Here is a 124,889-nt window from a genome sequence, read left to right as displayed (position 1 = left end):
TAATAAGAGGCTGAAAACCCATCTGGGCCTGGACTTTTATTATGTGGGGTCTGTTTTATAGCTATGTTTATTTCGTCTATAGTGAATGGTTCTTCTAAGGACCTCGTGGCCGCTGTTGGGAGGATAACGTCGAATTTGGTTTCTAGGTATGATTTAATTTCTTCTGCATTGCCTTCCTTGTCTTTTAGGTTATAAAGAGATGTATAATAGCCATGAAAAGTGTCAGCTATGTCTTCTGTGGTGTGTGCGTAGGTCTCATCTGAGCGTTTGATTTTGGGGATGTATGTGAGCATCTGTTTTTGTTTTAAGGCTTGTGCTAGAAATTTTCCACTTCTGTCTCCTTGAGCGTAGTGGAGCTGTTTTGTCCACAGAATCGCTTTTTTCGCTTTGTCTTGGAGGAGTGATTTTAGGTCGGCTCTAAGGGCTAGAAGTTTGCAATAGGCTTTGTCTGTCATGTATAGTTTGTGCTCTTCCTCTAGTTGTGAGATTTCTTTATGTAGATCATTGATTTTTTTGTTTTTTTCCCTTTTGAGTTGGGCGCCCCACTTGATAGGTTCCCCTCTAATTACTGCGTTGTGGGCTTCCCATTGTGTAAAGGCGGAGGTGTCTGGGGTTTTATTTTCGTGGAAGTAATGTTTTATCGATTTTTCTATTGAGTCCTTCACTTTTGGTGTCTGTAATAAGAAGGGGTTTAATTTCCACGTTCCTTTAGGACGTGGGAGTGAGGGGATGGATATTGTAAGATATATTGGCGAGTGGTCAGACCATGTCATTGGGCCTATCGAAGTGTCTGATATCAGACCTAAGTCTCTGTGTTCTATGAGGAAAAAATCTATTCTGGAATATGATTTGTTTGGGATGGAGTAGTGAGTATAATCTTTTGTCGTCGGGTGGAATACTCTCCAGCAGTCTGATAGTTGGTGGGTTTTGATGATGTGTTGCATTTGGATTCTGGTGGCGTTAAGGTGAGTACTATGTGTTGAAGTGCTGTCTCTAGTGGCGTCTAGTGATACATTAAAATCTCCTCCTATTATGAGAATGCCTTTAGTATTTTGCTTTATTTTTTGCCATTATCTTCCTCATTGCCCCGCATTGATGTTTATTGGGTAAGTATATTGCTACTAGGGTAATAGGTTCCGACCCCACTGTGCCCTGTAGGATAATGAATCTGCCTGATTCGTCAGTGAGATGTGTCGAGTACGTGAATGGGACTTGTTTCCCTATTAATATTGCTACGCCTCGTGACTTGCTCTGATTATAGTTATTGTAATATACATGGGGGAATTGATGATGTTTGAGTTTTGGGGCTTCTGCACCTTTCAGATGTGTTTCTTCCAGAAATACTATGTCTGCTTTGTTTTTTGCTAAGTCCGTTAGAACCATCTTCCTCTTCTCTGGTGTGTTCAGCCCCCTTACATTGATGGAGCATATTTTCAGTGAGCCCATTACGGAGTGTATTATTATTTATATTTTATCTGTTTGATAGGTGGGGTGACTTTTTAGGAGTTTAGTACTGTGTAAGTACGTTGGGTATGATCGGGAGGTGGATTAATGGTTTGTGGATGCTTGTGTGGGAATGTAACACTGCTAGTATATAGGCATACAAATCAAGTACATAAACAATTAAACAATATAACATTAACTATTTACAGGTATCTTTCGATAAAGTTGTAGGTAAGGAGTATCACGAAGGGGGGGTTCTGGACGAACTTTGGACCCTTCGTGTGGGTATAGAAATCTACCTTTCGGTGGGTTGCGTGATAGTGTGAGGAATGATTATGGGTAGATCTCTAGATAGGAGACGGTACTCTCCTCTGGGTTCGTCTAGCGCTAGGGGCTAGCCCAGATGATGCAAAGGTTTGCGTTGGAGGGATGAAGTAGGTGTTTGTACCGCTCTTGGCCGTTAAGGCCGTGGGTTGTGTCCTAAGTGAACTGGAGCACTATATTACTGTGTATAGTGCTTCTAATTCTGTGCCTCCGTAGCTGAGTAAACTCTCCGGTAGGCGGCCATTTGACGCTTGTCGTCTTTAACTGGCTATGAACATTTGTAGATTGGGTGGGCATCTTAAATAGGTATGCCTGTGACAGGTATTAAAAGTGGTATGGTGTTTTGAACCTTCTGTTTGATAGCATTAAACAATTCTTCAACGTAATAACATCATGTCTATTGTATGCGTTTTAGTCTGTGTACTTGTGAGTCATCAGCTATCTATTTGATCATAATGTCGTTACATACATAATCATGTGTAACAGGTAGGTATAGTTATTACATACTTTGATTTATCACATTACTATTCGGCATTTACAGAGTATAGTTACCCTTCCCTTAGTCGGTGATTAGGCGGGTGAGTAAGTTCAATGTTACTTTAGTCAATGATATGTCTCTTTAAGTGTTAGAAGTTGTTTCTTCTTCGCTTCTTGGGCACGTTTCAGTTTATTTTCCTAGGAGTCATTTGATTTTTCCTTGATCTTAAGAATGGTGAGGCTGGCGGGGTCTTCCATGACGTTCTTTTTCGCGTGTCCATCGCTTGTCCCGTCTGTCTCGTGGCTTGTGGTTTGGTCTTTTCAGGTTCTGAGATGTCGTACCAGTCCGGTATCTCTATGTTAGGGATGCCTAGGCGTTGGGTGAAAGCTTCTACTTCATCTGCTGAAGTTAAGGTGGCTTGTATTCCTTGGTGGGAGGCCGTGAGAGCAAAGGGGAATCCCCATCTATATTTTATATTGGCTTGTTGCAGGGCTAATGTTAATGGTCTCAGCGCCCGTCTGCCCCTCAGGGTCAGCCATGCCAGGTCAGGGAGGATCAGTATTTTCGCATTGTTAAACAGTATGTCTGAAGAGTCTCTGGCGGTTCTCATAATGTCCTCTTTTACGGTATAATAATGAACTCTGCATATAATGTCCCTGGGGGAGTCTTGTGGGAGGCCTTTGGGTCTTAAAGCCCTGTGTGCTCTATCTAGTAGAATTGGGGTGTCTTCTGGTCTCTGTAGAATCTTGTTAAACAAAGACTGTATTATATTATGGAGGTTTTCAGGATTTTCCTGTGATTCTGGGATCCCTCTTATCCTAATGTTATTTCTTCTGCCTCTATTGTCGAGGTCTTCAGTGTTTCTCATAATGTAGTGGGTTCTGGTGTCTCTGTTTTTTTGTTGATGTTCTAGGGTGAGGAGTCTGTCTAAAATTTGGTCTCTGTCTTCTTCCAGGTCTCCCACCCTCGTGTTTACTTGCCTGATGTCTGCAGAAATGGCGGAGACTTGATCTTGCACTGAGGATTCTAGCTTCGCTATCATGCTAGCCAGCTCGTCCCTGGAAGGTAAATGTGCGAGGGTTTCCCTTATGTTTGCTAGCCCATCTGCAATGCTGGTAGTTTGGGAGATCTCTTCTCCTGTCGTGCTGGGGTCGGGCGTTTTGCGCGGGCAAGATGGCGTCGCCATGTTGTCAGTTAGGCCTCCACCGAGCACTTTCACTGTATCTCGGAAATACTTATCGAGACCGTTCGAGTTTCTTGGCGTGCCTGATTCTTGGGTGTGTGAGGGCTGAGTCTGTTTCCTTTTGTTGCCCATTAAGTAGATATTTTCAGTTGTTTATGCCAGTTTTATTGCCGCCGACCGGGAGCTCACAGCACTTGCGACCGCTCACATCGGATGTCAGGACACGCCCCCTCTGAAGCCCTTTTATTTATCTTATACTTAGGACAGGCTTGTTCAGAAGTGTTATTTTCTGTGGGACAGTCTTCCAAGCACTTTGCACACAAACAAGAACTATAAGTGGTAACTTTGTTTCAACTCATCTTACTATAGTACCTTTTGAGTTTATTTGTGCTAGGGCACAATAGGCAGCGATAGATCTTACCGGGATATCCACTCTCCAGTCCTGTCTTACAGGCTGGATCTGTGCTTATGTATTCTATGTGCTGATCACTATTTTTTGATTTATTTGAGTAGCCTCCTGCATCCAACATACCCATTTAGGATTATAGAGTCTATTAATTCTCTCTTTTATGAGATTATATGTGGCGTGTTTCTGTGTGTATGTTGTACTTATGTTTGTTCTTTTTAATATACCTTAATAAATTGTAGTTTTTATATTTTGTTATACAAACCCATAGGGACTTTATCGTGTCCTCTGGGCTTTAGGTCCATAGGCTACTCTATTATACAAGCATATTGGAATTTGCTGAATTTATGTCTATTTTTTATTATTGTGTATATTACTTGTTTTGTGCTCTCTTAGTTATTCAGAATTCATAAAAGTATGCATATTGAATGTACACATCTTTCACACTTCACCCAGTCTTAGATTTTTCCCATTTGAAGGGCAATGTGAAAGAGGATCATCTTCACAAGGGTTTCTTTTAATACCTTTTTTATTGGACTAATAGAAATTTGTAGTTATGAGCGTTTGGGAGTTCATCAAGTCTAAACTATTGCAAGGGGTCAAATATGTGGAATCTTGGAATAGTGTTGACGTCCAGGAATTAAAATTATAGCCATAATAGCATCGCATTTGCAAATTTAGATCTCTCAGTAAATTTCAAAGAGTACTTCTAGTTTTATTTTATGATTTCATTTCTGCTAAAATTAGTGACACTTTTTTATTCTGTGTTCACCATATATAAAACAAAAAAAGTAGTCAAACGCTAGTTATGTGACCACCGGAGAGTGTTTGACTATTATTTTAGTGTAATATTGGGCGCTATTAGGGCACTACATGATATCTTCACTGCTGACTTTGGTGGAGCAGCGGGTTTATTAGGTAGAACATTGGTTCCCAAACTGGTCTTCAAGGCAACCATTTAAGTAAAGGATTTAGGAAATATCCAGTTGTGTCTAAGGTGTTTGTTTGTTTTTTTCTAAAAACAACTTAGGCACAACTGGGTAAATTCTGGACTGCTATGGGGTGCCTTGTGGACTGGTCTGAGAACCGCTGGGGTAGACACTTGCTTCCTTTGATGGTATTGATTAGCCAGGAAGACACTGTGGCTAGTTCCAAGAGGATATGATAATATGTAGGCTATCACTTATACAGCAGCTGAAGTACTTAAAGGAGCTATTGGCATATTGATTATTGGCAGGTTATTTACTCATAGTCAGCAACAATAATTTACTTATTAAAGCCAGGAACACAGTTTTGTTTTATCCTAGAGGCAGGGCCAGACTGGGGAAAAAAATTTGACCTGGTCATTTTTGTTTATCACAGCAGCGCAGTGGGAACGGGGCAGGGCCAGAGAGGGGGATTGTTGTGTCATTGCCAATGATAAGCACTCCTCCCCTCAAAGTGAGCATGCTGGTTCAATGCTCTTTCAGTGTAGCCTATGCACAGAGCCATACTGAAGAGTTCTTGAATGAGAAAAAGGATCTGTATTTGTTATGCCCAATGCAAACAAATGTAATTACATGCTTGCGCAGAATTTACTTGTGACTTGTTTCTGGTGTCCCCATTAGTGGGAAACTAGTGGACAAAAGGACCAAGAAAGTGTATTGTACATGTGTTTTTTGACACTGCTTGTATGATTGCGTGTGTGTAGAGTGAGTTGATTAAGGAGTGGTGTTTTATGTAAATAGGTTGGTTTTGGTTGTGTTGTGTTTGTGATGTAAAATGTGTGGCTAGGGGCTATAGTGTGTGTATTAGGGATGCAATTAATGTGTGCATACGGACTATAGTGTCAGTTAGTATAGGTGATGTAGTGTGTGTAGGGTCTGTAGAGGGTGTGTGTTTAGAGAATGTAATGTGTGCATGTTTGCATACAGGGAATCTAGTGTGTTTAAGGGATGCAGAGTGTGTATAGGTGATATAGTGTGTAGGTGTGCAGTGTGTGTGTGGTGCATTGTCTGTGTGAGGGGTGCAATGTGCGTGTGTTGGGGTTGCAATGTGTGTTTCTGTGAGGGGTGCAACGTGTGTGTGTAAGTGGTGCAATGTGTGTTTGTGTGAGCAGTGTATTGTGTTTGTGAGGGTGCGATGTATGTGTGAAGAGTTCATTGTATGTGTGAGGGAGGCTATGTGTGTGTATGTGAGGGGTGCAATGCGTGTGTGTGAGTGGTGCAATATGTGTTTGTATGAGCGGTGTATTGTGTTTGTGAGGGTGTAATGTGTGTTCAAGGGGTGCATTGTGTGTATAAGGGATGCAATGTGTGACAGGCATGCACTGTGTGTGAGGGGTGCATTGTGTGTGTGAAAGGTGTAATATATGTGTGTTTGTAAGTGGTGCAATGTGTGTGTGAGCGGTGCACTGTGTGTGTAAGTAGTGCAATGTGTGTAGTTGTGAAGGGTGCATTGTGTGTGTAACTGTGCAATGTGTGGGTGAGGGGTGCATTTGTGTTTGTGTGTATGTGTGTGTGGAGGGTGCAATGTGCACATGAGGGGTGCAATGTGTGTGTGTGAATTGCGCATTGTGTGTGAGGGGTACAATGTGCATTTGAGGGGTGCAATGTGTGTGTGTAAATGGTGCATTGTGTGTGTAACTGTGCAATGTGTGGGTGAGGGGTGCATTTGTGTTTGTGTGTATGTGTGTGTGGAGGGTGCAATGTGCACATGATGGGTGCAGTGAGTGTGTGAGGGGTGCAGAGTGTGTGAGGGGTGCAACCTGTGTGTGTGTGTGTTTTTGTGAGAGAGAGGAATGTACTGTGTGTGAGAGGTTTAAACTCATATATTCATTTTTTTTTTCTAAAAGAGAGAAACAAAAGACTTCATATCCCTACTGCCTTTTAAGTACCTTTGTTCAGGTAGAGGAGAGTTACAAGACCTGGTGGTCTTGTGGTGTTGAGAGACTCAAGCCTTAAGCTCCTCGTGCTACAGGCTGAATACTCTACTCTATTCAGCCTCTCCTCAAGAAGTGCCAGGGGGCCGCTGAGGAGCGTTTTGATCTCACTTGTTGGGCTTGGTCCATTTGCCCAGTTTGCCTGATGACCAGTCTGGGCCTGGCTAGACGTATGGTTAAAGAGTAACTCCAACCTTTTTTTGCTGTTCAAATAATGCACTTTTAGGCATTATGCCTTAGGGTCTACCCATAAAAACTGCTGAAAACACATATCAAAATAGGCTTTACTTACCTAACTGCAGAACCAAGCGAAGCTTCTGGCGACGTCAGAGAAATCAGAGGCCAAATCAAAGGGAAGGGAGGGTAGACACAAGCTTCCCTGCAAAGGGAGAACCAGAGAACGTCTGTTGCCAATGTGCAGTGCATGCCAGATGCCAGATCTAAAATATGCATACAATTGATATTAGGAAGTCGAATCAGAAATCTAGCGTGCTAAAGTCATGCATGTCAGATGTGCAACTAGACCTGGCACACAATTGCAAATCATTTTAAATGTGCAGTGTTTCAAGCTGACACTCTGCACATCCAGACTCCTACCACCATGACTACTTAGATGTAGTCATGATGGTTGGAGTAACGCTCTAAGTATGCTCTAACCCTTCTGCAGGCATGGTATTTGGGTAGTTAGCTGTTAATTTTAATGGAGTCTCATGATTTTGGTTATATTAGATGAAAACATGATGAATTAGCTAGATTAACAAAGGCTTGGTTTGACAGGCTGCCACAACCTGCAGAGGATCTATCACCACATCAGCTTAAGCCTGCCTATGGTACACAGAGAGATAACAGTCTCTCTTACATCCAAATGATGCATTGTTTTTTTTAGCTATCTGGATGGATTCATGTTCCATTTACGCTTTACTAAGCACAAATCCAAACGCATTCTAAATTCCAAAGATAGTTCTCCTGTGGACACTCACCCCCTACTGAGTAACTTATGGGTCTCCTAAACAGTGATTTTGAGATTAATATCCTTTTTAGCTGTGAATAGAAAAGGCTAGTAGAGTGGTAAGGTTCTTACAATATACTTGATTCTGTCTGTTTTCCTGCCCTTAGTAATAATTATTAACCAATTTGCTGGGTTGGCATATCATTTTGTTCACCTTGAAACCTAGCATCCAATAGAGTTAAATATTTTCACCAGTTTCTTTTTCATTTTTTTTTATCTGTTTAATTAATTTGGGTTAAGCCTTTGGACTGTACCAGTGCTGTCCTTTGTTTGCTGGGGACACGTGGACTTGAGTCTTGAGTCCTTATTAGAAACATAGAAACATAGAATGTGATGGCAAATAAGAACCATTCAGTCCATCTAGTATTTCCAATTTTCTAAATACTTTCATTATGCCATGGCCTTATCTTATAGCTAGGTTAGCCTAATGCCTGTCCCACGCATGCTTAAATGCCCCTACTGTGTTAAACTCTACCACTTCAGCTGGAAGGCTATTCCATGCACCCACAACCCTCTCTGTAAAGTAATACTTCCTGATGTTATTTTTAAACCTTTACCCCTCTAATTTAAGACTGTCCTTTTGTTGTGGTAGTTTTTCTTCTTTAAATATAGTCTCCTCCTTTACTGTGTTGATTCCCTTCATGTTTTTAAATGTTTCTATCATATCCCCCCTGTCTCGTCTTTCCTCCACGCTATACATGTTAAGATCCTTTAGCCTTTTCTGGTAAGTTTTATATTGCAATCCATGAACCAGTTTAGTAGCCCTTCTCTGAACTCTCTCTAAAGTATTAATATCCTTCTGAAGATACAGTCTCCAGTACTGCGTACAATACTCCAAGTGAGGTCTCACCAATGCTCTGTACAATGGCATGAGCACTTCCCTCTTTCTACTGCTAATACCTCTCCCTATACAACCAAACATTCTGCTAGCATTTCCTGCTGCTCTATTACATTGTCTGCCTACCTTTAAGTCTTTAGAAACAATCACCCCTAAATCCCTTTCCTCAGATGTTGAGGTTAGGACTCTATCAAATATTCTGTACTCTGCCCTTATCCACATTAAATGGCAGTTGCCACAACTCTGATCATTTCTCTAGTTTACCTAAATCATTTGCCATTTGCCTTATCCCTCCTGGAACATCAACCCTGTTACATATCTTAGTATCATCAGCAAAAAGACATACCTTACCATCAAGGCCTTCTGCAATATCACTAATAAAAATATTAAAGAGAATGGGTCCAAGTACAGATCCCTGAGGTACCCCACTGGTGACAAGTCCAAGCTTCAAATATACTCCATTGACTACAGCCCTCTTTTGCCTGTCACTCAGCCACTGCCTTACCCATTCAACAATATTGAAATCCAAACTTAAAGATTGCAGTTTATTGATAAGCCTTCTATGTGCAACAGTGTCAAAAGCCTTACTGAAATCTAGGCAAGCAATGTCTACTGCACCACCGTGATCAATTATTTTAGTTACCCAATCAAAAAAAATCAATAAGATTTGTTTGGCATGATCTCCCTGAAGTAAACCCATGTTGTCTCTGATCTTGAAATCCATGTGCTTTCAGATGTTCAACAATCCTATCCTTTAACATGGTTTCCATTACTTTCACCACTACTGAAGTAAGGCTTACTGGCTTATAGTTGCCCGACTCCTCCCTATTAGCTTTCTTGTGAATGGGCGCAACATTTGTTAACTTCCAATTTTTATTATTGCCATTTATCTTCTGGGACTACTCCTGCTAACAATGATTGGTTAAATAAATCTGTTAATGGTTTTGCTAGTACACCACTAAGCTCTTTTAATAACTTTGGGTGTATTCCATCAGGTCCAATTGACTTATTTGTCTTTACTTTTGACAGTTGAAATAGAGCATCTTCCTCTGTAAACCCACGTGTAATAAATGACGCATTTATCCTTTTTCCTAACTGAGGTCCCTTTCCTTCATTTTCATTTGTAAATACTGAACAAAAATATTCATTGAGGCAGTCAGCTAGACCTTTATCCTCTTCTACATACCTTCCTTCTTTTGTTTTTAATCTAACTAATCCGTTTTACTTTCCTTTTCTCATTTATGTATCTAAAAAAAAGTTTTGCGCTCTTTTTTTACTGACTGTGCTATTTTCTCTTCTGTGTGTGATTTGGAAGCTCTTATAACTTTGATTTATTTTATTTATTTGATTTTGAGCTTAGGGCACCTAATAGCTGCTTCTCACAGTTGTGTTCCTACTCACACTATGTCTGTTTGTTTATTCTTTTTTTTTCACTCCCCCTCCTACTGTAAATTACTCTCACTTAGTTTATTTAGCCTTTGACCTGTACACTACCACAATAAGACCACATGTGTGGTGGTTGTGGTAAGTGTGCAAGTGCTTTTTAGTTTTACAATAAAGAATTTTATAGACTTTTCATTTATTATTTATTTGCAACAGATCCTTTTTTCGTTTTCTACTTCAGTGGGCATGGTATTTAGTGGCGGTGGCCCGCCACAAATACATTGTGGTTTATTACCTACATTAGGTGAGATAGATAGATAGACAGACAGACAGACACATCCAAATGTGAGCAGCTCCCCTGAACAAGCTTCAAGATGGAGCCGAGAGAAATATAAAACAAATGGTGGAAAATTCCCTGCAGAGCTGTAACATTAAGCAGACATCTTCTCAGCTTCCTCCCTGCCAATCCTGGACTAGAACCAGGGGCAACCTTCCCCCATTGCATCGCTCATGGGCAAAGAGAAACACATGCCACAACAGTCTATAACCAGTGCTAATAGCAATCCCTATGTAATGGTTCCTTTAAATGGTTCTCTTCACGTTCCAATCTATCACTTTAAGAGTCTAATTGAAGTTCATGGATCCACCTGTTTAAACCTTCAACTTCAATGTCTCAGTGCACAATTAATGTGTCTCTACCCATGTGCAACTGACACCTATATACTCTGCTACAGGCAGGGCCGGTGCAAGGATTTTTGCTGCCCTAGGCAAAAGTAAAGCTTGCCGCCCCCCCCATGTGTCATCACAACGCCCCACCCATATGATCTGCCATGTTAACTAACGCCAGTGCTGCAGTACCACCGTGTTTACATTAAAAGGCCTGCAGGGACAGGCTATAGACACCAGAACCACTACATTAAGCTGCAGTGGTTCTGGGGACTATAGTGTTTCTTTAATGTGAGGTAAATTAGAGATTAGTGCCACGAATAATATACTAGATTGCCTACTTACAACCAGATGAGGATGATGATGGGCTCTAGCTGCAGTCTGGCTCCACTGGTCTGGTGTAGAACAGGCTCTCTGGAGGCTGTTTGTAACTGTTGTCACAAAAATCAATGTTCTGGGAGAACGGTAAGCAGCTCCATTTCTTCGGGGCCCTTTACACAGCTCAAGGTCTGGGTCCAAGGGTCCACCTTCATGTTCCACCAATGAGTTTGTTCACAGGGAGTGGAGTGTGTAAGGGATGTCCTAATATGTGTGTAAGGAATGCATTGTGTGAATCTGTGTTTGTATATGTAAGGGCTGCAAGGTGTGTTTCTGTGTATGTACGGGATGCAGTGTGTGCGTCTGTAAGGGGTGCATTGAGTGTGTGTAAGGAATGCATTGTGTGTTTCTGTGTGTGTAAGGGATGCATTGCTTGTGTGTGTGTGTCTGTGTGTGTAATGCATTGTGTGTAATTCATAGTGTGTTTTTCTGTGTGCAAGTGGTGCATTGTCTTTGTGTGTAAGGGGTGCATTGTGTGTGATTGTGTGTGTGTGTGATGGATGTCAATATCTTCTCCCCCCTCTCCCTCACTTGTCACTCTCAAGTGTATACTTCTTGTTAGTCCGGCCGGGTACAGGAGACAGATGCTCCCTGTACCCGCGGACCATACAGGGCTCGGCCACGCTACAGTGAGGGAGTGACAGGAGGGAGCACTGAGCGCTTCCCTCCTGTCAGCCCCTCTACTCATGCTGCGCCTGGGCGGTGCGCCTTCATGGACGCACCAGCCCGGGCAAAGCTGCAGCCGTCTGAGGCTCTCTAGAAAGCGCTCGGGCGGCTGCAGAATGAGGGGGGGGGGGGAACGGCACTCCTGGCGGCACCAACCCGGATTGATCTTTGACACTTCTCTTGGACTCTCCTTACTTTGCTTATTAATTGTTGCCAAAACAGACTGGATTTGACCCTTCACCTGGATATTCCTATGGACTGATTTACTGTTGCCAAACTGGATTGGACTTTAACAAACCTTCTGTATTTTTCCTACAACATTCAAAACTAACTGGATTATAACCTAAACACTCAATCCTAGTGATTCCCCTTCATTCTCCCAGACCAAACTCTCATATTGGTGAGTAGTCTGTATTTTTAACTTGTTTGACAAATATATTGTTTAAAATATTACACTCCACAACGAAAAAGTCTTGGTGCTGCAGAGGAATGGGGGTAAGTGGCTGTTGCTGCGCTTGTCAGTACCCATCGCTATGACCCTCACACTTGTACAGCTCGCCGAGATATAGAGGAAGCAAGCAGGCATACCACAATCTACCTGCCTCAGAGGCCTATCACTCATGTCAGATCTATGGTGGGTTGACATGAGTTCTGGTGAAGAACAGATGTGTCATTCTAATGAAGACAATCTTATGCTACCGTGTCCTTGAGCATGGTGGGGAGACTTCATCAAGGTGACTGTTGGTGGTTGAGGTTGGGACTCTCCCTCTTTAGTAATTGGCTGGCAGACCATCTATTGTACATGCTGCTTAGTTGTAGCATTTGTGACCACACTTTGCAACTTACCTGCACTTAGTGATGTACCGAACTGTCCGCCGGCGAACAGTTCCCGGCGAACTTAGCGTGTTCGCGTTCGCCGCGGCGGGTGGACACATGCGCAGTTCGATCCGCCCCCTATTCGTCATCATTGGGCAAACTTTGACCCTGTGCCTCTCGGTCAGCAGACACATTCCAGCCAATCAGCAGCACTCCCTCCCTTCCACACCCTCCAACCTCCCTCCAAGCATCCATTTTCGATTCATTCTGAAGCTGCATGCTTAGTGAGAGGAGGGAAAGTTTAGCTGCTGCTGATTAGATAGGGAAATTGATAGCTAGGCTAGGGTATTCAGTGTCCACTACAATCCTGAAGGACTCATCTGATCTCTGCTGTAAGGACAGCACCCCAAAAAGCCCTTTTTAGGACTATAACATCAGGCTGCTTTTTTTTTTTTTTTTTTTTTTCCTGTGTAATGTAATTGCAGGTGCCTGCCTGCCAGCTTCTGTGTGAGGTTCACATTGGATACTGTGCCCACTTGCCCAGTGCCACCACTCATATCTGTTTTAACAATTGGTTAAGCTTTAGATTTAAAATAAATAATTTGTTTTCACTGTAATAGAAGAGCTGTTGCCTGCCTGCCAGCTTCTGTGTCAGGTTGGATGCCTTGCCCATTTGCACAGTCAGTGCCACCACTCATATCTGTTTTAACAATAGCTTAAGCTTTAGATTTTAAAGAAATAATTTTTTTTCACTGTAATAGAAGAGCAGTTGCCTGCCTGCCAGCTTCTGTGTCAGGTTGGATGCCTTGCCCATTTGCACAGTCAGTGCCACCACTCATATCTGTTTTAACAATTGGTTAAGCTTTAGATTTTAAATAAATAATTTTTTTCACTGTAATAGAAGAGCAGTTGCCTGCCTGCCAGCTTCTGTGTCAGGTTGGATGCCTTGCCCATTTGCACAGTCAGTGCCACCACTCATATCTGTTTTAACAATAGCTTAAGCTTTAGATTTTAAAGAAATCATTTTTTTTCACTGTAATAGAAGAGCAGTTGCCTGCCTGCCAGCTTCTGTGTCAGGTTGGATGCCTTGCCCATTTGCACAGTCAGTGCCACCACTCATATCTGTTTTAACAATAGCTTAAGCTTTAGATTTTAAAGAAATCATTTTTTTTCACTGTAATAGAAGAGCAGTTGCCTGCCTGCCAGCTTCTGTGTCAGGTTGGATGCCTTGCCCATTTGCACAGTCAGTGCCACCACTCATATCTGTTTTAACAATAGCTTAAGCTTTAGATTTTAAAGAAATCATTTTTTTTTCACTGTAATAGAAGATCAGTTAGTTGTCTGCAAGCGTCTGGGTGTCAGGCCTACTTCAGCGTGTGCTTGTCAGGATCGGGACAGGGATCCAACACGCAGAGTACAAACAGGTGGTAGGTACGTATACCGGACCTTAGAATGGCCGGACTTAACGTAAGGAGTAAGCAGAGAATGGTCTAGAGACAAGCCGAGGTCGAGGGAACGAGAGGACAGGTAAGCGAGAGACAAGCCGAGTCAAAGGGTAACAGAGATAAGCAGGGTAGTACAAACAAGCCGGGTCAGAACCAAAGAGACAACTAGAATACAAGAGCACTGAGTGACTAGACAGGCTAGAACCACTACAGGGCAATGAACAGATGCCGAAAGCCCTACTTTATACCCTGGTTCTAGAGGGTAAACACGCCCCCGACGAGTCCTGATTAGTGCTCGGGGCTTGACTGACAGGTCGACCCGGGTTAGCGTCATGACGTCGGCTGAGCGTTGCGTCATATAAGGAAGTGGATCCCTCGCGGTCGGCGTGTAAATGGCCGAGAGGACCGCGAGGAACGGGAGAAACAAGCCCTCTGGGAGGATAAACGTCTAAGTCTCTCACCTCCTCTGAGGTAGAGACTACAGGTACCCTGACAGTACCCGCCCTCTCAGAAACGCCCACCGGGCGGAAGGAACCGGGACGAGATGGAAAACGGGAGTGAAAAGCCCTGCGGAGACGAGGAGCATGTACATCCTCCCGAGGTACCCAAGTCCTCTCTTCAGGACCATATCCCTTCCAGTCAATAAGATATTGTAATTTCCCCCGGGAGATTCGAGAATCGATGATGGAGTTGATTTCATACTCCTCCTGACCCTCAACCTGAACAGAACGAGGAGAGGATACAGTGGAGGAAAATCTGTTACAGACTAGCGGTTTCAGCAAGGAAACATGAAAGGAGTTAGGGATGCGTAAGGCAGATGGAAGAGCTAGGCGATAGGCAACTGGGTTAATTCGAGTCAGGACCCTGTAAGGACCAATGTAACGAGGAGCGAATTTCATAGAAGGAACCTTTAAATGAATGTTTCTTGTACTCAACCATACCCTATCACCTGGAACAAAAACCGGAGCCGCCCTTCTGTGCTTATCAGCGTGTTTTTTGAACAACATGGAATTATGTAGGAGAATTTGTCGAGTCTGATCCCACAACTTCCTCAAATTGGCAACATGAACATCAACCGACGGTACCCCTTGGGAAGGAGAGACCGAGGGAAGAATGGAAGGATGAAAGCCATAATTCATGAAAAAGGGACTGGAACGAGTAGAATCACAAACGAGATTATTGTGTGCAAACTCCGCCCAAGGAATCAAACCGACCCAATCGTCCTGGTGTTCAGAAACAAAACAACGCAAATATTGTTCAATATTTTGATTGGTACGTTCAGCAGCTCCGTTAGACTGAGGGTGATAGGCAGAAGAAAAATTCAATTTGATACCAAGTTGAGAACAGAAGGATCTCCAAAAACGTGAAACAAATTGGGAACCTCTATCGGAAACAATTTCGGAAGGTATCCCATGTAAGCGAAAAATCTCTCTCGCGAATATCTCCGCCAATTCAGGGGAAGTCGGGAGTTTAGTTAAGGGCACGAAATGAGCCATCTTAGTAAACCTATCAACCACCGTGAGGATAACAGTCTGTCTTTTAGAAACAGGCAAATCTACAATGAAGTCCATAGCCAAACAGGACCATGGTCTCTCTGGAATGTCCAAGGGATGGAACAAACCACATGGAAGCGTATGAGGTTGTTTAGTCTTCATACAGACCTCACATGCTCCGATGAAATCCTTAATATCCTTCCGTAAAGAAGGCCACCAGAAATCTTTAGAGATCAAGGAACATGTCTTGCGAATACCCGGATGCCCAGCCGCCTTACTGTTATGAAAACACTGTAAGAGTTCCAGTTGGAGTTCAGGGGGAACGAAATGCCTTGCCCCAGGAGCTTGTCTAGGCGCCAGATGCTGCAACTTCATGATCTGGGCAAGCAACGGAGAGTGAATCTTGAGACTCGTGTTGGCGATAATATTGCACCTGGGTACTATAGAAGACAAAACCGGCTCGGAAATCGCAGAAGGTTCATATTGGCGAGACAAAGCATCGGCTTTAGAATTCTTAGAACCAGGTCTATAAGTGAGCACGTAATTGAAATGCGTGAGGAATAAAGACCAACGAGCTTGCCTGGAGGATAAGCGCTTGGCCTCCCCAATATAGGACAAGTTCTTGTGGTCTGTCAAAATAGTAACAGGATGTAAGGTGCCCTCCAATAAATGTCTCCACTCCTTTAAAGCCATGATAACTGCTAGTAGTTCCCTGTCACCAATATCATATCTTCTCTCAGGGCCTGAAAGTTTCTTGGAAAAAAAAACACATGGATGTAACGGTTTATCCACACCTAACCTTTGGGACAGGATAGCACCTATACCTGTCTCTGAGGCGTCTACCTCGAGTAGGAAAGGCAGAGTCGTATCAGGGTGAACTAAAATTGGTGCAGAAGCAAACAGTTCCTTGAGTGTTTTGAAAGCAAGAAGAGCTTCAGTAGACCAGTTCTTAGTGTCAGCTCCCTGTCTGGTCATATTGGTAATAGGAGCTATAATTGAAGAGCATCCCTTAATGAAGCGCCTATAATAATTGGAGAATCCAATAAACCTCTGAATGGCCTTGAGGCCCCTGGGTAAGGGCCAATCTAAAATGGACTGGAGCTTATCCGGGTCCATTTTAAACCCTTCCCCAGAAATCACATAACCAAGAAAGTTTATCTGGGATTGGTCAAAGCTACATTTCTCCAATTTGCAGTACAAGCCCTGTTGAAGAAGTTTGCGCAATACCCTTCTGACTTGTCTGTGGTGGGTCTCAATCTCTCTAGAGTGTATAAGTATATCATCCAGATATACAATAACGCAGTCATGTTGAAATTCCCTAAGAACCTCATTGATCAGGTCCTGAAATACTACCGGTGCATTACAGAGACCAAAAGGCATTACTGTGTATTCATAGTGCCCATAACGGGTATTGAACGCCGTCATCCACTCGTGTCCCTGCTGAATTCTCACCAAGTTATACGCCCCTCTGAGATCTAACTTGGTGAAAATCTTGGAACCCTTTAGACGATCAAAGAGCTCGGTAATCAAAGGAATAGGGTAGGCATTTCTAATGGTTATTTTGTTCAAACCTCGATAATCAATGCAAGGTCTTGATGTGGAATTATTAAAAATTACTATTGTACTTGTATTGAATTATTGTACTAACTCCATTTTAACCTTATACTGTGACTTCCTCCTCCATTTTGTCCCCCTAACCTGACTTCTTCAATCCTCCATTTTGTCCTCATGACTTAACTTGTTCATTTTAAAACTACATTACGTGACTGAACTTCTCAACCCAATTAGTACAGTAGACAAAGACTGTGTTTTCCTACAAGGACAAATACCAGGAGGTGCTGGTTACTCCTTAAGACTTGCCGGCTACTCCTTAGAATTTGTAAGATAGTATAGTTTGAAGGCCACAGAACACAGTAGTAATGAAATGTTCTATTCATAAGAGACCTTGCACCTGGACATGAAGCCTGATATCATTGACCGTGTAAAATGACGCTTAGGACCCCCTTATCCCCACCCGTGTCCAGAATAATCCCACCTCTGGTGGGTGGACACGGGACTAACCTCTTAATTTTTTGAACCAATAGGTAAGACACTAACACCGACACTTAACTATTAATCCAATTGATGATGTTTATTTGCTGATATTCTAATAATCAATGATGACGCAAAATGCCTCTTAAAAGGGCCTGCGCGCCCGCTTTTTCTGCACTTGCCAATAAACTTTCTCGAAGTTATTTTAACCTGAACCTTGCGTGTCAGACTTAATTACTTCAGCGTATATACGCAATTTAATTTTATTGATTTGGACAGGAACAGATAGACTTTGAACATTTTGGTTTACTTTCAAAAAGTACCATAACAACTTGGCGCCCAACGTGGGGCATCGGGCTATGTCCGGCCGGTGAGCCGTCCTAAGGAAGACAAGGGTGGACGGAGGAATCCAGGGGGAAGGAAGGGAGATTGATCACCTCCAGATACACGGTAGAGACTTCTGCAGAGCCACCGGTACGTTCCGGCCCCTTTGATTGACCCGTCCACGTGTCTGTGACTGCTTCCCGGGAGGACATCAAAGACAGGTAATATCTTGCCCGGTGTCCCATTACTCACTTGTTTACCTGCATTTTAGTCTATCTGTTGCCTGGGTGTGTTTGAATTGTTTGCCTGTTTCCCCATTTTGAGATAAAGGGGGGGTGGACCTGCAGGGGATTTGCCTGGGGTTCTGTCTTGCTTGTTTTCCCCTTTTTGGGATAAAGGGGGGTGGACCTGAGGGGATTTGCCTGGGTCTTCGGTTTGTCTGCTTATCTGTTTGTATTTTGCCCCTTTTTGGGATAAAGGGGGGGTGGACCTGTGGATGTGTTCCTGGGGGTCTTCTGTTGCCTGTTTTACAGTCTAGCTAGCGTTTTGGTAACCCACAGCTTCGGCTGAGGGGAGTCCGGTTTTGGTAACCCACAGCTTCGGCTGAGGGGAGTCCGGTTTTGGTAACCCACAGCTTCGGCTGAGGGGAGTCCGGTTTTGGTAACCCACAGCTTCGGCTGAGGGGAGTCCGGTTTTGGTAACCCACAGCTTCGGCTGGGGGGAGTCCGGTTTTGGTAACCCACAGCTTCGGCTGGGGGGAGTCCGGTTTTCTTTGGTAACCACAACCCTGAGCGCTGGGGCTTGTGGAATTCCAGTTTTCTGTTTTATTTGTGAGGGGGGCTCGGTTTCCTGGGGGGATTCAAGTAGGCATTGCTGTCTTCATCACCACGGAGTAGTGGGACTTATAAAGTGGGTCTTTATAGGGGCACTACAAGAGTGAGGGTAGCGCAGACACTATTAGTGGGCTGCTGTGACGAGGGAGACATATGGATTTCGGACCGGTGTTAGTTGTTATCCTTGGCCGTTGGTAGTAAGATACTACGGGATTGAGGGAGGTGACTTTGGAGTAAGCACACGAGTAAAGGAAAGGAATTACTGTTGATTTCATTTGAACTGTGATGCATGCACTGTATTTCAACTGTATTGTTGTCTTGTCTGTTTAATTAGGAGTCTCATGAACTCCTGTGTCTGTCTCTAAGGATTTTCCTTGTCTTTCACCTTTTCTATACTTCCTATATTATTATACTATCCACTCCCATTCCTCTTAAAAGAGAAGTGATTGGTCACACACTTCTCACCTCGCTCCAATCCGTGTCTACCACCCCGGGTAGGCGGATTCAGTGACTAGTCTACGTTTTGGGAAGACGCACCTGAGAAAGTCCCACGGTTCTCGGGTGGCAGTCGAGCATTGTAGACGTTCTTGTTCAGTCTCTCTCTCTCTCTCTCTATATCCAGGACGCTGGTATAGGGGTAAAGGGATTATGGGACAGGATTTAAGCAAGCCCAGTAAGGGCTGGTTAGCATGTGATTTGGTAGAAAACAGAGAGGGTGAGGAGATGGTTAAAGGTGTTGAAAAGATTGCAAAAGTATGTAAAATTACTGTACCAACGGGTGGAAGATTGCAACCAGAAAGTTGGCGTAAGTTACTGGCAGAAATGAAAGGCAGGCTTACAGATAATGGTTTATTAAAGACTGCTGAAGCATGGTACAGAGTAGCGAAGGCTATTCAGCTAGAAGGTTGGGTTGAGGAAGAGATAAATCACAAAGGTGTGAAATTGTTTGTGTATCATAATAACTGTGTTACTGGAGTTTACCCTCAGCCAGCGCCCCAAAGTGGCGCCCAGGGGACGTCTATCCCCAAGGTTCAGTCAGCAGTAGGTGATAGCCAGCTGACTATGTTCCCCACTCCCAATCCTCCTAACACCCATCCCGTCACCTCCCCTGTCTGCCCGGTCCTGAATTCTGATGGATCTTTCTTTTCCCCCTCCCCGTCTCTAACATTCCCATCATCCTCATCCATCCCTACGTTACCTGCTGTACCTCCCCCTAAAATTTCACCTGCCATTCCTTCCCTACACTCTCTCTCCGTTAATGATCCCCTCCCCTCTTCCTCCGCCCAACTAACCACCTCCTCCACTCTTGCCCCGGCTCCTCCCTCTACACCCACCCCTACCAATCCCTCTCCGTTCCCTCCCATCTCCACCCCAGCTCAATACCCCACCTCCTTCCCCTCCCCAGCCTGGCCCTACCCCTTCCCATATCCCATGGCCCTGCCCTATCCCGGATATCCACTCCCCACCCCCCAAGCCACTCCCCAGGTTCCGGTCATGCCCAGTCCGACACAGTTGCCCCGGATGTGCCCTCTTCCAACATGGCCGCCGCTTCTTCCCTTAACCCTAATGTAGTACCTTCTCCGGCCACCAATATGGCGGCCCCCAGTTCGGCCCTGATGCCGGTAATCCCCGGTGACTACCTATCCCCAGGTTATGACTCACTAGCCACCCCTGCATCTGGGGCTCGTTCCCAACCACCGATCCTTTCACCTCATTCGGGCCCTGCACCACGCAAAAGAGCCAATATCATAGAATTCGATGATGACGAGATGGACAGGGTGTCCCATGTCTCATCGGAGCTTGCCGCGGGAGCCCCAACTCATCGTTCTATCGATGACCCCTTTGGCCACAAGGGTCGGGGAGAACAGGCCCCTCCTAAATATGTTGCTTTCAATCCCACTCAAGCTAGTGCTCTAATGAAATCACTCCCCGACCCAGAAAAACAGCCTATGCCCTTCTACCGAGGGGTAGTTCAAATTCAAAAGACTTATACCGCCGCATGGCGTGATCTACTGAGTATTTGTGCTATTAAAGCAGGGGATGCATATTGGCCGAGCATGGCCCGACACCTCAGTACTGATCTACTCAGCAGTGATGTTGATTACCCCTCTGGAGTAACTTTTTGCACTCAACTAAGAGAATGGGCTAAGGACAAACTTGCGGATCAGGCTGCTGGCCTTACTGATGTCATTCAAGAAAAAGGAGAATCAGTGGAAAGGTTTCATGCAAGACTGTACCAAATGTTCACAGATTTGGGGTTTGATCTCACTGACAAGATTCATTCACAAATGTTGTCCGGTGCGTTTGTCCAAGGTGTTAAAGACCCAATACGAAAGGGAATCATTGCCGCACGCCCCGAATATAAGGTTGTTCCCCTAGATACTTTACTCCTAGTTGCTAGGGGCCTAGAGTCTGCCCAGACCCTTAGAAGGCCAAATTCTGCTCCCCTCATGGTGGCACGCACTACCCCTATTCCCAAGGGTACCAGACCAGAGGAAGGTGTTTGTTTTAATTGCAAGGTCAAAGGGCATTTTAAAAGTGATTGCCCGGAACCCAAGAGAGAGCCAAGAAAGCCACACAGGCCTGCCCCGGCCCCTAAGGCTGAGAAGGAGGTTCCAATAATTGAGGAACCAGATGACTAGGAAATTGGCAAGCCTGTGTCATTAACCCCTGTTATGGCAGTGTCTACAGGGGATAAGGGGGGGCCACTTGCTACAGTAACTTTGCCTATTGAAGGCCACCCTACCACATTTCTTGTTGACACAGGTGCAGCCCGTAGTGTTCTAAGAGAACAAGACCTGCCAGACCCCTCTTTCCTGTCCAATATTGATGTCTCTTGTGTTGGAGTGGATGGCCAGCCAAGACACAGCCCTTTAACAACTCCACTACGAGTTGGCTCTAGCCTGCTTGCTCGTTTTGTGGTATCCTCCACTTGCCCAATTAACCTGTTAGGTGCTGATGTTCTCTCCCGCCTGCAGGCATCCATCACCTTCACCCCAGATGGGCAAATAGAAATGACTACACCCCTATCTGAACCGGACACCTCAGCCTTGTGCTCCTTGCCTCTGATGCTGCATTTGGAAAAGCCCCGTGAGAAGGCAGCAGAATTAAAGTCCAATTTCCCAGAGGTATTAAAAACACAAGTGCCCGCCAAGTTATGGTCCTCAGGCCCAGAGGACATAGGTCACCTAAATGTTCCCCCTGTGGTGGTTAAGCTTATTCCAGGAGCTAAGTTACCGAGAAAACCACAATATCCATTGAAACCAGCACAGGCTGTTGCCATTTCTACCCACATCAAGGCACTCTTGGAGAAGGGTGCTCTAGTGAAATGTAAATCTGAATGTAACACCCCATTATTCCCTGTGAAAAAGAAAACTCCAAAAGGTGAATCAGAGAAGTACAGGATGGTTCAGGATCTCCGTGCTGTCAATGAAGCTACCGTCCTGGACACCCCCCTTGTACCAAATCCCCATACTCTGCTTTCTGGAGTCCCACCATCTGCGAAATTTTTCACAGTCATTGACCTAGCAAATGCCTTTTTCAGTGTCCCACTGGACCCATCCTGCCAATACCTGTTTGCTTTCACCCATGAAATGCAACAGTATACCTGGACTGTTATGCCCCAAGGGGCACAAAATTCACCAAGTCAATTTGCAAAGGCCATGGCCACCATCCTTGACCCATGGCAAGCTGAGCACCCAGAAGTTGTTCTGCTTCAGTATGTGGATGATTTGCTGCTCTGTGGAGATGACATACCCACTACTGAAGAGTGCTCAATTAGTCTGCTTTGTTATTTGGCAGAACAAGGATGCAAAGCTTCGCTCATCAAGCTACAGTTCTGCCAACCTTCAGTAATTTTCCTTGGACATTGCCTATCTCAAGGTACCAGACATCTTACTCGGGACCGGGTAAGAGCTGTGCTGGATATTCCGCCTCCAAGGACTTCTAAGTCTCTTCATGCCTTCCTAGGCCTCATTTCCTACTGCAGAGCATGGATCCCAGAGGCCTCCCTGCTCATGCAACCTCTCTATGACGCACTTAAGTCTGACCCCTTCTGCTTAACTAATGAAGCTCTGGACAATTTCAATGCTCTCAAACGTGCCATTGCTTCTGCTCCTGCCTTGGGCCTACCTGACTACTCCAAACCTTTTAAATTATTTGTCTCTGAAAGACAGGGCCATGCAACAGGAGTTCTCACCCAAACTAATGACTTAAGAGGCCGCCAGAGGCCTATTGGATATTTCTCATGTCAACTGGACATTGTGGCCAGAGGGACTCCTTCATGTCTCAGGGCTGTTTTTGCTGCGAGGGAACTCATCGAAAGAACCTCAGACTTGGTCCTTGGCCACCCTCTGGTTGTTTTGGCCCCTCATGACATCTCTGCCATCATCAACCAAGTCCAGCTTAAGCACGTGTCTCCGGCCAGACACCTGCGCCTACAGTGTCATCTTCTCTTGCCTGACAACATTTCCATTCAAAGATGTCAAGTGCTTAATCCGTCCACTCTTCTTCCACTCCCTGAGGGGGGTATCTATTATGGATTTATCACAGATGAAACCTACATCTACCTGCTCTGTGGATGTATCAAGAAAGTCATGCATCCACATTTGTCATTTTATGAAGATGAGACACCTCTTTGTGAAGGCCCGGATTACGCCTTCTGCACCATGTGGTACAAGCCGAACATTACTCCTGAACCCTGCTATGAAGATGAGCTTTACCACTGGACCGATGTAAAGCTCACTGCACAAGACTTCTATTGTGACTCTGAAGGCAATAGCATGGTCTTGATCCAGCTACCTCAACAACTTAACTACCTTTACCGTCATTGGGACACTGCTATCCCACATATTCCTGTTACCAAGTTGAAGACAAGGTCATGGAATGATCTTGGGCCCATGGCAAAACTATGGGCCACCATGAATGAAGAACAACTACAGGAAAATGGTATTGTCAAATACCCAACAACTGACCTTCTAGAAGCATGGCCACGCCATTTCCTGGAAAAGGAATTTCAAGATCTGGTCATAAAGAATGATTATGACCCAGAAACACCTCATGACTGTTTTGAACAGATGAAAATGGAAACAGTGCACTTACCAACTGTGCATGAGAACCCATTACCAGATCCGGATTCTACCCTGTTTGTGGACGGATCAAGATATGCCGATGAAGGAGGAACATATCACACAGGATATGCCGTAACCACAACAGATGAAGTTATCAAATCATCATCCTTACCGCCAGCAATGTCTGCGCAAGAAGCTGAATTACAGGCTCTGACTTCAGCATGCAAAATTTCCAAAGGAAAACGTGCCAACATCTATACAGACTCAAGATATGCTCTGGGTGTGGCACATGACTTCGGCCTAATTTGGAAGACAAGAGGATTTCTCACCACCGCCGGTACACCAGTCAAACACAGCACTGCAATCAAGGAGCTAATGGATGCCCTCCTACTCCCCAAGGAAGTGGCCGTTTTGAAAGTCAAGGCCCATGGGAAATTGGATACAGATGAAGCAAAGGGCAACCATTTGGCTGATCAGGCTGCTAAGCTAGCGGCCAGGGATCTACAGGAAGTGGATGAAGAAGTGTCCGGACAAGAAGAAGAAGAAGTCCCTATTTTTGCTCTGCAAACTCTTCCTACTGATTTGCGAATTTTACAAGAACAGCAAGCTGTAGTCACTCCTGAAGAAATCCAGAAATGGAAAAGGAAAGGAGCTGTCCAAAAGGACGGAATATATTACAACAACCTCAAATTTTGCCTTCCCAGAAATTTGTATCCAGCAGTTGTCCAATGGGCACATGGGCCTGCACACCTGTCAAAAGAATTGATGGCCGCCCTCATACAGAAGTATTATGAAGCACCTGGAATCACAACATTGATCAATAGCTTCTGCAAGGCCTGTGTCATTTGTGCAAAATGCAATCCAGGTAGACCAATTAAGGTACCTACGAAACACCTGGCAAAGCCCATGTACCCCTTCCAGCGAATTCAAATTGACCACATCCAAATGCCCAAGAGTGGGCCCCATGAATATGCACTAGTAATAGTGGATATGTTCTCAGGCTGGCCAGAAGCCTACCCAGTGGCCAATATCACTGCAAAAACAACCGCAAAGCGCCTACTTACAGATATTGTATGTAGATTCGGACTCCCAGAAGTCATTGAGAGTGATCAAGGCCCAGCCTTTACAGCAACTGTGACTAAAGAAATTTGGACTGCCCTAGGGGTGACTCTAGCCTTCCATACCCCTTACCACCCACAAAGTAGTGGTAAAGTGGAGCGCATGAATGGCACTCTAAAAACCAGAATGTTAAAAATGTCACAAGAAACAAAGATGCCCTGGCCAGAAAGCCTACCAATAGCTCTATTTAGTGTTAGACACACACCTAGAGGGAAGCATTCACTGTCCCCATATGAGGTTCTATTTGGGACAGCACCCAGACTAGGTTGTTATTATCCGCAGCAGTTGCAACTCCAATCAGATGTTTTAGTAGACTATGTAACTGAACTTGCAAATGTCCTAAACAAAATACATGCCCAAGTTTTCTCTTCAATTCCAGATCCCGAATTGGATACAGGTTCCCATAACCTACTTCCCGGAGATTGGGTCCTGGTCAAGAAGTTTGTGCGGAAAAATACCCTGGAACCAAGATTTGACGGTCCATTCCAAGTTCTCCTGATTACCGCAACCTCCGTCAAATTGGCCGGTAGGCCAAATTGGATCCACGCTTCCCACTGCAAGAAATCTCCTGCCCCAGAGGAAGCGAATATCGCACAAACATGTATCTCTGGTACATCTTCTCCTTAATTAGCCTTATGAAGGCCCAGCAAGTAGCCATTACCAAAGACATTAGTGGGTACACCTTCTGGTATAATTCATCATGCACCCAGGTGGCTACTTATACCTTTGACTACTGTGATATTGTAGAATGCCCATTTCCCACACCACAAATCCAGAGCATCTATAGAGATATCTCTCATTCGAAAGACCCATATGTTTGTGTAGTTGATAGACAATGGGGGCACAATTGTGATCATTGGGGGGCGGCGGGATGGAATGCCGGGCCTGCCTGGGGTTACAAACCAAAAAGTGCCGTATCTAAAGTAGATGATCATGGTAGATCCCTCCTCCAGAGGATGACTTTGAGAAAGCCTGGGGGGAGTACACCAATGAAATTAATTCTTAATATTGAGCATCCAAGCCCAACAGATGCAGACCAGTATGTGATGGGGATGTATTGGAAAAAGGGTTCCTATAAAAAGTTAGGGCATTTCTACCTTAAAGATATGTGCAACTCTTCTGAGTGGCAAGGGGCCACCCATATGGTCCCTAACCCATTAAAACCTCATATCCAGACCTTTCAAGACATGATGGCCATTGCTAACCCCACTTTTGAAGATACCATGGCCGCTGAAACAGGTTTTAATGATGTAAATTTATGGTTAGAATGGATGAAATATAATGCCAATAAGCATAATAGAACCGCATGTTATGTGTGTGGCGGTGCCCGGCCTCACCTGGGTACCGTGCCTTTAATCCTACCAGTAGATATAGAAGAATGTGTTTTAAGCCTTTTTGCTTATCACTATAATTTTAACAGGTCCATATGTATTGCATGGACAAAGGAGTACCCTCTCCTAACCCAGGATGTCAAACCCCCTGATGGTATTACCGTATATAAAGGTAATTACACTTGCTATGCCATGTACGATGGTATTGGTAAATTTGTAGGTAACTTTTCCAAAGGTTATTGTGCTACATACAGAACTGTCCCCGTACGTTTACTGCAGCATCACACTAGGTCATTAGGAGATATTTACTGGTTGTGTGGGGATTTACAGTTAAGATCCAGAATGGACACAGCGTGGTGGGGGGAGTGTACGTTGACTAAAGCCATTATGCCTATACACATTATCTCAACACCCATGGACACACACCTCAACACCCATGGGCCCGGCCACACTAAGGTTAAACGTGAAGCCCCAGTAAAAGGAAGTTTTGACCCTCACATTTACATTGATGCCATTGGGGTGCCTAGGGGGGTACCCAATGAGTTCAAAGCAAGAGATGAGGTTGCTGCAGGATTTGAATCAATTTTTACCATAGTTACTGCAAACAAGAATTTAAACTGGATAAATTATATTTATTACAACCAACAGCGTTTCGTTAATTACACCAGAGACGCCCTCCAGGGGTTGGCCGAACAGCTGCAAGCCACATCCCAAATGACTTTTCAGAATAGAATGGCCCTAGATATGATCTTAGCAGAGAAAGGAGGGGTTTGTAAAATTTTGCCCGACACTATGACATGTTGTACATATATCCCAGAAAATACAGGCCCTAATGGTAAAGTTACATTAGCCATAGAAAAATTAAATGATCTGTCTGAAGAGTTAAAAAGGAATTCTGGGATAAAAGATCCTTGGGAAAGATGGTTTGGTTGGATGACAGGATGGCAAAAGGCTTTAATGCAGATTGGTATGGCTATACTAATTTTTCTTTTTATTTTTGCTCTTCTCTTTTGTTGTGTCCTCCCATGTCTGAGAAAATCCCTCATGAAGACTGTTGACCAAACGGCACCCACTTTCACCCATCTCGAAGTTGATGACCACGACTTCCAAGACATCAACTCACCCTGTCTGCCGCTGCAAACAATCCCTTTCGTTGATAAAGTGCAGGAATTCTAGGAAGGGACTAGCTTAGGGACAGCATCTGTCAGTGAATGGTAAAGGCCCCGTGTTGGAGAAGTGGTGGATTAGCTGCCATGGGATACCCATGGGTGTGAAGTGTTCGAGAGCCATACTGATGGATGAGTTAGCCTATTAGGGTCAGCTCTAGGGACAGACTTGCACTTTGCATTAACACCTAGCCAGCGGCCACGGGGTTTCTGTGCCTTTGGGTTAACACGTCTTCTGATACTAACATAATAAAGTTTTTATCTCTTAGAATCTAACATTTCATAGGGGGGATTGATGTGGAATTATTAAAAATTACTATTGTACTTGTATTGAATTATTGTACTAACTCCATTTTAACCTTATACTGTGACTTCCTCCTCCATTTTGTCCCCCTAACCTGACTTCTTCAATCCTCCATTTTGTCCTCATGACTTAACTTGTTCATTTTAAAACTACATTACGTGACTGAACTTCTCAACCCAATTAGTACAGTAGACAAAGACTGTGTTTTCCTACAAGGACAAATACCAGGAGGTGCTGGTTACTCCTTAAGACTTGCCGGCTACTCCTTAGAATTTGTAAGATAGTATAGTTTGAAGGCCACAGAACACAGTAGTAATGAAATGTTCTATTCATAAGAGACCTTGCACCTGGACATGAAGCCTGATATCATTGACCGTGTAAAATGACGCTTAGGACCCCCTTATCCCCACCCGTGTCCAGAATAATCCCACCTCTGGTGGGTGGACACGGGACTAACCTCTTAATTTTTTGAACCAATAGGTAAGACACTAACACCGACACTTAACTATTAATCCAATTGATGATGTTTATTTGCTGATATTCTAATAATCAATGATGACGCAAAATGCCTCTTAAAAGGGCCTGCGCGCCCGCTTTTTCTGCACTTGCCAATAAACTTTCTCGAAGTTATTTTAACCTGAACCTTGCGTGTCAGACTTAATTACTTCAGCGTATATACGCAATTTAATTTTATTGATTTGGACAGGAACAGATAGACTTTGAACATTTTGGTTTACTTTCAAAAAGTACCATAACAGTCTTAGTGTACCATCCTTCTTCTTTACAAAAAAAAAAACCAGCCCCGGCAGGAGAGGAGGATCTCCTAATGAATCCTTTTTCAAGGTTCTCACGAATATACTCCTCTAAGACTAAGTTCTCTTTAGTGGATAAAGGATATACATTCAGGGCCGGCCTTAGGGGTGTGCGAGCTGTGCGGCCGCACAGGGCGCCATGGTGCAGGGGGCGCACTGCGGCCGCATAGCTCACACGGCATGTCTGTTAGCCGCAAGGCTAACAAGGCATTTGCCTTGGGCAGTATTTTCCAGGGGGCGGCAAAAAAAGCCGCCCCCAAATGCCCAAGGCAAATGTCTTGTTAGCCTTGCGGCTAACAGACATGCCGGGCTGCTGGGCCGGGCGGGCGGCTGGCGAGGGAGCACTTCCTCTGAGCTGTCTGCTCAGCTCCCTCGCGCGCCGCAGAGTGAGGCTGGGAGCCGGAATATGATGTCATATTCCGGCTCCCAGCCTCACTCTGTGGCGCGTGAGGGAGCTGAGCAAACCGCTCAGAGGAAGTGCTCCCTCGCCAGCCGCCCGCCAGCGCCGCCCGCCCAGCCCAGCAGCCACTGGACCACCAGGGAGGAAGAGACCCCCCCCCCAGCATTCCCAAAGGTAAGGAGGCTGGGGGGGGTGTCTAAATACATTTTTTTAAAATGTGTTAATGTGGGTGAGTGTGTGTGTATGCTAGTGTGTGTCTGTGTCTGTTAGTGTGTGTCTGTGTCTGTTAGTGTGTGTCTGTGTATGTTAGTGTGTGTCTGTGTCTGTTACTGTGTGTGTCTGTGAGTGTGTTTGTCTGTTAGTGAGTGTGTGTGTCTGACTGTGTGTGTGTGGCTGTCTGCCTGTGTGTGTGTGTGTGTGTGACTGTTTGCCTATGTGTGTGTGTGTGTGTGAGACTGTCTGCGCATGTGTGTGTGACTGTCTGCGCGTGTGTGTGTGACTGTCTGCGCGTGTGTGTGTGTGTGTGTGACTGTCTGCGCGTGTGTGTGTGACTGTCTGCGCGTGTGTGTGTGTGACTGTCTGCGCGTGTGTGTGTGTGACTGTCTGCCAGTGTGTGTGTGTGTGTCTGTCTGTGTGTGTGTGGCTGTCTGACAGTGTGTGTTTGACTGTTTATCTGTGTGTGTTTGACTGTTTGTCTGTGTGTGTGTGACTCTGTGTGTGTGTGGCTGTTTGCCTCTGTGTGTTTGGCTGTCTGCCTGTGTGTTTGTGTGTGGCTGTCTGCCTGTGTGTGTGTGTGTTTGTGTGTGACTGCCTATGTGTGACTGTCTGGGCAGACTAGATGGGCCGAATGGTTCTTATCTGCGTCACATTCTATGTCTGTGTGTGTGTTTGTGTGTGGCTGTCTGTGTATGACTGCCTGAGTGTGTTTGTGTGTGTGTGTGTGTGTTTATGGCTGTCTGCCTGCCTGTGTGTGTGTGTGACAGGGTGTGTGGGAAGGGGTAAGGAGTGGGGGAGGGGGGGGCGCTGTGAAGATTTTTTGCACAGGGCGCCCAAATGCCTAAGGCCGGCCCTGTATACATTGCCCCTGGGAGGCATAGTACCAGGTAGTAGGTTAATCTTACAATCAAAGGACCTGTGTGGAGGTAAAGTATCAGCATTCCTTTTGTCAAATACTGCCTTTAAATCCAGGTACAGGGGCGGTATTTGTACCTCTGTAGAGTAGGTAGAATTAATCGGTGTGTTAACTGCGCAAAGCGGTGACACTTTCCGTAAACAACTGTCCTGACAACCCTGACCCCATGAGATTATCTCCCCTAATTCCCAATCAATAATAGGGTTATGTTTTTTTAACCAAGGATACCCCAGGACTATGGGAACAGAAGGAGATGAAATAAGCAATAGAGATATGTCTTCCTCGTGTAAGATACCAACAGTTAATTTAACGGGTATGGTTTCACGAAAAATAACAGGCTCAACTAAAGGTCTACCATCTATGGCCTCAACGGCCAAGGGCGTCTCCCTTAACTGGGATGGGATAGCGTGTTTGGTAACAAAAACTTGGTCGATAAAGCTCTCAGCAGCTCCGGAATCTATCAATGCCATAGTTTCTAGTACTCCCTTCTCCCAAGTTAAAGAAATGGGTAGCAGAAGCCTGTGATCTTTATAACTATGAGTAGAGGACAAAATAGAAACACCCAAGGCTTGTCCTCTAGAGAAACTTAGTGTAACGCTCAATTATTGACAAGATGGAACACAACTGCAGATAACTGAAACTGAGAATGTTTTATTGCTTAAATAAAGAAATAATCAATTTGAACTGTCTCTTTAATTCCTGGCAGAAAATAAGCAGCAGCAGAGTTGCAGTGGGTTTAGGATAAGGCAGAATTAGTCCAACCAGAGAGGAGTTCCCAAATAGATATAATAAATGGCAGTTGATTGATTAGTAATTGTTGGAAACAAAGTTATTAGTTTAGGTGGAGGTGATAGTGAGCAAGCAGAGAAGTCAGATAGGTATTATCCAGCTTGAGCCAATTTGTTTTACTTAGCTTTTGTAGGAGTGATAGTCCAAATTGGTGAGATAGATTCCCACAGTGGATCGAGTTACAGCAGGCAAGAGAATATCCAAAAACAGTTCCGAGGTCGTAGGAGAGGAGAAGGAGGGTAAACGATTAAACACAGTAGAGGTAATAAGTAATTCAGTTTTGAAGTTCGCGGGAGCTTTCAAGTTGATCCAGCACTGTGGGAGTGGCCGCGCTCCGTCTACCCGGAAGTCCACGGTTAGCGAATGCCGGAAGGTCTGACACTAAGGTGCGAGCGTTTCCCGAGCGATTAGGACAATTTAGGCGTAAATGACCTCTGACTCCACAGTACATACACAACCCCTCCCTTCTCCTGTACTGTCTCTCTTCTTCTGAGAGGCGAGTATTGCCTATCTGCATAGGTTCTGAAAAAAGTGAGGTTGTGGATTCAGAACTTTGAAATGAAGGAGCTAGTTTAAAGGAGGGTCTACGGTTTCTATCTCGAGTGTTCTGTCTCTCTCTTAAACGTTCATCAATGCGAGAAATAAAAGAAATCAAATCCTCCAAATTTTCAGGAAGCTCTCTAGTAGCAACCTCGTCAAGGATTACATCGGATAACCCGTTTAAAAATACATCTATATAAGCCTGTTCATTCCACTTAACTTCTGCCGCCAAGGACCTGAACTCTAGTGCATAATCCACAAGTGTTCGGTTATCTTGTCTAAGGCGCAACAGTAATCTAGCTGCATTGACCTTTCTACCTGGAGGGTCAAAAGTTCTTCTGAAGGCAGCTACAAAGGCATTATAATTATATACTAACGGATTATCATTTTCCCACAATGGATTGGCCCATCTCAGAGCTTTCTCAACGAGTAATGTGATAATAAATCCAACCTTCGCCCTATCTGTAGGATAGGAGCGGGGTTGTAATTCGAAGTGGATACTTATTTGGTTTAAGAAACCACGACACTACTCTGGAGAACCACCATAACGTACAGGTGGAGTAATACCGGAAGAAGCACCTACAGTGGCTACCTCTAGACCTGAACTTACAGGGGAGATAGAAGTATTACGCATCTCTTCTGGTTGATTACTAGAACGAGATAATAACGCCTGTAGCGCTAGAGCCATTTGGTCCATTCTGTGATCCATGGCGTCGAACCTAGAGTCGGAAGGACCAACCTGGGTATTAGTACCTGCAGGATCCATTGGCCCTGTCGTAATGTCAGGATCGGGACAGGGATCCAACACGCAGAGTACAAACAGGTGGTAGGTACGTATACCGGACCTTAGAATGGCCGGACTTAACGTAAGGAGTAAGCAGAGAATGGTCTAGAGACAAGCCGAGGTCGAGGGAACGAGAGGACAGGTAAGCGAGAGACAAGCCGAGTCAAAGGGTAACAGAGATAAGCAGGGTAGTACAAACAAGCCGGGTCAGAACCAAAGAGACAACTAGAATACAAGAGCACTGAGTGACTAGACAGGCTAGAACCATGACAGGGCAATGAACAGATGCCGAAAGCCCTATTTTATACCCTGGTTCTAGAGGGTAAACACGCCCCCGACGAGTCCTGATTAGTGCTCGGGGCTTGACTGACAGGTCGACCCGGGTTAGCGTCATGACGTCGGCTGAGCGTTGCTTCATATAAGGAAGTGGATCCCTCGCGGTCGGCGTGTAAATGGCCGAGAGGACCGCGAGGAACGGGAGAAACAAGCCCTCTGGGAGGATAAACGTCTAAGTCTCTCACCTCCTCTGAGGTAGAGACTACAGGTACCCTGACAGTGCTCTGCAGACCTGTGCCAGAGTGCTTTGACAGTTGCCAATCATATCTGGTGTCTCTTTAGCGTGCTTTTACAAAGAAAAAAGGTTTCCAGTGTAAGCTAATAGCAGCCAGTCAGTGTCCTTCAAGCGGCTCTGTCAGGCCTTCCTTCAGCGTGTGCCCTGCACAACCCTGCCAGCGTACTTTGACAATTGCCACTCATATCTGGTGTCTCTATAGCGTGCTTTTTCAAAGAAAAAAGGTTTCCAGTGTAAGCTAATAGCAGCCAGTCAGTGTCCTTCAAGCGGCTCTGTCAGGCCTTCCTTCAGCGTGTGCCCTGCACAACCCTGCCAGCGTACTTTGACAGTTGCCACTCATATCTGGTGTCTCTATAGCGTGCTTTTACAACCAAAAATTTGTTTCCACTGTAATAGAAGAGCAGTTGCCTGCCTGCCAGCTTCTGTGTGAGGTTCACAGTGGATACTGTGCCCTCTTGCCCAGTGCCACCACTCATATCTGTTTTTACAATAGCTTAAGCTTTAGATTTAAAAGAAATAATTTTTTTTCACTGTAATAGAAGAGCAGTTGCCTGCCTGCAAGTTTCTGTGTCAGGTTGGATGCCTTGCCCATTTGCACAGTCAGTGCCACCACTCATATCTGTTTTAACATTAGCTTAAGCTTTAGATTGTAAAGAAATCATTTTTTTTCACTGTAATAGAAGATCAGTTAGTTGTCTGCAAGCGTCTGGGTGTCAGGCCTACTTCAGCGTGTGCTCTGCAGACCTGTGCCAGCGTGCTTTGACAGTTGCCAATCATATCTGGTGTCTCTTTAGCGTGCTTTTACAAAGAAAAAAGGTTTCCAGTGTAAGCTAATAGCAGCCAGTCAGTGTCCTTCAAGCGGCTCTGTCAGGCCTTCCTTCAGCGTGTGCCCTGCACAACCCTGCCAGCGTACTTTGACAGTTGCCACTCATATCTGGTGTCTCTATAGCGTGCTTTTACAAACAAAATTTTGTTTCCACTGTAATAGAAGAGCAGTTGCCTTCCTGCCAGCTTCTGTGTGAGGTTCACAGTGGATACTGTGCCCTCTTGCCCAGTGCCACCACTCATATCTGTTTTTACAATAGCTTAAGCTTTAGATTTAAAAGAAATATTTTTTTTTCACTGTAATAGAAGAGCAGTTAGTTGTCTGCAAGCGTCTGGGTGTCAGGCCTACTTCAGCGTGTGCTCTGTAGACCTGTTCCAGCGTGCTTTGACAGTTGCCAATCATATTTGGTGTCTCTTTAGCGTGCTTTTACAAAGAAAAAAGGTTTCTAGTGTAAGCTAATAGCAGCCAGTCAGTGCCCTTCAAGCGGCTCTGTCAGTCCTTCCTTCAGCGTGTGCTCTGCAGAACTGTTCCAATGCACATTGCCAATCATATCTGGTGTCTCTATAGCGTGCTTTTAAAACCAAAATTTGTTTTTCACTGTTATAGATTGAATAGCAGTTACTTGTCTTCAAGCGGGTGTCTCAGGCCTACAGTGTGTGCTCTGCAGAACTGTTCCAGTGCACATTGCCAATCATATCTGGTGTCTCTATAGCGTGCTTTTAAAACCAAAATTTATTTTTCACTGTTATAGATTGAATAGCAGTTACTTGTCTTCAAGCGGGTGTGTCAGGCCTACAGTGTGTGCTCTGCAGAACTGTTACAGTTCACATTGCCAATCATATCTGATCTCACAGTAGCTTGCACGCATAGTACCACTAATCCCCAAAAAAATGACAGGCAGAGGCAGGCCACCCCGCAGGGGCCGTCGTGGTCGTGGTGCTGTGATTCCCTTTTGCCCTAGAATAATGCCCAGTTTTCAGAAGCCACGTACCCTGAACTTGAAAAGTTCTGAGGACATAGTTGACTGGCTAACACAGGACACCCAATCTTGTACAGCCTCCGCTCGGAACCTTGACGCACCATCCTCCTCCAGCTTAGCTTCAGGCACCTCTCAAGATAGCACTCACCCGCCTGCCGCCACCACCAAAACTAGCACCACAGCCGCTTTACTTGGTATGTCAGAGGAGTTATTCACACACCCGTTTGAAGAAATGAGTGATGCGCAACCATTATTGCTAGAGGATGTAGATAACAGGGTTATGTCTCAGGCAGGCAGCATTAAACACATGGAGGTACGGTGTGATGATGATGATGTTGTACCCGCTGCTGCTTCCTTTTCTGAGTTGTCAGATACAAGCGAAGCGGTTGATGATGACGATGCGTCCATGGATGTCACGTGGGTGCCCGCTCGGCAAGAAGAAGAACAGGGCGAAAGTTCAGATGGGGAGACAGAGAGGAGGAGGAGACGAGTTGGAAGCAGGGGGGGGGTCGTCGCAAGGAGCTAGTGGCACAGTCAGACAGCATGCATCGGCACCCGGGGTCAGCCCGACAGCACGCCAATCAACGCATGCTGTGTCCACCACCAGAATGCCGTCATTGCAGAGCTCAGCAGTGTGGCATTTTTTTTGTGTGTCTGCCTCTGACAACAGCGATGCCATTTGCAACCTGTGCCAAAGGAAACTGAGTCGTGGGAGGTCCAACCTAGGTACAACTGCTTTGCGTAGGCACATGATCTCACATCACAAACGCCTATGGGATCAACACATGAGTACAAGCAGCACGCCTACTCTAAGCCGCCATCCTCCTCCTGGTCCAGCATCTTCAGCCACGTCAACCACTGCTGTCCTTCTTGCCCCCTCTCAACCATCCGCCACTCCGTCTCCCGCCTTGAGCAGTTCCCGCTCATCTGCCCACAGTCATGTGTCTGTCAAGGACATGTTTGAGAGTAAGAAGCCAATGTCACCAAGTCACCCCCTTGCCCAGCGTCTGACAGCTGGCTTGTCCGAACTATTAGCCCGCCAGCTTTTACCATACAATCTGGTTGAGTCTGAGGCGTTCAAAAAATTTGTAGCTATTGGGACACCGCAGTGGAAGGTACCCGGCCGGAATTTATTTTCACAAAAGGCAATCCCCAACTTGTACTCGATTGTGCAAAAGGAAGTCATGGCATGTCTGGCACACAGTGTTGGGGCAAGGGTCCATCTGACCACTGATACCTGGTCTGCAAAGCATGGTCAGGGCAGGTATATCACCTACACTGCGCATTGGGTAAACCTGCTGACGGCTGACAAGCAAGGAATGCGTGGCATTGCAGAGGAGTTGGTGACACCGCCACGAATTGCAGGCAGTCCTGCTGCCACCTCCTCTACTCCTCCTACTCCATCCTCTTCCATAACCTCCTCAGGCTGAGTCCTCTTGTGCCGCTGCTTCTTGCTCCACATCAACGGCACCCCCCCAGCTCCCCAGGTACTATTCCACATCCCGGATACGGCAGTGTCACGCCGTCTTGGGTTTGACTTGCTTGAAAGCAGAGAGTCACACCGGACAAGCACTCCTGTCCGCCCTGAACGCACAGGTGGAAAAGTGGCTGACTCCGCAGCAACTGGATATCGGCAAAGTGGTGTGTGACAACGGAAAAAATTTGATAGCGGCATTGAAGTTGGGCAAGTTGACACATGTGCCGTGCATGGCACATGTGTGTAATCTGATAGTACAACGCTTTGTGCATAAGTACACAGGCTTACAGGACGTCCTGAAGCAGGCCAGGAAGGTGTGTGGCCATTTCAGGCGTTCCTACACGGCCATGGCTCACTTTGCCGATATCCAGCGGCGAAACAACATGCCAGTGAGGCGCTTGATTTGTGACAGCCCTACACGTTGGAATTCAACACTCCTAATGTTCGACCGCCTGCTCCAACAAGAAAAAGCTGTTAATGAATATTTGTATGACCGGGGTGCTAGGACAGCCTCTGGGGAGCTGGGAATTTTTTGCCACGTTACTGGACGCTCATGCGCAATGCCTGTAGGCTCATGCGTCCTTTTGAGGAGGTGACAAACCTAGTCAGTCGCAACGAAGGCACCATCAGCGACATCATACCATTTGTTTTCTTCCTGGAGCGTGCCCTGCGAAGAGTGCTGGACCAGGCTGTAGATGAGCGTGAAGAGGAAGAGGAAGAGTTGTGGTCACCATCACCACCAGAAACAGCCTTATCAGCATCACTTGCTGGACCTGCGGCAACGCTGGAAGAGGATTGTGAGGAAGAGGAGTCAGAGGAGGATTGTAGCTTTGAGGAGGAGGAGGAGGAGCAAGACCAAACACAACAGGCATCCCAGGGTGCTCGTTGTCACCTATCTGGTACCAGTGGTGTTGTACGTGGCTGGGGGGAAGAACATACCTTCAATGACATCAGTGAGGAGGAGGAACGGGAAATGAGTAGCTCGGCATCCAACCTTGTGCAAATGGGGTCTTTCATGCTGTCCTGCCTGTTGAGGGACCCTCGTATAAAAAGGCTGAAGGAGAACGACCTGTACTGGGTGTCCACGCTACTAGACCCCCGGTATAAGCAGAAAGTGGCGGAAATGTTACCGAATTACAACAAGTCGGAAAGGATGCAGCATTTGCAAAATAAATTAAAAAGTATGCTTTACACAGCGTATAAGGGTGATGTCACAGCACAACGGGAATCTAACAGGTGGAGAGGGGGAAGTCATCCTCCTCCTCCTCCTCCCACGACCACGCCGGCAAGGACAGGACGCTTTAAAGACGTGTTGTTGATGGAGGACATGCGGACCTTTTTAAGTCCTATGCATCGCCACAGCCCTTCGGGATCCACCCTCAGAGAGCGACTCGACCGACAGGTAGCAGACTACCTCGCCTTAACTGCAGATATCGACACTCTGAGGAGCGATGAACCCCTTGACTACTGGGTGTGCAGGCTTGACCTGTGGCTTGAGCTATCCCAATTTGCGATAGAACTTCTGGCCTGCCCCGCTTCAAGTGTCCTGTCAGAAAGGAACTTCAGTGCAGCAGGAGGTATTGTCACTGAGAAGAGAAGTCGCCTAGGTCAAAAAAGTCTAGATTACCTCACCTTTATTAAGATGAATGAGGGATGGATCCCGAAGGGACTGACACTGGGCGATACATTCGCTTAAAAAAGGCCTGATGAGATGAGCTGCCTTGGGCTAAAAATTGTCCACACGCTGCTGTATTTTAGCTCTGAATGACGTTTGACTTGCGTGACTTATCCGCCACCAACTAGGGTTCAAGCCGCCATGTTTTAGGGCACTTTCTGCCTGTGAAACAAACATCAATTTTTCTGGCCGCTGCTACAGCAGCGGCTGCAACAATACCAAATTTTTCAGGCATGTGTACATGCCTAATTTTTAGGCCCACTGGTGCAGCACTGTGGATTCAAAAACCAAACCAAAAAAAAAATCCTCCAAGATGGCACCAATATACCAGTGGTCTAAGCATCTTCCCACCTTGGCCTAAAAAGGGGAGGTGATTCAACAATTAAAAATCTCACGTCCACTGATAGGAGACGCGGAAGGTATTAAACTGATATGAACAATACTCCACTCCTATCAGTAGGTCCGTCCCATTGTGATTTATGCCCCCCACCCACCGCACAGGAATGGGGGCCGGGGGGAGGAAAGTAGGCCCCCCCATTGTGATTTATGGCCCCCACCCACTGCGCAGGGGTGCGGGCCGAGGGGGGGAGGACAGTAGGTCCCCCCATTGTGATTTATGGCCCCCACCCACCGCGCAGGGGTTGGGGAGGACAGTTGCTCCCCCCAGTGTGTATCATGGGCTTTGAGGACAGGTGTCAATCCATACCTGCCAAGTGACCCTATGTAGGGGTAACAGTCCCTATTCTGCTCTGTGTCAGTGTGTATCATGGTCTCTGTGGACGGGGAACAGTCTCTATTCTGCTCTGTGTCAGTGTGTATCAGGGGTTTTGAGGACAGGTGTCAATCCATATCTGCCAAGTGACCCTATGTAGGAGGAACAGTCCCTATTCTGCTCTGTGTCAGTGTGTATCAGGGGTTTTGAGGACAGGTGTCAATCCATATCTGCCAAGTGACCCTATGTAGGGGGAACAGTCCCTATTCTGCTCTGTGTCAGTGTGTATCAGGGGTTTTGAGGACAGGTGTCAATCCATATCTGCCAAGTGACCCTATGTAGGGGGAACAGTCCCTATTCTGCTCTGTGTCAGTGTGTATCAGGGGTTTTGAGCACAGGTGTCAATCCATATCTGCCAAGTGACCCTATGTAGGAGGAACAGTCCCTATTCTGCTCTGTGTCAGTGTGTATCAGGGGTTTTGAGGACAGGTGTCAATCCATATCTGCCAAGTGACCCTATGTAGGGGGAACAGTCCCTATTCTGCTCTGTGTCAGTGTGTATCATGGTCTCTGTGGACGGTGAACAGTCTCTATTCTGCTCTGTGTCAGTGTGTATCATGGTCTCTGTGGACAGGGAACAGTCTCTATTCTGCTCTGTGTCAGTGTGTATCAGGGGTTTTGAGGACAGGTGTCAATCCATATCTGCCAAGTGACCCTATGTAGGGGGAACAGTCTCTATTCTGCTCTGTGTCAGTGTGTATCAGGGATCATTAGGATAGGTGTCAATCCATATCTGCCAAGTGACCCTATGTAGGGGGAACAGTCCCTATTCTGCTCTGTGTCAGTGTGTATCAGGGGTTTTGAGGACAGGTGTCAATCCATATCTGCCAAGTGACCCTATGTAGGAGGAACAGTCCCTATTCTGCTCTGTGTCAGTGTGTATCAGGGGTTTTGAGGACAGGTGTCAATCCATATCTGCCAAGTGACCCTATGTAGGGGGAACAGTCCCTATTCTGCTCTGTGTCAGTGTGTATCAGGGGTTTTGAGGACAGGTGTCAATCCATATCTGCCAAGTGACCCTATGTAGGGGGAACAGTCCCTATTCTGCTCTGTGTCAGTGTGTATCAGGGGTTTTGAGCACAGGTGTCAATCCATATCTGCCAAGTGACCCTATGTAGGAGGAACAGTCCCTATTCTGCTCTGTGTCAGTGTGTATCAGGGGTTTTGAGGACAGGTGTCAATCCATATCTGCCAAGTGACCCTATGTAGGGGGAACAGTCCCTATTCTGCTCTGTGTCAGTGTGTATCATGGTCTCTGTGGACGGTGAACAGTCTCTATTCTGCTCTGTGTCAGTGTGTATCATGGTCTCTGTGGACAGGGAACAGTCTCTATTCTGCTCTGTGTCAGTGTGTATCAGGGGTTTTGAGGACAGGTGTCAATCCATATCTGCCAAGTGACCCTATGTAGGGGGAACAGTCTCTATTCTGCTCTGTGTCAGTGTGTATCAGGGATCATTAGGATAGGTGTCAATCCATATCTGCCAAGTGACCCTATGTAGGGGGAACAGTCCCTATTCTGCTCTGTGTCAGTGTGTATCAGGGGTTTTGAGGACAGGTGTCAATCCATATCTGCCAAGTGACCCTATGTAGGGGGAACAGTCTCTATTCTGATCTGTGTCCGTGTGTATCAGGGATCATTAGGATAGGTGTCAATCCATATCTGCCAAGTGACCCTATGTAGGGGGAACAGTCCCTATTCTGCTCTGTGTCAGTGTGTATCATGGTCTCTGTGGACGGTGAACAGTCTCTATTCTGCTCTGTGTCAGTGTGTATCATGGTCTCTGTGGACAGGGAACAGTCTCTATTCTGCTCTGTGTCAGTGTGTATCAGTGGTTTTGAGGACAGGTGTCAATCCATATCTGCCAAGTGACCCTATGTAGGGGTAACAGTCTCTATTCTGCTCTGTGTCAGTGTGTATCATGGTCTCTGAGGACGGGGAACAGTCTCTATTCTGCTCTGTGTCAGTGTGTATCAGGGCAGGGCTTTGAGGACAGGTGTCAATGTTAGGTGATTTCTGCCCTTTATGGATTAAAAGCAGACTCTGCATCAACTGTGCAATTTTCCATGGGAGTTTTGCCATGGATCCCCCTCTGGCATGCCACAGTCCAGGTGTTAGTTCCCTTGAAACAACTTTTCCATCACTTTTGTGGCCAGAAAGAGTCCCTGTTGGTTTTAAAATTTGCCTGCCCATTGAAGTCAATGGCGGTTCGCGCGGTTCGCCGGTTCGCGAACATTTGCGGAAGTTCGCGTTCGCCGTTCGCGAACCGAAAATTTAGAGTTCGCGACAACACTACCTGCACTGTCTCAGCTGTTATTTTCTGTTAAGGCATCCTAATTGAGCAACTGCCATAGTTCAATTGTAAGAGATAGCGGTTTATATATGGCTTGAAATGATCTACAGTACTATGCTACATAATTCATTTTTACTCTTACTGTTTCATCTGCATATCACTATGTTCCTGCTGTTTCAGTTTTTTATTTTCTACAAAAAGTGAATGAATACCAAAATTTTTTGTTATGTGTCTACCTGATACTGTCGATATCATCTATCGTAAAATGTCTCAATAATCTTCTTTGTTATGGCAAAAAAAAAAAATGAAAATGAGTTCAAGGGAAAATGTAAAACATCCTCTCTCAAAAATGTATAAACTTCTAAACTCAGAGTATTTAGAACTACCTTATTTTTGTAGACTATGGAAATGGATTTAGGTTTAGCCTTGGAACCTCAGGAATTGATTAAATGTTTCAAACTAATTTAAAAAAACAGCTTGAAAGCAGTTACACTTTAAGAGCAAGCTATTAAATTATTTAGAATAAGAAATTATAGAACCCCGGTAGGAATGAAGAGATTTGCCCATCAAGTTAGGGACAAATGTTGGAGATGCGAACGTCATGGGGTGATATTCTACATATATTTTGGAGTTGCCTGATAATTACTTTTGTTTGGGGGAAAATTGAGAGCCTGATCACTAAGTACATTCTTCCAGAATTTCACTTAACTCCAGAATTAATATGTATTTCTCATACTGTTCTTACATTTAATTAGTATTAATAAGCCTAATAACAAGTTTATGGAAAAAATGCATTTGTCCATCAATAGAGATATAGATGATTTAAGTGAAATAACTTTTCACTTTTTTTTTTTTTTTATTCCTGTTGTGTTGTGTTTGATATTGTTATTATTTTCTGTAACTGTGTAATACAAGAGAAATAAAGTTTGAATAAAGGAAAAGTAAAAACAAATTTTAGCAATTTTTGCAATCTTTCTTTTTCTCTTTTTTTTTCAGCAATGTTAATTTTTCCCTAATTGTGTATGTTAACACTTTTTTTTAAAGGAGACACATCTTATGCAAAGAAGAGAATGCATCGGCTCAACAGAGGCAAAGCCGAGAATAACGCAGAAGCACAAGAGGCATATCAGGCATCCGTTTTTAATAGCATACAAAATTAAAACAAAACAGATAGGGAAGGAGGAATAGGGATAATTTTGCTTGTTATGAAAGAGAAACACTCCTGGTTCTTCATGATTAACAGCCAAAGTCGGATAATGTTTCAGACAGTTCGAAATAGTCATCACATTGCTTTTGGTTCTTTCTATCCTGACATTCTCTATCCGTTGGCCACCACTCCACCCATGTTTCATTTCCAACCATGTAGTTGTATCTACAGAAAACAAGGGGTTTAGTGTTTGTCTGGTGAAAATTTAGTTTTCAAATAACATTTTGTGCACAACCATAGGCGTGCGCAGCCCATTGCATTAGGGTGTGCACCCTAAAGCACAAGCACACGCGGCATATATATATATATATATATATATATATATGTATATATATATATATACACACACACACACACACACAAAGCTGTGTGTGTGCTGTGTGAGGGTGCTGTTAGTGCGATGTGTGTGTGAGGGTGCTGGTAGTGTACTATGTGGGTGAGGGTGTTTGTGTGTGCGTGCTTGTGAGGGTGCTGTGAATGTACTGTGTGTCAGGGTGCTGTTTGTGTGTGTGTTTGCACTTGTGAGGGTGCTGTAAATGTACTGTGTGTGAGGGTGCTGTTTGTGTGTGAGGGTACTGGTAGTGTGCTGTGTGTGTGTTTGTTAGGGTCCTGTTTGTGTTTGTGAGGGTGCTGTTTATGTAATGAGTGTGAGAGTGCTGTGTGTTTGTGAGGGTGCTGTGTGTGTTGGTGCTGTGTATGTGTGTTGGTGCTGTCTATGTGTGAGGGTGATGTGTATGTCTGTGGGTGCTGTATGTGTGTGGGTGCTGTGTATGTCTGTGGGTGCTGTGTATGTCTATGGGTGCTGTGTATGTCTGTGGGTGCTGTGTATGTGTGTGTGTGCTGTGTATGTCTATGGGTGCTGTGTATGTGTGTGGGTGCTGTATGTGTGTTGGTGCTGTGTATGTGTGTGGGTGCTGTGTATGTGTGTGGGTGCTGTGTATGTGTGTGTGTGCTGTGTATGTCTATTGGTGCTGTGTATGTGTGTGGGTGCTGTATGTGTGTTGGTGCTGTGTATGTGTGTGTGTGGGTGATTGTGGGGGGTGGAGGTGCCGGTACATTACTTAATATCCCCCCTCCCTTCTTACTTTATGTAGGGAGGGGGGATCTTTCCTTGCTGCCTTCCCTGGTGGTCCAGTGGAGGTGGGGGCAGATCAGTTATCCCCCCTCCCTTCTTACTTTATGCCTGGGAGGGGGGATCCTGTGGCTGCCTTCCATCCCTGGTGGTCCAGTGGAGAGTGAACTCTAGCCCCGCAGGGCTAGAGTTCACTCACGCGAGATCTGAGCGTTGCCGCGGCAACGCTCAGATCTCGCGAGAGGAACCCGGCGGAGCTGCTGGCAAGAGCTCCGCCGGTCCTCTCCTGCCTCCCTCACTGCCTGAGAGCCGGTGAGGGGAGGCTGAGAGCAGAGCCGGCGCTCGGATAGCGCCGGCTCTGCATGAGCCGGCAGGGGAGATCCTGAGATCTCCCCTGCCGGTCTCAATACATAGGTGTGCCGCGGGGATTAGGGTGTGCCCAGGCACACCCGGCACACCCCGTGCGCACGCCTATGTGCACAACATTACGTATTGTGTTTTAGAAAATTAAGGTTTTTATTTCTTTCTGTTTTATTTTGACCCAGGTATCGAATTAATCTGAAATCATGCTTGTGATGGGTAGTATCCTATCAGGTGCTGTCCATCTTGATTTGCACTATGAGCAACTTAACCACTACTTTCTTACTATAGTGGTTATGTTAACTAGAGTGACATTGCACCATTAACTCTTTAATATAAAAACATTTTAGAGCAGTTTTCTGGAAAACAAAAAAATAAACGCCTCTGGCACAAAGGAACCATTCCCATCTCAGTTGCACTGATAGAAACATAGAAAAATAGAATGTGACGGCAGATAAGAACCATTCGGTCCATCTAGTCTTCCCAATATTTCAAAATACTTTTAATTAGTACCTGGCCTTATCTTATAGTTAGTATAGCCTTATGCCTATCCCACGCATGCTTAAATTCCCTCACTGTGTTAACCTCTACCACTTCAGCTGGAAGACTATTCCATGCATCCACTACTCTCTCAGTAAAGTAATACTTCCTGATATTTTTAAACCTTTGCCCCTCTTATTTAAGACTATGTCCTCTTGTTGTGGTAGTTTCTCTTATTTTAAATATAGTCTCCTCCTTTACTGTGTTGATTCCCTTTATGTATTTCAATGTTTCTATCATATCCACCCTGTCTCGTCTTTCCAACCTATACATGTTAAGATCCTTTAACCTTCCCTGGTAAGTTTATCCTGCAATCCATGAACCAGTTTAGTAGCCCTTCTCTGAACTCTCTCTAAAGTATCAATATCCTTCTGAAGATACGGTCTCCAGTACTGCGTACAATACTCCAAGTGAGGTCTCACCAGTGTTCTGTACAATGGCATGAGCACTTCCCTCTTTCTACTGCTAATACCTCTCCCTACACAACCAAGCATTCTGCTAGCATTTCCTGCTGCTCTATTACATTGTCTGCCTACCTTTAAGTTATCATAAATAATCACCCCTAAATCCCTTTCCTCAGATGTTGAGGTTAGTAGGGTATCAAAAATCCTATACTCTGCCATTGGGTTTTTACGTCCAAGGTGATGTTGTGGAATTAACACTTACATATAATTAATATTAAATTCACCTATCCTGAGATTGCTTAGCTAACCTATTTCTCGAGGGTTTGATATTAAAATGCGGAATGCTGCCAGGGCACTCTATGGTTACTATAGTGGTTATGTTGCTTGGAGTGCTTATTTCGTGCACTGGGAGACGAGATAGATGAGACACACTCATGTATTTATCTATGTGAAAGTGTTACTCTAAACGGTGTATTATATGCATTTTAGTTAAAAATATTCAGCCTATTTTAAAAATATTCATGTTTCGTTGCTTTGGTATAAGCTGATCTGGAGTAATCTGGTTATCTCGTTATGTGTAACTTGAACAAGTTTGGCAGGTATTATCCACAATAAAACTATACATCAATATTTAAAAATTACTAAATAAACACAATAATCTTGAAATCCCCAAGATTATTTTATAAAGGAAGAGATTATTTTATTTCAATGTATTTTAGAAATCAAGTTTGTCAGAGGTCAGTTCATTGTGTGACTCACTTACCCAGACGTTGTTTGCCAAAGGTCAGTTGAAACACCCCACATTAGATAATTTTTTCCAGTCTTCAAATCTAAGAGATCTTTACATTTAACATGGCTAATGAAATCTCGCTTATCTTCTGGCTTCACAATGTCTTTTCCTAAAATAATAGCAACGAGAAATATAAAATGAGGAGGGGGTGTGCGTTTGGAAGTTTTTAATTAATTCCCATATATCTGGGACCCTAAGGGAGCTGTGAATGTGATCTGCACCCAATAGCGGTGAAGACCATTATGCGCTCTCGAGGTAGCAATGGGGCACAGGACCAAGCAGGGAATGACCTCCCTGCTGACTCATGAAGGGACACCTTAAAACCATAGGAATTTGGAATGTGTTATTTGTTTTTCAACTAATGGAAAAAAAATAGATATAATATGTGTTTTTTTTTTTTTTGCAGTGCAGCCTTTGTGATGAATAGATGCAATGTTCAAGTAAAAAAAAAACAACTTGGCAAAAATGGTTAGTGATATAGGACAAGATATAGGTGGGGGTACACACAGGGATAACATAATTAGGATCATCAGTTTAATTTTAAAGTCACTTCAGAGAGTCGTGGTAGCAACTGGGGTGTGAGTAGTTGACCAGGGATGATAATTGAATAAGGGACAGGGAAGTGGGTAATTGGATTACATTATGCCATTAAATATGACCCTCATGTACCACGATAGAGGAAAATATAGAGGATGGAACTTGGACATTATAGTATGCACCATTGATGGTAATTTCCTAAAATGATAAGGTTGAAAGAAAGACATGGTTGGTGTAGAATAATGAGAGGGAGATAATTAACAGGTTTGTAGAAGATATCTCTCTAGAAATCTCAATATAGCTTGTTTTAATACAGAAAGGTATGGAAACCATCTAGCTATAGAAGAGGGGAAAAAGTATTGATCACTTGTTGTGACAAACACTCGGTCACCCTGGAATTGTACCAGCGTTGTAGCCCGTCACCTCACCCAAGAAAGCAGAATCACTGTGTGACCTTTCTTATGTGACTGAAACACAAACAATTACAGAGTTTTATTGCAACACTCCCACAAGGGACAATATTATCCCGGGCCCCGTAAAAAGTACTTGTCATGGTACCTTCCACTCATGCCTCCCTCTCCTCCAGCAATTTCGGCATATTGAATGCCGGCCGATATAGCCCCACCCCCTTTTATGACGCAGCGCAATTCTGCCGACATCATGATGTCGATGACATCACGACCCGCCGGAAAACTCAACCAGGACATTTTGGGGGCGTGGTCATCAATTAAAGAGGCAGGGTATATAAGGTACTCACTTACAGTGAGTCATTGCCCTGTCGTGGTTTCAGCTTGTCTGTCCCTCAGTGCGTTCTTTGTGATTGTTTTTTTGGTTATTGACTTGGCTTGTATTCTGACTTTGTTTCTCTCTCCTACCCTTGAACTCGGCTTGGCCTTCGCTTACCTGTCTTCTCGTTCCCTCGACCTCGGCTCGTCCCTGACCATTCTTTGTTTATGTGACGTTAGTCCAGCCACTCTAAGGTCCGGTATACGTCTTTATAGTTTTCTGTATACTGCGTGTTGGATCCCTGTCTTGATCCTGACACTCATTGGCTCTTGGGTCTTCTTCATATACTCTTTACTACTGACACATACCCCTACTGAACAGCCAAGCTTCATGGGGAATGGGGAGACAGTCCTTGACTGCACATTTGACAAGGCAGAGTGGGAAAAATGTTACCTCATACACCATTGCTCTAGCTTTAGCAAAACACAGGAGACAGCATGCAAACTGTTAACCTTCTGGTACTGTACTCCCTCAACACTACACAAGATTACCCCGGATCACTCCCCATTATACTGGAGATGTGAGGAGGAGAGAGGCACACTCTAACTGGGCAACAGGGACCAGCCAGAGAGATCCGCTGGAAGGGCTCTCTCAATGCGGTAGTTTAGGAGAATCACAATGCAGATCCTGAGATCTGAGATACGCCTAGCAAACATAACAGAGTGTCACAATGCGAGATAGGGTTACTGCGAGTCCATAACTGACCGGGGCTGGCGAGCCCAAATGTATACCCACCTTATAAGACCATCGCTAAACCCTTGCATGGCCCTCTGGGGACCTACGAACCCCACACTGATACACACCTGAAATTCCTGGTTGTACCTAAGTAGAAAATAACAAACAGCAAACCCACAAAAAGGAAAGTGCGGGGAGAGAATACTGAAACCCCAGCAATAAACTACCATTGCTATACTGGAAATGTGATTCAATAAGGGACCTGCTAGTCCTCAGATGCTTGGGGCCTGCGTGCCCACATAGTGCAATAGTCATAGAAATTCACAACATTATCGCCTCTTAGTTATATAAGGGACCTGCGAGCCCCGCACTGTATTTTCTGTATTTCTTGAGAATATGAAAATTACCGATGATAAAATAAAAAATATATTTACAAAAAAAAAATAAAAAAAATCTAGTTTACCTGGTTTAAAGATTTCCAGAATTTTCATCACATAAGTGTTAAAGTTGTCTTGGATTTTAACCTCCTCAGGAGTTGCCTTATACACTAAGGAGAAAATAATTTCATATATATTTACATCATCATAATTTCTTATATCAGTACATTAGTAGATGAAGAAAAGTCATATGTCTGTATGCAAGCCATATGTGAAAGGATGAAAAATTACACTTTTCTCAAGTATGTCTTTTCCAGCTTACCATAGTAGATATGCAAAAACAAAAATACACCCTATCATATCAGTGGAAAAAAACTGTGAGTGGGCACTAATGACAATTACCCCTATATACTTTGATCTATACAAAAATAACAAAACCAAAATACATCTACTGATATAGCATAGAAAAAGCAATCATAGGACAGTACTGTAAATAGACCAGGGTACTATAAGTGGATCAAGTTCACTCACAAACCACTTTTGATGGAAGGCATATCACTTTAAATCACTCCTGATAAAAAGCCAAAATACCAGACTCTTCACTTTAATTTTAGGACATGTAGAAGAAAGGCAGAAATCATAGTGCAGAGCTTCCACATAAAAGCACAAATTGTAAAACAAGTTACATATACAAGATAAACAATAAGTTAAAGCACATCAGCACAATGACATGATGTGGCGGAACCAACCTCGCCACTGTGCACTGGAGAAGCCTGGTTGCTCACCTGCTCCCTTTGGACTATGGCCCTGCAGGTTAAACCTTTTATTTTCCCTGCAGAAAGGCTTATTCGTGCCTTTCTGCCGGGACGTTCGGTAGATTCCACCTACCGAACAAACTACCGAACGATGGACCACCTGGGAGCTAGAGTGTGCTGTCAATTGACCGCCCAGAAGCTGCGGTTAACCGCAGCTTAATTGACAAATGCTGGGTGGCCTTTGTTCGTTTGCCGAACACGTGGCAGCAGCCATTTTAACTCCCGAACGGCCAGCGGTGTTCAGCGCTCAAACTATGGAACTGAAAACGGACACGTTATTGCGCAAACACCGCTGAGCCGCCAGCCTCCTTACCTCTGCATTCGGTAGTTTAATCGTATGAACAGCCTCACCCCAGATAGCCATGCCATGGAGCCTATTCGTGTAACGAAAGACTATGTGAAAGACTTTGGCTCCATGGCGATTGAACTGTATGTATGTGAATTGAGCGCCATTCGGTAATAATGTGCGCTCAGATCTAAGCTATCTGGGCATATGTAGAATGTATATGTTTTATGTAATAAATGTATCAGTATGTAATTTTAAGTATTTTATTGTCTTTTTGTCTGCCATGTGTGTAATGGAGTTTTGCCTCTGTCCTTGGAGATAATTGGATTACTTCCCAATTATCTCCAGGCCAGAGAGGAGGGATTGTAATGAATTGTGGGATTGTTTAAAGGTGTATGTCTGTGATTGGTCAGTGTCCTATATGTTTCCCAGTTTCCCATCTGGTCCCACCAGGTGGGAGACCTGCATAAAAGCCAGGCAGGTAGCCCCAGTAAATCAGATTCTGCTTAACCCTCAAAACGAAGTGTCGTCTCGTTATTGGGGGAATTGGATTGTATGCTGACTACCAGGAGTGTAAGCTGTTCGTATGTTTTTTCCTGTTTGGCTGTTTCCAGTGTTCGTGTGTTTCCTGGTCGGGAGTTGGAGGATTCGTGTAGTTTGGAGTTCGGGAGATTGGTGATTGCAGTAGCTGCCTGTGCATCTGGAAAGGGGAATATCGCCTAAACGGTTTTAACCTCTGGTGAGCAAAACCGTCTGTTACACATGAGTTGCAGACAGCATAGGGCCCCAGTTGTACTCTCCACATGAATCAGGGGTACCTAATTTCTTCATCAATAGTCCACAACACATAAATACTAAATCCAAAAATGAATACCATAAAAAACATATAAAGAATAGTGATGTACCGAACTGTCCGCCGGCGAACAGTTCCCGGCGAAATTAGCGTGTTCGCGTTCGCCGCGGCGGGCGGACACATGCGCAGTTCGATCCGCCCCCTATTCGTCATCATTGGGCAAACTTTGACCCTGTGCCTCTCGGTCAGCAGACACATTCCAGCCAATCAGCAGCACTCCCTCCCTTCCACACCCTCCAACCTCCCTCCCAGCATCCATTTTCGATTCATTCGGAAGATGCATGCTTAGTGAGAGGAGGGAAAGTTTAGCTGCTGCTGATTAGATAGGGAAATTGATAGCTAGGCTAGGGTATTCAGTGTCCACTACAATCCTGAAGGACTCATCTGATCTCTGCTGTAAGGACAGCACCCCAAAAAGCCCTTTTTAGGGCTATAACATCAGGCTGCTTTTTTTTTTTTTTTTTTCCTGTGTAATGTAATTGCAGGTGCCTGCCTGCCAGTTTCTGTGTGAGGTTCACATTGGATACTGTGCCTACTTGCCCAGTGCCACCACTCATATCTGTTTTAACAATAGGTTAAGCTTTACATTTAAAATAAATATATTTTTTTCACTGTAATAGAAGAGCAGTTGCCTGCCTGCCAGCTTCTGTGTGAGGTTCACATTGGATACTGTGCCCACTTGCCCAGTGCCACCACTCATATCTGTTTTAACAATTGGTTAAGCTTTAGATTTAAAATAAATATATTTTTTTCACTGTAATAGAAGAGCAGTTGCCTGCCTGCCAGCTTCTGTGTCAGGTTGGATGCCTTGCCCATTTGCACAGTCAGTGCCACCACTCATATCTGTTTTAACAATTGGTTAAGCTTTAGATTTTAAATAAATAATTTTTTTCACTGTAATAGAAGAGCAGTTGCCTGCCTGCCAGCTTCTGTGTGAGGTTCACATTAGATACTGTGCCCACTTGCCCAGTGCCACCACTCATATCTGTTTTAACATAGAAACATAGAAACATAGAATGTGACGGCAGATAAGAACCATTCGGCCCATCTAGTCTGCCCAGTTTTCTAAATACTTTCATTAGTCCCTGGCCTTATCTTATAGTTAGGATAGCCTTATGCCTATCCCACGCATGCTTAAACTCCTTTACTGTGTTAACCTCTACCACTTCAGCTGGAAGGCTATTCCATGCATCCACTACCCTCTCAGTAAAGTAATACTTCCTGATATTATTTTTAAACATTTGTCCCTCTAATTTAAGACTATGTCCTCTTGTTGTGGTAGTTTTTCTTCTTTTAAATATAGTCTCCTCCTTTACTGTGTTGATTCCCTTTATGTATTTAAATGTTTCTATCATATCCCCCCTGTCTCGTCTTTCCTCCATGCTATACATGTTAAGATCCTTTAACCTTTCCTGGTAAGTTTTATCCTGCAATCCATGAACCAGTTTAGTAGCCCTTCTTTGAACTCTCTCTAAGGTATCAATATCCTTCTGAAGATACGGTCTCCAGTACTGTGTACAGTACTCCAAGTGAGGTCTCACCAGTGTTCTGTACAATGGCATGAGCACTTCCCTCTTTCTACTGCTAATACCTCTCCCTATACAACCAAGCATTCTGCTAGCATTTCCTGCTGCTCTATTACATTGTCTGCCTACCTTTAAGTCATCAGAAATAATCACCCCTAAATCCCTTTCCTCAGATGTTGAGGTTAGGACTCTATCAAATATTCTGTACTCTGCCCTTGGGTTTTTACGTCCAAGATGCATTATCTTGCACTTATCCACATTAAATGTCAGTTGCCACAACTCTGACCATTTTTCTAGTTTACCTAAATCATTTTCCATTTGGCTTATCCCTCCTGGAACATCAACCCTGTTACACATCTTAGTATCATCCGCAAAAAGACACACCTTACCATCAAGACCTTCTGCAATATCACTAATAAAAATATTATTAGTTAGTATTATTGATTAAGCTTTAGATTTAAAATAAATATTTTTTTTTCACTGTAATAGAAGAGCAGTTGCCTGCCTGCCTGCCAGCTTCTGTGTCAGGTTGGATGCCTTGCCCATTTGCACAGTCAGTGCCACCACTCATATCTGTTTTAACAATAGCTTAAGCTTTAGATTTTAAAGAAACCATTTTTTTTCACTGTAATAGAAGATCAGTTAGTTGTCTGCAAGCATCTGGGTGTCAGGCCTACTTCAGCGTGTGCTCTGCAGACCTGTGCCAGCGTGCTTTGACAGTTGCCACTCATATCTGGTGTCTCTATAGCGTGCTTTTACAACCAAAATTTTGTTTCCACTGTAATAGAAGAGCAGTTGCCTGCCTGCCAGCTTCTGTGTGAGGTTCACATTGGATACTGTGCCTACTTGCCCAGTGCCACCACTCATATCTGTTTTAACAATTGGTTAAGCTTTACATTTAAAATAAATCTTTTTTTTCACTGTAATAGAAGAGCAGTTGCCTGCCTGCCAGCTTCTGTGTGAGGTTCACATTGGATACTGTGCCTACTTGCCCAGTGCCACCACTCATATCTGTTTTAACAATTGGTTAAGCTTTACATTTAAAATAAATATTTTTTTTCACTGTAATAGAAGAGCAGTTGCCTGCCTGCCAGCTTCTGTGTGAGGTTCACATTGGATACTGTGCCTACTTGCCCAGTGCCACCACTCATATCTGTTTTAACAATTGGTTAAGCTTTACATTTAAAATAAATATTTTTTTTTCACTGTAATAGAAGAGCAGTTGCCTGCCTGCCAGCTTCTGTGTGAGGATCACATTGGATACTGTGCCCACTTGCCCAGTGCCACCACTCATATCTGTTTTAACAATAGCTTAAGCTTTAGATTTTAAAGAAATCATTTTTTTTTCACTGTAATAGAAGATCAGTTAGTTGTCTGCAAGCATCTGGGTGTCAGTCCTACTTCAGCGTGTGCTCTGCAGACCTGTGCCAGCGTGCTTTGACAGTTGCCATTCATATCTGGTGTCTCTTTAGCGTGCTTTTACAAAGAAAAAAGGTTTCCAGTGTAAGCTAATAGCAGACAGTCAGTGTCCTTCAAGCGGCTCTGTCAGGCCTTCCTTCAGCGTGTGCCCTGCACAACCCTGCCAGCGTGCTTTGACAGTTGCCACTCATATCTTGTGTCTCTATAGCGTGCTTTTACAACCAAACTTTTGTTTCCACTGTAATAGAAGAGCAGTTGCCTGCCTGCCAGCTTCTGTGTGAGGTTCACATTGGATACTGTGCCTACTTGCCCAGTGCCACCACTCATATCTGTTTTAACAATTGGTTAAGCTTTACATTTAAAATAAATATTTTTTTTTCACTGTAATTGTCATGCCTTAATTATGGTATCCTCTTACTTCCGGGTTCCACTGAGCTTAGCCACGCCCCCTTATGACACGGTCTCCTTACTTAATGCGACCGCACCAGCTGATAGACGCTGGATTATTGAACTACGTTCCGTACTCACGAACCGGCTACAAACTTCGCTGTGAAAGCCATCTGTTACCGGACCGGACTGGAAGACTCTTCACGTTCCCTTCACCTCTCCATATCATTCGATATAACCGCCTCTGAGGAGAACTCGGGAACCTGTTTTCTATTTACCGGAAGCTAAGTAAAACCTCTGTGATAAGAGTTACATATCAAAAGCCTTATTGCCTGTTACTAAAGTCTTACTATAAACCAACCCAGCTACAGCTATCTTCAACTTATCCACTATTCAAGTTAGCTGCACCTGTCTTGCTTCAGATAAATTCTATGGGACCACTATTGTAATTGCTTATCACCTAACTTGTTAACTCAACTAACAGACTCTAATTGATTCAGAACCTGCTAATTGCAACCGTCTATTATTTAAAGCTACAGTGCCTGTAATTCTGGACTTAAGCAACCATTTATTATTTAAAGCTACAGTGCCTGTAATTCTGGACTTAAGCAATCGTTTATTATTTAAAGCTACAGTGCCTGTAATTTTGGACTTAAGCAACCATTTATTATTTAAAGCTACAGTGCCTGTAATTCTGGACTTAAGCAACCATTTATTATTTAAAGCTACAGTGCCTGTAATTCTGGACTTAAAGTCACAATATCTTCTACTTGTTATAATAAATATTCAAGCTATAAGAAATCTGCAGTTGTGTTCCTTCATAACAAATGTTTAAACGTGACAGAATAATCCAGCCCTTGTAATGGATCCAGCAGATTTCGATTCTACGATAACTACGCTGAATCAACGAGTCGATACACTAGCCCAAGGTGTGCAAGACCTGCAAGTTACTAATGAAAGAATTCTCACTTATGTCAGAGATTTACAAACTCATACTCCTCATACTGTTCTGCACTCAGCTAGCGATCCTGCTGTATGTAACCCTGAAAAGTTCTCTGGAGATCGTTCTAAATATAGGGAGTTCCTTAATTCTTGCAAATTATTAATTGCTTTAAAACCTAGATCTTATCCTACAGAAAGAACTAAGGTTTGTTCGGTTATCTCCTTTCTAAGAGGTGAACCTATGTCATGGGCCCATTCCTTTCTGGAAAACGATGACCCCATCTTAGACTCACTGGATGAATTTTTTGAAGCCATGTCTCTTCTCTATGAAGATCCTAACAAACAAGCTACAGCTGATTTAACAATCAGAACCCTACAGCAAAAACATAGACCCGTTGAAGATTATATTGCTGAATTTAAAAGATGGGCAGTAGAAACGCAATGGAATGACATCACATTGCGCAACCAGTTTCGAATTGGTTTATCTGAAGCTGTAAAAGATGAACTAGCTAGAACAGAACTCCCTACTACTTTGAACGTTCTGATTCACCTATCAATCAGCATTGACAGAAGACTTAGAGAAAGAAAGGCCGAAAAAGCCATCTCAAGTTCAAAAGAAAGAAAACCTTTCACTCCTTCAAAGACTCTTGAAAAAACATCCTTACCAAGCGAACCTATGGAAATAGGGGTAATAAGAAGTCCTCTCACTCCTGAAGAGAAGAACCGAAGACGTCTATTAAACCTCTGCATGTATTGTGCTTCTCAAGATCACTTGGTTCCTGATTGTCCTTTGTTGAAACGGACAAAGGGCGGTAGGCAAGCCTATGCCTCTGCTATCCTAAGTGCACTCCCCTCTACACCAACCACTCAGTTCACTCCTATAATTCTCATACTACAGTGGGATAAGGAGAGAATTATGACTGAAGCCATCATCGATTCTGGTGCAAATGGGGTATTCATCGATTCAACCTTTGTAACAAAGAATAAAATTCCTTGTGTTCGAAAAAACACTTCTGTTCCTATTAGAGTGATTGACGGCTCCCTTATCTCCTCGGGACCGATTCTTCATGAAACCATCCCTCTAAAAGTAACCACCAATCATATTCATACTGAATATCTAATATTTGATGTTATTCCATCACCTCTCTATCCCGTTATAATAGGGATCAACTGGTTAAGGAACCACAACCCTCAAATTTCTTGGTCTCCCTTCTCTCTCACCTTTAACTCCAATTATTGTAAGGAAACATGTTTACAACAAATTCCAATCTTTCAGATCTCCAAAGAACCAATTATACCTTCTTGTTATTCAGACTTTTCAGACGTATTCAGTAAAAAGGAAGCTGAAAAGCTCCAACCTCATCGTTCCTACGATTGTCCTATAGACCTCATACCTGGTGCCCCCGTACCTTTCGGGCACATCTACCCTCTCTCTGAGTCTGAATTGCAAATTCTCAAAGAATACCTGGATGAAAACCTACGGAAAGGGTTCATTAGACCCTCCAGTTCACCTGCTGCCTCAAGTATGTTTTTTGTGAGAAATAAAGACCAGACTATACGTCCCATCATTGATTACAGAGCTTTAAACAAAATAACAGTTAAAAATCGTTATCCTCTTCCCCTGATCAATGAACTGGTTGAACGATTAAAAACTGCTACCATCTACACTAAGCTTGACCTTCGCGGGGCATATAACCTCATCAGGATAAAGGCTAACGATGAATGGAAAACTGCTTTCCGAACAAGATATGGCCTCTACGAGTATCTGGTGATGCCTTTTGGCCTCTGCAACGCCCCTGCAACTTTTCAACATTTTCTAAATGACATCTTTAGAGATCTATTGGACGTCTGTGTTATCATTTATTTAGATGATATTCTCATATACTCCAACACTCCTGATGAACATAAAAAAACATGTCAGATGGGTGTTATCCAGACTCAGAACTCACAAACTATTCGCTAAACCCGAAAAATGTATTTTTCACGTCAATGAAATAACCTTTTTAGGTTACGTTATTTCCCCTCATTCAATAAGCATGGATAATTCAAAAATCGATTGTATCATCAACTGGCCTGTTCCCTCTACAGTAAAAGAATTGCAGCGGTTTCTAGGGTTCGCCAACTTCTACAGAAAATTTATTAAAAACTACTCCGAGATAGCTCACCCACTCAATCAACTTAACAGTAAAAAATATCCCTTCAATTGGAACGAGAAGGCTCAAACTGCCTTCGATGAATTAAAGAGAAAGTTTACAACAGCTCCTATTCTTCAACTTCCAAACCCTTCATATCTTTATGTCCTTGAAACGGATGCTTCGGAAATTGCAATTGGAGCTGTCCTCTCTCAACATAAAACTCCTCAAGAACCTCTTCATCCAGTCGCCTTCTTCTCACGCTCATTATCTCCTGCCGAAAAGAATTATCCTATAGGGGAAAAATAATTATTAAGTATCAAAGTGGCTTTAGAAACCTGGAGACACCTTCTTGAGGGTGCTCAAACCCCTTTAATTGTGTATACTGACCATAAAAACCTCGAATATCTTCACTCCAACAAGACTCTTTCTGCTCGACAAGTAAGATGGAATCTCTTTTTTTCCCGGTTCAATTTCCAAATCGTCTTTAGACCTGGGTCTAGGAACAAAAAGGCAGATGCCCTTTCCAGGATCCATAAAGACACTGAATTGGAACCTCCTCCGCATACAGTCGTTGGAATCTTATCTTCCCTTATTGACGACCTTAAAGACCTTAGTGAAGATGCTCTTGAACTTCCTAAATCAGTTAAATTATCCAAGAAAGACGGTCTCTACTATTTCAATGACCGGATTTATGTACCTCCCTCTTTCAGAACTAAAATACTCGAATTTATTCATGATTCTCCTCTGGCAGGTCATCCAGGTATAAAAAAGACCCTTGAATTGTCTAAGAGATACTATCGGTGGCCTCGCCAAGACCAAACCATTGAATCTTATGTCAAATCTTGTTCTACCTGCCAAAGATCCAAACATTTACATCATCAACCATTCGGTCAATTATTGAATCTACCGATTCCTGAAAGGCCTTGGCAATCCATTTCTATGGACTTCTTGGTGGAACTACCCCCTTCTCAACATCATACCACCATTTTAGTGGTAGTGGACCGCTTCACGAAAATGTCTCATTTTATTCCTCTAAAGAAGTTACCCTCATCCTCTGAACTCTCAAAAATATTCCTCGACAATATAGTGAAACTTCATGGACTGCCTGACGAAATCATTTCGGACCGAGGGACTCAGTTTACCTCCAAATTCTGGAATGCATTATGTGCTACTCTTCATATCCAACGTAAACTATCATCCGCATATCATCCTCAAACTGATGGACAAACTGAAAGAGTCAACCAATGCTTAGAGCAATATCTACGATGCTATTGTTCTCACTTACAAGATGATTGGATAACATGGTTACCCATGGCAGAATTTGCATACAACAACTCTTTTCATACCAGCAGCAAAATGACTCAATTTTTATCCAATTATGGATTTCATCCCTCCTCATTTCCTGCTCAGACAGTTTCGTCATCTAACCCCTCCGTTTCGAATCAAATCTCTCATATGTCCTCTTTATTCAAGAAATTACATGAAAATCTAGAATTAGCGTCATCCAATCAAAAGAAGTTTTTTGATACAAAAAGACAACCTCCTCCCTCTTATGTAATTGGTGATCTTGTCTGGCTTTCCTCAAAAAACATCTCCACAACCCGTCCATCAAAGAAGTTAAGTTCCCTTTTTCTTGGTCCTTTTCCAATAATATCGATTATCAACCGTAATGTTGTTAAATTGAAGCTTCCACCTACTTTGAAACTCCATCCTGTTTTCCATGTGTCCTTGCTTAAACCTCATCATCCTGACCCTTTCCATAGAAATGTCACTACTTCTCCTGATCCTATATTAGTCCAGGGTGAAGAAGAATACGAAATTCAAAGAATACTGGATTCAAGGATTCATCGTGGCTCTTTACAATACCTCATTAGATGGAAAGGATATGGAATTGATGAAGATACTTGGGAAAACTCCTCTGTCATTCATGCTGACAAGTTAATTTCCAATTTCCACAAACGCTACCCTTCTAAACCATGTCAATAGCACCCAGAGGTTGCTCATTAAGGAGAGGGTACTGTCATGCCTTAATTATGGTATCCTCTTACTTCCGGGTTCCACGGAGCTTAGCCACACCCCCTTATGACACGGTCTCCTTACTTAATGCGACCGCACCAGCTGATAGACGCTGGATTATTGAACTACGTTCCGTACTCACGAACCGGCTACAAACTTCGCTGTGAAAGCCATCTGTTACCGGACCGGACTGGAAGACTCTTCACGTTCCCTTCACCTCTCCTCATCCTCGACTAAAGCCTGAACTCTCTTCGCACATATCATTTGATATAACCGCCTCTGAGGAGAACTCGGGAACCTGTTTTCTATTTACCGGAAGCTAAGTAAAACCTCTGTGATAAGAGTTACATATCAAAAGCCTTATTGCCTGTTACTAAAGTCTTACTATAAACCAACCCAGCTACAGCTATCTTCAACTTATCCACTATTCAAGTTAGCTGCACCTGTCTTGCTTCAGATAAATTCTATGGGACAACTATTGTAATTGCTTATCACCTAACTTGTTAACTCAACTAACAGACTCTAATTGATTCAGAACCTGCTAATTGCAACCGTCTATTATTTAAAGCTACAGTGCCTGTAATTCTGGACTTAAGCAACCATTTATTATTTAAAGCTACAGTGCCTGTAATTCTGGACTTAAGCAATCGTTTATTATTTAAAGCTACAGTGCCTGTAATTTTGGACTTAAGCAACCATTTATTATTTAAAGCTACAGTGCCTGTAATTCTGGACTTAAGCAACCATTTATTATTTAAAGCTACAGTGCCTGTAATTCTGGACTTAAAGTCACAATATCTTCTACTTGTTATAATAAATATTCAAGCTATAAGAAATCTGCAGTTGTGTTCCTTCATAACAAATGTTTAAACGTGACAGTAATAGAAGAGCAGTTAGTTGTCTGCAAGCGTCTGGGTGTCAGGCCTACTTCAGCGTGTGCTCTGCAGAACTGTTCCAGTGCACATTGCCAATCATATCTGGTCTCACAGTAGCTTGCACGCATAGTAACACTAATCCCCCAAAAAATAACAGGCAGAGGCAGGCCACCCCGCAGGGGCCGTCGTGGTCGTGGTGCTGTGATTCCCTTTTGCCCTAGAATAATGCCCAGTTTTCAGAAGCCACGTACCCTGAACTTGAAAAGTTCTGAGGACTTAGTTGACTGGCTAACACAGGACACCCAATCTTGTACAGCATCCGCTTGGAACCTTGACGCACCATCCTCCTCCAGCTTAGCTTCAGGCACCTCTCAAGATAGCACTCACCCGCCTGCCGCCACCACCAAAACTAGCACCACAGCCGCTTTACTTGGTATGTCAGAGGAGTTATTCACACACCCGTTTGAAGAAATGAGTGATGCGCAACCATTATTGCTAGAGGATGTAGATAACAGGGATATGTCTCAGGCAGGCAGCATTAAACACATGGAGGTACGGTGTGATGATGATGATGTTGTACCCGCTGCTGCTTCCTTTTCTGAGTTGTCAGATACAAGCGAAGCGGTTGATGACGACGATGCGTCCATGGATGTCACGGTGCCCGCTTGGCAAGAAGAAGAACAGGGCGAAAGTTCAGATGGGGAGACAGAGAGGAGGAGGAGACGAGTTGGAAGCAGGGGGGGGTCGTCGCAAGGAGCTAGTGGCACAGTCAGACAGCATGCATCGGCACCCGGGGTCAGCCCGACAGCACGCCAATCAACGCATGCTGTGTCCACCACCAGAATGCCGTCATTGCAGAGCTCAGTAGTGTGGCATTTTTTTTGTGTGTCTGCCTCTGACAACAGCGATGCCATTTGCAACCTGTGCCAAAGGAAACTGAGTCGTGGGAGGTCCAACACCCACCTAGGTACAACTGCTTTGCGTAGGCACATGATCTCACATCACAAACGCCTATGGGATCAACACATGAGTACAAGCAGCACGCCTACTCTAAGCCGCCATCCTCCTCCTGGTCCAGCATCTTCAGCCACGTCAACCACTGCTGTCCTTCTTGCCCCCTCTCAACCATCCGCCACTCCGTCTCCCGCCTTGAGCAGTTCCCGCTCATCTGCCCACAGTCATGTGTCTGTCAAGGACATGTTTGAGCGTAAGAAGCCAATGTCACCAAGTCACCCCCTTGCCCAGCGTCTGACAGCTGGCTTGTCCGAACTATTAGCCCGCCAGCTTTTACCATACAATCTGGTTGAGTCTGAGGTGTTCAAAAAATGTGTAGCTATTGGGACACCGCAGTGGAAGGTACCCGGCCGGAAATTCTTTTCACAAAAGGCAATCCCCAACTTGTACTCGATTGTGCAAAAGGAAGTCATGGCATGTCTGGCACACAGTGTTGGGGCAAGGGTCCATCTGACCACTGATACCTGGTCTGCAAAGCATGGTCAGGGCAGGTATATCACCTACACTGCGCATTGGGTAAACCTGCTGACGGCTGACAAGCAAGGAATACGTGGCATTGCAGAGGAGTTGGTGACACCGCCACGAATTGCAGGCAGTCCTGCTGCCACCTCCTCTACTCCTCCTACTCCATCCTCTTCCATAACCTCCTCGGCTGAGTCCTCTTGTGCCGCTGCTTCTTGCTCCACATCAACGGCACCCCCCCAGCTCCCCAGGTACTATTCCACATCCCGGATACGGCAGTGTCACGCCGTCTTGGGTTTGACTTGCTTGAAAGCAGAGAGTCACACCGGACAAGCACTCCTGTCCGCCCTGAACGCACAGCTGGAAAAGTGGCTGACTCCGCAGCAACTGGATATCGGCAAAGTGGTGTGTGACAACGGAAAAAATTTGATAGCGGCATTGAAGTTGGGCAAGTTGACACAAGTGCCATGCATGGCACATGTGTGTAATCTGATCGTACAACGCTTTGTGCATAAGTACACAGGCTTACAGGACGTCCTGAAGCAGGCCAGGAAGGTGTGTGGCCATTTCAGGCGTTCCTACACGGCCATGGCTCACTTTGCCGATATCCAGCGGCGAAACAACATGCCAGTGAGGCGCTTGATTTGCGACAGCCCTACACGTTGGAATTCAACACTCCTAATGTTCGACCGCCTGCTCCAACAAGAGAAAGCTGTTAATGAATATTTGTATGACCGGGGTGCTAGGGCAGCCTCTGGGGAGCTGGGAATTTTTTTGCCACGTTACTGGACGCTCATGCGCAATGCCTGTAGGCTCATGCGTCCTTTTGAGGAGGTGACAAACCTAGTCAGTCGCAGTTGTGTGTGTGCGTGTGTATGGCTGTCTGCCTGTGTGTGTGTGTGTGACAGGGTGAAGATTTCTTGCACATGGGTGTGACAGGGTGAAGATTTCTTGCACAGGGCGCCCAAAGGCCTAAGGCTGGCCCTGCGCATGGGTCAGTGGCTCTGCACCAGACTTCCCTCCAATTGATCAAAGTTAAAGGATTTCAAGTGGACTGATTACAATTACAGGGCCTCTAAAGAGTCCTGTATTGTTATTTGTCGTCACTACCTTCCCGCGTCGGGAGTGGGTCATTTGCGCCCCTGCTGCCTTCCTTGCATGTGGTAGCTGTTTGTCAGGGATTTGTCAATCCATATCTGCCAAGTGACCCTATGTAGGGGTAACAGTCCCTATTCTGCTCTGTGTCAGTGTGTATCATGGTCTCTGTGGACAGGGAACAGTCTCTATTCTGCTCTGTGTCAGTGTGTATCAGGGGTTTTGAGGACAGGTGTCAATCCATATCTGCCAAGTGACCCTATGTAGGGGGAACAGTCCCTATTCTGCTCTGTGTCAGTGTGTATCATGGTCTCTGTGGACGGTGAACAGTCTCTATTCTGCTCTGTGTCAGTGTGTATCATGGTCTCTGTGGACAGGGAACAGTCTCTATTCTGCTCTGTGTCAGTGTGTATCAGGGGTTTTGAGGACAGGTGTCAATCCATATCTGCCAAGTGACCCTATGTAGGGGGAACAGTCCCTATTCTGCTCTGTGTCAGTGTGTATCAGGGGCTTTGAGGACAGGTGTCAATCCATATCTGCCAAGTGACCCTATGTATATCTGCTGTCAGTACACAGGAAAAGTTTAAATATTTCTTGTTCTACGTTCTCTGCAACTCCACGCACCGACTCATCCAATACGTGAAGATCTGGGGTTTCTCTGACTCTCCTCAGTAGTGTATCAAACAGAGTCTGCACTGTGGTAACACGGACATCTTCAGGACATAACTCAACTATTTGCAGATAGGCAGTCTGCAGCTTCTCTTTTTCACCTGTTCTCTTCTTTCTCTTATGCGTATTCTTGTCTATATGCAGGTGGTCTCTTGCCTTTCTTTTAACCAATTCGTTCCTTCCATATGGTTTCAAAAGATCTCTGGCATCATTAATTTCAACGCAAATAACGTCATCATAGTTAGTCTCCTCATTATTCACCGGGAAGAGAGTGTTTGCACTGACTACCCACACCATGCTCTTGCCATTGCCTACTCCACCTTCAACGACAGGGTGCAAGTCCCAAGGAGAAGGATCATTCACTTTATTATCTGTCTTTATTTCACAAGTAGTGCCTGGAACATCCTCATGGGTCACAAGATGTAAATCTGGACTAATGTCAACCCCAGGGTCTGGAAAATCATCAATTTGAAATGTTTCGAATAATCCCAGTGGGCTGCCACATTCTTTCTCCTCTGATGGTATTAAAGTTTGCAGAGATTCACTATGGGGTGGTGTCAAGCATTTTGGAGAACAATTAAGCATCTCCATCCAATACGTTTCAGATGTCCTATCAGCTCTTCCACCCTATGCGATACTATGGGCAGGCTACCCGTGACGTCATTACTCACGGCCCTATTTCACGCGGACACTCTGTGTCAGTGTGTATCATGGTGTCTGTGGACAGGGAACAGTCTCTATTCTGCTCTGTGTCAGTGTGTATCATGGTCTCTGTGGACGGTGAACAGTCTCTATTCTGCTCTGTGTCAGTGTGTATCAGGGGTTTTGAGGACAGGTGTCAATCCATATCTGCCAAGTGACCCTATGTAGGGGGAACAGTCTCTATTCTGCTCTGTGTCAGTGTGTATCAGGGATCATTAGGATAGGTGTCAATCCATATCTGCCAAGTGACCCTATGTAGGGGGAACAGTCCCTATTCTGCTCTGTGTCAGTGTGTATCAGGGGTTTTGAGGACAGGTGTCAATCCATATCTGCCAAGTAACCCTATGTAGGGGGAACAGTCCCTATTCTGCTCTGTGTCAGTGTGTATCAGGGGTTTTGAGGACAGGTGTCAATCCATATCTGCCAAGTGACCCTATGTAGGGGGAACAGTCTCTATTCTGCTCTGTGTCAGTGTGTATCAGGGGTTTTGAGGACAGGTGTCAATCCATATCTGCCAAGTGACCCTATGTAGGGGGAACAGTCTCTATTCTGCTCTGTGTCAGTGTGTATCAGGGATCATTAGGATAGGTGTCAATCCATATCTGCCAAGTGACCCTATGTAGGGGGAACAGTCCCTATTCTGCTCTGTGTCAGTGTGTATCAGGGCTGGGCTTTGAGGACAGGTGTCAATGTTAGGTGATTTCTGCCCTTTATGGATTAAAAGCAGACTCTGCATCAACTGTGCAATTTTCCATGGGAGTTTTGCCATGGATCCCCCTCTGGCATGCCACAGTCCAGGTGTTAGTCCCCTTGAAACAACTTTTCCATCACTATTGTGGCCAGAAAGAGTCCCTGTTGTTTTTAAAATTCGCCTGCCCATTGTAGTCAATGGCGGTTCGCGCGGTTCGCCGGTTCGCGAACATTTGCGGAAGTTCGCGTTCGCCGTTCGCGAACCGAAAATTTCGGGTTCGCGACAACACTAATAAAGAAGTTCTCACAGCCTTAGGTGTCTTTTTCAATTACTTGAACTTCCCCAGGGTCAAGTCAATGTGCGAGTCTTTTGGGAAAGCAGCATGTTCTCCAGTTAGCATTTTGATGGTATTTAAATCCATTAGGGTACTCCAGTGGGCCGCCATCAACCAATCCACTTGGAGCCTGTTCACTATAAGCGATTTGTTCAGCCCTGATTCAAGCCTCGTTTCTCATTTCATATTGCTGGTCACGTGTGCATCCCAGAGCTGATTCGTGCATTGGCTTCCACTTGCAGTTTGAGTTTCAGCTTGAATGCTGCATTCCACAGAATCAGAACCTTTAATTCTAACAGTCCTTGGACTCATATATACATTAAATACTGAAATTATGTAAATTAGGTATCTAGTCATTACAGCATACATAACACATCTAATGCACATACCAAAAGGTCCACATCATTGGAGTATACATCAATATAATGTCTATGAAAAAAAAATTACAGACAAACATTTATAAAATATATTGCAAAAAACCTATAAAACAGGAAAAAAGTTAAAATATCAGAAAATTGCAGAAAAATGTTCTTAAAAGTTACTAAAACAAACCAAACTTTAAAGTTATTAAAAAAAACACCAATAATTCATTAAAATATATTACTCTTTCTGGAGAATGAGAAATTTATAATTTATTGAATGATCAAAAAACTATATAGAAAAGTATATTAAAATGCATATATATATATATATATATATATATATAAATAAAATAAAACATTTTTTTTAAAATATCATGCACACACCAGGTAAAAAAAAAAAATCGAAAAAAATCGAAAAACAGGTAAACTTTCATTTTCAATTTTTTTTTTTTATCTGGTCTGTGCATGATATTTAAAAAGTGTTTTATATACTTTTATATACTTCCAACCTAATATAGTTTTATATACTTTTTTGCATTTTTATATACTTCCAACCTAAAAGATGGAAGCTGGAATGGTAAGGAAAAGAAATGTTTAAAAAAAAAAAAAAAAATATCAAAATCCACACTTAAGCCTTATGGTTGCATAGTCTGCTATCTGTGGATCCAAAATCATTCTCAATTTCATCATGAGATCAGAATGCTCAAAATGCTTCTCAATTTCATCATGAGATCAGCTCCTCTTTCATCTAATTTTACCTTTACTATAATTATAAATGAAAAAATATAATCAAAATAGGGACATTTATTACAATGACAAGGTACTGAATGGGAAACCATTTTTGTTTCTGAATGTTATTTTGATATTCTAAATGTCTTACGTTAGCTTTTTTCTCTGTCCTTCCCACGTATTGCATACCACAACCACAAATAAGTAGGTAGACAACATGCATGGAAGAACGGCAGACATAACTCTTATTCTTACATTTTTCTCGGATTTAGGTACTTGTAAATTCCCGGGTAGCTTTTGTGTTAAAAACATCCCTGTTATGAACAGAAGAAGGGTGTTGTGGTGGAATTATGTTTGTGGGATTTATTTGCGATACTTCTTTGACCTGGCTAGATATTTTACTTCCTGATTGGAGGTTCTTCTCATATTTCACATTCTCCAGAAAGAGTAATATATTAGAATGAATTATTGGTGTTTTAGTTAATAATTTTTAAGAGGTTTTTTTTTTTTTCGTAACTTTAAGAAACTATTTCAGCATTTTCTGATATTTGGACTATTTTCCCCATTATATTGATTGATATATATATATATATATATCGGGTTTTTGCTATACTTTTATAAATTATAAGTTTGATATTTTTTCTTCTCGACGACATTAAAATAATCTATACTCCAACAATGTGGACCTTTTTGTATGTGCATGAGATGTATTACATATACTTTAATGACCAAATGCCTAATTTACCAAAATGTTCTGTGTTTCGTGTATATATGAGTCTAAGGATGGTTAGAATTAAGGGTTCCAATTCTATGGAATACAGAAGCGAAGACATGAACCAGAGCTGGAAAGCACACGTGACTAGTAATGCAAAATGATAAAAAAGGCTTGAATCACGGTTAAAGGAAATTGCTTATAGGTGAAGAGAGTCTGAGCGGCTTGGCTGATGGCAGCCCACGAGAGTACCCTAATGGATTTAAATACCATCAAAATACAAACTGGAGAACATACTGTTTTCCCAACAGAGATGAAAATTGACTTGTCCCTGAGGAAGTTCATGTAATTAAATAAAACATGTAGGGCTGTTAGATCTTTATATGTTTCTTTTATTTTATAGATTTAATTGCTTGATTTAGTATTCATGTGTTGTGCACTATTGATAGGAGTTACCTCTGATTTATGTGGAGAGTACAACTGGGACTATATCCTGCCTGCAACTCCTGCCATTGTGCTGATTTACTTTAACTTATTGTTTATCCTGTATGTGTAACTTGCTTTGAAATGTGTGCTTTTATGTGGAAGCTCTGCACATGATTTCATCCTTTCTTCTACATGTCCTAAAATTAAAGTGAAGAGTCTGGTACTTTGACTTTTTATCGGAATATTGTCATATTAGACTTTGCTATCTATCTGTATTGGTGGTTATTTAGATGAACTTCTAACTCGTTTAAAATATAGGAACCGTCTAATATGCTATCAGGTAGATGTTTTTTGAAAGTAGATGTTTCAATATTTAAAGATTTTTTAAAGTTGTTTATTATCAGGGTTCTCTATGCAGGGGATGTTCGGGTACCCTGATCCCACAGGGTCATGTAACTATCTCACCCTAAACAGAGAGGAAGCTAAGATGAGGCTGAAGAAGTTTAGGTGCCAAGATTAGAGGATGGACTCCCTAGAAAGAGTATAAAGGGCTAAAAAATATTTAAAACATCTAATAAAATTACACTGGTAGCCAGCATTTCTGACAAAAATAATTAAAATATTAAAAAGATTCAGTGCAACATAATCCTGAACGTGATACTATGAGTTTAAAAAGCTGGGAATAAATTATCACTTTAAGCAGGGCTGCCCAACAGGTAGATCCCCAGATGTTTTAGAACCTCAACTCTCATTCTAAATGCATTCTAGACGCATGCAAAGCATCATGGGAGTTGTAGTTCTAAAACATCGGGGGATCTACCTGTTGTGCAGCCCTGACTTTAAGAATGTCTGGTCCTATCGCCGTCATTTATTACAGCTGTCTCCGGAGGATTACTTCATGAGAGATACACCATACTTTGTTGAAGACTAAGCATACATACATTTTAACACAATGTTTCCAAGTACGCAGCTTAAATTATTGATCCATCCTTATTGATCCATTATTGATCCATGTGTGGGCACAAAGCAGCTAATGTAATATGTTAAATAATAGCACGGTGGGGACATTTGGTATTCCTTGTGAGTTTTTGACAGCTATGTTCGTTATGATTTTAGAATAATCCTGCGCTGCTTGAGATAGCAGGAATGTGTGTAAATTAATATCTCTGAAACAAATGTCATCACTTACTTCATAATAATTCTCTAGTTGAGTGTATACAAGCAAACTGTCAAATTATCCATTATAATAATACAATATATCTACTCAAAAGAAAAGCAGTTACCATAGTCCACACCAACAGCACATGCTTGTTCGTATCGGTAAAGGGCTGTGATCTCCTCTGTCACCTTCTGCTGCATAACACAATTACCTACAGTCCAGAGGGAGAGAGGTCAGAGGTCATATTTAATAGGTCCATTAAAACAGTAGTAAGAAGTACCCAGGCACCTGGTTCAGAATTCTAACTGTCAGACAGTTCAATTGTCTTTTAGACTATCTTTGGATACAATAAGTTCTGGCTCATGAAAACAAGCCAAAAAACAACCCAGCTGACTCACTAGCACTACTATTCATTATCCATAACCTTTAAAGGGATTCTATAGTGTTAGGAATACAAATCTGTATTCCTGACTCTATAGTGCCTTCTGGTTCGCACCTCCCTTGCGGCCCTCTGTTGTTATCTGATGTGTGAGCCTAGTGCACAGTGCATTAGGCCCTCCCTATGGGAAAAGATTCCCTCAATGCTTTTCTTTGGGAATTTCCCTGATGCTGGATGTCATCATGCAGAGCATGAGGACGCCCAGCATCACTTAGGGTGCCTAGAGTCCATTAGCATCCAGGAAGTGCCTCTAGTGGCTGTTTGATTGACAGCTGTGAATGTCATAATACTGTCAGTTTTTACTTCAATAAAAAAATATGTATTTGTATGCTGTAATGTAAACAACTACAATGATGCCCCCATGTACAGGTTTCATGGTGTTTTGGAAAATTAAAGGGTCAAACAAAGAGCTTCCCCTTTTCCGTTTCTACACATTTAAATTTGCTATTTGATGCTTTTTTAAGATCAATGCGGATGTCTTTCTTCTTTGGCACTGTGTTAACGCACACCTGAATGCTCTAGACCAGCAAACTGCTAAAACTTTGGCTTTTATAGAAGTGGGCACACCTGCTGATGAACAATTAACCAAGGGCCTTTATTTGCAGCACCCGCCTGCTGCTTAGTTTCTTAATTCCCATGGAAGAAGTAAGGATGTACTTTCACACATGGCTTCGCCATTTTTGTTTTATTTTTGTTAAATAAATCATGAAACTATGTAATATGTCATGTGTTGGTTTTCATCTGAGGTTGCATTTACTTCTTTTTAAGACCTGCTAATGAACAGATGATTGTTATTATGTCCTGATATGTAAATCCATAGAATTCAAAGATGGTGTACTTGCTTTTTTCCATGACTGTGTGTGTGTGTGTGTGTGTCTGTATATATGTGAATATATATATATATATATATATATATATATATATATATATACACACACACACATACATATATACACACACATAATATATACACACATATACATATACACACACCCACACACACCCGCACCCACAGCCACACACACATATGTATATATTGCTATTCTTTTGTAGTGTAGATTTATATATAATCTATTGTTTTATTATTATTTACATGTTGGGGGATCTGCCTGACAGCCCAGACAGTCCCCTGCACGCTGTGATGTTATCTGCCGACTCATTCATGCGATTGCAATGTCATCACAATCACATGGCTCGGATGGGACAGATTTGTAGCAGGGGGACTGCCTCAATTGTCAGGTAAACCCCCTGAGTGGGGTCATTGTAAGTATCTGGGCTCCCAGGAAGGCGAGATCTTTTGCTTTTGTAGGCTGGCATAGCATGCCCTGATGGCATTAACGCTTTAACTGTAGTGGAGGCTGTTGATAGCTCAAGAAGCACAGTAACAGTGCTTCTAAAAGATATACATTTACACAATTATTTACTAAAGTGAGAACTGTCAGGAATTCAAAGGGAATTTCAAATTCAAAGCCAAAATGGTTATCTATAGATATGTACGATAGACAAATGAACAAATAGATATTACTGTGATGTAATTCCAGTAAAATACAAGTTTAGCAGGCTAAGATTGCCACAAGGCATATGTATGTATATGTGTTTGTAGTATCAGTTAGTTAATTACACGTAGCTAAGATACTGTTATCACTGTACTGACCAGGTGCAGGAATGTAAGAACTGGAATTACGCGTCCCTCTCCTTTGTATCAGATGAGCCACGTGGTTAGACCGGATGGATGAGTTTAGACTCTATTTATTAAATAGGTTAAGGGTATGTGTGGGTGTAGTTAATTGTGGGAGGAGCTACAGTGCTATATAAGGAATGTACTCTATGTATTCAGTACTCAGACTTTGCTGTATTTTGGTGACGCTAGTCCCTCTGAGTCCCGATCGGTGATCCAATAAAGAATCTCTTCCTTCCTGAAGAAACCTGTGTCCATCTCTCTGTGCTTGGCTTCCGTCAGTTTCTCCGGTATCATTTGGTGCATTGGCCGGGAAGCTCATCGTTCAACGGTAGCTGAGAGGCAGAGGCGTGAGACGGTCTATCTTTGCCCACGTTCTCTACGGCTGCACCCCTGAACTTCTGCGTGGACCTCCCTTCGTCTCGGCGCCACTGGTCTGTTGTCCAGGAGATCATCGGCCTCTACGTGAGAAGTGCTGGGGTGTCCCCGTCGATGAGTGTGAACTCAGGTTCAGGAACGAGGAGGTAAGACAACTGCTGTTTTAGACGGCAGGACCCACTAGGGGTATACCGATTGTGCGGTAGGCCCAAAGGGGTTTTGAATCTGTGTATCTGCCCCCTCTGTCGGAGGGAAGGAGCGAAGGCGCACCGCTCGATCGAACGCTCTTTAGTCAGACCGTTTGATTTGGTTAGTCAGGCGGGGTCCTGGTGTAAATAGCCCTAGCCGGACACCGGTGTCTTGTCTAGACTAGCGTTCTAGGGTGTATATTACGTTCGCTAGGTCGGAGGGACCGGGAGACTAAGCGGCGCCTGTGTAAATTCGGTTCGCTAGTTCTCATCCTATCTGGGCTAAGTGGGAAGGCGTGTAAATTTGGAACCCACTAGACTTTTGATAGTGCGACTAAGAGGCGCCTGTGTAAATTCGGTTCTCTAGCTCGCTATATATGTGGTGATTGGGCAGTGTGGCTAACCAAAACGGGTGTATATAGTTTTAGGTAGTCCATTCAAGGTACTGGCCAATAGTTTAGTTGGGAATTGTAAATGTGTTAACGATTGTTTTAGTAAAGTGTATATCTTGTTAGATAGCGCGAGCTCAGCCGTCTAGCGAGAGTGTTAATAGTGTGTTGCTGTATTATAGTGCACGGTACCATAACCCTGTATATTTACTGACATTATATAATAAGTACTAATCATTGTCGTCCATTGCATGTTTAACACCATAACCACTAATAATTGTATTGTGACCTTAACTTGTGCTTTGACCTATGCTAACCGTACTGTAACCGCTATTTGTAAAAGACGATGTTACTGGGGTGTGTTATAGACGGGTAATTCGTATATAGAGAATTATAGCGTGGGTGACTGTATAGTTACGCCAAAGGGCATAATATTGATTATATAGTGACTGGTGTAACAGCTGTGTGTGTACGGGAATTCCCTGAGTGTTTATTGTTATTGTGTACGTTTCACTTGGTAACCGTACCACGTGGTGCTGTTGCCAGAGGAAACGGGTGTGACTGTTGAATAGTACGCGTGTATAGTATTCGTTGTCGACGACGTTCCATTGTTAAGTATGGGTGCGTCGCAGTCAACGATTCCGGATCCCTTAGGATGTATGGTTAAGAATTTTAAAAAGGGATTCAAAGTTTGTGATTTTGGGGTAAAGATGTCTCCTGTACGTTTGGTCACTTTGTGTACTAGGGAGTGGCCTACTTTGGTTGCGGCATGGCCGCCACGTGGCAGTTTGGATCCAACTCTGGTACAGCGCTTACACGTGGCTGTATCGGGTAGGCCTGAACTTTACGGCCAGTTTCCTTATATTGACTGTTGGAGACAGGCCGTAAATGACTCGCCAAAATGGCTCCAGACATGCCACGAGGAGCAGTGTCGCCTCATGGTAGCTAGGACTTGCTCGTCCACTAGGACTGGTGTTAGGCCCATTTTGGACACGCCCCCTGAGTCCGAGATCCCTTTGCCGCCCCCTTACTTTCCGTTAAGAAGAAGTGACGCAAACGCAGGAAGTCCTGCACCCCTCCCCTCATTACCCTCATCCACTTCCGCTTCCTCCTCCAGTACAGGATCCACCCCCCCTCGTACTAAATCTCCCCTTCCGGAACCAGAATCCACCCCCATTAGAAACGAATATCCTGATTTGGCGCCACTTCAGACTTCCGGTCAAGCTTCATCTAGCTCGGCTCGAAGTGTTTTATTTACGACCTTTTCCCAAAACCGACCTCCCACATCCCCATACCCTATCTCTCCCCGACCGGAACCCATGACTGACGCCTCTCTACGTAGCCCCATCCAAACCCGACAGTTGACTGGTGCCCAACAATTAAAGCACTATCAGATGCCTCTTCGTCTGAATCCCGGGTCAGCTTATATCGATGCCGCAGGTCAAATGGCACACGCTGACCCAGTCTTCGTATATGTCCCATTTACCACAACCGATCTTTTAAACTGGAAGACCCATAATTCCTCGTATACTGAGAAACCACAAGCTATGACTGATCTGTTCACCTCAATAGTACAGACGCATAATCCGACATGGGCTGATTGCCAGCAGTTACTAATGACTTTATTTAACAATGAGGAAAGGACAAGAATAAATCAAGCAGCCATTAAAGCATTAGAGGATAGAGCCCGTGCTTTGAACCAAGCCAATCCAGCAGCATGGGCCGCGACACACTATCCCAACACCGATCCCGATTGGAACGTAAATGGTGCTGATATGGTTCAACTCAGAGCCTATAGAGACGCTATAATTGCTGGCATGAAAGCCGGAGGAAAGAAAGCCATTAACATGTCGAAGACAGTTGAGGTGATCCAGAAAAGCGATGAAGCGCCCAGTGTCTTTTATGACCGATTATTGGAGGCATACCGCTTGTATACCCCCTTTAATCCGGAAGACGCAGACAATTCCCGAATGGTTAACTCCGCCTTTGTCAGCCAAGCATACGGAGATATTAAGCGCAAGCTACAAAAGTTAGAAGGGTTTGCAGGTATGTCCATCACCCAACTAATGGAGGTAGCAAATAAGGTCTATATGAACAGGGATACAGAAAGTAAGAAAGAGGAAGAGCGCAAGATGCGTAAAAAGGCTGATATGCTAGCGGTAGCGATCGCAGGCGTAGATAAACGGGGCCCAGATAGAGGCAATAATAGATGGAGTAGGGAGCCTTTGAGTAGGGATCAATGCGCATATTGCAAGGAAGAAGGGCATTGGAGGAACGAATGTCCGCAAAGAGAGCAGTACGAGAGAGACCAACCCAGGGCAGGCTACGGAAACTTTAGAGGTAGAGCGAGAGGTAGAGGAGGCCCCGGAGGGAGTAATGGTTATAGAGGGAGTAATGGGAACAGAGGAAGTGTTAGGGAAGACAGGTATATTCCAGCAGCGCAAAGGTCCCGCGATAGAGAAGGTAGGGACTTTGTAGGATTGGCTGACACTGTCATGGAGGACTATTGATACCGACCGGGCTCCATCCCCCTTGGTCGAGCGGAGCCTATGGTCGATGTATCAATAGGGGGGAAAAGGAGTGCGTTCATGATCGACACTGGTGCTGAACATTCAGTGGTGACTAATCTAGTTGCTCCTCCATCTGGAAGGACTATTACTGTGATAGGAGCAACTGGAAGAAGTGCTGAAAAACCGGTTCTTAAAAGTCGACTCTGTACATTGGGAGGCCACGTAGTAAAACACCAATTCCTTTATATGCCTGAATGTCCAGTCCAATTGCTGGGACGTGATATGCTATCAAAATTACAAGCGCAGATTACGTTCCTACCAAATGGAACAACATCCTTAAAGTTTAATGGACCTTCAGGTATTATGACTTTATCCGTACCAAAGGAAGAAGAGTGGCGACTTTATACAGTGTTGACTAGCCAAAACCCTAGGAGTGATGAGACATTGTTTAACAAACCAGGAGTTTGGGCAGAGAACAACCCACCAGGACTGGCCCGCAATATTCCACCAATAAAAATTGAACTGAAACATGGGGTTTATCCAGTGAGCCTAAGACAATATCACATTCCGCAGAAGGCTAAGAAGAACATCCAATCCTATCTGGATAAGTTCATACGGTATGGTATCCTAAAATTCTGTACTTCCCCCTGGAACACCCCATTGCTGCCTGTTCAAAAGCCCGGTACAGATGAGTATCGACCTGTACAGGACTTAAGAGCAGTCAATGATGCGGTTGTTAGCATACATCCAGTTGTACCCAATCCATATAACCTGCTTGCTTTAATTCCGGGCGGGGCTACTTACTTCACAGTCTTAGATCTCAAAGATGCCTTCTTTTGCCTCCGAATTGCCGCAGAAAGCCAATGTATTTTCGCTTTCCAATGGGAGAACGCAGTAACGGGCTCAAAACGCCAAATGACTTGGACAAGACTGCCCCAAGGGTTTAAAAATTCACCTACCCTATTTGGTTCAGCTCTAAGTCAAGATCTACTGGATTTCGAGTCTATCCCAGGAGAATGTGTATTGTTACAATATGTAGATGACTTGTTGATAGCAGCAGTTACAAAAGAAAAATGTCAGCAAGCAACGCACGATCTACTACATATTCTCTGGAAGGCAGGATACAAGGTGTCCAGGAAGAAGGCTCAGTTGTGTTTGCCAACTGTCAAGTATCTGGGATTCCATATCTCTGAAGGTCAAAGGATTATGGGGCCAGAGAGAAAAGAAGCTGTCTGCCAAATACCAATACCCAAGAATAGAAGACAAGTGCGAGAATTCTTGGGGGCAGCAGGCTTCTGTAGGATATGGATTCCCAGCTATGCGATACTGGCAAAACCTCTGTACGCAGCCATCAAAGGTACAGAGCACGACCCCTTCTTATGGACCCAAGAACAGCAAACGGCATTTGAAGATGTGAAGAAGGCTTTGATGAGTGCCCCAGCATTAGGTCTACCTGATCACACACGACCATTCTACTTATATGTACACGAGCAAAGAAGAATGGCTGTGGGAGTATTGACACAGTACTTGGGATCATGGCAAAGACCTGTTGCCTACATGTCTAAGCAACTGGATGCAGTGGCCAGCGGACTTCCACCTTGTCTAAGAGCCGTAGCTGCAGCCGCCCTGCTAGTAGCTGAAGCCGATAAACTCACTCTGGGTCAAGAACTTTATGTACGAGTCCCACATGCAGTACAGACGTTGTTGGATTACAAAGGAAATCATTGGTTTAGTAACAGCCGTATGACCAAGTATCAAGCAATGTTGTGTGAAAACCCAAGAGTGCATTTAGAGACTGTAAACACCTTAAATCCAGCTACCCTTTTGCCGCAACCTACTGAAAGTCAACATGATTGTTTGGAAGTAATGGATGAAGTATTTTCAAGTAGACCAGATCTTCGTGATTTTCCCATCCAGAACCCCGATGTTCAATATTACACCGACGGCAGTAGTTATGTGAAAGAAGGGATCCGCTATGCAGGATATGCAGTGACAACAATAGACAAGGTGATAGAAGCTCGGCCACTGGCGAAAGGAACATCAGCACAAAAGGCAGAATTAATAGCACTAACACGAGCGTTACAATTGGCTGAAGGTTTAAGAGTAAATATATTGTCCAACTTGACTCAGGCCATTGTACGCAGATGTGTAACGTGTGCTAAGAATAATGCAAGACAAGGACCAGTAAAGCCACCAGGAGTCCAGTTTATGGGGGGACTCCCCATGTCCGATCTACAAATAGACTTTACAGTAATGCCTAAATCGGGTGGACATCGTTACCTGTTGGTAATTGTGTGCACCTATTCAGGCTGGGTAGAAGCATGTCCTACTCGTACAGAGAAAGCAGGAGAAGTTGTAAGATTCCTGCTACGAGAAATAATACCCCGATATGGACTACCCTGTTCTATAGGATCGGACAATGGTCCAGCTTTTGTTCATCAGTGCCTACAACAACTGACTCATATGCTTGGTATAAAGTGGAGGCTTCATACTGCATATAGACCCCAGAGTTCTGGTAAGGTAGAGAGAATGAATAGAACTATAAAGAACCAGTTGGCTAAAATGTGTCAGGAAACCCAACTTAAGTGGAACGTTCTCTTACCCATAGCTTTATTGCGAATCCGCAGTACCCCTACCAGAAGGATGGGCCTCTCTCCTTTTGAAATCATGTATGGGCGACCACCTCCCGTACTTGGTAACTTAAGGGGGGACTTGAGTCAGTTGGGAGAAGGAATTACCCGGCAGCAGGTTGTAGAGTTGGGTAAGACTATGGAGGAGGTACAGAAATGGGTACAAGATAGATTACCTGTGAATATTTATCCCCCTGTTCATAGTTATCATCCAGGAGACCAAGTGTGGATTAAAGAGTGGAATAATGTACCGTTAGGGCCCAAGTGGAGAGGTCCTTATGTTGTTCTTTTGTCTACCCCTACAGCGATAAAAGTAGCCGAAGTAACTCCGTGGATACATCACTCCAGGGTTAAACCAGCAGCAGTCGATTCTTGGCAAATTACAGCAGATCCAGAGAATCCCTGCAAGATCCGGTTGAAACGCACTACTCAGTCGGAGTAACGAGGAATTATTGTGGATTACAAATTTTATTGTTACAGGTGTGAGTGAGAAGGCCATAATAAAGCCTGTCCGCTTACCAACACATAGTGTATAAGCCAGGAAAGTCTCGAAGGGACACCTGTGAAGACGAGCAGAACTCCATTCCCTGCAGCCCTCACATCCTGGAAGCTGAGGTTCCATCGCACGGACGAAGACTGAGGATGACGGCGAAAGATGTGCTTTTGATTGTGTTTATTTATATGTGTTTTTATATTCAGGAAGGTAGAGGTACCGACACTCCTAGCTGTGAGGTATGCATTAAGACTACGAGAACAGGTAACCATATTTCCCAAACCCTAATTTGGCATTCACAATACGAATGTAAAGGAGAGGTATCAAGATGTAGATACCTAAATATAGACTATAGTGTGTGCCATTTAGGAGTAGGAGAACCTAAGTGCTTCAGTCCAGAGTATCAACCTCGTACAATTTGGTTGACTCTCAGGAATGGAGATCCTCAGGGGACCCTAATTAATAAGACGGTGTTAGAATCCGTACATTCTTCGGGTGTTCTGCTATTTGATGCATGTAAGGCGATATCAAGTGGTAGAAAACCGTGGAATGTATGTGGGGATCTTAGATGGGAGAGGACGTATGGGTCTAATGATAAATATATTTGTCCCAGTAGTAAAAATAAATATGTGAGTCCTAGATGCCCAAATAAAGACTATAACTTTTGTCCATATTGGTCTTGTGTGGGGTGGGCGACTTGGGGACAGACAGTAGATAAAGACATGATAGTGACTAAGTTGCCGACTAGCCCTTATTGTAAGTCTATGGAATGCAACCCAGTCCATATACTTATTAATAACCCCGACAAGTTCCTAGATAAGTATGGAAATTTATTTGGGTTTCAGATATACGGGACGGGTTTAGATCCTGGGACATTATTGTTTATAGGAATAGAGACTGATACGGTATCCTCCCAGACTCATCAAGTATACCATTCCTTTTATGAAGAGATGAGTATAGATAATAAGATCCCCCATAACGCTAAAAACCTGTTCATTGACCTAGCTGAAAGTATTGCCGGTAGTCTTAATGTTACCAACTGCTATGTGTGTGGAGGTACTAACATGGGAGACCAATGGCCTTGGGAAGCAAAGGAGGTAATGTCCGGTTCTGAGGCAGTTGACCAACTAATATCTACACAAGCCGATTATCATTTGAGTGTTAGAGGTAAATCTGAGTGGAGATTAAAGACCTCCATCATAGGTTATGTTTGCATAGCAAGGAAAGGAATAATGTATAATACTTCTGTAGGAGAATTAACTTGTCTAGGGCAAAAAGCTTATGATGATGATACTAAAAATACAACTTGGTGGTCGGCTTCAAATGTCTCAGAACCATCTAACCCGTTTGCTAGATATGCCAGTTTAAAGGATGTGTGGTTTGATTTATCCATCACATCTACCTGGAGAGCCCCAGCAAATTTGTACTGGATCTGTGGTAAGAAAGCCTATTCGGAGTTGCCACAGGACTGGGAAGGGGCATGTGTGTTGGGTATGCTCAAACCATCCTTCTTCTTGTTACCGATTGAAACAGGTGAGACTTTAGGTGTTAAAGTGTATGATGTGAATCATAGGAAGAAAAGGGGACCCTTAGAGATAGGCACCTGGGAAGATAATGAATGGCCTCCCCAGCGTATCATAGATTATTATGGGCCAGCCACGTGGGCAGAAGATGGTACCTTTGGTTATAGAACCCCAATTTATATGCTCAACCGTATTATAAGATTACAGGCGGTGGTTGAGATTATTACTAATGAGACCTCACAAGCACTCAATCTTCTAGCGAAGCATAATACCAGGATGAGGACAGCAGTGTACCAAAATAGATTAGCCTTGGATTACCTTTTGGCAGTAGAGGGAGGTGTATGTGGGAAGTTTAACCTGAGCAATTGCTGTCTTCAAATAGATGACGAAGGGCAAGCAATAGCTGAGCTTACTAGCCATATGGTTAAACTAGTGCATGTGCCTACTCAGGTATGGAAAGGGTACAATCCAAGTAGTTGGTTTGGTAGCTGGTATGAGTGGTTTGGAGGGCTTAAGGCAGTGGTAGGTGGAGTCCTACTGATTTTACTGTTGTGTCTACTCCTACCGTGTCTTATACCCTTAGTAGTTAGGTCTGTGCAAAGCCTGATAGGAAGTATAGCAGAGAGGAAGGCTGCTGCACAGATAATGGCGATATATAAGTATAAGGCTCTAGATCAAGGAGAACCAATGCAGGAAGATGAGTGTTAAAAGATTCACATCATAAGATAAGTCTGGTCTGGTTCATGGTAACCTGAGGTATATGCAAACCAAGGTTAAGTGATGCCTCAAGTAATTGTGAAATATCAGAGGCATCAAAGGGGGGAATGTGATGTAATTCCAGTAAAATACAAGTTTAGCAGGCTAAGATTGCCACAAGGCATATGTATGTATATGTGTTTGTAGTATCAGTTAGTTAATTACACGTAGCTAAGATACTGTTATCACTGTACTGACCAGGTGCAGGAATGTAAGAACTGGAATTACGCGTCCCTCTCCTTTGTATCAGATGAGCCACGTGGTTAGACCGGATGGATGAGTTTAGACTCTATTTATTAAATAGGTTAAGGGTATGTGTGGGTGTAGTTAATTGTGGGAGGAGCTACAGTGCTATATAAGGAATGTACTCTATGTATTCAGTACTCAGACTTTGCTGTATTTTGGTGACGCTAGTCCCTCTGAGTCCCGATCGGTGATCCAATAAAGAATCTCTTCCTTCCTGAAGAAACCTGTGTCCATCTCTCTGTGCTTGGCTTCCGTCAGTTTCTCCGGTATCATTACAACAAATAAATCGAAGACTGAATTGCTTGTTGGACAAAATTTTATCCTGCAGTTCATTCTTCATTCATTTAGTTTAGTACAATGAGGGAACTACCAGCTCACAGCTCCCTCCTTTTAATATCTAAAAATAAAAACAGGAGCTGTGCTCAGCTGCTTCCTAAATTCACCCATGCTCCCCCCTTTCACACTATACAGGTCAATATGACCCCATGTTAGTAAAAGGGGGATTAAGTCCTCCCTCCTGTCCGTGCCTGCCCACTGTGCGCATTTCTACTAAACAGCGAGCACCCTGTGCCTGTACGCTGTCATAGAGCGAAGTTGCTATTTCTATTGCCAATTCAATAAATAGGACCTGGCACAGGTTCCTCATGCCTCCATTGTGAGGTACCTATTTAAATATTAACTGGGGACCTAGTGTCCCCAACCATGTGCCCTGAGTGGGGATCATTAAGGTAAAAAGAAGGGACCTAGTGTACTCCTCCTGCCCCTACCCATTGTCACAGGTGGGGGCAAGTAAAAATAATAACAGGGGAACACAGCATCCACCTGCTCTAACTCATTGTCAGCAGGTGAGGGCGCTAAATAATAAAATGAGGGGTTACCCATTGTCCCCACAAGATCCCACCTATTGGCAGCAGGTGGAGTCCCATTTAATAAAGCAATGGAGTCCCATATAATAAAGTGGGGGATGGACCAATTGGTGGCAGGTGAGGGCCCTAAATAATAAATTGAAGGAAAATCTATTGTTATTGTCATTGTGGGTGGGCGCTATTAATAAAAATAATTCCCCACTTTTGATGAAAAAATAAGCCATCTTCACCACCACACAAGAGCTCCACACAGACAGAGCTTGCAGGGCGGTAAATGTATTAAGATTTATCTGTCAGAGCAAATTGGGAAATGTGGGAAAGCTTTTAAAGGCTATGCCCGCCCTGCAAGATTTATTATTTTCTCATCTGGATTTTTATTTTCAGCATTTTTTTTTGCAGTCGGGTCCTTTTTTGTTTTAAACGTTTGGTGGGTGGGGGACAATAGGTCACCCCCCCTTTTGTTATTTAGGGCCCTCACCTGCTTCCAATGAGTGGGGCCTAGAGTGGACAAATTCCAAAATGAAAAGAACGGGTGCATTTTGTCCAAAAAAAAATAAACAAATGGATGAAAGTCTGCTCGGATGAAACTAAATATTTTTTTTTTACTATTTATACCCACTTGGATGTCAAATCAGGATACATTGAGTGGGTCTATTGATCTCTCATACCTCTCCCTTAAACTAATCACTCCTTCCAGACTAACTCTTTCCTAGGTGGAATCTCTTAAACAGGCAAACTCAAATATCATGTTATCTCAACCAAATTTCCTTTTATGAAGTACATGTCATTATTGGCTATCGTCTCAATCACTGAGATAATATACATACATATACAGTGTGTAGTGATGTACCGAACTGTCTGCCGGCGAACAGTTCCCGGCGAACTTAGCGTGTTCGCGTTCGCCACGGCGGGCGGACACATGCGCAGTTCGATCCGCCCCCTATTCGTCATCATTGGGCAAACTTTGACCCTGTGCCTCTCGGTCAGCAGACACATTCCAGCCAATCAGCAGCACTCCCTCCCTTCCACACCCTCCAACCTCCCTCCCAGCATCAATTTTCGATTCATTCTGAAGCTGCATGCTTAGTGAGAGGAGGGAAAGTTTAGCTGCTGCTGATTAGATAGGGAAATTGATAGCTAGGCTAGGGTATTCAGTGTCCACTACAATCCTGAAGGACTCATCTGATCTCTGCTGTAAGGACAGCACCCCAAAAAGCCCTTTTTAGGGCTAGAACATCAGGCTGCTTTTTTTTTTTCCTGTGTAATGTAATTGCAGGTGCCTGCCTGCCAGCTTCTGTGTGAGGTTCACATTGGATACTGTGCCCACTTGCCCAGTGCCACCACTCATATCTGTTTTTACAATAGCTTAAGCTTTAGATTTAAAATATTTTTTTTTTTCACTGTAATAGAAGAGCAGTTAGTTGTCTGCAAGCGTCTGGGTGTCAGGCCTCCTTCAGCGTGTGCTCTGCAGACCTGTGCCAGCGTACTTTGACAGTTGCCAATCATATCTGGTGTCTCTATAGCGTGCTTTTACAAAGAAAAAAGGTTTCCAGTGTAAGCTAATAGCAGCCAGTCAGTGTCCTTCAAGCGGCTCTGTCAGGCCTACAGTGTGTGCTCTCCAGAACTGTTCAAGTGCACATTGCCAATCTTATCTGGTGTCTCTATAGCGTGCTTTTAAAACCAAAATTTTGTTTCCACTGTAATAGAAGAGCAGTTGCCTGCCTGCCAGCTTCTGTGTGAGTTTCACAGTGGATACTGTGCCCACTTGCCCAGTGCCACCACTCATATCTGTTTTTACAATAGCTTAAGCTTTAGATTAAAAAATATATATATATTTTTTTCACTGTAATAGAAGAGCAATTGCCTGCCTGCCAGCTTCTGTGTGAGGTTCACATTGGATACTGTGCCCACTTGCCCAGTACCACCACTCATATCTGTTTTTACAGTAGCTTAAGCTTTAGATTAAAAAAAATATATATTTTTTCACTGTAATAGAAGAGCAGTTGCCTGCCTGCCAGCTTCTGTGTGAGGTTCATATTGGATACTGTGCCCACTTGCCCAGTACCACCACTCATATCTGTTTTTACAATAGCTTAAGCTTTAGATTAAAAAAATATATATTTGTTTCACTGTAATAGAAGAGCAGTTGCCTGCCTGCCAGCTTCTGTGTGAGGTTCACATTGGATACTGTGCCCACTTGCCCAGTGCCACCACTCATATCTGTTTTTACAATAGCTTAAGCTTTAGATTAAAAAAAAATATATTTTTTCACTGTAATAGAAGAGCAGTTGCCTGCCTGACAGCTTCTGTGTGAGGTTCACATTGGATACTGTGCCCACTTGCCCAGTGCCACCACTCATATCTGTTTTTACAATAGCTTAAGCTTTAGATTTAAAATAAATAAAAAAAATTCACTGTAATAGAAGAGCAGTTAGTTGTCTGCAAGCGTCTGGGTGTCAGGCCTCCTTCAGCGTGTGCTCTGCAGACCTGTGCCAGCGTGCTTTGACAGTTGCCAATCATATCTGGTGTCTCTATAGCGTGCTTTTACAAAGAAAAAAGGTTTCCAGTGTAAGCTAATAGCAGCCAGTCAGTGTCCTTCAAGCGGCTCTGTCAGGCCTACAGTGTGTGCTCTCCAGAACTGTTCAAGTGCACATTGCCAATCATATCTGGTGTCTCTATAGCGTGCTTTTAAAACCAAAATTTTGTTTCCACTGTAATAGAAGAGCAGTTGCCTGCCTGCCAGCTTCTGTGTGAGGTTCGCAGTGGATACTGTGCCCTCTTGCCCAGTGCCACCACTCATATCTGTTTTTACAATAGCTTAAGCTTTAGATTTAAAATAAATAATTTTTTTTCACTGTAATAGAAGAGCAGTTAGTTGTCTGCAAGCGTCTGGGTGTCAGGCCTCCTTCAGTGTGTGCTCTGCAGACCTGTGCCAGCGTGCTTTGACAGTTGCCAATCATATCTGGTGTCTCTTTAGCGTGCTTTTACAAAGAAAAAAGGTTTCCAGTGTAAGCTAATAGCAGCCAGTCAGTGTCCTTCAAGCGGCTCTGTCAGGCCTACAGTGTGTGCTCTCCAGAACTGTTCAAGTGCACATTGCCAATCATTTCTGGTGTCTCTATAGCGTGCTTTTAAAACCAAAATTTTGTTTTTCACTGTTATAGATTGAATAGCAGTTACTTGTCTTCAAGCGGGTGTGTCAGGCCTACAGTGTGTGCTCTGCAGAACTGTTACAGTTCACATTGCCAATCACATCTGGTCTCACAGTAGCTTGCACGCATAGTACCACTAAACCCCCAAAAAATGACAGGCAGAGGCAGGCCACCCCGCAGGGGCCGTCGTGGTTGTGGTGCTGTGATTCCCTTTTGCCCTAGAATAATGCCCAGTTTTCAGAAGCCACGTACCCTGAACTTGAAAAGTTCTGAGGACATAGTTGACTGGCTAACACAGGACACCCAGTCTTGTACAGCCTCCGCTCGGAACCTTGATGCACCATCCTCCTCCAGCTTAGCTTCAGGCACCTCTCAAGATAGCACTCACCCGCATGCCGCCACCACCAAAACTAGCACCACAGCCGCTTTACTTGGTATGTCAGAGGAGTTATTCACACACCCGTTTGAAGAAATGAGTGATGCGCAACCATTATTGCTAGAGGATGTAGATAACAGGGATATGTCTCAGGCAGGCAGCATTAAACACATGGAGGTACGGTGTGATGATGATGATGTTGTACCCGCTGCTGCTTCCTTTTCTGAATTGTCAGATACAAGCGAAGCGGTTGATGATGACGATGCGTCCATGGATGTCACGTGGGTGCCCGCTCGGCAAGAAGAAGAACAGGGCGAAAGTTCAGATGGGGAGACAGAGAGGAGGAGGAGGAGACGAGTTGGAAGCACGGGGGGGTCGTCGCAAGGAGCTAGTGGCACAGTCAGACAGCATGCATCGGCACCCGGGGTCAGCCCGACAGCACGCCAATCAACGCATGCTGTGTCCACCACCAGAATGCCGTCATTGCAGAGCTCAGCAGTGTGGCATTTTTTTTTGTGTGTCTGCCTCGGACAACAGCGATGCCATTTGCAACCTGTGCCAAGGGAAACTGAGTCGTGGGAGGTCCAACACCCACCTAGGTACAACTGCTTTGCATAGGCACATGATCTCACATCACAAACGCCTATGGGATCCACACATGAGTACAAGCAGCACGCCTACTCTAAGCCGCCATCCTCCTCCTGGTCCAGCATCTTCAGCCACGTCAACCACTGCTGTCCTCCTTGCCCCCTCTCAACCATCCGCCACTCCGTCTCCCGCCTTGAGCAGTTCCCGCTCATCTGCCCACAGTCATGTGTCTGTCAAGGACATGTTTGAGCATAAGAAGCCAATGTCACCAAGTCACCCCCTTGCCCAGCGTCTGACAGCTGGCTTGTCCGAACTATTAGCCCGCCAGCTTTTACCATACAATCTGGTTGAGTCTGAGGCGTTCAAAAAATGTGTAGCTATTGGGACACCGCAGTGGAAGGTACCCGGCCGGAATTTCTTTCCACAAAAGGCAATCCCCAACCTGTACTCGATTGTGCAAAAGGAAGTCATGGCATGCCTGGCACACAGTGTTGGGGCAAGGGTCCATCTGACCACTGATACCTGGTCTGCAAAGCATGGTCAGGGCAGGTATATCACCTACACTGCGCATTGGGTAAACCTGCTGACGGCTGACAAGCAAGGAATGCGTGGCATTGCAGAGGAGTTGGTGACACCGCCACGACTTGCAGGCAGTCCTGCTGCCACCTCCTTTACTCCTCCTACTCCATCCTCTTCCATAACCTCCTCGGCTGAGTCCTCTTGTGCTGCTGCATCTTGCTCCACATCAACGGCACCCCCCCAGCTCCCCAGGTACTATTCCACATCCCGGTTACGGCAGTGTCACACCGTCTTGGGTTTGACTTGCTTGAAAGCAGAGAGTCACACCGGACAACCACTCCTGTCCGCCCTGAACGCACAGGTGGAAAAGTAGCTGACTCCGCAGCAACTGGATATCGGCAAAGTGGTGTGTGACAATGGAAAAAATTTGATAGCGGCATTGAAGTTGTGCAAGTTGACACATGTGCCGGGCATGGCACATGTGTGTAATCTGATCGTACAATGCTTTGTGCATAAGTACACAGGCTTACAGGACGTCTTGAAGCAGGCCAGGAAGGTGTGTGGCCATTTCAGGCGTTCCTACACGGCCATGGCTCACTTTGCCGATATCCAGCGGCGAAACAACATGCCAGTGAGGCGCTTGATTTGCGACAGCCCTACACGTTGGAATTCAACACTCCTAATGTTCGACCGCCTGCTCCAACAAGAAAAAGCTGTTAATGAATATTTGTATGACCGGGGTGCTAGGACAGCCTCTGGGGAGCTGGGATTTTTTTTGACACGTTACTGGACGCTCATGCGCAATGCCTGTAGGCTCATGCGTCCTTTTGAGGAGGTGACAAACCTAGTCAGTCGCAACGAAGGCACCATCAGCGACATCATGCCATTTGTTTTCTTCCTGGAGCGTGCCCTGCGAAGAGTGCTGGATCAGGCCGTAGATGAGCGTGAAGAGGAAGAGGAAGAGTTGTGGTCACCATCACCACCAGAAACAGCCTTATCAGCATCGCTTGGTGGACCTGCGGCAATGCTGGAAGAGGATTGTGAGGAAGAGGAGTCAGAGGAGGAATGTAGCTTTGAGGAGGAGGAATAGGAGCAAGACCAAACACAACAGGCATCCCAGGGTGCTCGTTGTCACCTATCTGGTACCCGTGGTGTTGTACGTGGCTGGGGAGAAGAACATACCTTCAATGACATCAGTGAGGAGGAGGAACGGGAAATGAGTAGCTCGGCATCCAACCTTGTGCAAATGGGGTCTTTCATGCTGTCCTGCCTGTTGAGGGACCCTCGTATAAAAAGGCTGAAGGAGAACGACCTGTACTGGGTGTCCACGCTACTAGACCCCCGGTATAAGCAGAAAGTGGCGGAAATGTTACCGAATTACAACAAGTCGGAAAGGATGCAGCATTTGCAAAATAAATTAAAAAGTATGCTTTACACAGCGTATAAGGGTGATGTCACAGCACAACTGGAATCTAACAGGGGGAGAGGTGGAAATCACGCCGGCAAGAACAGGACGCTTTAAAGACGTGTTGTTGATGGAGGACATGCGGACCATTTTAAGTCCTACGCATCGCCACAGCCCTTCGGGATCCACCCTCGGAGAGCGACTCGACCGACAGGTAGCAGACTACCTTGCCTTAACTGCAGATATCGACACTCTGAGGAGCGATGAACCCCTTGACTACTGGGTGTGCAGGCTTGACCTGTGGCCTGAGCTATCCCAATTTGCGATAGAACTTCTGGCCTGCCCCGCTTCAAGTGTCCTGTCAGAAAGGACCTTCAGTGCAGCAGGAGGTATTGTCACTGAGAAGAGAAGTCGCCTAGGTCAAAAAAGTCTAGATTACCTCACCTTTATTAAGATGAATGAGGGATGGATCCCGAAGGGACTGACACTGGGCGATACATTCGATTAAAAAAGGCCTGATGAGATGAGCTGCCTTGGGCTAAAAATGGTCCACACGCTGCTGTATTTTTTTTTTTTTTTTAATTCTTTATTTTTGTGGTGCTTTGCATGACAGTAAAACAGTACATTGCAAGTCAGAATTTCCAGTATATTTTTCACTTTTTATTTAAGCTAATTAATAAAAAAAAGAAAATAGATAAGATATAGACTAGCTTTCTAAAATAGAATAACTGTTATTCAGGATAAGGGCGCACTAAAGATTATTGTCCTATTCGATTCAAGATTTATGCAATAAGATACGGTGAGGCATCTAATAGGCTATATAACTCAGAGACAGTAAACAAAAAAATAGCCTAATTATTGTTATAAGTTAATTATTTTAAGAATTAAAGAATTAAGTAAGATACATATTACTTTTTAATATAGAATAATCCTTATTTAAGGCCTAGAGCGTATTAGAGTTTAGTACTCTATAAGATTTAAGCAAAAGATGCTATAAGGTATATCCATTAAGGTTTAATTGTTTAATGTATAAACTAGAATATATGCGTTACAATAGTTTATAATATTGTTTTATGGAGGCATAATATTCTTTCTGTCTCTATTTTTTGTGCGTGCCTCTCTGTTATATGCTATAGACAAGCATTATCTTACAATTAAAGCTAATTACTAAAAAAGGAAAGGGAGAGAAGGAAGGAAGGGAAAAAAAAAGGGAAAAATTAAAGAAAATAGATAAGATACAGATTAGCTTTTCAAAATAGAATAATTTTTATTTAGGATATGGGCGTATTAGAGATCATTACTTTATATCCTATCATTATTCTATAGGATTTATGATTTATTCAATACGATACGTTAAAGCAATCAATTAACTAATTACATAATTTAGAAATAGTAATTAAAAATAGCCGCATTAATATTAAAAGCTTATTATTTTAAAAAGAAAAGGAACTAAGTAAGACACGTACATATGTACTTATTAATACAGAATAATCCTTATTTAAGGTTTAGAGCGTACTAACGATTGGTATTAAATAAGACCAATGCAAAAAATTCTATAAGGTCAAAATATTAAGGTCTAGGATAAGCTAGAACATATGTGTAATAATAGGTTACAATATTATCTTAAGTAAAGCATAATAATTCTTCTGTCTCGGCTTTAGGTGCTTATCTCTCTAATATGTGCTACAATAGCTTATTATATAGTCTTATGGAAAGCATCTTTTTTTCTCTTTTCTCTTTTTTTTTCCCCCCTCTTTATTTTATGGTTTTATCTTATGGTTTTATTTTAGGTCTTTATCTTGTGCGCTTTTTATTAAGATACTTCCAATGTGAATTTGGCGATTTAATTAGGCCCGGGACTGCTTACGGCAATACCGGATCCGTTTATATTTTCCCCCAACGAAGAAGTGCCAATAGTAGGGCACATATCAGTATAGTTGACCAACTGGGTCATTTGTTTATTTATTTTTTTGTTGTGTCCCCCCCCCCCCCCCTTCTTTTTTTTTTTCTTTTTTTTTGGGCTAGCACATTTAAATAATTTTGATTGTATGCGGCAAACATCAGCATAATGAAGTTTTATACGCACAATATCAGAGGTTTAAATATACCTCATAAGCGATATACCCTATTGAAAGAATTACGAAGCACACAGGGGGATATAATATGTCTCCAAGAGACACATTTTAAACATAGATCCAATCCTACAATAAATGCGAAAAATTTTCCGCACCAATATCATGCCACATCTTCAACCAAAAGCAAAGGAGTGTCAATATTAGTGAGCCAAGCATTGGCTTTTGATCAAATATCTGTTCAATTAGATGAGCAAGGCAGATTTATTATCCTTGTCTGTATACTAAATAATACCACATACACAATAGTGAATTGCTATTTCCCAAACAAAAACCAGGCAAGGTATATGGCAACTCTCCTGGAAAAAATTGAGAAAGTACAAACAGGAATTTTGATAATATGTGGGGACTTTAATCATATAATGGAACCGAGCGCAGATTCAACTGCCCTACATTCACACAAAAGGAAAAAATCCCTGCAAAAGCAATGTACATCCCTTAACAAAACAATAGCTTCATACGGTTTATACGATATATGGAGAACGATTCATCCGGAAGATCGGAAATATACACACCACTCACAAGTATACAACACCTACTCACGAATAGATGGATATCTTATGCTTAGCACACATTTGGAATTGGTTAAAGGCTGTGAGATAGGAGTTACAGTACAATCAGATCACAACCCAGTGACATTAACCCTGTTAGACTCATACCAATACAAAGACAAAAGCCCATGGAGATTAAATGAACAACTGCTAAATGATCCCACATTTAACGACAAACTACGGAATGAAATACAGCAATACTTTGAGTACAACGACAATGAAGGCACAAACCCGATGACACTTCGGTTGGCGCATAAGGCCGTAATTCGGGGCTTACTAGTGAGTAGAGCATCGTATATAAAGAAAACAAACTATAAAACATTAATTAATTCATTAAGGAAACTGCAAGATATCCATAGAATTAATCAAATAAGCCCCACCCAAGTTCTACAACAACAAATAAAGGCTGTCCAACAAGACATTAAAACAATCCAACTCAAGAAAGCTAGTTTAGCATTGAAAAAACTTCGAGCAACGTCATACTCATTAGGAAATAAGGCTACAAAAGTGCTAGCGCAAAGAATACGAAATAAGCAGGCCCAGACACGAATTCCTTTTATCAATACACATCTGGGTCATAAAGTTATGCAACCCGTACAAATATGCAATGCTTTTGCCCATTACTATAAATCACTTTATAATTTAAAAGATCAAAACTCACAGCTAACACCCACGTCAACATCTATTCGTTCTTATTTGTCTAAGATTACTTTCCCAAAAATAGAGGTAACTCAATCAGATATGCTTTGTTCACCTATCACTACAGAAGAAGTCCTCCAGCAAATAGACAAGATGCCGAAGGAAAAAGCCCCAGGGCCGGATGGCTTCACCAATATATATTATAATATATTCAAGAAAGAACTAGCTCCAGCTCTTACTAGCTTTTACAATAACGTTCAAAAGAAGGGCACCTTCCCGCCTGAGGTCCTGTCTGGCCATGTCATTACTATTCCTAAACCAGGGAAGTCCACAACATCCTGCCAGAATTTCAGACCTATATCTTTATTAAATACAGATGCAAAACTCTATGCCAAGATCTTGGCAGAACGATTAAAGGACATTATACCAACACTAATACATTCGGATCAGGTAGGATTTGTGGCCGGTAGACAAGGACAAGATAACACGAGAAAGGTGTTAAATTTATATAAAATATTACAGATTACTAAGCAGGAAAGCATTATGCTATCACTAGATGCCGAAAAGGCATTCGATAGGTTAAACTGGAATTTTTTACATGAAACACTATTGGCCTATGGATTCCCACCCGGATTTATTTCAGCAGTAGAAGCACTCTATAATACACCAACGGCAGCAGTACTCTACTCAGGATTCAAGTCAAAGACTTTTAGCATTACTAACGGGACCCGCCAGGGGTGCCCACTGTCACCTTGTCTTTACGTACTGGCCCTAGAACCTCTGGCTATATCTATAAGAAACAATGAGAATATACATGGGATATTAGTTGGTCATAAGGAATATAAACTTAGTTTATTTGCTGATGACATTCTTTTAACAATTACCCAACCATTTATATCACTTCCCTCATTGCATAAAGAACTGCAGCATTACAGTCAACAATCATATTATAAATTAAATATGACAAAAACTCAAGCAATGGGCTTTAATACAACCAAATTAACAGATGAAAGATTGAAAATAAGTTTCTCTTATGATTGGAGGGAAGACCATTTAATATTCTTAGGAATCAGAATCACCAAAAAAGAAAAAGATCTCCTACCAGTTAACTACACGAAGCTATTGAAGGAAATCGACAGTCAGTTAAAATCCTGGAAGAATTTGTTCTTATCTTGGGTGGGGAAAATATCAGCACTTAAAATGTCAATATTACCTAAGATACTATATTACTTCAGATCGCTGAATTTAATACTCCCACAAAAATATATAACAGCTATGCAAGCTGCTATGGTTCGCTTTAGCTGGGGTAATAAACATCCGCGAATGCCTAAAACATTACTGATGAGAAACCTGGAGAAGGGAGGAATGGGGATACCAAATATAAAAGCATATTATTACTCTTCAATACTTATGAACGTTATCAGTGTTCATTCAACCAACTATACTCCTCAATGGGTGGCAATAGAAAATAACTACTGTGGCTCACAAGATCTTTCGACACTTTTATGGAAGCCTCAACAACTACGTCAATTGAATCCTAATATGCTGCCCTCCACTAAACATCTATTGAAAACCTGGGATACTTACAGAGATAAACTGTGCACAGCTAACCCATGGGCCTTAGCGACTCCAATCAAAACCTTATATTTTTGTAATGGAACGTTTCCATACCAGAAATGGGAAAAGGCAGGAATTACACATCTGTTCCATTTATGTACCACAGAAGGTTTAAAATCATTTTCGATTCTACAAAAAGAGTTTTCTTTACCAGCAAGCTACACATTCGCATATCTCCAAATTAAAGCGATTCTAGATACAGAAAAGGTTCAAGTAAGAACAGATATGTTGCAATCTTCTATATCAAAGTTTGAAGAGAAATGCTTATCATTAAGCCCTCCGAAAAAATCATTGTCTTTATGCTATCAAACATTAGCCAATCCAGCGGATAAAGCAGACTGGAAATTTATGAAATATTGGCAAGAAGATCTCGAACAGAATATTCCAATAAGGGAATGGGAACATATTTTTAACGCACATTCTGGATTAACCACTAGCACTGCGCATCTAGAAGTAACAAGGAAGATAATGTACAGGTGGTACATGGTTCCAGCTCGCCTGCACACTATCTTCCCGGACTCATCAGACAGGTGTTGGCGCTGCGACACAGACAGAGGCACCATGTTGCATGTCTGGTGGACATGTAAAGAGGTGAATATATTCTGGAAGAAGATTGGAAAAATAGTAAAACAAACCACAAATCAGCGAATACCTCACGACCCAAAAACAATACTGCTGCGATCACTCCCAATAAACACCACTAAAATAATTAAGAAAATGATATTTCTTTTACTGGGCACAGGGTCTATATTAATAGCTAGGTATTGGAAGTCAAAAGATCTACCTTCACTACAAGAAATTGAGGAAGCAATGTCGACAACAGTAGAATTTGAATTACTAATGTGGAACCAAAGAAAAATAGGGAAACTGAGCCCACAAATAGCTCAAATGTGGCAAACCTACCTGGAATCTGATAATAAGAACTAGTATATGGAGAGAAACTAGACTTACTGGTTTCGGATAAGGCTTTATTTAGTTTCTATTTTTCTATTTTTTTTTAATTTCTAACTCGACAATCTTATTCACTATCAATAGGGAAAGGAAGCAGGGAAACTATATCTGTGCAAAATAAAAAAAATAGAATAATAGCGGGTAACATAGCAAATGGATGTAAATAGAAACATTTAAAAAGATAAGAAAGGAAAAACAACAATATAATTGCCAAAATGTGTTTGTTTATTTTATTTATTTATTTATTTATCTCCCCCCCTTTTTTTTTTTTTTCTATAATAGAAGTAGAGCTATTAAACCCAGGCTGTAATAGATATTTAAGCAGAAGTAGAGACAGAAGATCAGGAATCTCTTTTCCAACTGTTAAATATGTCAATATTAAATAAGCTAATTTTAGTAGAAGTATAACACAAGATTATACTTTACGATATGCACTATGATAATATTGTCTCTCTGATAACAGAATTCTTTGGGATCTGAATTATGATAACAGGGTTAATATTTCTATGTACCCTCCCTTTTTGCTTTCTGTATCCCCTTTCATTTATTTATTTATTTATTTATTTCTCTTTGTTTTTGTTTTTTTTGTTGTTTTGTTTTTTATGTGGTAAAAGAATAAAGAGTAAATTGCAAAAAAAAAGAATTTCCAGTATATAGCATCAACATATTTATCTTGCATCTTGTGAGACTGCACCAATTATATAATTTTATAAAATACAAGCAATAACTTGGATCCGGGTCATTAACCGCTTAACCTGTGTTATTTGTGTGTTTGAGTCGTATATTCGGTGCTGGTATCCGCGTTCCGTGTGTGAAGTAGTTATGGAGTATGTGGTGCCTCCATGGTTATGACACTTGGGTGTGCCTGTATGTGTCGGTATGGTGTCCCGTGGGCATATTGATGGGTGTGTACTAGTGAGTGACTTCTGAAGCGTGTGGGCTGTCCAGTGCTGCCTCCTGCCGTGAGTGTGGTCTCTGCCTCACGTGATCAAAACTCCTAACCTAGGGAGTCGCGGGGGGGGGGGGGTGGTCGTGGTAAGAGTGTAGCAGTCACTCCATTAAGCGTTTGTGGTATGTCCCCATCTTAGGTGTACCAGTTGTGCGAGAGTGGGTCCCGTTGAGCCTGTGGTGTCAGTCAAGTACGGTCCATGTCAGGGTTAGGCCTGTCGATTGTTGTACGTGTGTCAGTCTTCTAGTAGGGATCGCAACAACATAAACAATAAACCGTTTAAACGTCCTTTTGTAACTCAGGTATGGTGTGAAGTTAGATAGGTTTCTCCTGACTTATGCTTTTGTATGCAATTCTTGACTCGTTTTAGACTTCACAAACCCTCGAGCTTAAAGCTCTACACCCACTAAGAGTGCAGGACAAACCCTAATCTTTGCAGAATAATGTACGTTGCCATATGGACACTTTGACGGTAGGTAATGGGTCGTATACAACCTGTACCTTTACTATGCTGCCCTCTTAAAGGCCGGCTACTGTTCAGTATTCTAGATTAGTCATCTATATAAGGTCAGCATTTAATGGGCTTTAGCAATATATACATTTTGTCAGACCATTTAATCTTGTTTTTGTAGCTTGAAAGTAGTGAGGTGTGTTTATTACATTTTAGTGCCCCTATTCAGCCTTAGGAGGGTAATGTCCCCTAGTCATGGGACACTGAGCTTGGCTTTAACCTCTATCAGATGTTTGGAGACCTTACAAACTGACAGCCACCGGCTCAAAAACAGGGTTCAGGAGACCCGAGGTAAAGGTGAGCGCTGGGAAGGTGTCCCTACTGTGCCTCATTGTCAGCCAGTCCCTTGAGGCTGTCTTGGGTCCGAGGACCGAGGGCTTCTGTTCCACGGTACAAACGTTGCGGTGCGCTCTGGGTCCCAATTGGTAGTAGAGGGTCTTGAGGGTGAGTTGGCGGTCGGTGGGTCCAGTCCCAAGGCCTGTATTATTGTGGGTGCCTCTTCCATGGAGGCAAGTGTGAGTTGGGATCCGTTCTGTGGTATCACCAGGGATCCGTGTGCCCCCCATCGACAGGTGATGTCTGCTGCCCTCAGTCTGTTGGTGAGGGAGCTGAAGGTTTTGCGCCACATGAGGGTAGACTTTGTAAGATCCTGGAAAAAGGTTAGGCTAGCGCCCTCAAATATCAGGGGTGTGTTACCTTTTAATGCAGACATGACCTGAATCTTGTCATGTACATTTGGGCACCTGAGTATCACATCTCTGGGTGTGTTTGAGCGTACCTTTGAGGACGTAGGCAGGCGGTAGATCTCCTCAGTGACCATCTTCTTGACCGTGGTGTGAGGCAGAATAGTGGCCAGAAGGCGCCTTGTGTAGTGCGGTAGTTCATCTGGCAAGATGGCTGCCGGGATGCCTCTAATTTTTATATTAGTGCGCCGATGGCGTTCCTCCATGGTTGTCTGCTGTGCCATTATGGCTCTTTGTTGCGCCTGAAGGTGGTGCATTGATTCTTGCAGCTCAGCTAGGTGAGTTTGCATGTCTGTAATGTGTACCCTGTTTATAGTGGCAGTGATGTCCTTTTTGATGGGGGCCAGTTCTGCCGCAAGGATTTTATGGAAGTCCGATAATAGGATTTTTAAATCATGCCTGGATGTTGGGGTCATGTCTGCTGGAGGGTCTAGTTGGTGTTGTGGCCCTATGTGGGCTTATGAGGTTGTTTCTGCCTCCGGTTGATCCGTGTGTTGGTAGTGGGGCGCCGTACGCGGCATGTCTGCGGGAGTAGTTGTAGCCGGAGCAGGCCTTTGAAGCATGGTCCCTATGTCCCGGTTTTGTTCTATGGCTTGTGGGCCCTGTGAGCGGCGGCCCATGGCTGGTGTGTGTGCCGGATGGTCTGACCTTTGGAGGGAGGTCGCGCTCCGTAGCCGCCGAGTAGTTTCTCCAGGTCTGGGATTGTGAGCGTGGGGTAGGTCCCAACCTTCCGTCTCCGCTTCTGCTGGGTGGAAGCCGCAAAGAAGGGCATCGATCGGCTCGGGAGTAGGTAGGGAGTCCAGCTGGGGGCTGGAGGAGGTTGGATCGGCTGAGGGTGTTGGGATTTTTAATAGATTGTGCCCGTTTACTGGGGAGCTTGTCGAGATGGCGTCCGTTTAGCTCGCTGGTTAAGCTCCGCCCCCCACGCTGCTGTATTTTAGCTCTGAATGACGTTTGACTTGCGTGACTTATCCGCCACCAACTAGGGTTCAAGCCGCCATGTTTTAGGGCACTTTCTGCCTGTGAAGCAAACATCAATTTTTCTGGCCGCTGCTACAGCAGCGGCTGCAACAATACCAAATTTTTCAGGCATGTGTACATGCCTTATTTTTAGGCCCACTGGTGCAGCACTGTGGCTTCAAAAACCAAACCAAAAAAAAATCCTCCAAGATGGCACCAATATACCAGTGGTCTAAGCATCTTCCCACCTTGGCCTAAAAAGGGGAGGTGATTCAACAATTAAAAATCGCTGCCATTTACACGTCCACTGATAGGAGACGCGGAAGGTATTAAACTGATATGAACAATACTAAACTCACCACTCCTATCTGGTGGCACATTAGCTTGCCCGCGCAGTGCCCCAAATTTCAAGTAAGAGGACCGACCAAGCATCTTCTTCCATCTCCCTGTTACAAAAATCAATGCCATATCCATAGAAATTGTACATAATATCCAGGAGAGTTTTACAGGGCCAAATCATGTCGCCTGTTGAAAGAGGTGACCTTGCTCGGGTCCCAGGTGTGCGGTTCCTAAAATGGCAGCCATATACATGTCCACTGATAGGAGACGCGGAAGGTATTAAACTGATATGAACATTTACTAAACTCACCACTCCGAGTGCTGTTATTTATTTAATTTTTTTGTGGTGAGGCTTTACAGGGCAGAGTGCTTCTCCACGGGACATGTTAACTCACGGGCAGCTGGCTCATCAAGGAACCAGAGCAGCTTGAATGAGGTGACCTTGCTCGGGTCCCAGGTGTGCGGTTCCTAAAATGGCTGCCATATACACGTCCACTGATAGGAGACGCGGAAGGTATTAAACTGATATGAACAATACTCCACTCCTATCAGTAGGTCCGTCCCATTGTGATTTATGCCCCCCACCCACCTCGCAGGGAAGGGGGCCGGGGGGGTGGAAAGTAGGCCCCCTCCATTGTGATTTATGGCCCCCACCCACCGCGCAGGGGTGGGGGCCGAGGGGGGGAGGACAGTAGGTTCCCCCATTGTGATTTTTTGGCCCCCACCCACCGCGCAGGGGTTGGGGAGGACAGTAGCTCCCCCCAGTGTGTATCATGGGCTTTGAGGACAGGTGTCAATCCATACCTGCCAAGTGACCCAATGTAGGGGGAACAGTATCTATTCTGCTCTGTGTCAGTGTGTATCATGGTCTCTGTGGACGGGGAACAGTCTCTATTCTGCTCTGTGTCAGTGTGTATCATGGTCTCTGTGGACAGGGAACAGTCTCTATTCTGCTCTGTGTCAGTGTGTATCATGGGCTTTGAGGACAGGTGTCAATCCATACCTGCCAAGTGACCCTATGTAGGGGGAACAGTCTCTATTCTGCTCTGTGTCAGTGTGTATCATGGTCTCTGTGGACGGGGAACAGTCTCTATTCTGCTCTGTGTCAGTGTATATCATGGTCTCTGTGGACAGGGAACAGTCTCTATTCTGCTCTGTGTCAGTGTGTATCAGGGGCTTTGAGGACAGGTGTCAATCCATACCTGCCAAGTGACCCTATGTAGGGGGAACAGTCTCTATTCTGCTCTGTGTCAGTGTGTATCATGGTCTCTGTGGACGGGGAACAGTCTCTATTCTGCTCTGTGTCAGTGTGTATCATGGTCTCTGTGGACAGGGAACAGTCTCTATTCTGCTCTGTGTCAGTGTGTATCAGGGGCTTTGAGGACAGGTGTCAATCCATACCTGCCAAGTGACCCTATGTAGGGGGAACAGTCTCTATTCTGCTCTGTGTCAGTGTGTATCATGGTCTCTGTGGACGGGGAACAGTCTCTATTCTGCTCTGTGTCAGTGTGTATCATGGTCTCTGTGGACAGGGAACAGTCTCTATTCTGCTCTGTGTCAGTGTGTATCAGGGGCTTTGAGGACAGGTGTCAATCCATACCTGCCAAGTGACCCTATGTATGGGGAACAGTCTCTATTCTGCTCTGTGTCAGTGTGTATCATGGTCTCTGTGGACGGGGAACAGTCTCTATTTTGCGCTGTGTCAGTGTGTATCATGGTCTCTGTGGACAGGGAACAGTCTCTATTCTGCTCTGTGTGAGTGTGTATCAGGGGTTTTGAGGACAGGTGTCAATCCATATCTGCCAAGTGACCCTATGTAGGGGGAACAGTCCCTATTCTGCTCTGTGTGAGGAGGAGGAACGGGAAATGAGTAGCTCGGCATCCAACCTTGTGCAAATGGGGTCTTTCATGCTGTCGTGCCTGTTGAGGGACCCTCGTATAAAAAGGCTGAAGGAGAACGACCTGTGCTGGGTGTCCACGCTACTAGACCCCCGATCTCTATTCTGCTCTGTGTCAGTGTGTATCAGGGGTTTAGAGGACAGAAGTCAATCCATACCTGCCAAGTGACCCTATGTAGGGGGAACAGTCTCTATTCTGCTCTGTGTCAGTGTGTATCAGGGGCTTTGAGGACAGGTGTCAATCCATACCTGCCAAGTGACCCTATGTAGGGGGAACAGTCTCTATTCTGCTCTGTGTCAGTGTGTATCATGGTCTCTGTGGACGGGGAACAGTCTCCATTCTGCTCTGTGTCAGTGTGTATCATGGTCTCTGTGGACAGGGAAGAGTCTCTGTTCTGCTCTGTGTCAGTGTGTATCATGGGCTTTGAGGATAGGTGTCAATCCATACCTGCCAAGTGACCCTATGTAGGGGGAACAGTCTCTATTCTGCTCTGTGTCAGTGTGTATCAGGGGCTTTGAGGACAGGTGTCAATGTTAGGCGATTTCTGCCCTTTATGGATTAAAAGCAGACTCTGCATCAACTGTGTAATTTTCCATGGGAGTTTTGCCATGGATCCCCCTCCGGCATGCCACAGTCCAGGTGTTAGTCCCCTTGAAACAACTTTTCCATCACTTTTGTGGCCAGAAAGAGTCCCTGTTCGTTTTAAAATTCGCCTGCCCATTGAAGTCAATGGCGGTTCGCCGGGTTCGCGAACATTTGCGGAAGTTCGCGTTCGCCGTTCGCGAACCGAAAATTTCGGGTTCGCGACAACACTAACAGTGTGTGCATAGATATACATTTTTCCCTATAAATCTTCACGAAGCCTCTCCGTATGACCCCTCCAATAACTACATATAACTTGTATCATTAGATTTTTCCACACAAAACAAATTCCAATCTTATTTATCTTTACATGTTTAACTACACTAAACTCTGCCTTACCCTCAGCACAGCGGCACTCATCGCCCTTACAGATCTTCCTAGGGAGTTTGCTGTCTTCATCAACATGGTAGAACTTAGTGCAACGACTTTCTGTAAGGTGATAGGAGAGGGTGAAACAGACTTGTGTCAACAGCTAAAGCACTCTGTGAGGTGAATATCATACAGCTCTTTATAGGGTTACTTACTGGGATTGTAGTAGTCATACAGAGTAACAGACCCAGGCTGGATGAGTCCAACTTTAAATTGTTGAAAGAGTCTAATCTTAATGCAAGTATTCTCCGTGTGTGAGACCTGGTTGGAGAGAACACAGAGATGTAGAGATAGACATTGAAATAACACATACAGAGAGTTAAAGATAGACATAGAAATAACACATACAGAGAGGTAGAGATAGACATAGAAATAACACATACAGAGAGGTAGAGATAGACATAGAAATAACACATACAGAGAGCTAGAGATAGACATAGAAATAACACATACAGAGAGGTAGAGATAAAACACAGAGAGAAACATAGAATGTGACGGCAGATAAGAACCATTCGGCCCATCTATTTCTAAATACTCGCATTAGTCCCTGGCCTTATCTTATAGTTAGGATAGCCTTATGCCTATCCCACACATGCTTAAACTCCTTCACTCTGTTAATCTCTACCACTTCAGCTGGAAGGCTATTCCATGCATCCACTACCATCTCTGAAGTAATCCTTCCTAAAATAATTTTTAAACCTTCTAATTTAAGACTAATTCCTCTTGTTGTGGTAGTTTTTCTTCTTTTAAATATAGTCTCCTGCTTTACTGTGTTGATTCCCTTTATGTATTTCAATGTTTCTATCATATCCCCCCTGTCTCGTCTTTCCTCCAAGCTAGACATGTTAAGATCATGTTTTATCCTGCAATCCATGAACCAGTTTAGTAGCCCTTCTCTGAACTCTCTCTACAGTATCAATATCCTTCTGGAAATACGGTCTCCAGTACTGCGTACAATACTCCAAGTGAGGTCTCACCAGTGTTCTGTACAATGGCATGAGCACTTCCCTCTTTCTACTGCTTATACCTCTCCCTCCCTATACAACCAAGCACTTATTCACATTAAATGTCAGTTGCCACAACTGACCATTTTTCTAGTTTACCTAAATCATTTGACATTTGGCTTATCCCTCCTGGAACATCAACCCTGTTACATATCTTAGCATCATCACCAAAAAAACATACCTTACCATCAAGACCTTCTGCAATGTCACTAATAAAAATATTAAAGAGAATGTGTCCAAGTACAGATCTCCGAGGTACCCCACTGGTGACAAGCCCAAGCTTCGAATATACTACATTGACTACAACCCTCTGTTGCCTGTCACTCAGCCACTGCCTCACCCATTCAACAATATTGGAATTCAAACTTAAAGATTGCAATTTATTGATAAGCCTTCTATGTGCAACAGTGTCAAAAGCCTTACTGAAATCTAGGTAAGCAATGTCTAAGGCACCACCCTGATCTATTATTTTAGTTACCCAATCAAAAAAATTAACAAGATTAGTTTGGCATGATCTCCCTGAAGTAAACCCATGTTGTCTCTGATCTTGAAATCCATGTGTTTTTAGATGTTCCACAATCCTATCCTTTAACATGGTTTCCATTACTTTCCCCACTACTGAAGTAAGGCTTACTGGCCTATAGTTGCCCGACTCCTCCCTACTATGTTTCTTGTGCACGGGCACAACATTCGCTAACTTCCAATCTTCTGGGACTACTTCTGTAGAGGTAGGGATAGAACACAGAAAGGTAGTGACTTAGGCACAACACATACAGAGTGGTAGGAATATAACATGAATTGGTAGAGATAGACATAGAAATATCACATAAAGAGGGGTAGAGATAAAACATGGAGTGATTTGGATAGAGCCTAGAATGATAGTTATATAACATTGAGGTAGGAAGAGAGGGCGGGTTATTAGGGATAGAGGGTAGCGACGTAGGGATAAAACACAGAGAGGTAGGGATCAAGCACACAGAGAGGCAGGGATAGAACCAAGAGAAGCTACTGCCAGGGAAAATAAGGTCATTACATGTGATATAGAATGGGAAAGTACTTTAAAACATTTATTTGAGATGAAAGATGTGTAGGGGAGTGATGGACACTATATACATACCTCCCTACTCCAGAGTCCAGAGAATAGGGATGCAAGTGGGAGAAAGGGGCAGGTCCAGTCACATGATCACTGGCTTCACCGCAAAGCCCCAATAGGGACAGGCCTTCTTTAAAAAGGGACAGGGTCCGTCCGAATTATTGGCATGAATGCATACTGGCTGCCTATCCATCATTCAGGCCAGTGCAATGAGGGCAAACCCTGCCGGTAGGACTGCTTCAGTGCTTTCTGCAGGTTGCTAGTGCCCTGAACGTTGCGCAAATGCATCTAAAGCAGGACAATAGGGAACTAAGTCGGGACGGCGGGACAGAACCCAAAAATTGGGACTGTTCCGCTTAAATTGGTATGATTCAGAGGTCTTCTACAGATTATCAACACACCAGACAGGTTATATGGCAACATTAGAAAGAGACTGGTGAAGATTTCTGTGCTTGTTTGTTAGTTATTCATATTTGGAAATATTTTCCCCTGTCATTCCCGTGTTCTGAGCTTAAAAGATCATAGGCGGGATCTATAGCTGCAACCAGACTCTACAGACACATACCTATCTAAATGCAATTTTCAACTTTGATAAATAAGCATGAATTATTAGATCTTTGGAGGATCAATCACCCATCAGAAAAAGATTATACCTGCTTTTCGAAAGCACATTGTACCTATTCTAGATTAGATTTGTTTTTAGGTTCTTTAGAGGTTTCATACAAGATTAAAAAGGTTTTGATTCAAGAAGTAACCTGGTCAGATCACAACCCATTAATACTTGATTTCATTATTTCACCAGATATTAAAATTAGGAATAGCTGGAGACTTAATGAATTCCTTCTGAGGGAGGCTCAAGACATAAATACCATAAAAGACTTAACAAACCGTTTTTTCGAGGAGAATAAAAATAAAGGTACTTCAGACGCTATAGTTTGGTGTACATATAAGGCAGTGTTGAGAGGACACTTTATTAAATTAGGTACAATTAAGAAAAAACAAAAAGAAGCTTCCCTGACAGAATTATGTGTCTCTTTATAAATTAACAAATCTTAATAAAAATAATCCAAATATAGAGATAAGCGAGAAAATAGGAATAATAAAAAATAAAATCAATAAAATTTTACTTTTACAAACCTCAAAAAAACTCGAATATTTAAAAATAAAATGGTATTATAAAGGAAATCGAGCAAATAAATTGCTCACAAACCGAGTCAAAGGTGCGAAATTGAATAAGTTAATACAAAAAATTATTACAGATGATGGTATTCAATTAACTCCTGAAAATATAGGTAAAGCATTTAATTCATTTTATCAAAAATTGTATAACTTACCTGATTATCCCTATAATCCAGAAACATATTTCCAAAATAAAACCTTAAAAAAATTATCAAGGGAACAACTGAATTCTATTAACGAACCCTTTTCAAAAATTGAAATAACAAATGCAATTGAGTCCTTAAAAAAAAATAAAACACCAGGGCCGGACGGCTTCCCAAACATATTTTACCAACAATTCCAGGACGTACTGGTAATACACCTTGAAGATCTTTTTAATAGTATAGTTAGAGAAAAAGATTTACCCAACAAATTATTATATGCTAATATAATTCCCATACAAAAGCCAGATAAATCTACGGAATTGGTAGGGAATTATCGTCCTATATCTTTATTAAATTCTGATATAAAAATATATGCAATTATTTTGGCAAAGAGACTACAAAGAGTCCTCCCGTCCATAATTCATGGAGATCAGGTTGGCTTTTTGAAGGATAGACAATCAAACAATAGTGTAAGGACAATGATTAACATTTTGGACTACGTTCATGAATCAGGCACTCCATTGCTGGCCCTGTCATTGGACGCGGAGAAGGCCTTTGACAGGGTCAGATGGGACTTCCTTTGGGAGGCCTTAAAGGCTTTTGGTTTTGAAGGTTGGATTCTGAGCGCTATTATGGCCTTGTATAGCTCCCCAATGGCAAGAACAATCGGTAGGGGTATAACTTCTGAGTGGTTTAACATAAGAAATGGGACAAGACAGGGGTGTCCCCTGTCCCCATTGCTATATTTGATTTATATAGAACCCCTGATCTGTAACATTAGATCTAATGAGAAAATAAAGGGAATAATAATAGGCCAAGAGGAATTTAAAACCTTACTTTATGCAGATGATGTTTTAATCACTATATCAGACCCTATAACATCAACGGATGAACTATTAAGGGTGATTTATGAATATGGGCATTATTCCAACTTTAAGTTAAATGTAGATAAGACAATTATTCTTGCCAAAAATATAAAGAAGGAAGAGAAAATACACATTAAAGCGAAATATAGTTTCGAATGGGCAAAAAAATGTATTATCTAGCTAGGCATAAAGATTTCTAGTAATCCTTCTAAGATTCTAGAATACAACGTTCTGCCTCTAATGATGCAAATTAATAAACAACTGAAAGACTTGAGAACAGCAGAGATATCATGGACAGGTAGAATTAACATCGTAAAGTCTTACCTGATCCCCAGATGGAGTTATGTATTCCGTATGTTACCATTGAAAATGCCTAAGCCATGGCTCATGATGATTCAATCTGCCTTAGATAAATATATATGGCTGGGGAAAAAAACAAGGGTTAATAAAAAAATTCTGAATCTAAAGCCTAAGTTGGGAGGGATGGGAGTCCCTGATATTACGGATATATATGAAGCTTGTTCACTGGCGCACATTATATCCTCTATGAAAGAGAGCTCTAGGGGAGAATCATGGGAAAAAAATTGAGGCTAGAAAAGCTCCGGATTTAATGGCTTTATTTTGGAGTATACATAAGTATGAGAGAGATGATATGGGTTTAATTCTAGATAATTTATTGGGTCAATGGAGAATCTGGAAAAAAAGACTCAAAATTGAAGATAAAATTATTATTGATTTACCCCTGCACGTATTGTCCACTAATATTGAGGATTTTAATCTTGATCCATGGTTAAGCAAAGGTATTAATAGAATAGATCAGTTATTCCAACATCAACAAATTAGACCTTTCGAGGAGATCAAACAAGCTTTTTCTCTTTCTTATAGAGAAAGTTGTGCGTACTTAAGGATAAAACATTTCTTAATGAGACACAGAATAACTGAGATTTCTGAGGAACTACAAACTTTCTTAAACTTAATAAACGCCAGACATAATAAAAATTTAGTCTCCAAAAGCTCAAAAATTTGTAGTAAATATAAGTCAATCCCTGAATTTCCAGCCTTAAAAGCATGGGAAAGAGATTTACAAATTACTATTACGAGAAATGAATGGCTTAAGGCCAATAAAGCAGTAATGAAAGCTTCACACTGCCTAAATTTATCGGAAAGTCATTATAAGGTTATCAATAGAAGGCATTATGTTCCAGCTAAATTAACAAAAATATATCCAGGAACACAATATCTTTGCTGGCGTTGCGCCTCATTGAGAGCAGATTATGTTCATATATGGTGGTCATGCTCGATTATATCTCCACTATGGCAAAAGGTAGTGAAATTCTGCAGGGAAGAAATAGAGGTAGATCTTGACTTTACTTGTAGTTCTATGATATTACATTTGTGTTGGCCTACAATTCCAAAGGATAAAAAAGAATTAATTGTCCATATTCTCATAGAAACTAAAGCTACTCTTGCAAGATTCTGGAAAACTCCAGACTCCCCGACTTGGGAGCTGATAAAACAGCAGGTCCTGAATAATTGCAAAATGGAAATAGGGATATTAAGACAAGAACACTACTTTAATCCGCGAATTGAACAATGGCAGAAATGGATTATAAAATTAGGTAGAAGAAATGAGTCTTAATTTACACTAGGGTTTACATGCAGTGGAATTGCGGTTGGGTGGTGAATCCTGTGCAATCATTTTCAAGATATCCATGGTTATATGGAACCTGATTAGTAGATAGAATGACTGATGAGTGTTGCCTCTCAGGTTCTTAAGACTGACTCGGGACCAACCCTCGGTGAGAGGTTTTTTTTTTTTTTTTTCCCTTTTTATTTTTTTTATTTTTTCCTCTGTCTGGTTTTGTTACTGCAAGGCTAGGGTAAGTTGGTAAATTCATGGCAATGCAGAAATATATAAGGAAGGGACTTAAAACGAAGAGGAAAGAGAAAGGGGGAATTGAGGGATGAAGGGAGAAGAAGAAGAAGGAGGGAAAGAGAAAAGAAAAGGAAAGGGCCCTTAGAATTTATTACATATATTTAACTTCTTCCTCTTTGGTCTGAAAATTGCCAAACTATGATTGAACTGTAATAATTTTATACATACCCTATGTCATGTTATTCTTATTGTGTAAATGTTTAATGTTTAATTTATGTTTTCTTATCTGTTTGTAATAATGCATGTAAAAAAGAAAGAAAAGAAAAGGAAACTTTTCAATAAAGATTATATATATATAAAAAAATTCAGTGACGAAAGGCACACTTACATAAAGAAAGAACTTTAATTACTAACCCAAATCAAAATCGTATAGAGAATACAGGTAATAGAATTGCAGAATAAATTAAATAAAATCCACTGGTTTAGAATTAAAAAAAAAGTAAAAATTCATTTTTTAAAAATTAACACATTTAATTGTTTATTTATTTATAAAATATTTTACCAGGAAAGATACATTTCTCTCATTTTCGAGTATGTCCTGGGTCCACAAAACATTTCATTGATACAATAAAAATACAAATACAAAAAACAAAAACAATATTAATACACAATATATACAAAATTTAACATAGAACAGGTAAGAAATATATAATCAACCATGACACGTGCATTCTGTTTTGAGGTATGTAGAGAGGGATCTCTTAAAGGACTTTAGGCTTTCAAAGTGTGCGGGAGGTCATTCCATAATAGCGGCGCTCTGTAGGAAAAGTAGGAACGGGCTGCTTTCTTTTTGTATTGAGGTAGACTAAATAAAGTGCTGGTACTGGATCGGAGGTTATAGGAGGTGGGAACAGCCGGGGAGAGTATTCTGCTCAGGTAGGGTGGGAGCTTCCCAGAAAAGCTCTTAAACACAAGGCTGGAAAGATGAAGGGTGCGTCTGGATTCCAGCGACAGCCACTTTAGTTCTTTTAGCATTTAATCACTTGCTGTTTGCAAATGTGTTCAGATGTTCTCCGTTAATTATTGATAGGTTTATCTATTTTATTAAGGTGTACATTCTGCAATTGTTTTACCTTGCCATAGGCCACTTGTTTATGAGTAAATGTTTTTTTCTCAGACTTTATTGTAAGTCTGTTCTGTCTTTCTTTTAACTCAGATTTTTGGGCCAAAGTCTTTAATGTGCTTTGAGTGAATCCTCTGTAATATTAACATAAGCCTGTCATTCACAAACTATGTGATTATTAAGCTGTGGGTGCACAGTTGGATATTAAAGTTAAACTGTCACTTTTTGGGTCTTTACAGTGTTTAAAACCTTCCCACCAATGTGACATGTTAGCTTTTATGATGGTGCCAAGGCGCCGATAAAGAAAAAACATAAGATAAAATATATATATTCACAATGCTCTTCGAACAGATTATTGAAACATAATTTAGCTTATTTTGCACCAGCACTATTTAATTTGTCTCCCACATTGGAATTAGTGTAGGATCCACCGATATTGGGGTACTGTGAATTAGTGGTGGGCTTAACACAATATGGCGATACGGTGATACTGAATCCCCATATCTGTTTACTGAAAAGGTGATTTTAAGTAGCCTTATGAAACGTAAACTGTATTTTTATGTGTGCACTGTTCCTTAATCTGTATTACGCATTCCCTATATTGACACAGAGTGGGCCATTAACTAAAATGTGAATTGTCAGGAAAATGAATTCCAAGTGAATTGTAAATGTAACATCGACATTCCAAACTGGAAAAATTCTCCAAGTCAGCTTTGCTTTTAGTTTTGCTATTTTGTCCTTGAATTAGAAGCTTTCTTTGAATTCACTTTGATTTAACCCCTTCACGACCGGACTGTTATGGCCATGCTGAAGGCAACCACACTGAATGCAAAAGAAAAATACACTAAGAGATGGTTCTACTGGCTGAGACATATCGCCTCAGATGACTTTGTGACACTCCTGAATATATTCTAAACACTGCACGGGGCAAGTGGGAGACGCTCGGGAGACGCTCGGGAGACGATCCCCTGGTGTGCCCCCGGGGCAAGGGAGACCGGGGTGGAGGCTGGGGATATCATTCCACCTGGACTACAGAGAACTCTGCCCTCTTCCCTCATACCACCCCCTCCTTTTTTTTTTTTACTCTCCCTCTCCTTCACCCTCCTCTCCTCTCTCCCCCCCCAACCCCACCATACATACACACCAAACTCACACCATACACACACCCCCAAAGGGACCCATACATACAACCCGACCTACAGACACAGACGGGAGCTCAACCACATACTATTGCATACTACAGACACAGATGGGAGCTCAACCGCATACTGACCATAAGGGTATGACACGCAGATACATCCAAAAGTCACCTACCACACTACCATGACGCGCAGCCAACATCTAGGACCACGCCACCCACCTTACATGCCGACTGTGGGCATACCCCATGACACACATGCAATCAGGGCTGGACTTAGGCCATTAGGCGCCCTCTGCGACAAGGCTTCCCGTGCCCCCCTTCCCTCCCCACCATGTTGCCTGTATACAGTCACACACACAGGCATAGGCTGACAGTCACACAAACAGTTACAAGCAGACAGTCAGACACGCTCAGTTACAGGCAGACAGTTACACACACACACACAGCTACAGGCAGACAGTCACACATGCTCAGTTACAGGCAGACAGTCACAGAGCCAAACCCACAGTTAAAGGCAGACAGTCACACACAGTTACAGGCACACAATCACGAACAGTTACACACAGCAGGCAGTCACACATGCAGGGAGGCAGTCACAGACACAGGCAGGCAGACAGTCACAACCCCCCCCACACACACAGGCAGGCAGTCAGACACACACACGCACACACAGGCAGGCAGTCCCACAAACAGGCAAACAGTCACACACAGGCAGGCAGTCACATACACACAGGCAAATAGTCACACACAGGCAGTCAAGACAGGCACACACAGTCAGTCAGACAGACAGTCACACACAAAGGCAGGTAGTCACACAGACAGTCACACATACAGACAGGCAGACAGACAGTTACACAGGCAGGCAGTCACACAGAAAGACAGTCACACACACAAACACACAGGCATGCAGACACACAGGCAGGCAGTCACATACACACAGGGAGGCAGACAGGAAGTCACAGACAGACAGGCTGGAAGACAATCACACACACACACACATGCAGGCAGTCAGACAGACAGTAACACACAAAGGCAGGTAGTCAAACAGACAGTCACACATACAGGCATGCAGACAGACATTCACACACACAGAGGCATGCAGACACACAGGCACACAGTCTCACACACACTCAGGCAGACAGACAGTCACACACAGGCAGGCGGGCAGACAATCACACACACACACAGGTAGGCAGTCAGACAGACAGTCACACACAAAGGCGGGTAGTCACACAGACAGTCACACAGGCAGGCAGGCAGGCAGACAGTCACACACACACAGGCATGCAGACACACACACACACACACACACACACAGGCATGCAAACAGACAGGCAGACAGTCACACAGGCAGACAGTCTCTCTCTCACACACACACACACACACACACACAGGCATGCAGACACATAAACAGGCAGACAGGCAGTCACACACACACACACAGACATAAAGACTTACCTCTTTCCATTTTGGCTGGAAGGGGGAGTGGATGCACTTGGTTGTTGTCTTATCTTCATCCCTCTTCCTGTGCAAGGGCTCGTTAAGCCCCGCCCCCGCGATATATATATTTTTTTATAGATCCGGGTGGAGAATAATTAACCTTCCACCCGGTTACCTATTGTACCTCCCCTGACACCAGCCATGTGCGAGCTGTGTTGGCCACAGGGCGCCCCCTGTTCTGTGGTGCCCTATGCGGCTGCACAGCTTGCACACCCCTAAGGCCGGCCCTGCATGCAATAAGCTCTGATACATGCTCCTAAGTCTGCCTAGATGGACACAGAGTCCTTCAACTACCATACCACGCTTACCCTAACACCAACACGAAAGCAGCAACCCCACATGACTTGACCTAACTACACGCTGATATATGACACCCACGTTGAACTACGTAAATACATAACAGCAATACTATCCCGTTCACATACACTTGATATCAAAGCGCTATGATACCGCTCTCCATACTAAGCATACATTTAATTGGGGGGCTTTACCTGTAACTACAAACTAATGCTGAATGGTCACCCAGATATTATGAACAGCTTACTATTGCTTATGTCGCACTTGATAAATTACCTGTAAACAGCCCTATCTGTTGCACAACATACTATGCCTCTGCGTAGGCACCAGAATGTTAAACTGCCTTATGTTTGCTATTACTATACCTGTGAAATAAAAAAATATTTAAAACAAAAAATAAATGATAAAAAAACACCTCTAGGAATGAAAAGATTAAAAAAATTGAAAAAAAACATGTTTTTTTACTTTTACTTGAAAAATATTTTACTTACCTATGAAATCTAATGAAAAAAACTGCTAAATAGCTTCAACATTTGTCCTGAGTTTAAAAACACCCAGTTTTTACATACTTTTTTGCTTTTTTTGCAAGTTATAGGGCTATAAGTACAAGTAGGAAATTGCTGTTTCAAAATATATATTTTAAAAATGTATCAATAGTGACATTGTAACACTATTATCTGTCATAAATCTCTGAATCACACCTCACATGTACACATTTTTTAAAGTAGACAACCCAGGGTATTCAAAATGGAGTATTTTTTTTAGTAGCCACTTAGTCACAAACACTGGCCAAAAATTAGCATTTATATTTGTTTGTGTGTGAAAATTGCAAAAAACGAAATTGAACGCTAATTTTGGCCAGTGTTTGTGACTAAGTGGCTACTAAAAAAGACTGAACATACCCCATTTGCAATACCTTGGGTTGTCTTCTTTTGCAAATGGTAATTTGGGGGTAATTCATCATGGGGGTAATTCTCATTCCTGGGCTACCATACGATCTCAAAGGCAACATAACCAACCTGGCAATTTTTCAATGTAAAAATATTTGACCCTTAGATTTGACCTTGTAACTTTCAAAAACACTATAAAACCTGTACATGGGGGTAATGTTATACTCAAGAGACTTTGCTGAACACAAATATTAGTGTTTCAAAACAGTAACACGTATCACAACAATTATAGCTTCAGTGTAAGAGCCGTTTGTGTGAGAAAAATGAAAATAACATTCTCTGGACTTTCGGCCTGGGTTGTCAGGCAGGTCCCTCAAATTGCAATCAATAAAATTACTTAATAATGTGAAAATATTACATAAATACACATAGAATTTAAAAATATATGCATGTTTATATATTTGAAGTCTACATGTATATTTATGAAATTATTTATGTAATTTTGTATATGCTAAATTTATATATTTTGTAATATTTTGATTTATTTATATATACATAGATGTATATATAATTTCATTCTTAGTGTATTTTGATATTTATATATATATATATATATATATATATATATCAAAATACAGATAAAATAAAATTATATATATATATATAATAAAAAACATATTTTTACATTTTTAATTAAATTTACTTAATATTATTATTATTTTATAATTATCGTTATTATATATTTATATATTATATACGTGTGTAATTTAATTATAAGTGTATTTTTATATTAATATACGTATATATTAATATAAAAATACACTTAGTATGATATTACATATGTAGTAAGGCCTTTTGGCCTGTGTTTGTGGGAGGGGCGTATGACACACCCCTTCCCTACTTAAGGGACACCCCTTACCTGGCTCCATACCTTAACTCCTAAATGACAGTGAATTGAGCAGTGAAATTGCAGGGGAATGATCTAAACACTAAAACTGCTTTATTTAGCTAAAGTAATTTAGGTGACTATAGTGTTCCTTTAAGATCAGCTCTAGCTGGTTCATCTAAGAGAGCTGTGGAGTCGTCAGGGAGACCATGCAAGAGAGAGAGGATTCTGGAAATTAAAGACCTGCCCTGTGGAATTATTCTCATCACAAAATTAAGTGAACCGAGTAGTGACTGTGGCTGATTCATGGCGCAAGTGCGTTGTGACGTGCAGATGTTGATGTAAGAAATAATTCTATCTACTTTCTCTTGTGGCAGGCTGGCCTGCATAGAAATAGAACTGAGTGTAATCCCCAGGAATGTAATCTCTGTGTTGGTACCTTCTGTTCTGTCCGGGCTACGGGGACTCGCAAAACTTTGAACAGAGTGAACATGTGATTAAGGCTGTGTGGCATGTTGTGGTGTGGTTCGATGGTGAGGAAGTTGTCTAAGTAGAGTATGACTACTGGACATCTGCATATGTTCAGTAGGATCCAGGTTTTAAGTTTCGGCGAAGATATCTAATAACTTGGGGCTACTTTTGGAGCCAAAGGTTAGTCTGGTAGTGAAATAGTAGCTGTGAGTGCTGACTGTAGTAAGGGCGTTTCAAAATACCTGTGTGGAGTGATGCAAAGCCTGTGTGAAACCCATTATTAGAGGTGAGTTCTACCAGATGTAAATAAGGATGAGTAGACAGGTAGTGTTGTAACTTAGGAACGTTTAATGGGGTGGAAGATTTTTTGGGTCCAGGTGTTAAATTCGTGTAAGTATTTAGACAATAGAAATACAGGAAAAGAACATAATAATAAAAGATTTATGCAAATGCTAAAATGGGAATACGGCAAGCTTAATTGGCCCCCAAATTACTACGCCGTATAGCACAAGCCATCAATAGCTGAGCGCATAATGCAGTATGATTAAGAAACTGAGACCCCTTTAACCCCTTATGGACCAAATTTATGGAATAAAAGGGAATCATGACATGTCACACATGTCATGTGTCCTTAAAGGACCACTCTAGGCACCCAGACCACTTCAGCTTAATGAAGTGGTCTGGGTGCCAGGTCCTTCTAGGGTTAACCCATTTTTTCATAAACATAGCAGTTTCAGAGAAACTGCTATGTTTGTGAATGGGTTAAGCCTTCCCCTATTTCCTCTAGTGGCTGTCTCATTGACAGCCGCTAGAGGCGCTTGCGTGATTCTCACTGTGAAAATCACAGTGAGAGCACGCAAGCGTCCATAGGAAAGCATTATGAATGCTTTCCTATGTGACCGGCTGAATGCGCGCGCAGCTCTTGCCGCGCGTGCGCATTCAGCCGACGGGGAGGAGAAGAGGAGGATCGGAGGAGGATCGGAGGAGGAGAGCTCTCCGCCCACCGCTGGAAAAAGGTAAGTTTTTACCCATTTCCCCTTTCCAGAGCCGGGCGGGAGGGGGTCCCTGAGGGTGGGGGCACCCTCAGGGCACTCTAGTGCCAGGAAAACGAGTATGTTTTCCTGGCACTAGAGTGGTCCTTTAAGGGGTTAAATGAAGTGGCAAATTTTTTTATTTATTTTTTAACCAAGAAGGCATCGTTGCTATCAGTGACAGTAACTGTATGAACTATAACAGGAGGGAAGATAACCGGACTTAATTGACATCTTATTTAAATACAGCCTAGTGTAACTAGGGACATGAGATGCAGGAGACAGAAGAAGTGGAGCATAAATAAAATCTTATTTCACATACTTATATACACCAATAAAACACTTTAACCATGGTTTAAATAAATGAATACATAGTGAATGTATGATCTTAGTTGCCATATTAGACATAAATACAATGAAAAGGATGATTTTAAAGCAGGACTTGGTAAAGTATACGGAATGCAACATGAAATGACGTTTAAATTGAAAGAAAAATGCTTTAACAATGCTGTTTAAACAAGATGAACTTGAACTGCTAGCTATGAGGCAGTAAATACACGACAGTTTGTATGAAAGTGTGATTGATATGAACGGCTGCTATGTGTATACTAATGGAAAGCAAGCGTTTTATGCGAAAGGATAATGCAGACTAATGTTGTTATATACTAGAAGAAATTATCAAAAGCAAACAGCTGCTGCTGTATAATGTGTATGTAAGAGCCTGGTGAGTATGTGTCCACGCTTTCAAAACAGCATCTCAATTTGTCAGGAGGAAACAATAGACAACTGCTACACAATATAGGATAAATACTTTGTGACACCCTCCTGAAATAAGTTTAATAATAACCGTATTTTAAATACAATGAAGACGCTATCATGCGGATAACGAGTTTAACTACCACTGTATACAGAGCGAGACAAAAGTGCATATGGAATACACAGCACTTTACACCAAATAACGAAAGAAGGCATGAACGTGTTAACTCACTAACGGCTGTTATGTATGGGAGTAGTAAGCGAACGGACATCTAAACATACATAAATGGTACTGTGCCGACGACAGTTAACCGAAAGCCGTACCACACGAAATGCAGTGGTAAATAAACGAACAAGTAACGTGAATGTTATAGATGAATGAAAGTTTAGACGAAGATGTGAATTAAGACAATAGTACAAAATCCCATTGACAGCCAAATGAATTATTTTGACACTAATGGCGTTATATATTAGAAGATATTATCAATAGCAACCGGTTGCTGCTGGATAAGGAGTACGTAAGAGTATGGACAGTATGTGTCCATGTTTTACATCACAGCATCTTATTTGTTAGGGGGATTCTGAAAATCAATTGCTATACAATATATATTGGTTGAAAGACTTAGTAAACCTCTTGAATTTAACAAGAACCGCTGTTTAAATACAATGAAGATGTTATAATCATGCAAGTTTTTTATTTTATTTATTTTTTTATGACAATACATTATGGGAAAGAATTGCTCCAACATCATTAAGCCAGGAAACATGTAGCACATCTGGCAAGAAGGTATCTCAAGAAATACAATCACCTGAGAGGTTAGGTTTCATTCTCAATTACAATCTTATACTGATATTAAGCGATACATCAACATCTATACCACTGTGGCACAAGTGAAAAATAGTTTAACCAAAAGCCAGACCACACGAGATGCAGTGGTAAATAAACGAACAATTAACGTGAGTGTTATAGACTAAATTAAAAGTATTAGACGGAGCATACGATAGTTCAAGCGAAACAATCAGCAGATTCTACACATGCACGACAGGTTGTAAGAAAAGTGGGTTATACATGCGCGGCTGTAATTAGTATATGAACGAGAAACCTAATAGATTATGAGAATGAACGAATGCCCAAGTGTTAAGGGAATTGTGCAAATTAAAGTTTAACTGAAACGGAACCAGCATGCATAAAATTGTAGTGGTAAGTGCACGAATGATTACTATGAGCAATGTACGTATGAAAAGTTTTAACGAATGCTGGGTTAAAACAAGTATGGGGTGCGTACGAACCCTAGAGTTCGTATTAGCCGTTCGTATTCTGACTTCCTATGGTTATACTCACGAACTGAGACAGGAAAAGAAAGTTTGCAAAACGGACTGCTGGCGAGCGCGGAAATGATGTCAGGTCCTGTGAACCGGAAGTAAACCGATTCACTTCCGAGATCATCGACGGCAGGTAAGCAGGGGCTCACTGGGTTTAAATAAGGTTCATAGTGCCTCCCACAATTACAGGCCAAGCCTTCTATATCTATCTATCTATCTATCTATCTATCTAACTATCTATCTATCTATCTATCTATCTATCGATATCTATATCTATCTATCTATCTATCTATCTATATATATACACACACACACACATATTTAATTATATTTTTTATTAAAAAAAAATATTTGATTTTACACTTGCAGGGAGACTGCTTGTCAGCACAGATAGTCCCCCTGCAGGCAGATACATGGATACCTATATAGCAGTCTCCCCATACTGGGAGGAACACCGATCGCCACCGGGGGAAGGACGGCGATCGGGTAAGAACATCTTACCAATATGACAGTTCAGGACTGTCACCGGTCCTCAAGGGAATTTTTCCAATGACGGTCCTGAATCGTCAGCAGTTGCGAAGGGGTTAATAATAACTATCACTTTAGTAAATAAACCTGAACTTTTTTTGTGTTTTTATTTTACCATGTTTTCCAATTTCTCCATTGCACCTTGGAAGGCAATGCAAGTGTTTTAAGCCAGTTAATGTGTGCAGTTGCCTTAGTTCTGATAAATATAACATGCTTGTTTCACTCACTCGGGGGGAGGTTGTGGGTGAATGATCATTCACCCACAACCTCCCTTTAGTAATCAAGGTATAACATCTGATTCTTAAAATGGTACACTTTCACAGATGGAGGTTCATCAACTCATCAAGAGTGTACATATATTGCTTTAAAGTGATTCGTTCACAACTTTTTAGACATTGTCTATTTTATTATTAACGTTTTCTCCAGAAGTCACTTGCCTATATCTTTTACATTCCTGCTCATTGATAGTAATAACATATATATTGTGATAAAGGGAATGGTGTGGTATGTGAGGCTGTTTGTATTCCCTCTATCTTCTTCAGAGAGGCATATGGCATTTAACCCCAAGGGCAGTATGCGTTGTATGTGTTGTATGCAACACAAATTAATGCTGGGGTAAAGCATCTGCAGAGTAGGGCGCGCTGGTGCTCCACTCCTCAGTTTATATACAACTGAGAGAAATAAGGTCCAGGCCAGGGTTTTGGACTGTCTCCAACCCATTGCTTAGCAGCAGGTAATCAGCTGCAGTAGTGGAAATAAAGCCCTCCCTGCTAGGCAGATAAAGAGGGATTTTTGGTTCCCCTTTGGAGGTTGGAAGCAGCAGGCTGGCTTGGAGCATTGGGAAGCAGAAGGATAGCAGTCAAGGTGACTGAGCACTGGAGTGCAGAGAGTTGCTAATAAACAACGTTGGTGAAACCAGTATTTTGTTTACGTTTATTTTTCGCTAGAGAGGGAAATTGAATGTTAGTAAGCGCTCAGACTAACTAGGAGTTTGTTTGCAGGGATTTCTGTTACATTATTATTTCTTTGGTATTGTTCCTGATGCTGCCTCCTGTGTGGATTTCCAAATCAAGTGACTGAACTTGTATTAAAACAAAAGACTGTGCATGTTTGTACCCTAGAGGACCATGCTAATTGCTATACAGGATCACAATATATTAAACTAAAACACCTATGTTTACTAGACTTGGGCATTCATATTTGGCCAAATGTATTTTCGGGCCATTCGTGTCAATACTGAATAACAAAGGGGCTCCAAACAAAATTCTTCCATGTGTCATTCGTTTGTTTGTCATTCACAATTCATGTTCAGTCAATTTCATTACACTGTCTGTAATTAAAAAGGCCAAATGCAAAAATGGCTCATTCTTTTGGTGAGCCATTCGTTCTTCCTGCTCACTCCCATCATATCTGATAGGAGTGAGCCAAACTAACAAATGAGCACCGAATGAATGAGCCATTTGCGCATTCGGAACCTACTTTTCCCCCTCAGCCCCCACCCATTGCCAGGGGGTGGGGCCCAAATTAATAATGTGGGGGACGGGACCTATAGTGAGGGGGTTAAAATAAACTAAATGCTTGCAAAATAAAACTTTAATACTTACCACTAGACGTCTTAGTTTTTTCTTCAATCTTGTTTTTTCAGCCTCCCAAAAAAGGCCAAATCCATAAATCACATTGAATTAATAAAATGAAAGATCTAAACACACAAAAAAAGACGTCAGAAAAAAAAAATCCAGACGATAAAAATTATTTTTTCTTCACCAAGCGAGGGATCCGCGCAGGCTGAGCTTTTTCAGGGCTTTTCCATGCCCTGCAATTTGACACTGAATGCTCTGATTGGTTGGCTTACCAATTAAATCAGCTTTGCCACCTTTGGGGGTCTTTGCATATTTTCTAAAGACCACCAATGGTGACTTCCCTGTTTGGGATGCAGCAGCCTTATGGTGTAACAGAGGTAAGTTCTACTTACCTGAAACTGCTTACTGTTTCCATTTTCTCTCTTAAGCTCCTAATGCTCTATCCACCTATAGCCCATGTCAGTGCTGTACTCTCATACATGCACATTAATGTCTATGGAAGACCCAGAGAGACTGTGGGTGCCTCTCTATATATTGTCGTGATGAACAAGGCAATGCTTGATTCTCACAGCTGTCACTTAATTTGTGTGAAGTGTTTTCAAGTTAGGACTGGGTGGACCATAAGACAAAGTAGTTCTGGTACAATTGATGTTTTTCTTTTTCTGGTACTCTGACTCTAGTTTTATTCTTTTGACTATTCTGATTTCTGGTATTTTGTTCTGGCTTGACTTCTGACCATGATTATAGCTTTGGTTAACTTTGTTGTTATATTTCTCATTATTTCTAAGCATTAAACTGAGCAATGCTAATGCCTTATAATCTGGTATCTTTCCTTGCTAAAAAGTGACTGTTTTTAGCATTAGTTTGATTTGATTAGTGTTTCCGCTGTTTTTAATCTTTCAGGATTTTTTTTCTTTCAGGAATTGCGCCAGATGATTGGAGGAAGGCAGATGTGGTTCCTATATTAAAAAAGGGCTCAAAGTATTTGCCTGGAGATTGTATAACTGTGATCTCAACTTCTGTGGCGGAGAATGTACTTGAAAGGTTATTAAGGGATACTTTTCAGGAAGTCATTGAGGAGAACATCGTTATAAACAAAATTCAGCATGGTTTTATGAAACATAGGTTAGTCCATACTAAGTTAAGTGCATTATGTGAATGTCAGGGTACCTGAAGTCTCTACCTCCGAGAGAGGTAGAGACTTAGACGTCCATCCGTCCGGACGGGCTGTTTCCTCTGTTCCTCGCGGTCTATCCGGTCACGTAAACGCCGGCCGCGAGGGACTCACTTCCTTTTCTAGCATGACTCCCGGAAACCGACGTCATGACGCCAACCCGGAACGACCTGCCACTCAATCCTTCAGAGACTAATCAGGACTCGTCGGAGGCGTGTCCACCCTTCCTAGCCAGGGTATTTATACTTGCTTCTCCCATTTGCTCATTGCCCTGTCGTGGTTCTAGTCTGCCTAGTCACACAGTGCTCTTGTATTTCTGTTATCCCTTTGGTTCTGACCCGGCTTGTTTGACTTACTCTGTTTATCTCTGTTACCCTTGACCCGGCTTGTTCCTCGCTCACCTGTCTTCTCGTTCCCTCGACCTCGGCTTGCCTTTGACTATTCTCTATACTCTCCGTACGTTGGTCCGGCCATTCTAAGGTCCGGTATACGTATCCTGTACCTGTTTGTACTCTGCGTGTTGGATCCCTGTCTCGATCCTGACATTACGACAGGGCCAATGGATCCTGCAAGTACAAACAGTCAGCTTGGTCCCTCTGATCCTAGGTTCGAAGCCATGGAGCACAGAATGGATCAGATGGCGCTAGCACTACAGGCGTTATTATCTCGTGCTAATAACCCGCCTGAGGAGACGCGTACTACTTCTATTTCTCCTGTGAGCTCAGGTCTAGAGGTAGCCATTGTAGGTGCCTCTTCCCGTATTTCACCACCAGTACGTTATGGCGGCTCACCTGAGAAGTGTCGTGGCTTTCTTAACCAGATCAGTATCCATTTTGAATTGCAACCTCGCTCCTATCCTACAGATAGGGCGAAGGTTGGATTTATTATCACCTTACTCATTGAGAAAGCTCTGAGATGGGCCAACCCATTATGGGAGAATGATAACCCTTTGGTATACAATTATAATGCCTTTGTAGCTGCCTTTAGAAGAACTTTTGACCCTCCTGGTAGAAAGGTCAATGCAGCTAGATTACTGTTGCGCCTGAGACAAGAGAACCAAACTCTTGTGGATTATGCACTAGAGTTCAGGTCTTTGGCGGCAGAAGTTAAGTGGAACGAGCAGGCATATATAGATGTATTTTTGAATGGGCTATCAGATGTAATCCTCGACGAGGTTGCTACTAGAGAGCTTCCTGAAAATTTGGAGGATTTAATTTCATTCATTTCTCGTATTGATGAGCGTTTAAGAGAGAGACAGAACACTCGAGAGAGGAACCTTAGACCTTCATTTAAATTAGCCCCCGCATTTCAAAGTCCTGATTCCACTACCTCACTATGTCCTGAACCTATGCAGATAGGCAATACTCGCCTCTAAGAGGAGGAGAGGCAGTACAGGAGAAGGGAGGGATTATGCATGTATTGTGGAGTCAGAGGTCACCTACGCCTGAATTGTCCTAATCGTTCGGGAAACGCCCGCACCTAAGTTTCTCTAGAGGACAGGCCTTGGGTGTTTCTATTTTGTCCTCTACGCATAATTATAAAGATCACAGGCTTCTGCTACCAGTTTCTTTAACTTGGGAAAGGGGAGTACTAAGGACCATGGCTTTGATAGATTCCGGCGCTGCTGAGAATTTTATCGATCAAGTCTTTGCTACTAAACACACTATCCCATCCCAGTTAAGGGATACACCCTTGGCCGTTGAGGCCATAGATGGTAGACCTTTACTTGAGCCTGTTATCCCTCATGAGACCATCCCTGTTTGCTTAACTGTTGGTTATCTTACACGAGGAAGACTTATGCTTATTATGCTTATGCTTATGCTTATTTCATCCCCTTCTGTTCCCATAGTCCTGGGTTACCCATGGTTAAAAAGACATAACCCTATTATTGATTGGGAGTTAGGGGAGATACTCTCATGGGGCCAGGGTTGCCAGGAGAATTGTTTACGGAGGGTTTCTCCATTGGGTGTAATTAACACACCAGGTGGTTCTACCCAGCCTACAGAAATACAGATACCGCCTCTGTACCTAGATTTAAAAGCAGTATTCGACAAGAAGAATGCTGATACTCTACCTCCACACAGGACCTTTGATTGTAAAATTAACTTACTACCTGGTACCATGCCTCCGAGGGGCAATGTATACCCGCTATCCACTAAGGAGAATTCAGTTCTAGAGGAGTATATTCGGGAGAATCTAGACAAGGGATTCATTAGGAGATCTTCTTCTCCTGCCGGGGCTGTTTTATTTTTTGTTAAAAAGAAGGATGGTTCACTAAGACCTTGCATTGATTACCGAGGTCTGAATAAGATAACCATCAGAAATGCCTATCCGATTCCCTTGATTACCGAGCTGTTTGATCGTCTGAAAGGCTCTAAAATTTTCACCAAGTTGGATCTCAGAGGGGCATATAACTTGGTGAGAATCCAGAAGGGACACGAGTGGATGACAGCGTTCAATACCCGTTATGGGCATTATGAGTACACGGTCATGCCTTTTGGCCTCTGTAACGCACCTGCAGTATTTCAGGATTTGATTAATGAGGTTCTTAGGGAATTTCAGCATGATTGTGTTATTGTATACCTGGATGACATACTGATACACTCTAGAGAGGTTGAGACCCACCACAGACAGGTCAGAAAGGTATTACACAAACTCCTGCAACATGGCTTATACTGTAAATTGGAGAAATGTAGCTTTGACCAGTCTCAGATAGACTTTCTTGGATACGTGATTTCTGGGGAGGGCTTTAAGATGGATCCTGACAAGCTCCAGTCCATTTTAGAATGGCCTTTGCCTAAGGGACTCAAGGCTATTCAGAGGTTTATTGGTTTCTCCAATTATTATAGGCACTTCATTAAGGGATACTCTTCTATTATTGCACCTATTACCAATATGACCAGACAGGGGGCTGACACTAAGACTTGGTCTAATGAAGCTCTCGCTGCTTTCAAGACTCTCAAAGATCTTTTTGCTTCTGCTCCAATTCTAGTCCATCCTGATACGACCCTGCCGTTTCTACTCGAGGTCGATGCCTCTGAGACAGGCGTAGGGGCTGTTCTGTCGCAAAGGTTAGGGGTGGATAAACCACTACACCCTTGTGGTTTTTTTTTCTAAGAAACTGTCTGGCCCTGAGAGTAGATATGACATTGGCGACAGGGAACTCTTAGCCGTCATTATGGCCTTAAAGGAGTGGAGACATTTATTGGAGGGGACCTTACATCCTGTTACTATTTTGACGGATCACAAGAACTTGTCTTATATTGGGGAAGCTAAGCGACTGTCCGCCAGACAAGCTCGTTGGTCCTTATTCCTGACCCACTTCAATTATGTGCTTACTTATAGACCTGGTTCTAAGAACTCCAAAGCCGATGCTTTGTCTCGCCAATATGAACCTTCTACTATATCTGAACCGGTTCTTTCCTCTATAGTTACGAAATGCAATATTGTCGCCAACACGAATCTCAGGATTCACTCTCCATTACTTGCCGAGATCATTAAACTGCAACATCTAGCTCCTAAACAGACTCCTGAGGGTCGACGTTTTGTTCCTCCTGGTCTACAACTGGAACTGTTGCAATGTTTCCACAACAGCAAGGTGGCTGGACATCCTGGTATTCGCAAGACATGTGCTTTGATCTCCAAGGACTTCTGGTGGCCTGATTTACGGAAGGATGTTAAAGATTTCATCGGTGCATGTGAGGTTTGTACTAAGACCAAGCAACCTCATACTCTTCCCTGTGGATTTCTGCACCCCTTAGAGGTTCCAGAGAAGCCATGGTCCTGTTTGGCTATGGACTTTATTGTCGATTTGCCTGTCTCTAAGAAACAGACTATTATCCTCACCGTGGTTGACAGATTCACCAAGATGGCTCACTTCGTTCCACTAAATTGCAAACGCTACATAAGTTGAAAAATTTTCAAGAAGAGTCAATATTTCTATAACAGCAAATGCAAAAGAGGGACCAATAACTAATAAAACAAAAAATAATAATCTCTCTAGATCAAATATAGCCTTGGGTGGGCATTATATAGAAAGGTTCACTTCTAGTGCTATATGGCCTCTTTAAATAGGCTAAACGAGAACTGTTAAAGTATCACCTCAATATACCAACATAAATGTACAGGGGCCCATAGCATAGATATACTCCTGGTGTAGGTGTACTAATCTGAATAAAGATTTACAGAGTTGCCCCCTGTAAGTTTAAGGTTCATAAAAATAATGACACAGATAATGTCAAAATAAAAAAGGTCCGCTTGAAATGATATATATGAATTAATATGAATAATTGTTAGGGGTATTAAAGCACCACCTAGTGCTTTAATACCCCTAAGCAACCTTTGGCACTCCAGGTGTTGTGGACTACATCCCCCATAATGCTCTTTCACCCATAATGCTGGCAAAGCATCATGGAAGGTGTAGTCCAAAACATCTGGAGTGATCAAGGTTGCCTACGCCTGACCTAGTGTATCCAATTAACCATTGAAAGTATGGAAGTTCATATACACTCATGAGATTCCAATTCTAAGTACACAACTTTAAACAAGTCTTTATGAAATTATCAGGTAATCTAACTTACTCCGAAAAATTCAACAGGGACTAGTTTGGGATAATATATCCTACATAAAGGTCAATACATCTAATCAGATAAAAGAAGAAAAAGAAAAACCCTCATTGAGGCCATAAGGAGATAAAGTGTTTAATCTGTAAATCCAAAACAAACTCCAAACCCATAAAGTGAATGCATGCTGATGAGTGATTGTGGTGTTGATGTAAATGTAAGGAAATAATATTCTCAGTGCGTCTCCTTACAGAACTGACATGTTCATGGATCAGATACTTAAATTGTCTGAAGGTCTTGCCTACATATTTTAAACCTCGGGAACATGTCAATAAATGTACGAAACCAGCTGTGCGACAAGTAAAAAATGAGTGGGATTTAAAGGACTCAGTGTTAGTGCTATTAGTGAACACTTTTGACTGTTTAGCTATGCAAGGGCAAGCACTACAATGCCCACATTGAAACTTTCCTGATGGTAAGTATTGTTTAATGCAGCAATTAGAGGAGGTAGTACCTAAATGGCTTCGTACCAAAAGGTCTTTCACAATCCTTCCTCTATGAGCTGTAACTAATGGCAAGGGAGTAACTACATTTTTGAGATGTCTATCTGAGGTGAGTAAAGGCCATACCTTTTCAAGTATCCCCTGCATAATAGTGTCAATGCAGCATATAGGGTCAGCTTCTTCCATTTTCACACAATTATTCATGAGTGTATTGCGATCTGCCTATAATGCACATAAATAGGCCCTTTCCAACACTATATCGGGATAGCCCTTATCACGAAAGGATCTAATCAATTCACTCGAGTTAATTCTAAACTCATCTACCGATAAGCAACAAGAAGGACCAACATTATATTAATGTTCATGAATTTTGAATGAAATATTTTTACTGATAATGATAAATATTACTGATAATGTATACTGTATTTAGCTTCTTTTTGTATTTCAGTGATTGAGTAAATGGTGAAATGTGATTTCTGCCTTGGACTTTGCTTTTCTGATGTTTCTATATCATATTTACTAAGTTCTAGGCAAACATTGCTTAACAGCATTTACTTTTAAATGGAAATAAAATCCTAAACTTCAGCCTGATATTCCTGGCAGCAGGGACAGGGCCGCCATCAGGGCATGACAACCATAACAGTTGTCATGGGCCCGGCGGTCCTGGGGGGCCCCGAGCCCCACATACTGCTGCAGTAAGTAATGGCTGAGCTGGGGAGTTAAACAATCTCCCCAGCCAGCCTGCACTCAGCAAGGGGCCCGCACAGCCGTCCGCGGGCCCCTGCTGCTAAAAATGTTCTCCCTCCGTGCAGGGCATACTGAGGGGCAGCTAAGGGGCCTCCCAAAGACCCCACTAGGCTGCCCCACAGTGTGCCTGTCTCCAAACACAGCCTCACTGAGCTGCCTGTAACACTGCTCAGGGCAGCTCCGTGAGGCTTGTTTTGCAGGAAGTGACATCACCAGTCACAGTGAGTTATGCGGAGCTGCCCTGAGCAGACTTACAAGAGGACCACCAGAGAGGTAAGGTTTGGGAGGGTTTTGGGAGCCACTAACCCCCCTTGCTCCCACTGCATCCCCTACCCCCCTGCTCCCACTGCATCCCCTACCCCCCCTTGCTCCCACTGCATCCCCTACCCCCCTTGCTCCCACTGCATCCCCTACCCCCCCTTGCTCCCACTGCATCCCCTACCCCCCCTTGCTCCCACTGCATCCCCTACCCCCCTGCTCCCACTGCATCCCCTACCCCCCTGCTCCCACTGCATCCCCTACCCCCCCTGCTCCCACTGCATCCCCTACCCCCCTGCTCCCACTGCATCCCCTACCCCCCCTGCTCCCACTGCATCCCCTACCCCCCCTGCTCCCACTGCATCCCCTACCCCCCTGCTCCCACTGCATCCCCTACCCCCCTGCTCCCACTGCATCCCCCTACCCCCTGCTCCCACTGCATCTCCTACCCCCTGCTCCCACTGCATCCCCTACCCCCCCTGCTCCCACTGCATCCTTACCCCCCTGCTCCCACTGCATCACCTACCCCCCTGCTCCCACTGCATCCCCTGCTCTCTCTGCAGCCCCTAACCCCCTGCTCCCACTGCATCCCCTACCCCCCCTGCTCCCACTGCATCCCTACCCCCCCTGCATCCCCTACCCCCCTGCTCCCACTGCATCCCCTGCTCTCTCTGCAGCCCCTACCCCCTGCTCCCTCTGCAGCCACTACCCCCCTGCTCCCACTGCAGCCCCTACCCCACTGCATCCCCTGCTCCCTCTGCAGTCCCTACCCCCTGCTCCCTTTGCAGCCTCTAGCCCCTCTGCAGCCCCTACCCCCACTGCATCCCCTGCTCCCTCTGCAGCCCCTACCCCTCTGCTCCCTCTGCAGCCCCTACCCCCCGCTCCCACTGTATCCCCTCCTCCCTCTGCAGCCCAAACCCCCCTGCTCCCTCTGCAGCCCCCACCCCCCTGCTCCCTCTGCAGCCCCCACCCCCCTGCTCCCATTGCATCCCCACCCCCTGCTCCCACTGCATCCCCTACGCCCCTGATCCCACTGCAGTCCATACCCCTTGCAGCTCCTACCCACTGCAGCCCATACCCCCTACAGCCCCTACCTCCCACCTCCCAACCCTTGCGACCACTGCAGCCCATAACCCCTACAGCCCCTACCTCTCTGCTCCCTCTGCAGCCCCTGCTCCCTCTGCAGCCCATACCCCCTACAGCCCCTACCCCCTGCTCCCTCTGCAGCCCCTGCTCCCTCTGCAGCCCCTGCTCCCTCTGCAGCCCCTACCCCCTCTGCAGCCCCTACCCCCTCTGCAGCCCCTACCCCCTGCTCCCTCTGCAGCCCCTACCCCCTGCTCCCTCTGCAGCCCCTAGCCCATACCCCCTACAGCTTCTACCTCCCTGCTCCCTCTGCAACCCCTACCTAATTCAGCCCCTACCTCCCTGCTCCATCTGCAGCACCTACCCCTGCTCCCACTGCAGCCCCTACCTCCTGCAGCCCCTACCTCCCTGCTCCCACTGAATCCCCTACCCAACTGCTCCCACTGCAGCTCCTATTACCCTTTGCACCCACTACATCCTGTCCCTCCTCTGCACCCACTACAGCCTCTATTCCCCCCTGTACCCTCTGCAGCCCCTTCCACTCACACCCTTTACAGCCCCTTCCTTTCGGCACCCTCTGCAGTCCCTTCCCCTTTGCACACACAAACATAAAGGGACACTATATAGTTACCAGAACAACTACAGCTTAATTTATATTATACAGCTTAATGTAGTTGTTCTGGTGAGTATAGTCTACCACTGCAGGGTTTTTGCTGCAAAGACTGCCTTTTCAGAGAAAATGCAATGTTTACATTGCTGCCTAGGAACACCTAGGCGCTTCCTGTGTCAGTGTTGCAAAATGTGCAGCACTGACATTCAACATCTCCATGCTCTGCATGTCGACGCTGAACGCTTGTCATAGAGAAGCACATATATATATATATAGAGAGAGCGATTTTCGCTATATATATATGTGCACAGAGGGCCCCCTGCTACCTGTACGATGAAGAGGGGGCCCAGCAGCACACTCTGTCCTCCTTTCCAGCTGCTCTCTGTCTAACTTTCTTGCACCCTTGCGCTACAGACACACACTACATTCACTATACACATTGTGCTCTACACACACACACACACTACATTCACTATACACATTTTGCACTACACACACACACTACATTCACTAAACACACTCTGCACTACATTCACTATATACTCTCTGCCCTCACTACAAACACTACATTCACTAAACACACTCTGCACTACACACGCACTACATTCACTAAACACACTTTGTACTACACACACACACTACATTCACTAAACACACTTTGCACTACACACACACACACACTACATTCACTATACACACGTTTCACTCACTACAAACACACTACATTCACTACAAACACACTACATTCACTATACACACTACATCCACTACAAAAACACACACTCTGCATGCACTATACA

At 43.4% G+C, this 124,889-nt stretch overlaps 1 protein-coding gene across 1 annotated transcript; it reads right to left on the bottom strand.

Annotated features, from left to right (window-relative positions):
* Positions 1-41,799: 41,799 nt before the first annotated feature.
* Positions 41,800-97,730, bottom strand: LOC134601488 (complement C3-like). The gene is made up of 6 exons (XM_063445988.1): positions 97,621-97,730; positions 97,436-97,525; positions 67,155-67,241; positions 47,508-47,591; positions 45,020-45,155; positions 41,800-42,045 (listed from the first exon to the last, which is right to left on the bottom strand). Exons 3-6 carry the CDS (start codon positions 67,228-67,230, stop codon positions 41,910-41,912), a joined length of 432 nt encoding a protein of 143 aa, XP_063302058.1. The 5' UTR covers positions 67,231-67,241; positions 97,436-97,525; positions 97,621-97,730; the 3' UTR covers positions 41,800-41,909.
* Positions 97,731-124,889: the final 27,159 nt, after the last annotated feature.

The sequence above is a fragment of the Pelobates fuscus genome, chromosome 3 (assembly GCF_036172605.1).
Source record: "Pelobates fuscus isolate aPelFus1 chromosome 3, aPelFus1.pri, whole genome shotgun sequence".
Classification (NCBI taxonomy): Eukaryota; Metazoa; Chordata; class Amphibia; order Anura; family Pelobatidae; genus Pelobates; species Pelobates fuscus.
Note: the sequence above shows the minus strand (reverse complement) of the source record. Positions and strands in the feature narration are given on the sequence as shown.

Coding starts and splice junctions, on each gene's coding strand:
- LOC134601488 (XM_063445988.1), bottom strand. CDS start 67,230: ATGCAGCAGAAGGTGACAGAGGAGATCACAGCCCTTTACCGATACGAA. Junction 45,156..47,507: donor TCTGGAAATCTTTAAACCAG/GTAAACTAGATT, acceptor CTATTATTTTAG/GAAAAGACATTGTGAAGCCA. Junction 42,046..45,019: donor CTTTGGCAAACAACGTCTGG/GTAAGTGAGTCA, acceptor TGTTTTCTGTAG/ATACAACTACATGGTTGGAA.